This window comes from Pristiophorus japonicus, chromosome 7 (genome assembly GCF_044704955.1).
Source record: "Pristiophorus japonicus isolate sPriJap1 chromosome 7, sPriJap1.hap1, whole genome shotgun sequence".
Taxonomy (NCBI): Eukaryota; Metazoa; Chordata; class Chondrichthyes; family Pristiophoridae; genus Pristiophorus; species Pristiophorus japonicus.
The window spans coordinates 233,383,673-233,527,851 of NC_091983.1; the positions used below are offsets into that span (position 1 = coordinate 233,383,673).

Genomic DNA, 144,179 nt, shown 5'->3' on the forward strand with positions numbered 1-144,179 from the left:
CAATATCCTAGGGGGAGTGTTTGCTAGTGCTGTTGGGGAGGAGTTAAACTAATATGGCAGGGGGATGGGAACATATGCAGGAAGACAGAGGGAAATAAAAAGGAGTCAGAAGCAAAAGATAGAAAGGAGAACAGTAAAAGTGGAGCGCAGAGAAACCCAAGGCAAAAAACAAAAAGGGCCACATTACAGCAAAATTCTAAAGGGGCAAAGTGTGTTAAAAAAACAAGCTTGAAGGCTCTGTGCCACAATGCAAGGAGTATTCGGAATGAGGTGGATGAATTAACTGCGCAGATAGCAGTTAACGGAAACGATGTGATTGGCATCACGGAGACATGGCTCCAGGGTGACCAAGGCTGGAAACTCAACATCAAAGGGTAATAAGCATTTAGGAAGGATAGACAGAAAGGAAAAGGAGGCGGGGTGGCGTTGCTGGTTAAAGGTGAAATCAATACAATTGTAAGGAAGGACATTAGCCTGGATGTTGTGGAATCAGTATGGGTGGAGCTGCAGAATTCCAAATGGCAGAAAACGCTCATGGGTGTTGTGTATAGACCACCAAATAGTAGTAGTGAGGTTGTGGACAGCATCAAACAAGAAATAAGGGATGTGTGCAATAAAGGTGCAGCAGTAATCATGGGCGACTTTAATCTACACATTGATTGGGCTAACCTAACTGGTAGCAATGAGGTGGAGGAGGATTTCCTGGAGTGTATTAGGGATGGTTTTCTAGACCAATACGTAGAGGAACCAACCAGGGAGCTGGCCATCCTCGACTGGGTATTGTGTAATGAGAAGGAACTAATTAGCAATCTTGTTGTGCGAGGCCCTTTGGGGAAAAGTGACCATAATATGGTAGAATTCCTTATTAAGATGGAGAGTGACAAAGTTAATTCGGAAACTAGGGTCCTGAACTTAAGGAAAGGTAATTTCGACGGTATGATGCGTGAATAGGCCAGAATAGACTGGCAACCAATACTAAAAGGGTTGACGGTGGATAAGCAATGGCAAACATTTAAAGATCACATGGATGAACTTCAGCAAATGTACATCCCTGTCTGGAGTAAAAATAAAACGGGAAAAGTGGCTCAACCATGGCTAACAAAGGAAATTAAGGATAGTGTTAAAGCCAAGGAAGAGGCATATAAATTGGCTAGCAAAAACAACAAACCTGAGGACTGGGAGAAATTTAGAATTCAACAGAGGAGGACTAAGGGTTTAATTAAGAGGGGGAAAATAGAGTACATGAGGAAGCTTGCAGGGAATAAAAAACTTCGATAAATATGTGAAGAGAAAAAGATTAGTAAAGACAAATGTAGGTTCCTTGCAGTTGGATTCAGGTGAAATTATAATGGGGAACAAAGAAATGGCAGACGAATTGAACCAATACTTCGGTTCTTTCTTCATGAAGGAAGATTACAAATATCCTTTCAAAGCTACTGTGGGACGGTGGGTCAAGTGAGAAGGAGGAACTGAAGGATATCCTTATTAGGCGGGAAGTTGTGTTCGGGAAATTGATGGAATTGAAGGCCGATAAATCCCCGAAACCTGATAGTCTGCTTCCCAGAGTGTTCAAGGAAATGGCCCTAGAAATAATGGATGCTTTGGTGATCATTTTCCAAGTGTCTATCGATTCTGGATCAGTTCCCATGGACTGGAGGGTAGCTAATGTAACACCACTTTTTAAAAAAGGATGGAGAGAGAAAATGGGTAATTATAGACCGGTTAGCTTGACATCAGTAATGGGGTAAATGTTGGAATCGATCATGAAGGACGAAATAGCAGCGCATTTGGAAAGCGGTGACAGGAACGGATCAAGTCAGCGTGGATTTATGAAAGGGAAATCATGCTTGACGAATCTTCTGAAATTTTTTGAGGATGTAACTAGCAGAGTGGACAAGGGAGAACCAGTGGATGTGGTATATTTTGACTTTCAGAAGGCTTTTGACAAGGTCCCGCACAAGAGATTGTTGTACAAAATCAAAGCACATGGTATTGGGGGTAATATACTGACGTGGATAGGGAACTGGTTGGCAGACAGGAAGCAGAGAGTCGGGATAAACGGGTCCTTTTCAGAATGGCAGGCAGTGACTAGTGGAGTGCCACAGGGCTCAGTGCTGGGACCCCAGCTCTTTACAATATACATTAACGATTTGGATGAAGGAATAGAGTGTAGTATCTCCACGTTTGCAGATCACACTAAACTGGGTGGCGGTGTGAGCTGTGAGGAGGACACTAAGAGGCTGCAAGGTGACTTGAACAGGTTAGGTGAGTGGGCAAATGCAGTATAATGTGGATAAATGTGAGGTTATCCATTTTGGGGACAAAAACATGAAGGCAGAATATTATCTGAATGGCGGCAGACTAGGAAAAGGGGAGGTGCAACAAGACCTGGGTGTCATGGTCCATCAGTCACTGAAAGTGGGCACGCAGGTACAGCAGGCAGTAAAGAAGGCAAATGGTATGTTGGCCTTCAGAGCTAGGGGATTTGAATATAGAAGCAGGGAGGTCTTACTACAGTTGTACAGGGCCTTAGTGAGGCCTCACCTGGAATATTGTGTTCAGTTTTGGTCTCCTTGTCTGAGGAAGGATGTTCTTGCTATTGAGGGAGTGCAGCGAAGGTTCACCAGACTGATTCCAGCGATGACTGGGCTGTCATATGAGGAGAAACTGGATCAGCTGGGCCTTTATTCACTGGAGTTTAGAAGGATGAGAGGAGATCTCATCGAAACATATAAGATTCTGATGGGACTGGACAGGTTAAATGCGGGAAGAATGTTCCCGATGTTGGAGATGTCCAGAACCAGGGAACATAATCTTAGGATAAGGGGTAGGCCATTTAGGACTGAGATGAGGAGAAACTTCTTCACTCAGAGAGTTGGTAACCTGTGGAATTACCTACCGCAGAGAGTTGTTGATGCCAGTTCACTGGATATATTCAAGAGGGAGTTAGATATGGCTCTTACGGTTCAGGGGATCAAGGGGTGTGAAGAGAAAGCAGGAAAGGAGTACTGAGGGAATGATCTTTTTGAATGGCTGTGCAGGCTCGAAGGGCCGAATGGCCGACTCCTGCACCTATTTTTCTCTGTTTCTATGTTTCTATGCTTCCATGGGGCAGAGACAGGTTTTGCCCCAACTTCTGGTACCTCTTTATTGATCTCTTCGTCTAATGTCATGTCCACCAGAGCCTGATCATATGACCCTGTAATGCCTAGAGTGGGAGGGGCTTGGGCTGCTTTGGAACATGGGTCCTGGCTCCTTTGTGATGTCACCTGGAGACAGGTTTACGCCCCTGGTTACACCGCATCAGTGGGAGTCACTGCGGGAGGAGCTGGACTTGGCAGCTGACACTGCGAGTAAGTTTAGTCCATATAAATAGGGGAAAGGAAAGAACAATTTAATATTAAGGTAAACTGAACCAAATGTCAATAATTACCAATATATTCATGTTAAATATAATTATCGCCATAAAAATAGGCCCACTGTATTCCAATTACAGATTCTAGAATTAATATTAATGTTTATTAATGTTTTAGTGTTAATGTTTCTTCTGCATGAAAACTGGGCATCTTGCGAAGGTATGCCGACTGAAGAGTAAACCAACTTTCAAAGCTTTAAGTTGAAATCCCCAAAGAGTACATAGCATGGAAGAAAAGCAACAGGATGAAGAGATAAACATCATCAGGAGCACAAGGGTATCTAACAGTGATTCCAAAATTATCATCATCCAAGTAGATGTTGCAGGAACCAGGATATCCATGGAAATCGACACTGGTGCATCCATGAGCGTAGTACTGGAATTGCAATATCTCAACAAATTGCTTGATTTCCCATTGGAGAAATCCAAGATAGAGCTACTCTGGAGAGAACATTCCTGTGGTAGGTTGTATCACCGTACTGGTGAAATACAAGAATCAATTTCAGGGTTTGCCTCTCTTAGTACTGGCAGGAGACAAGCCTGCCTTAGTAGGAAGAAATTGGTTGGGATCACTGAAGCTGAATTGGAGTGAGATTTCTCGTGTTTAAGGGAGATTTGCGTCGAAGGATGGTGTCATCAAGAAGTATCCGAAGGTGTTCTGCGAAACAAGCAGCCTGATCCAAGGCTTCAAGGTGAGTGTCTTCAGGGTACAGAAGGACGCTAGACCTGTTTACTGCAAGCCACGTCTCGTACCATATGCACTCAAAGAGAAAGTTGAGCAAGAACTCAAAAGACTAGAGACTGAGAACATTATCTCTAAGATAGATCTATGTCATTGGGCTACACCCATTTTATGTTGTACCTAAGTCCGATGGTAAGGTAAGGTTGTGTGATGATTATAAAGTAACCGTAAACCAACTTCTAGAGGGTAATCTCCCAAATACATTGCCTAATGTAGAAGATTTTTCACAACACTGACAGCTGGTCATCAGATCTCAAAGTTAGACCTCACAAATGCCTACTTACAACTTGAACTAGATGAGGAGTCCAAGTCATGTTTGACTATAAATATTCATCTCGGCCTATATTAATTTACTATGCTACCATTTGGAGTGTTTTCATTCCCTGCCATTTTTTAAAGGGGTGATGAACCAGATTTTGCAAGGTATTGAAGGGATAGTATGTTATTTAGATAACATACTAATTTCAGCACCAAACAGGCAAATCCATAATAACAGATTGAATGAAGTGCTCAAATGGCGAGAGAAGCACAGGCTACGAGTGACTGCTCGCAAGTGTGAGTTATTTCAAAACTCAGTGGAGTACTTAGGGCACAGAGTAGACGAAGATGGTTTACATCCAACCAAGGAAAACCAATCAGAAATGCACCCACTCCCAAGAATACCGCTGAACTTCGATCATTTTTGTTCTTTGAATTATTAGGGGAAGTTCCTACCGAAATTGGCTGCAGTGTTACATCCACAGAATGAGCTGTTGAAAAAACAGGTCCATTGTCAGTGGTCAGAAGAATGCGTTGCAGCATTCAAGGAGTGTAAAAGCCAATTGGTAGAGAGCACCATGTTCGTTCACTGTGACATATCGAAGGAGATCAAGCTTGTATGTGATGCCTCTCTGTATGGATTTGGGGCAGTGATCTCTCATGTACTACATAGTGGGGAGGAGAGACCAACTGCTTTTGCTTCATGTCCTCTCAGAGCCAGTGAGCGTAATTTTGTGCAAATCGAAAGGGAAACTTTGGCATTAATTTTTGAGGTCAAGATGTTCCATAAATATTTGTATGGTCGTAAATTTACCATTGTTATGGATCATAAGCCCCTGACAGCAATCCTCCATCCAAAGTCCCCAGTTCCAACATTAGCAGCAGCCTGAATGCAGAGATTGGCTTCGATCTTGTCAGCATATACATATGATATTGAGTACAGACGATCAGCTGATCACAGTAATGCTGATGCTATGTCTAGATTGCCTTCCCAATCACAAGTTACACCTTATACATTGATGAACTGCCAGTCACAGCAGAAGAGATTGGTAGAACAACCAATCGTGACCCAGTTATGTCAAAGGTGTATGATTACATTACAAATGGCTGGCCAAACCAGGTATCAGATAAAGATATTAACCCATACTTCCTTTGGAGGAATGAATTGTCTGTGGATGAAGATTGTATCATGTGGGGTGCAAGAGTGGTTATACCAAATAAATTCAGGTCCAGATTATTAGGAGATCTTCATGACCAGCACCTGGGAATGTGCTTGACCAAGAGTTTTGCATGCAGTTACTTATGGTGGCCAGGACTAGATAATGATATAGAGTACATCGTTCGTCAGTGTACAATATGTCAATCGGTAAGCAAGCAATCACCATCAGTACCATTACAGCATTGGAAATGGCCTCCAGGGTGTGCCAAAGGTTACATATCAATTTTGCTGAGCTAGAAGGACAGCAATTGTTCATTGTGATTGATAGCCATTCGAAGTGGGTTAAGGTGTTTCCAATGTGGAAAATATCAACAAGTAAAACATTAGACATTTTCCGAAGATTGTTTTCTTCATATGGCCTCCCAGAAGAAATTGTGTCTGACAATTGTTAAGAAGAATTTAACAGTTCACAAGCAAAAATGGTGCAAAACATAGCAAATCGAGGGCTGCAAAGAGATTTAGAGAGGCTGCAAAGAGATTTAGATAGGTTAAGCGAATGGGCTAAGGTTTGGCAGATAGAATACAATGTCGGAAAATGTGAGGTCATCCACCTTGGAAAAAAAAACAGTAAAAGGGAATATTATTTGAATGGGGAGAAATTACACCATGCTGCAGTGCAGAGGGACCTGGGGGTCCTTGTGCATGAATCCCAAAAAGTTCGTTTGCAGATGCAGCAGGTAATCAGGAAGGCGAATGGAATGTTGGCCTTCATTGCGAGAAGGATGGAGTACAAAAGCAGGGAGGTCCTGCTGCAACTATACAGGGTATTGGTGAGGCCGCACCTGGAGTACTGCGTGAAGTTTTGGTCACCTTACTTAAGGAAGGATATACTAGCTTTGGAGGGGGTACAGAGACAATTCACAAGGCTGATTCCGGAGATGAGGGGGTTACCTTATGATGATAGATTGAGTAGACTGGGTCTTTACTCGTTGGAGTTCAGAAGGATGAGGGGTGATCTTATAGAAACATTTAAAATAATGAAAGGGATAGACAAGATAGAGGCAGAGAAGTTGTTTCCACTGTTCGGGGAGACTAGAACTAGGGGGCACAGCCTCAAAATACGGGGGAGCCAATTTAAAACCGAGTTGAGAAGGAATTTCTTCTCCCAGAGGGTTGTGAATCTGTGGAATTCTCTGCCCAAGGAAGTAGTTGAGGCGAGCTCATTAAATGTATTCAAATCACAGATAGATAGATTTTTAACCAATAAGGGAATTAAGGTTTATGGGGAGCGGGCGGGTAAATGGAGCTGAGTCCACGGCCAGATCAGCCATGATCTTGTTGAATGGCGGAGCAGGCTCGAGGGGCTAGATGGCCTACACCTGTTCCTAATTCTTATGTTCTTATGTTCTTATGTTCCACACGAAAAGTGAGTTCTTAGGTGACTGAACATTCCACTGCAGGAATTACAATCTCTGTCAAAGGTGGGACTGACAGTCGTTGAAGAAAAAGGTGGGTGGGGATTATGGTTTGCCGCAAACTCCTTCCGCTGCCTGCACTTGCTTTCTGCATGCTCTTGACGATAAGACTCGAGGTGCTCAGCGCCCTCTCAGATGCTCTTCCTCCACTTAGGGCGGTCTTTGGCAGGGACTCGCAGGTGTCGGTGAGGAAGTTGCATTTTATCAAGGAGGCTTTGAGGGTGTCCTTGAAATGTTTCCTCTGCCCACTCGGGGCTCGGTTGCCATGTAGGAATTCCGAGTAGAGCGCTTGCTTTGGGAGTCTTGTGTCAGGCATGTTCGAAGTATATAACAGAGATGTCAGAGTGTTCAAAGATCAGGCCCTCAAATCTGGAGCCAAGCTCATGGTCTACAGGGCTGTAGTGATACCCGCCCTCCTGTATGGCTCAGAGACGTGGACCATATATAGTAGACGTCATGTTTAGAATAACTCCACGAGGTTGGGTTGTAAACTTAAACCATTGTGACCTTGGTCTGGTTACTATAACTCCAAATTGAAGCAGCAACATGGTGACCTGCCTTTTATACCTGCTTGCACCAGGCTACACACAGGTGACCCATAGGTCTCCCACGGGTATACCCTCTGGTGGCAAATCTTACACCAGGTGAGGTTCACATACATAACATCACTTCCCCCCAAAGACTTGAATACAAGTTATTTATAGGTTGAGGTGATCTGGCGGCCTGCATTCCCTGGTCAATCGTCTGAGTTGACATCCTGGCATGGGTGAGTTGGTCGGGTCATCGCTGCACAGCAGCTGGGCTGGTCTGGTTGGACTGTCGGGCAAGGTGGGTTCATTCTTGTGGTTGACAGTGAGGTCACTTGCTGGTTGGGTGTGTGTTGGTGGATCAGAGATGGTGGGGTCTTCCTCAAACTGTTCTTGGTAGTCTGTGAATCGCAGTTTGGTCTGATCCAGGTGCTTTCTGCACGTTTGCCCATTCAACAATTTCACAACAAACACTCGATTCCCCTCCTTGGCTAAGACAGTGCCAGCAATCCACTTGGGACCATGACCGTAATTTAGAACAAACACCGGGTCATTGACACCAATGTCACGCGAGGTCGCCGCGCGATCATTGCACACGTTATGCCAGTGCTGCCGGGTTTCTACGTGATCATTGAGGTCCAGGTGGACTAAGAAGAGCCTGGTTTTGAATGCTCTCTTCATTAACAATTCTGCAGGGGGAACGCCGATGAGCGACTGGGGCGTGTCCGGTAGCTGAGTAGGACCCTGGATAACCGGGTCTGCAAGGAACCATCCGTTACGTGTCTCAAGCATTGATCACTCACCGGGGTTCCGCCTGTAGAATTGTTAATGAAGAGAGCACTCAAAACCAGGCTCTCCTTAGTCCACCCGGACCTCAATGATCATGTCGAAAACCAGCGGCACAGGGATAATGTGTACCATGATCGCGCGGCGGCCTCACGTGACATTGAAATCAATGACCCGGTGTTTGTTCTAAATTACGGTCACGGTCCCAAGTGGATTGCTGGCACTGTCTCAGCCAAGGAGGGGAATAGAGTGTTTGTTGTGAAATTATTGAATGGGCAAACGTGCAGAAAGCACCTGGATCCAACCAAACTGCGATTCACGGACTACCAAGAACAGTTTGAGGAAGACCCCACAATCTATGATCCACCAACACACACCCAACCAGCTTGATGGTTTGGACTGCCCATTCTGCTTGGCCGTTAGATGCGGGTTTACGTGGGGCAGACCTGACATGCTTGATGCCATTGCGGGTCATGAATTTGTTGAATTCCGAGTTGGTGAAATATGGTCCATTGTCACTGATAAGGACGTCGGGCAACCCATGGGTGGCGAACATAGCCCTGAGCCTTTCAATGGTGGCAGTGGACGTACATGATGACATTATTATACATTCAATCCTTTTTGAGTAAGCGTCCACTGCTGCTTGAAGCTTCTTCCCTAGAAAAGGGCCAGCGAAGTCTACGTGGACCCCGGACCATGGTTTGGAGGGCCATGACCACAGACTCAGTGGGGCCTCCCTGGGCGTGTTGCTCAGCTGTGAGTAAGTATCACATTGGTGTACAGATGACTCTAATTCGGAGTCGATGCCAGGCCACCAGACGTGCGTCCTGGCAATAGCCTTCATCATGACTATGCCTGGGTGGGTACTGTATAGATGGCCAATAAATGTTTCCTTGCACTTTTTGGGCAAAATCATGCAATTCCCCCATAGGAGGCAATCTGACTGGACTGACAGTTCATCTTTGCGTCGGTGAAAAAGCTTAATTTGCTCTTGCATTTTCCCGGGAACGCACAACCAGCTCCCATTGAGGATGCATCTTTTTACTAGCGATTTCAGGGGGTCTTGGCTGGTCCAGGACCTGATCTGGCGAGCCGTGATAGTCGACCCCTCACTCTCAAAGGCATCCATTACTAGAAGCAAGTCTGTGGGTTGCGCCATTTCCATCCCGGTGGTGGGCAATGGCAACCGACTGAGGGCATCAGCGCAGTTCTCTGTGCCTTGTCTGTGGCGGATTACATCGTCATATGCAGACAACGTTAGCACTCATCTTTGGATGTGGGATGAAGCATTGGTGTTGACACCTTTGCTTTCTGAGAGCAGTGATGTGAGCGGTTTGTGGTCGGTTTCTAGCTCGAACCGGAGACCAAATAGATATTGGTGCATTTTCTTAACCCCATACGTACAAGCCAGCCCTTCTTTCTCAACCATACTATAGGCTCTTTCAGCCTTGGACAAACTTCTGGACACGTATGCAACTGCTTGCAGTTTTCCTGACACATTTGCTTTCTGTAACACACACCCGACCCCGTACGACGACGCATCACATGCTCGTACCAAACCGTTACATGGGTCATACAGAGCAAGTAATTTGTTGGAGCATAGCAAGTTTCTGGTCTTGTTTAAGGCTGTTTCTTGAGATTTACCCTAAACCTAATCATCACCCTCAATAAATCTCACAAGAATACCAACGGCAGCCATTTCCATGTGAAAGTATGTGATTTGTAACTCGTCGCCAGTTGCTATGTTTAGAATAACTCCACAAGGATGTATTATAAACTTAAACCATTGTGACCTTGGTCTGTTTACTATAACTCCAAAGTGAGGCAGCAACATGGTGGCCTACCTTTTAAACCTGCTTGCACCAAGGTGCACACAGGTGACCCATAGGTCTCCTACGGGTTTGCCCTCTGGTGGGAAGTCTTACACACAGGTGAGGATCACATACATAACAGTAGACACCTCAAATCACTGGAGAATTACCACCATTGATGTCTCCACAAGATCCTGCAAATCCCCTGGGAGAACAGATGCAACAACGTTAGTGTCCTCAATCAGGCCCACATCCCCAGCATCGAAGCACTGACCACACTCGACCAGCTCCGTTGGGTGGGCCACTTTGTTCCTCATACAACTACTGGTAGAGCACCAGCAGAGTTGTTTCTCAAACGACAGCCATGAACCAGGTTCTCATTGTTAAAACCAAACTTAGCACAGTCAGTTGTGGGATACGTTCCTCCCCCCAACAACAGTAAAAATTGGACTACTATAAAAACTCAGAAATGCATTCCGGCCTGCAAAAAGAGCTGGGCAGGAAAGGGACACAAGCTGCTATTCAAACATTGCAGCCAAACCATCAGACATCATGAGAGACAATGATACAGGATATCTGCCATCAATCTTAACCCACACAGACAATGACATCAAAAGAGACATCCACACCTTCAATGGTTTTCTGTCTGAAAAGATACAGGGACAGTCGCACATTCCTCAACTGTGGAGACCAAGGAAGGTTACGCAGCAGGAGAGCTGACCATGCCCCTGTCTGGGCCAGGGAGAGACAATCAACACAGACAATGCCATTCAAACATTCGATGGTCCTGGCCATTGCAGTGAAACTATGATTCATCAAGAGATTGGACATCATCAAAGCACCAGAAGAGGGATATACAACCTTCAATGGTTTTCTGTCTGAAAAGATACTGGGACATTCAAACATTCCTCAACCATCAATACCAAGGAAGGCTTTGCATTGTGTTGCACAGCAGGAGAGCTAATATCACAGGAGGGAACAGGAAATCTGTTTGGAGATCACAAGCTTGTTTTTGGAATAAAGAAGACCCATTTTCGAAGGCAAGAGAGCATTACAGGAACAGCATCGAAACAGCAACAGAAGCCAGCGCTGTGTCTTTGGGACACAAGCTGCAATGAAGAAAATGCCCACAGTCAACCTCAGAAGATAGCCGAGGAATTGTTGATTGTATGTTTGTTCCAGCCAAATCATAGAAGGGTTTTGTGATTGGGTCTGGGTAACTTTATGTGCAACAGTCAAATCGCGGACGGGTTTAACTGTCATATTGTGCCGAGGCAAATGAGTCTTTCGTAGGGGTTTGTATTCTGGGGTTTGTTAATCCAATATAAATTGTATGATTTATACAGGGGAGGTAATTGCGTGTATGGTCAATAAAACAAACAAATCTTGGTTGAGCCAAAACCCTGTGCCATGTGTATTTTGTTCTTATAGATCCTGACCTCAAAGAACTGTGTGTAACGGGGGTTAGGTATTTAGAAACCTTTACCAATAGAAGAGAAACAATTAAGACAGAAGGAGAATCATGATAGAAGTAGAGTAAGCGAGAGAAGTGTGAAATTAAATCAGAAGGTGAGAGTGAAGAACCATCACCATAAATGGTTAAAGTGGTTACCAGGAAGAGTGGTGAAGATATGTGGTCCTTGGACAATTTTGGTCAAGATGTCTGATCATGGACAGTGTTAGATTTGTTCACATTGATCATATTTCACCTACAGATGTGGAAGGAGTTGAAATTTGGAATGATTCAGAATCAAGTACAAGAGAAAGTGAGAATTTAAGTGTGAGTCCGAGTCAGGCAGACAAATAGTCTGAAGTTGTAGAGAATTCAAATGTAAATCAAGGTCATCCCTTGGAGGAAAACTTTCCTCAGGCTCAGCCTAGAATGAGTCTAAGTTCCACACCATGTTTGGAAAGTTCTGTTCGAAAACGAAGGTATCCTCTTCGAAACAGAAAACCAGTCGTTACGTTTGATTTGTAAAAATGGCAAAATAAGTCCATGGGCTAGACTTTCCTCTTCATTTTCGACAGTTTTCTCGGTGGTACATCTCTTTTTCAGCGGAAAATCACACGGTGAAAGTTTCCTCTTCATTTTTGAACCCGTTCCGCCGACATTTTCTAAATACCGCTGGGGAGCAGACGGCCCACGTGTATCTGTGTGCACCGCCGAGAAAACTGCCACGGTCCAAGTTTTACCTCAACGGTGTCCCACATCAACTCGAAAAAATCACCCACAAAAAGCTGCCGGAAACAGGACGGTCAGTAACTACCCTGAAAAGAAAGGTAAGTTAAAGATTTTTTGATAATTATTTTAAAATTCTTTCACGATGATTACGTTAAAAAGGGTCTTGAGAATGTTTTCTAATTTTTTATTTTTTGTTTCATTGAGAAACTATTTTTTGAGCTTTCCCTCCCCTCCCTAGGGCCAACCGTAGTTTGAGTACTTACCGTCTATTCTGGTAAGAACTGCCCATTTTGCCAAGTTTCAATTTAACCGCCGAGAAACCCTCGAGAATCTACATGTAAGATCCATTTTCTCGCCGGCCGGTATTTTTTCCCTTTTTTATGGAATTTTTCGCCAGTGGTATTTGAAGAATCTTTTTGGACGGCAATCCGGCGATGGGGGGCTTTAGGGAAAGTCTAGCCCCATATCTTTTGTTATGTATAACCATGCAAGTGATGTATGATGATTGTTTGTTATAATTACTTCTTCATTGAGGAGTGAGAAGTGTAATCTAGTTCCATATAGTGGACTACTGCTCCACCCAGTGGACAAATGTGGTAATGCAGCTATTGCTGTTATTGCAATAAAGATGCAGGTCACCTGACAAGTTCCTGAGTTAACAGCCATCTTGTGACGTCTTGTGTGTTTGCGAGGTCCTAAAGAATATATCACATATGCTGCATTTAGCACGTGCTGGATGTGAGTTGGCTGTGCTTGGTGAACCAATTTAGAGAGAGCTTCACTCTGTACCTAACTCGTGCTTAACCATTTCGGCCCATCGTATCTGTGCCGGTTGACAAAGAGCTATCCAGCCTAATCCCACTTTCCAGCTCTTGGCCCGTAGTCCTGTAGGTTACGGCACTTCAAGTGCACATCCAAGCAGTTTTTAAATGTGGTGAGGGTTTCTGCCTCTATCACCCTTTCAGGCAGTGAGTTCCAGACCCTCACCATCCTTTGTGTGAAGAAATGTTCCCTCAAATCCCCTCTAAACCTGCTACCAATTACTTTAAATCTATGCCCCCTGGTTGTTGACCTCTCTGCTAAGGGAAATAGGTCCTTCCTATCCATTCTCTCTAGGCCCCTCATAATTTTATACACCTCAATTTAAATCTCCCCTCAGCCTCCTCTGTTCCAAAGAAAATAAACTCAGCTGATCCAATCTTTCCTCATAGATAAAATTCTCCAGTCCAGGCAATATCCTCGTAAATCTCCTCTGTACCCTCTCTGGTGCAATCACATCTTTCCTGTAATGTGGTGACCAGAACTGCACGCAGTACTCTAGCTGTGCCCTAACTATTGTTTTATACTGTTCAAGCATAACCTCCCTGCTCTTATATTCTATGCCTCGACTAATAAAGGCAAGTATTCCGTATGCCTTTTTAACCACCTTATCTACCTAGCCTTCTACCATCAGGGATCTGTGAACTGTACCCCAAGGACCCTCTGTTCCTCTACACTTCTTAGTGTCCTACCATTTAATGTGTACTCTCTTGGCTTGTTAGCCCTCACCAAATGCATTACCTCATACTTCTCCAGATTGAATTCCATTTGCCACTGTTCTACCCACCTGACCAGTTCGTTGATAACTTCCTGCAGTCTACAGCTTTCTACTTCATGATCAAACACAAAGCAAAATTTATCTCCATCTGCAAACTTCTTAATCATACCCACTACATTCAAGTACAGAGGGAGCTGTACACCATTATTGCCCACGATGCACCTTCCAATTCATCATCATCATAGGCAGTCCCTCGGAATCGAGGAAGACTTGCTTCCACTCATACCATGAGTTCTTTGGTGGCTGTACAGTCCAATACGAGAACCACAGTCTCTGTCACAGGTGGGACAAATAGTCATTGAGTGAAAGGGTGGATAGGGAGCCTGGTTTGCCGCACGCTCCTTCCGCTGCTTGCGCTTGATTTCTGCGACGATACTCGAGGAGCTCAATGCCCTCCCGAATGCACTTCCTCCACTTAGGACGGTCTATGGCCAGGGACTCCCAGGTGTCAGTGGGGATGTTGCACTTCATCAGGGAGGCTTTGAGGGTGTCCTTGTAAAGTTTCCTCAGCCCACCTTTGGCTTGTTTGCTTTGGACGAGTTCTGAGTAGCGCGGTTGCTTTGGGAGTCTCGTGTCTGGCATGCAAACTTCGTGGCCTGCCCAGCGGAGCTGATCAAGTGTGTTCAGTGCTTCAATGTTGGGGATGTTGGCCTGGACGAGGAGCTCGGATGATGTGGAATCGATATGGGTGGAGCTACAGAATACCAAGGGGCAGATTGGCCAGAAATAGCAGCGAACCCGGGGACTGGGAGAAATTTAGAACTCAGCAGAGGAGGACGATGGGTTTGATTAGGGCAGGGAAAATAGAGTACGAGAGGAAGCTTGCAGGGAACATTAAAATGGACTGCGAAAGCTTCTATAGATATGTAAAGAGAAAAAGGTTAGTAAAGACAAACGTAGGTCCCCTGCAGTCAGAATCAGGGGAAGTCATAACTGGGAACAAAGAAATGGCAGACCAATTGAACAAGTACTTTGGTTCGGTATTCACTAAAGAGGACACAAACAACCTTCTGGATATAAAAGGGGTCAGAGGGTCCAATGAGAAGGAGGAACTGAAGGAAATCCTTATTAGTCGGGAAATTGTGTTGGGAAATTGATGGGACTGAAGGCCGATGAATCCTCAGGGCCTGATGGTCTGCATCCCAGAGTATTAAGGAGGTGACCTTAGAAATAGCGGATGCATTGTCAGTCATTTTACAACATTCCATAGACTCTGGATCAGTTCCTATCAAGTGGAGGGTAGCCAATGTAACCCCACTTTTTAAAAAAGGAGGGAGAGAGAAACCAGAGAATTATAGACTGGTCAGCCTGACATCGGTAGTGGGTAAAATGATGGAATCAATTATTAAGGATGTCATAGCAGCGCATTTGGAAAGAGGTGACATGATAGGTCCAAGTCAGCATGGATTTGTGAAAGGGAAATCATACTTGACAAATCTTCTGGAATTTTTTGAGGATGTTTCCAGTAGAGTGGACAAGGGAGAACCTGTTGATGTGGTGTATTTGGACTTTCAGAAGGCTTTCGACAAGGTCCCACACAAGAGATTAATGTGCAAAGTTAAAGCACATGGGATGGGGGGTAGTATGCTTACATGGATTGAGAACTGGTTGGCAGACAGGAAGCAAAGAATAGGAGTAAATGTGTACTTTTCAGAATGGCAGGCAGTGACTAGTGGGGTACTGCAAGATTCTGTGCTGGGGCCCCAGCTGTTTACATTGTACATTAATGATTTAGATGAGGGGATTAAATGTAGTATCTCCAAATTTGCGGATGACACTAAGTTGGGTGGCAGTGTGAGCAGCGAGGAGGATGCTATGAGGCTGCAGAGTGACTTGGATCGGTTAGGTGAGTGGGAAAATGCATGGCAGATGAAGCATAATGTGGATAAATGTGAGGTTATCCACTTTGGTGGTAAAAACAAAGAGACAGTCTATTATCTGAATGGTGACAGATTAGGAAAAGGGGAGATGCAACGAGACCTGGGTGTCATGGTACATCAGTCATTGAAGGTTGGCATGCAGGTACAGCAGGCGGTTAAGAAAGCAAATGGCACGTTGGCCTTCATAGTGAGGAGATTTCAGTACAGGGGCAGGGAAGTGTTACTACAGTTGCACAGGGACTTGGTAAGGCCACAACTGGAGTATTGTGTACAGTTCTCGTCACCTAACTTGAGAGAGGACATTCTTGCTGTTGATGGAGTGCAGCAAAGGTTCACCAGACTGATTCCCGGGATGACGGGACTGACATATCAAGAAAGGCTAAATCAACTGGGCTTGTATTCACTGGAGTTCAGATGAATGGGAGGGGATCTCATAGAAACGTTTAAAATTCTGACGGGTTTAGACAGGGTAGATGCAGGAAGAATGTTCCCAATGTTGGGGAAGTCCAGAACCAGGGGTCACAGCCTAAGAATAAGGGGTAAGACATTTAGGACTGAGATGAGGAGAAACTTCTTCACCCAGAGAGTGGGGGTGAACCTGTGGAATTCTCTACCACAGAAAGTTGTTGAGGCCAATTCACTAAATATATTCAAGAAGGAATTAAATGTAGTCCTTACTACTAGGGGGATCAAGGGGTATGGCGAGAAAGCAGGAATGGGGTACTGAAGTTGCATGTTCAGCCATGAACTCATTGAATGGCGGTGCAGGCTCGAAGGGCCGAATGCCCTACTCCTGCACCCATTTTCTATGTTTCTAACGTTTGTGCATCTGTCCTCCCAGACCTTCCAATTAATGTTGTGATGTTCCAACTCTTTGATATCCCTGAAGATCCTTTCATTTATTGCCTCTGGCACCTTTCATTTTCAGAAAATAAAGTTGTTTCAGAGCACATAGGATGTTGTAATATCCTTGCCTTATCGCATATCCCATTCCCACGAACTGCCTCTCTGTCAGAGCAGGAGGAAGACACACTGGCTGATATAACGAGAGCAGAGACTTTCTGGTGTATAAAGCAAGAGGTAGACATGGGAACCATAGAAACATAGAAACATAGAAAATAGGTGCAGGAGCAGGCCATTGTGTGGGACCTTGTCGAAAGCCTTCTGAAAGTCCAAATATACCACATCAACTGGGTGTCATGGTACATCAGTCATTGAAGGTTGGCATGCAGGTACAGCAGGCGGTTAAGAAAGCAAATGGCATGTTGGCCTTCATAGCGAGGGGATTTGAATACAGGGGCAGGGAGGTGTTGCTACAGTTGTACAGGGCCTTGGTGAGGCCACACCTGGAGTATTGTGTACAGTTTTGGTCTCCTAACTTGAGGAAGGACATTCTTGCTATTGAGGGAGTGCAGCGAAGGTTCACCAGACTGATTCCCGGGATGGCGGGACTGACCTATCAAGAAAGATTGGATCAATTGGGCTTGTATTCACTGGAGTTCAGAAGAATGAGAGGGGACCTCATAGAAACGTTTAAAATTCTGACGGGTTTAGACAGGTTAGATGCAGAAAGAATGTTCCCAATGTTGGGGAAGTCCAGAACCAGGGGTCACAGTCTGAGGATAAGGGGTAAGCCATTTAGGACCGAGATGAGGAGAAACTTCTTCACCCAGAGAGTGGTGAACCTGTGGAATTCTCTACCACAGAAAGTAGTTGAGGCCAATTCACTAAATATATTCAAAAGGGAGTTAGATGAAGTCCTTACTACTCGGGGGATCAAGGGTTATGGCGAGAAAGCAGGAAGGGGGTACTGAAGTTTCATGTTCAGCCATGAACTCATTGAATGGCGGTGCAGGCTAGAAGGGCTGAATGGCCTGCTCCTGCACCTATTTTCTATGTTTCTATGTTTCTATGTTTCTATTCAGCCCTTCTAGCCTGCACCGCCATTCAATGAGTTCATGGCTGAACATGAAACTTCAGTACCCCCTTCCTGCTTTCTCGCCATAACCCTTGATCCCCCGAGTAGTAAGGACTTCATCTAACTCCCTTTTGAATATATTTAGTGAATTGGCCTCAACTACTTTCTGTGGTAGAGAATTCCACAGGTTCACCACTCTCTGGGTGAAGAAGTTTCTCCTCATCTCAGTCCTAAATGGCTTATCCCTTATCCTTAGACTGTGACCCCTGGTTCTGGACTTCCCCAACATTGGGAACATTCTTCCTGCATCTAACCTGTCTCAACCCGTCAGAATTTTAAACGTTTCCATGAGGTCCCCTCTCATTCTTCTGAACTCCAGTGAATACAAGCCCAGTTGATCCAGTCTTTCTTGATAGGTCAGTCCCGCCATCCCGGGATTCAGTCTAGTGAATCTTCGCTGCACTCCCTCAATAGCAAGAATGTCCTTCCTCAAGTTAGGAGACCAAAACTGTACACAATACTCCAGGTGTGGCCTCACCAAGGCCCTGTACAACTGTAGCAACACCTCCCTGCCCCTGTATTCAAATCCCCTCGCTATGAAGGCCAACATGCCATTTGCTTTCTTAACCGCCTGCTGTACCTGCATGCTAACCTTCAATGACTGGTGTACCATGACACCCAGGTCTCGTTGCACCTTCCCTTTTCCTAATCTGTCACCATTCAGATAATAGTCTGTCGCTCTGTTATTACCACCAAAGTGGATAACCTCACATTTATCCACATTATACTTCATCTGCCATGCATTTGCCCACTCACCTAACCTATCCAAGTCACTCTGCAGCCTAATAGCATCCTCCTCGCTGCTCACACTGCCACCCAACTTAGTGTCATCCGCAAATTTGGAGATACTGCATTTAATCCCCTCATCTAAATCATTAATGTACAATGTAAACAGCTGGGGCCCCAGCACAGAACCTTGCGGCACCCCACTAGTCACTGCCTGCCATTCTGAAAAGTACCCGTTTACTCCTACTCTTTGCTTCCTGTCTGACAACCAGTTCTCAATCCACAGCAGCACACTACCCCCAATCCCATGTGCTTTAACTTTGCACATTAATCTCTTGTGTGGGACCTTGTCAAAAGCCTTCTGAAAGTCCAAATATACCACATCAACTGGTTCTCCTTTGTCCACTTTACTGGAAACATCCTCAAAAAATTCCAGAAGATTTGTCAAGCATGATTTCCCTTTCACAAATCCATGCTGACTTGGACCTATCATGTCACCATTTTCCAGATGCACTGCTATGACATCCTTAATAATTGATTCCATCATTTTACCCACTACTGAGGTCAGGCTGACCGGTCTATAGTTCCCTGTTTTCTCTCTCCCTCCTTTTTTAAAAAGTGGGGTTACATTGGCTACCCTCCACTCCATAGGAACTGATCCAGAGTCAATGGAATGTTGGAAAATGACTGTCAATGCATCCGCTATTTCCAAGGCCACCTCCTTAAGTACTCTGGGATGCAGTCCATCAGGCCCTGGGGATTTATCGGCCTTCAATCCCATCAATTTCCCCAACACAATTTCCCAACTAATAAAGATTTCCCTCAGTTCCCCCTCCTTACTAGACTCTCTGACCCCTTTTATATCCGGAAGGTTGTTTGTATCCTCCTTAGTGAATAACGAACCAAAGTACTTGTTCAATTGGTCTGCCATTTCTTTGTTCCCCGTTATGACTTCCCCTGATTCTGACTGCAGGGGACCTACGTTTGTCTTTACTAACCTTTTTCCCTTTACATACCTATAGAAACTTTTGCATTCCGCCTTGATGTTCCCTGCAAGCTTCTTCTCGTACTCCATTTTCCCTGCCCTATTCAAACCCTTTGTCCTCCTCTGCTGAGTTCTAAATTTCTCCCAGTCCCCAGGTTTGCTGCTATTTCTGGCCAATTTGTATGCCACTTCCTTGGCTTTAATACTATCCCTGATTTCCCTAGATAGCCACGGTTGAGCCACCTTCCCTTTTTTATTTTTACGCCAGACAGGAATGTACAATTGTTGTAATTCATCCATGCGGTCTCTAAATGTCTGCCATTGCCCATCCACAGGCAACCCCCTTTGTATCATTCGCCAATCTATCCTAGCCAATTCACGCCTCATACCTTCAAAGTTACCCTTCTTTAAGTTCTGGACCATGGTCTCTGAATTTACTGTTTCATTCTCCATCCTAATGCAGAATTCCAACATATTATGGTCACTCTTCCCCAAGGGGCCTCGCACAATGAGATTGCTAATTAATCCTCTCTCATTACACAACACCCAGTCTAAGATGGCCTCCCCCCTAGTTGGTTCCTCAACATATTGGTCTAGAAAACCATCCCTTATGCACTCCAGGAAATCCTCCTCCACCGTATTGCTTCCAGTTTGGCTAGCCCAATCTATGTGCATATTAAAGTCACCCATTATAACTGCTACACCTTTATTGCATGCACCCCTAATTTCCTGTTTGATGCCCTCCCCAACATCCCTATTACTGTTTGGAGGTCAGTACACAACTCCCACTAACGTTTTTTGCTCTTTGGTGTTCTGCAGCTCTACCCATATAGATTCCACATCATCCAAGCTAATGTCTTTCCTAACTATTGCATTAATCTCCTCTTTAACCAGCAATGCTACCCCACCTCCTTTTCCTTTTATTCTATCCTTCCTGAATGTTGAATACCCCTGAATGTTGAGTTCCCAGCCCTGATCATCCTGGAGCCATGTCTCCGTAATCCCAATCACATCATATTTGTTAACATCTATTTGCACAATTAATTCATCCACCTTATTGCGGATACTCCTTGCATTAAGACACAAAGCCTTCAGGCTTGTTTTTTTTAACACCCTTTGTTCTTTTAGAATTTTGCTGTACAGTGGCCCTTTTTGTTCTTTGCCTTGGGTTTCTCTGCCCTCCACTTTTCCTCATCTCCTTTCTGTCTTTTGCTTTTGCCTCCTTTTTGTTTCCCTCTGTCTCCCTGCATTGGTTCCCATCCCCCTGCCATATTAGTTGAAATCCTCCCCAACAGCACTAGCAAACACTCCCCCTAGGACATTGGTTCCAGTCCTGCCCAGGTGCAGACCGTCCGGTTTGTACTGGTCCCACCTCCCCCAGAACCGGTCCCAATGCCCCAGGAATTTGAATCCCTCCCTGCTGCACCACTGCTCAAGCCACGTATTCATCTGCGCTATCCTGTGATTCCTACTCTGACTATCACGTGGCACTGGTAGCAATCCCGAGATTACTACTTTTGAGGTCCTACTTTTTAATTTAGCTCCTAGCTCCTTAAATTCATTTCGTAGGACCTCATCCCTTTTTTTACCTATGTTGTTAGTACCAATATGCACCACAACAACTGGATTTTCTCCCTCCCATTTCAGAATGTCCTGCACCATTGAATAGTGGGATGTCACATTTGTAGCATGGGAGTAATAATTTATAAGTGATAATTTTGGGAGTCAGTGCTCTCTGCCTGGAGTCTCACTATGTGGGAGCAGGGTTGGAGACGGGACTGAATGTCAAACCTGCATTCATGCCCAGTGAGACTACACACCAGGAGCAGAGCCTGGTCATGTGACCCTGTAGTACCTAGAGTGGGAGGGGCTTGGGTTCCTTTGTGATATCACCTGGAGACAGGTTTCCGCCCCTGGTTACATAGCATCAGTGGGAGTCACTGTGGGAGGAGCTTTACTTGGCAGCTGACACTGCGAGTGAGTTTCGTCCATGCAAATAGGGGAAAGGAAACAACAATTTAGTATTAAGGTAAGGTCAATTAAATGTTATTCATTACCAATATATTCACGTTAAATATAATCATAGTCACTAAAATAGTCTGACTGTATTCCAATTACAGATTCTATAATTAATATTAATTTTTATATTAAAATGTTCATGGAGTGAGCAGTTCTCAGGAAGGTGGAGAGAGAGGATTCAAATCATCATCACACTAACTGGGACTGGAGAAATGTCGCTGGATTCACAGAGCAGATCTGGTGGGACCATGACCCTCAATGTCAAAGATGGGATGAAACAAGAAGCCTCAACAATGATTGTAAAGGTGAGGAACTTTACTGAGGATCCCATCAGTCCAGGATATTGCTGAGGTGAAAGTCTAACCATCTATTGGGAGTTTCTTCGATAGATGCCATAAGGCTCGGCCTTTGATGTGACAACTTGACCCGAGCTTAACCTGTGTGTGAAGCCAGCCAATACCTCACCTGGGAATACTTGTCACTTGTATGTAGAAGGTGTTTTATTTTGTATTCTTACAATGCAGTACCTGAGCTGGTGGGCCCGAAATTCACCGTCCCCAAAGGGGAGTTTGGGCAGTCGATCGAGAAAATCGATGGGCCGCTGCAGTCGGGTAATTTTCCCTCCCCGAGCCATATTCAGCTCGGGGAGGATTTCAGTGGTGTTCACCTCCGCCGGGAAGGGCGCGGTGAAGCCGCTGTAAAGGGAAGTTTCCAGCGGAGAGGGAAGCAGCGTGCAGGCTGCTGAAAAGCCACCAGGACAGCGAACTTCACCGAGGAAACGGTCGGACTTTTCCCGGCAGTGCCCCCGCGAGGTTTTCGATGCGGTGCTCGAACGCGACATCGCTGGGGCCCTTTGGAAGGTAAATAGTTTTATTACTTACTATTGATTTTATTTCATTTTTCAGCATGCATCCGCAGTATTTATCTTTTGAAAACATTTTTATTATTATTATTGTTTTTACTTCATTTTCCATGGTCCGCAGTATTTGTCTCTTGATATAGTTTTATTAATTGTTTTGGTTCCAGTAAACCTGCTGAGTGCTGCTCAGAGGTTTTCACATAGCTCTGTACTTTTGTATAACTTTCAGGTCTGACTCTTTAGTGGGCTGCAGAGAGCTGCTTGGCAGGGTTCACCCTGAGGATGGGAGGAGTGTTGGGAGGGCGACACCTGGTACACCTGCTCAGAAGTAGGGTGGCACGCAGGAGAAGGCATCGCCGTCAGCACCATGCAGACAGGCAGCGGGCAAGGGAGGGAGCAGCCATGATTCGTTCATTCTGTGCCACACCAGTGTGCCCGCTGTCTTCACCGGCCCGAATCAGGATTGTGGTTGGCTGCTTGGGGACAAGGGATATCCCCTGTGGCTGCTCACTCCTCTGCGGAACCCCAGGACAGTGCCAGAGCCTGCTTACAATGACGCTCATTGTGCCACCAGGTGTATCGTCGAGCAGTGCAGAGACATCCTTAAGCAGAGATTTCGGATCCTCTGGTGGCACCGTGCAGTACTCTCAACGAGTCTCCATAATCGTCATGGTCTGCTGCATACTGCACAACATGACCATCATGAGGGGACAGTCGCTGGAGGTCGAGCCAGCAGTACCACCTGAGGAGGAGGAGGATCCCTGTCGCCCCAGAGCTAGGAGGCATCGGCCCATCGCCACCCTGGAAGGGCCGGGTGCAGACTGGCCAGCACCCTCCTAGGAGGGTGCGTCCTCACATATATGGAGGTGCCTGACACCTCCCCTGCAATCTCCCTCCATGCATTATGTACTGGCGGTCTGCCAGGTCTCCCCACATCAGGAAACAGTATTCTTCTTCTGTCCTCCACACCATCCATCAGTGTCTCTAGCTTCATATCAGTGAACCTGTTGGCTCTGTTACAACTCTTGCATCTCTTCCAACCTCCTTCCAACCTCCTTCCCCCCCTCAGGGCTTTGCTGCAAACCCTGGCCTTTAAAAAGACCAGGGAGCAGCTGGCATTAGAAACCCTTACCTGCATGCTGAATTTCTCAGTGGTGATAACACTCAGATTAAGACAGCCACACCGCTGAAAAATCCACTTTGGAAGGGTTCATTGGCATTGGAACCATTTGTTCACTTTTGGTGCTGAATATAGGGTGGCCCAGCCACGGAAAAATGTTGGTGCTCATGGCCACAAAAAGGTGGGGGGAGCACCAGCTTTCCAGTGGTACTGAATTTCAGGCCCGGTGTGCTTTAATACACAGTATCAGAGGAGCTGTATGCTGCATTTAATACAGGCTTGATCTGAGTTGGTATATTGTGTGAACCAATTTAGACAGAGATTCATTCAGCATCTAACCCGTGTTGTACATGCCCTGGGTGTGTTTGATGGGACACTGTAGAGGGAGCGTTACTCTATCGAACCCGTGCAGTACCTGCCCTGGGAGTGTTTGATGGGGCAGTGTACAGGGAGCGTTACTCTATCAAACCCGTGCTGTACTTGCCCTGGGCGTGTTTGATGGGACAGGGGAAATGGAGCTTTACAATGTATCTAACCCATGCTGTAAATGCGCTGGGACTATTTGATTGGACAGGGTAGATGTAACTTTATCCTGTGTCTAACCCATGCTGTATCTGGCCTAGGAGTGTTTGATGGGATAGTACAGAGGGAGCTTTACTCCATTATTGCCCAGGATGCACCTTCCAATTAATGCTCCGATGATTCCACTCCTTGACACCCCTGAAGATTCCTCCACATATTGCCTCTAATGCCTTTCCTGTTTCAGTGATAGACTTCTTTCAGAGCATAAATGATGTTGTAATAACCTTGCCTCATCCCAAACACAATTTCCACAAATTGTCTCTCTCTGCCATTGCAGGAGAGAGACACAATTTAAAGAGAGTGGAGACATTGGTGCATAAGCAAGAGGTAGACATGGCGGACATTGAATAATAGGACGTCACATTTGGAAGATGCAAGGCATAATTTAGAAGTGGTAATTTGGGGAATCTCAGTATATGGCAGCAGGTTTGGAGACGGGACTGAATGTACAACCTGCGTTCATGCTCAGTGAGACTGCACACCAGGAGCAGAGCCTGGTCATGTGACCCTGGAGTACCTTGAGTGGGAGGCGGTTGGGCTCCTTTGTGATGTCACCTGGAGACAGGTTTCCGCCCCTGGTTACACAGCATCAGTGGGAGTCACTGTGGGAGGAGCTGCACTTGGCAGCTGACACTGCGAGTGATTTTAGTCCATATAAATAGGGGAAAGGAAAGAACAATTTAATATTGAGGTAAGTTCAACCAAATGTCATTAATTACCAATATATTCACGTTAAAAATAATCATAGTCACTAAAATAGTCCGACTGTATTCCAATTACAGATTCTAGAATGAATATTAATTTTACATTAAAATGTTCTTGGAGTGAACAGTATCTCAGGAATGTGGAGAGAGAGGATTCGAATCATCATCACACGAACTGGGACTGGAGAAATGTCACTGGATTCACAGAGCAGATCTGCTGGGACCAAGACCCTCAATGTCAATGATGGGATAAAACATGAAGCCTCAACAATGATTGTAAAGGTGAGGAACTTTACTGAGGATCCCATCAGTCCAGGATATTGCCAAGGTGAGAGTCTAACCATCTACTGGGAGCTTCTTCGATCGATGCCATAAGGGTCCGCCTTTGATGCAGCAAATCCAACAGAGAACTCATATGTAAAGCTGGCCCATACCTGGGACTGCATGACATTTACATGTAGCTGGATTTTTATTCTCTATTGATCCCATGCTGTACCTGAGCTGGTGTGCTTCATTGGATAGTGTCAAGGGAGCTGTACGCTGAATTTAATAATTGCTGTGTATCTCAGTTGGCTGTGTTTGATGAACCAATTTAGGGAGAGCTTAACTCGTGCTGTACCTGGCCTGGGATTGTTAGATGGTCATGTGCAGTGGAAGGCTATACTCTGTATCTAACACACGCTATACCAGGTCTGGGAGTGTTTGATTGGACAGTGTAGAGGGAGCTTTACTCTGTTTCTAACCCATGCTCTACTTGGCCTGGGAGTGTTTGATAGGACAGTGTACAGGGAGCTTTACTCTGTACTTAACCTGTGCTCTATCTGTCCTGGGAGTGTTTGATAGGACAGTTAGAGGGAGCTTTACTCTGTATCTAACCTGTGCTGTACCTGTCCTGTGAGTGTTTGATGGGACAGTTTAGAGGGAGTTTTACTCTGCATTTAACTGAGACTGGCTGATACCTTCATTGACTATTTCTGTCATATACCCAGTACTGGCCTGAACTCAGATACATTCCGTATACACACAGAGATCAGCATGAGAGCAGAAAAGATCCCAGTCACAGGAGCTGACCCTGGGATGGTGCGACACTACCTCTGCAGGTAAATCAGCAACCTCTAGAGAGGAACCCCTGTCCGCGCCCAGCCTAATTTATAATTTTCTTGTGGGTACAGTTGGAATATTGCAGGTGTGTGACATCAAGCCGAAGGAAATTACCATCTTTGACCTCTTCAATTATTTTATTTCAGCTATTCTTTGAAGACCAGGACTGTCCTTCAGATGTCACGCATTACCTGACAGTACATTCCCAGTACTGGTCAAGTGACAGGAGAGTGACACCAAAGAGGTAGGACTTGTACAGTGACACTCAGCAACATCCACCTTACCCAGACCTGGTGCTGGGCTGTAGCAGATCGAGAAATGCTGGAGATCCCCTGTGGAGGGAGGCAATGGCAGTTCTGGTGCAAAAGACTTTCAGTCACTCGACGCAAGAGATGGTGACGGAAAGAATCAGGAAATGTAAAGCTTTGAGCAACTGGATTCTGAGCAAATGAGGTTCACCAGAACATGTTGGAATATTCATTCCAGATACATGTGTCAGAAATATTTGTTGTCCACAATTCATCCTGAATGCTGCAGCTCAAGAGGAGTAACAGTCAATTCCAGACTAACACATATGAGGCCTGTTACACAGAAACATGGAAACATAGAAACATAGAAAATAGGTGCAGGAGCAGGCCATTCTGCCCTTCGAGCCTGCACCACCACTCAATAAGATCATGGCTGATCATTCACCTCAGTATCCCTTTCCTGCTTTCTCTCCATACCCCTTGATCCCTTCAGCCATAAGGGCAATATCTAACTCCTTCCTGAATATATGTCAAGAACTGGCATCAAAAACTCTCTGTGGAAGAGAATTCCACAGGTTAATAACTCCCTGAGTGAAGATGTTTCTCCTCATCTCGGTCCTAAATGGATTACCCCTTATCCTTAGACTGTGTCCCCTGGTTCTGGACTCCCCCAACATCGGGAACATTCTTCCTGCATCTAACCTTTCCAGTACCGTCAGAATTTTATATGTTTCTATGAGATCCCCTCTCATTCTTCTAAACTTCAATGAATACAGGCCCAGTCGATCCAGTCTCTCCTCATATGTCAGTCCTGCCATTCCGGGAATCAGTCTGGTGAACCTTCGCTGCACTCCCTCAATAGCAAGAACAACCTTCCTCAGATTAGGAGACCAAAACTGAACACAATATTCCAGGTGTGGCCTCACCAAGACTGCAGCAAGACCTCCCTACTCTGATACTCAAATCCTCCAGCTATGAAGGCCAACATGCCATTTGCCTTCTTCACCGCCTGCTGCACCTGCATGCCAACCTTCAATGACTGATGTCCCATGACACCCAGGTCTTGTTGCACCTCCCCTTTTCCTAATCTGATGCCATTCAGATAATATTCTGCCTTCATGTTTTTGCCACCAAAGTGGATAATCTCACATTTATCCACATCTGCCATGCATTTGCCCACTCAACTAACCTGTCCAAGTCACCCTGCAGCCTCTTAGCATCCTCCTCACTGCTCACATCATCACCCAGCTTAGTGTCTTCTGCAAACTTGGAGATATTATATCCAATTCCTTCATCTAAATCATTGATGTATAATGTAAATAGCTGGTGTTCCAGCACTGAGCCCTGCGGCACCGCACTAGTCACTGCCTGCCATTCTGAAAAGGACCTGTTCATCCAGACTCTCTGCTTCCTGTCTGCCAGCTAGTTCTCTATCCATGTCAATACATTACCCCCAATACCATGTGCTTTAATTTTGCACACTAATCTTTTGTATGGGATCTTGTCAAATGCCTTTTGAAAGTCCAAATACACCACATCCACTGGTTCTCCCTTGTCCACTCTACCAGTTACATCCTCAAAAAATTCTAGAAGATTGGTCAAGCATGATTTCCCTTTCATAAATCCATGCTGACTAGGACCGATCCTGTCACTGTTTTCCAAATGCGCTGCTATTTCATCTTTAATAATTGATTCCAACATTTTCCCCACTACTGATGTCAGGCTAACCGATCTATAATTTCCTGTTTTCTCTCCCTCCTTTTTTGAAAAGTGGTGTCACATTTGCTACCCTCCAGTCCATAGGAACTGATCCAGAGTTGATAGACTGTTGGAAAATGATCAGCAATGCATCCACTATTTCTAGGGCCAATTCCTTAAGAACATTGGGATGCAATCTATTAGGCCCTGGGGATTTATCGGCCTTCAGTCCCATCAATTTCGCGTACACAATTTCCTGACTAATAAGGATTTCCTTTCGTTCTTCCTTCTCGCTAGACGCTCAGTTTTTCCGGAACATTATTTTTGTCTTCCTTCGTGAAGACAGAACCAAAGTATTTGTTCAATTGGTCTGCCATTTTTTTGTTCCCCATTGTAAATTCCCTTGATTCTGACTGCAAGGAACCTACGTTTGTCTTCACTAATCTTTTTCTCTTCATATATCTATAGAAGCTTTTGCAGTCAGTTTTTATGTTCCCGGCAAGCTTTCTCTCATATTCTATTTTCCCCCTCTGCTGAATTCTATATTTCTCCCAGTCCTCAGGTTTGCTGCTTGTTCTGGCCAATTTATATGCCTCTTCCTTGGATTTAGCACTATCCTTAATTTTCCTTGTTAGCCACGGTTGAGCCACCTTCCCCATTTTATTTTTACTCCAGACAGGGATGTACAATTGTTGAAGTTCATCAATGTGATCTTTAAATGTTTGCCTATCCACCGGCAACTCTTTAAGTATCATTCGCCAGTCTATTTGAGCCCGAGCCAATTCACGTCTCATACTGTCGAAGTACCCTTTCTTTATGTTCAGGACTCTAGTCTCTGATTTAACTGTTTCACTCTCCATCTTAATAAAGAATTCGACCATATTATGGTCACTCTTCTCCAAGGGGCCTCGTACAACAAGATTGCTAATTAGGGCTTTCTCGTTAGATATCACCCAGTCTAGGATGGCCAGCCCTCTAGTTGGTTCCTCGAAATATTCGTCTAGAAAACCATCCATAATACACTCCAGGAAATCCTCCGCCACCGTACTACTATCAGTTTGGTCATCCCAATCTATATGTAGATTAAAGTTGCCCATGATAACTGCTGTACCTTTATTGCATGCATCCTTAATTTGTGGTTGATATTGTCCCCCACCTCACTACTACTGTTTGGTGGTCTGTACACAACTCCCACTCATGTTTTCTGCCCTTTGGTATTCCGCAGCACTACCCATACAGATTCCACATCATCCAAGCTAATGTCCTTCCTTACTATTGCGTTAATTTCCTCTTTAACCAGCAACACTACCCCATCTCCTTTTCTTTTTTGTCTATCCTTCCTGAATGTTGAATACCGCTGGATATTGAGTTCCCAGCCTTGGTCACCCTGGAGCCATGTCTCCGTAATCCAATTATATCATATTCGTTACTAGCTGCCTGTGCAGTTAATTCATCCACCTTATTACGAATACTCCTCGCATTGAGGCACAGAGCCTTCAGGCTTGTCTTTTTCACACACTTTGTCCCTTTAGACTTTTGCTGTAACATGGCCCTTTTTGATTTTTGCCTTGGGTTTCACTGCCCTCCACTTTTACTTTTCTTCATTCTATCTTTTGCTTCTGCCCCATTTTACTTCCCTCTGTCTACCTGCATAGGTTCCCATTCCCCTGCCATATTAACTTAACCCCTCCCCAACAGCACTAGCAAGCACTCCCCCGAGGACATTGGTTCCGGTCCTGCCCAGGTGCAGACCGTCCGGTTTGTACTGGTCCCATCTCCTCCAGAACCGGTTCCAGTGTCCCAGGAATTTGAATCCCTCCCTCCTGCACCACTCCTCAAGCCACGAATTGATCTGAGCTATCCTGCAATTCCTACTCTGACTAGCACGTGGCACTGGTAGCAATCCTGAGATTACTACCTTTGAGGTCCTGCTTTTAAATTTAACTCCTAGCTTCCTAAATTCAGCTTTTCGGACCTCATCCTGCTTTTTACCTATATCATTGTTACCTATATGCACCACGACAACTGGCTGTTCACCTTCCCCTTCTAAAATGTCCTGCAGCCGCTCCGAGAAATCCTTGACCCTTGCACCAGGGAGGCAACATACCATCCTGGAGTCTCAATTGCGGCCACAGAAACATCTATCTATTCCCCTTACGATAGAATCCCCTACCACTTTAGCTGTCCCACTCATCTTCCTGCCCTCCTGTGTGCAGAGCCACCCATGGTGCCATGAACTTGGCTACTGCTGCCTTCCCCGGATGAGTCATTCCCCGCAACAGTACCCAAAACAGTGTATCTGTTTTGGAGGGAGATGAACGCAGGGGACCCCTGCACTACCTTCCTTCCATTGCTCTGCCTGATGGTCACCCATTCCCTATCTGCCTGAGTAACCTTTGCCTGTAGTGTGACCAACTCACTAAACGTGCTATTCACGACAACCTCAGCATTGCGGATGCCCCAGAGTGAATCCATGCACTGCTCCAGTGCCGCAATGTGGTCTGTCAGGACCTGCAGCAGGATACACTTCCTGCACATGTAGTCATCAGGGACACTGGAAGCGTCCCTGGCTTCCCACGTAGCACAGGAGGAGCATGACATGGGTCTGGGCTCTCCTGCCATGATTTAACCCTGAGATTAACTTAATTTGGCAACAATGTCAAAGGTTACCTACTGATAAGGAAATAAAGAGAAGAAAAAAAAGATTATATACTCACCAATCCACCAGCCAATCACTTACCAGCCTGGCTGTGACGTCACCCTTCGATTTCTTTCTACTTCTTTGTTTACCTTCTGCCCCTGCGTCTGCACCAGCTGGCCTCCTCAAACTCCCACTGCTCCCGAACTCCCAGGTATTGGAAACCAAACAGGACAAAGATAAATAGCACTGACGTATTGATCAATGGTAAGATCTGAATTATAGACAGATTAAATTTGACCCTGCAGGAAGGAAGGAAAAACAGAAGGAAGGAAAGTGCTAATTTGTGATAACGAGGACATTGCCTTCCAACAACCACAACAATCTTCCTTTGTGCTAGATATGACACCATCCAGTAGAGAGGTTTCCCCCTGAGCCCCATTGACTTCAGTTTTACTCGAGCCCCTTGATGCCGCACAAATGTGACTTGATATTGAGGGCAGCCTCTCTCATCGCACTTCTGGAATTCAGCTCGTTTGACCATGTTTGAACCACGGCTGTAATGAGGTCAGGAGCAGAGTTCCTGGCGGAAACCAAAGTGAGCATCAGTGAGCAGGTTAATTGTACGTAAGTGCTGCTTGATGATAGCATTGTCGATGACAGCCCCCATCACTTCACTGCGGATTGAGGAATGGCTGATGGGGCGGTAACTGACTGTTGGATTAGCTTGGCTAGAGGTGCGGCTAGTTCTGGAGCAAAGACCTTCAACTGTAAAGCCAAGATGTTGTCATAGCCCATAGCCTTTGCTGTATCCGCTGCGCTCTGCCGTTTCTTGATATCACGTTGAGTGAATCGAATTGGCTGAAGACTGGCATCTGTGATGATGGTGGGACCTCAGGAGGAAGCCAAGATTGGTCATGCACACGGCATTTCTGGCTGTAGATGATTGCGAAGGCTTCAGCCTTGTCTTTTGCACTCACATGCTGTGCCACAGTTGAGAATAGGGATGTTCATGGAGCCTCGTCCTCCCATTAGTTGTTTTATTGTCCTTCATCATTCATGACTGAATGTGGCAGGACTGCAGAGCTTTGATCTGATCCATTGAGTGTGGGATTGCTTAGCTCTGTCTGTAGCCTACTGCCTCCGCTGGTTAGCATGCCTAGAGTCCTGTGTTGTGGCTTCACCAAGTTGGTATCTGATTTTCAGGTACAGCTAGTGCAGCTCCTGGCATGCTCTTCAACACTCCTCATTGAACCAGGATTGGTTTGATGGTAATGGTAGCGTGAAGGATATGCCAGCCCATGAGGTTATAGATTGTGGTGAAATACAATTCTGTTGCTTCTGATGTCAGCAGCAGAATTGTATTCCACCACAATCCATAACCTCATTGGCTGGCATATCCTTCAGTCTCATAGATACCCAGTTCTGTGCTGCTGAAGTGTTCTTAATCTATCCCTTTTAGCACAGTGATAGTGCCAACAATACGATGAATGAGTGTTCTCTCTGTGAAGATGGGACTTCTTCTCCACACGGATTGTGCAGTGGTCACTGCTACCAATACTGTCATGCACAGATGCATCTGCGACGGAAGAAGTGAGGCCGAGATCAAGTAGGATTTTTCCTTGTGTTTGTTCTCTCACCACCCATCGTGAGCCCAGTCTGGCAGCGATGTCCTTCAGGACTCAGCCAGCTCTGTCAACGTTGGTACTACTGAGCCAGTCTTGGTGATGAATATTGAAGATGCCACCCAGAGTACATTCCGTGCCCTAGCAGCCACTGTGAGCTGTAGGATTTGGCCAGTGCCAACATCACTGTGTGTATGGGCCGGAAGGATTTTTGGACTTTTAAAATGGATCTGTACCCTTTTAAAATGGAGATGCACATGGGCTGTGTTTCAAAATTGAGTTTGAACATTTGGACTTTAAAAAGGACTGATAGCAGGAGCTTTCATTTTGAACTTTGTGTGATTTGTGGAAAGACACCTTTTGTCCGGGATGTCTGGATGGACAATGAGGTTTGCAGGCCAATTGTAACACCTCTGGACTCTTTCAGTGAAGGAGCAGTCAAGAACTCAACAAACAGTTTGCACTTCGAGAACTGCTCATCTACAGAAATGGCCTACCATTGTTTTCATCAAGTTGACCAATCCAGGACAGAGACGTCACCAGGAAGACCAACTAGCATCTCTGCGACCATGGTAACCAGGAACTGCCCAGTCAGTTTTGTGTATTATACGGTGTATAAAGATACTGAACTTTGGCGGATTCAGTGCTTACTTTTCTCCACCATCTGGAACGGTGTTCCCCACGTGGCTACGCATCCGTCAACTCTCCAGGAACGCCCAAAGTGAGTGCTTCGCTGTAACACCTGAATGTAACACTCTAGGCCTCATCGCACGCCTCTATTTGCACGGTTTTGTCTTTAGAGTCGAACGGACCCGGGACCGCATGAATCAACGACAAGGGCTGGTAATTATATCCAGCATACACCTCTGGAAATCCCCAAGACCACCAGTGTGTTTGGCTGCTGAGGAACTGCAGGTGTCCAAGATGCAGGCTCACATGTGTGTGTGTGAGGAGGCTTCCAAGTGTGGGTTCTGACCAAACCAGGAGAGGGGTTTAGTTAGAAGGCTTTCTATTATCTAGACTTAGATTCTAGGAAGGGGGTTGGTTTGGCGTAACTGACAGGCTGGGTATTTGGTCTGAGGTTTTAAGCTAGTGTCCACAGTCACCTACTCTTTAAGCCATAAGCGAGAGGAGTAGGGGTTGTCGTTTTGTGAGTGTAATAAAAGGAATCGATCTTTGACCAACCTGAACCATTGCGTTTTGCCAGAGTCAATTATAATCTATCCATAGTAACTCCTTGTGTCCGAACTTGGGGGTTGTGGGGCTTGTGGTTCGCGGTATAATTCGGAAGACCAACCGGGTGGCATCCGCTCACGGCCGGGTTACACAGTAATCCCGCTGGGGATGCTGCGTATCGGACATAGAAGAAGACCTATCTGACCTTGGTCTCTCTCTGTGTGGGATTACCCGCTAATCAACGGGCTAGGCAGGAACTATTGGCAAAAGCTCCTGCCGTCCAAAGGGAAACAACTCAAACCGGGGAGTTTTAAAGCATGGGTCGACTCACGGGAGAGTCATAGAGACACGGAGCACACAAAACACCCTGCAGCATTACAAGAAGGACGTGGTTGCACTGGAGAGGGTACAGAGGAGATTTATGAGGATGTTGCCGGGAGTGGAGAACCTTAGCTATGAGGACAGTTTGGATAGGCTGGGTTTGTTTTCCTTGGAACAGAGGAGGCTGAGGGGCGACCACATTGAGGTGTATAAAATTATGAGGGGCCTGGATATAGTAGATAGAAAGGGCCTGTTTCTTTTAGCGGGGGTGTCAACAGCCAGGGGACATTAAATTTAAAGTAATTGGTAGAAGGATTAGAGGGAACTGAGTGGAAATTTCTTCACACAGACGATTTTGGTCGTCTGGAGCTCACTGCTTGAAAGGGTGGTAGAGGCAGAAACCCTCACCACATTGAAAAATACTTGGATGTGCACTTGAAGTGCCGTAACCTGCAGGTGGGCCGAAATGTGCTGTAAACTTCTAGAATCTATGAATCTTTGAGAACCGCCCCCTTTATTATTGGCCTTGCTATGCACTGGCGAAAAAGGTTCTGCTCCCTCTATACCTTTTGCACCAATTCTATCCCAGGTAATATTAGGGTAGTTGAAATTCCCCACTATTACTGCCCCATTGTTTTTGCACTTCTTGTTTGGGGGTCTATAGTACACTTCCAGCAATGTCACTGCCCCTTTTTTGTTCTTCAATTCGATCCATATTGTCTCATTTGATGATCCTTCGTGCATATCATCCCCATCACAACTGTAATTGTTTCTTTAATCAATATTTTAACCCCCTAGTCTGAATACCCTGTAATCAGGAATGTTGAGCTGCCATTCCTGCCCTTCTTTGAGCCGTTTCTCAGTAATAGCTATAATATAATACTCCCAAGTGTCTATCTGTGTCCTCAGCTCATCTGCTTGTTCCCTCGACTCCTTGCATTGAAGTATATACCATTTAGCATGGCCAAACTCCTTTGTTGTCTATTTTCGAGCCTTCATTTTCTCTGACTTCCAAACTCGTTTACTAATTTTCTACCTTCCATTTCCAGCTTTTCTTCTTTTCCTTCTGAATCTACTCTCAGGTTCCCACCCCGCTCTGGGAACAATTCACTGCACAAATGTAGTCGAGGGGACTGCCCTCTCTGGTGGATGTAGTGTCCCTGCACCTTAATACAAACTCACACGAGGCATAGATATATCAGACACGGTCACTCTGTGACCTTCACCTTTATTGCCAGGACCAAGGAGTGCTGACCCTGGGTGGGATGTCCCCTTTTATACCTAGAAACCCAGGTGAGGAGTGTCTCCCACAAGTCTCCCTGTGGTCAGGGTGTGCATTTCTAGGGTACAGGTACCGTGTACATGAGTTACAGTTACATGACTATGTCATTGCAAGATGGTTAAATACATGCCATCACCTCCCCCCTTCAGTCTTTTTGTTACAGAGGTTAAGTCTGTCAGGTGGTCATCGCTCTCTCGTGGAGCGACACAGTTGTGGCTCTGGTGGCTGAGCCTCGGCACACGTCTCTGTCACGTGAGGTGATTCCGGCCTGTCCGGGCTGGTCGCAGGGACTGTGCATGCTGAGGGCTGTCTTTGTTGCTCATTGCTAGCAGTGGTGTGGGTGCCATCTCATGCTCTTCTTCAGGTTCCTCCGTGTCTATGCTGAACCTTTTCTTTACTTGGTCCAAGTGTTTGCGGCATATCTGCCCATTGTTTAGTCGGACCACCATGACTCTATTTCCTTCTTTGCCCAATTACGGTGCCCTCAAGTCACTTGGGTCCCAAAGCATGGTTAAGAACAAATACTGGGTCATCTATTTCTATACACCTCCCCCTTGAGTTTCGATTATGGCGCTAGGTTTGGGACTGGTGCTTGCCCTTAACAATGTCTGCCAGGGCTGGGTGAATGAGGGACAGCGCGTCTTTAGCATGCGTTTCATGAGGAGTTCCGCTGGCGGGACTCCCATGAGCGAGTGCGGGTGGGACCTGTAGACCAGCACGAGGCGCAATAGGCGGTACTGAAGGGAGGGTCCTTGAATGCGTAGCATGCCTGTTTTATGACTTGGACCGCTCATTCCGCTTGACCATTGGAAGCCGGCTTGAACGGCGCTGTCCGGACGTGTTTGATACCATTGCCCGACATAAACTCCTGGAATTCATGGCTGGTGAAACACGGGCCATTGTTACTGACCAGGATGTTCAGCAAGCCATGGGTCGCGAAAACCGTAAGCAGACTCTCCACAGTGATGGATGTCATGCACTAGTTCAATATGATGCCCTCGATCCACTTCGAGTATGCATCGACAACGATCAGGAACATTTTCCCCATGAACGGGCCCGCATAGTCTACGTGAATACGTGACCATGGTCTGGTGGGCCAGGCCACGGGCATGTCGTGCACCTGCGAACCCAATGTTCCAGGTCTGAGTCAATCCCTGGCCACCATACATGTGACCGGGCAATGGCCTTCATTAACACGATGCCAGGGTGCTCACTGTGGAGTTCCCTGATGAACGCTTCCCTTCCTTTCTGGGGCATGACTACCTGGCTGCCCCATTGCAGGCAGTCGGCTTGGATGGAGAGCTCATCCATCCGTCTCTGAAATGGTTTGACTTCCTCGGGGCACGCCCTGTGTGCGGGCGCCCAATCCCCAGTCAGAACACATTTCTTTATCATGGATAGGAGGGGGTCCCTGTTAGTCCAGAGTTTGATCTGGCAGGCTGTGATGGGGGTGCCCGCAGTGTCAAAAGCCTCAACGGCCATGAGCATCTCGGTGCTCTGCTCCAACGCCCCCTCGGTGGTGGCCAGTGGGAGCCTGCTGAGCGCGTCAGTGCAATTTTCGGTGCCTGGCCAGTGCTGTATGGTGTCGGCATATGCAGCCAGCGTGAGGGCCCAGCACTGTATGCGAGCTGACGCATTGGCGTTGACAGCCTTGCTGTCGGACAATAAGGATGTTAACGGCTTGTGGTCTGTCTCTAGCTCGAACTTTCTACCAAAAAGGTACTGGTGCATCTTTTTCACACCGTAAACACACGCGAGTGTTTCCTTCTCGACCATGCCGTATCTACGCTCTGCCTGGGAGAGCGACCTGGAGGCGTAAGCCACCGGTTGGAGTCGACTGTCATCGTTGCCCTGCTGCAACATACACCCAACCCTGTAGGTTGATGCATCGCATGTTAAGACCAGTTTTTTACAGAGGTCATACAAAGTCAACAGTTTGTTGGAACACAGCAGGTTCCTCGCCTTATTGAAAGCCCATTCTTGACAGTCCCCCGCAAAACCATTCACAACCTTTACGCAGGAGCATGTGTAATGGCTCCAACAATGTGCTTAAGTTCGGCAGAAAGTTCCCGAAATGGTTCAAAAGTCCCATGAATGTTTGCAACTCCTACGTGTTGCCGGGCCTGGGTGCCCAGTGGATCGCCTCCGTTTTTGATTCAGTGGGCCGGATCCTGTATGAGCCAACCCTCCTGCCCTAAAACTCGACCTCTGGGGCCAAAAACACACACTTGACCTTTTTTAGCCGCAAGCCTACCCGATCCAATCGGCGTGGCACCTCCTCCAGGCTGTGGAGATGTTCTTCGGTGTCTCTACCCATTGTGAGAATGTCGTCTCGGAATACGATTGTTCCAGGAATGGATTTGAGCAAACTTTCCATGTTTCTCTGAAAGATAGCTGCTGCCGAACGAATGCCAAATGGACACCTGTTGTAGACAAATAATCCCTTGTGTGTCGTGATGGTGGTCAGAAGCTTGGATTCTTTAGCCAGTTCCTGAGTCATGTAGGCCGAAGTGAGGTCCAACTTCGTGAACAGCTTGCCACCTGCCAGTGTAGCAAAAAGGTCCTTCACTCTCGGAAGCGGGTATTGGTCTTGCAGCAATACTCGGTTGATGGTGGCTTTGTAGTCGCCACAAATCCTGACCGAGCCATCTGCTTTGAGGACGGGAAGAATGGGACTTGCCTAGTTTCTGAATTCAACGGCTGAAATTAGCCCTCTCTGAGCAGCCTGTCCTGTTCACATTCAAATTTTTCATGCATCGCTCTGGCTTTGTGGTGCACTGGTCTGGCGTCCGGAGTGATGCGTGTCACTACTTTAGTGCCCTTGAACGTTCCGACACCGGGTTGAAACAGTGACCCGAATTTTTGCAGGATCTGTGAGCATGAACTTCGCTCCACGGATGAAATGGCGAGCACATCCCCCCATTTCCAATTCATCTCGGCTAGTCAACTCCTCCCCACAAGCGCGGGGCCATTTCCCGGAACGATCCAGAGTGGCAGCCGGTTCTGTAATCCATTACGTGTTACCACCAAATTTGCACTGCCCAGCGCTGGGATGATCTCTTTGGTGTACGTTCATAGCTGCATCTTAATGTGTTCCAGTTTGGGCCTGCTAGCTCTGCGTGGCCATAGACTCTCAATTTGTTGGGCGCTCATGAATGACTGGCTTGCTCCTGCATCCAGCTCCATGTGTACCAGGATGCCATTCAGTAAGACATTCATCGTCATGGGTGGCGTTTTGGTGTATGAGCTGTGGACATCAGCCACATGAACCCGCTGAACTTCAGCATCTATGGCTTTACCCTAGGCCTCATCCTGCATTGCAGACCCCTCGTCGGGTTCCTCTGTCTCAGAGATTAGCCTCACTACTGCCTTTTTGTACATCCTGGCCAAGTGTCCACTGACATTACAAATCCTACAGATATATTGCTGGAACCTGCAGCTTTTCACAGTGTGTCTACCCCTGCACCTCCAGCATGAGCTGAGATTGAGATTGCTGTTAACAAAAGGACTATTACCAGGCATTCCTCTCTGATTGCCCATTTGGCTGTTTCTAAGCACTCTGATGGTGGGTGTTAATGGTCCCATCGTGGGACGCATTGTTCCTCGAGATGGCGTGTATTGCCGATCCCCTTTCCATTGTCCTTGTTGCGAGCCCACCCTAGAGCCTGTTGCTGCCTGGGCGGTTTCAAAATGCCCTTGCCTGCCTGCGGGGTCCCGAGCCGCGTTCACCATGTTAACTCCCTGGTCCGTCGCCACTATTTGGACCAGGGCTGCGCGCGTAACTTAGCTTAGTCTCCTCTTCCCCTGCCATAAAGGTATGAGCTATCAGCACCGCCCCTTCTAAAGTCAAGTCCTTAGTCTTTATGAGCTTCCTGAAAATGCCGGCATGATTAATGCCCTTGATGAAAAAGTCCCTTATCATCTCCCACCTGCAGGTATCGGAGAACTTACAGAGACTGGCCAAGCGCCACAGTTCCGTCACGAAGTCCGAGACGTTTTGTCCCTCCCGACGCCGGTGAGAGTAGAACCGGTGCCGTGCCATGTGTATGCTACTCGCTGGCTTGAGATGCTCACTGATCAGCTGGCTGAGCTCTTCAAAGGACTTGTCCACCGGCTTTTGGGGTGCGAGCAGGTCTTCCATCAGCGCATAGGTCTGTGGTCCGTAGCTGGTCAGTAGATGCGCCCTCCGCTTGTCAGCCGCTCTCTCTTCCAGCCAGTCCTTTGTGACAAAGCTCTGCTGGTGTCTTTCCACGAAGTCGTCCCAGTCCTCATCCACACAGTAACATTCCTCTGTGCCACCGGTGGCCATCCTCGAGGTTTGGTGAATCCCGTTTTACATCACCAAATATAGTGTCCTTGCACCTTAATACAAACTCACATGAGGCATAGATATATCAGACACAGTCACTCTGTGACCTTCACCTTTATTGCCAGGACCAAGGAGTGCTGACCCTGGGTGGGACCTCCCCTTTTATTCCTGGAAACCCAGGTGAGGAGTGTCTCCTGCAAGTTCACCCCCTGTGGTCAGGGTGTGCATTTCTAGGGTACAGGTACCGTGTACCTGTACCGTGTACATGAGTTACAGTTACATGACTATATCATTGCAAGATGGTTAAATACATGACAGTGGACGTAAAAGATCCCGTGGAAGAGTGGAGTTCTCCCTGGTGTCCTGGGCCCAATATTTATTCCTCAATCAACATCATAAAAACACACAGATTATCTGGTCAGTGATCATATTACTGTTGTGGGAGCTTGCTGTGCACAATTTGGCTGCAGTTTTTCCCTACATTACAATTGTTGGATAATTCCTTCCTTATCCTTTAAACACATTTGCACAGGTAGAGACAGTAATATGATTGATAATTCACTTCACTTATTACCAACCAACACTGCTCTTAAACACTCAAACCAACCAAACATTAATCTTAAGCACACTAGCCATTATTTTGACTTGTTGTGAGTTGCTTGTCCTCTACAGGGAGCCGTACACTCTGCACATTGCGTACAGGTATTCTTCATAAAGAACACTGTTGCTTCTGTGGGCCCCACACTGCCATCCTTAAAAAGGAAATCCATTTCACAGATAACTGGTGTGACACTTCTTCCTGCAGTAGTGCCCTTTCTGGCATCCTTAAAAGGGAAATGTACTCCTGCAAAACACTCTGGTGTCATTGCAGGCACCACTTCCGGCACCCTTAAAAGGGAAATTCTTTAATGGGAACAGTACAAAACCTCTAACAATTGTGGAGACCTTGATCATGCAGCGTAAAAGGTATAATGAAGCTGGCAAGTAAGTAAGGAGGCGAAGGGAAGGAGAGAGGGGGAGGGAAGAATGAGAGGGGGGATGGTGGAGAAAAGATAGGTGGGGAAAAGGAGAGCAGAGGGAGAGAGGGAAAGAGAGAAGGAGAGGGGAAAGGGTAGAAGGATAGAAGGGGAGAAGGAGAGAGAGGAAAGAACAAGCAGAGCAGAAGGAGAGAGGGGGGGCAGAAGTAGAAGAGGGGAAGGGAGAAGGAGAGGGGAAATGGAGAAGTAGAGAGAGGAGGGAAGATGGAGGGGAGAAGAAACGAAGAGGGGGAAGGGGAGTAGGAGAGAGAGAGGGGAGATAAGAACATAAGAAATAAGAGCAGGAGTAGGCCATACGGCCCCTCGAGCATGCTCCACCATTCAATAAAATCATGGCTGATCTCATGGACTCAGGTCCACTTTCCTGCCCGCTCCCCATAATCTCTTATTCCCTTATCGGTTAAGAACTGTCTATCTTTGTCTTAAATTTATTCAATGACCCAGCTTCCGCAGCTCTCTGAGGCAGCGAATTCCACAGATTTACAACCCTCTGAGAGAAGAAATTCCTCCTCATCTCAGTTTTAAATGGGCGGCCCCTTATTCTAAGATTATGCCCCCTAGCTCTAGTCTCCCTTAACAGTGGAAACATCCTCTTTGCATCCACATTGTCAAGCCCCCTCATAATCTTATACATTTCGATAAGATCACCTCTCATTCTTCTGAATTCCAATGAGTAGAAGCCCAACCTACTCAACCTTTACTCATAAGTCAACCCCCTCATCCCCAGAATCAATCGAGTGAACCTTCTCTGAACTGCCTCCAAAGCAAGTATATCCTTTCTTAAATATAGAAACCAAAACTGCACGCAGTATTCCAGGTGTGGCCTCACCAATACCCTGTATAACTGTAGCAAGACTTTTATACTCCATCTCCTTTGCAATAAAAGCCAAGATTCCATTGGCTTTCCTGATCACTTGCTGTATTGGCATACCAACCTTATGTGTTTCATGCACGAGTACCCCCAGGTCCTGCTGTACTGCAGCACTTTGCAATTTTTCTCCATTCAAATAATAACTTGCTCTTCGTTTTTTTCTGCCAAAGTGCATAACCTCACACTTTCCAACATTATACTCCATCTGACAAATTTTTGCCCACTCACTTAGCCTGTCTATGTCCTTTTGCAGGTTTTTTGTATCCTCCTCACACATTGCTTTTCCTCTCATCTTTGTCTCATCAGCAAACTTGGCTACATTACACTCAGTCCCTTGGAAGGAGAGAGAGAGAGAGAGAGAGGGAAGGAACGGGAAAGAAAAAGAGGGAAGGGGAGAAAGAAAGAGGAGGGATGAAGGGGAGAGGGGAGGGGAGAAGGAGAGAGGGAATGAGAGCAGGAGAGAGGGAAGGGGAAAAGGGGAGAGGAGGGGAGAAGGAGAGAGGAGGGGAGAGGAGAAGGAGAGAGGGGAAGGGAGGAGGAGAGGGGAGGGGAGAAGGAGAGAGTGGAGAAGGAGAGAGGAGGGGAGAGGAGAAGAAGAGAGGGGAAGGGAGGAGGAGAGGGGAGGGGAGAAGGAGAGAGGAGGGGAGAAGGAGAGAGGGAAGGAGAGGAGGGGAGAACGAGAGAGGAGGGGAGAAAGAGAGAGGAGGGGAGAAGGAGAGGGGAGTGGAGAAGGAGAGGGGAGGGGAGAAGGAGAGGGGAGGAGAGGAGAGAGGAGGGGAGAAGGAGAGAGGAGGGGAGAAGGAGAGAGGGGAGGGGAGAAGGAGAGAGTGGAGGGGAGAAGGAGAGAGGAGGGGAGAAGGAGAGAGGAGGGTAGAAGGAGAGAGGGGAGGGGAGGAGGAGAGGGGAGGGGAGAAGGAGAGAGGAGGGGAGAAGGAGAGAGGAGGGGAGAAGGAGAGAGGAGGGGAGAAGGAGAGGGGAGGGGAGAAGGAGAGAGGCGGGGAGAAGGAGAGAGGGGAGGGGAGAAGGAGAGAGGGGAGGGGAGGAGGGGAGAAGAGGACTATTTGCATTGGATAATCCCACAGATTAAAACAAAATGTTTGCTTATAAAGAATTAACATTGTCCATAATCTGTCTCTGACCCGGTCTTCTGAAGAAAAGATCTCATTCTCCGGGATCCCGGGAAACAGCACTGTTTCCAATTGATCTTTTTTGTAAATGATTTGTTTGGGAATTGCTTGAAACCAAACTTCACCCCGGCTTACCCTCACCCCTCCCAACCTACACCCTCCCAACCCACACCTCAAAACCTCAACATCCCCCAACCCCACCCCCTATCCTACACCCCCAAACCACACTCCAACACCCCCACCCCCCATCCTAAACCCCCCAAACCACACTCCAACACCCCCATCCAACACCCCCCAAACCACACTCCAACACCCCCATCCTACACCCCCCAAACCACACTCCAACACCCCCACCCCCCATCCTACACCCCCCAAACCACACTCCAACACCCCCACCCCGCATCCTACACCCCCATAACCACACTCCAACACCCCCACCCCCCATCCTACACCCCACTAACCTACACCCCAACACCCCCCAACCTCAACTCCCCCATGCTACACCCTCAAAACCCAACCCCAACACCCCCCAACTCCCCCATCCTACACCCCCCAAAACCCACAACCCAACATCCCACACACCCCCACCCCCCACCCCCATCCTACACCTCCCCAAACCCACAACTCAACACCCCACACACCCCCACCCCCAACCTACACCACCTCAAACCCACACCTCAACACCCCACATCCCCCTAACACTGACCCCCCCCCAACCTGCACCCTTCCAAACCCACTCCAACTCCTCACACCCTCCCAACTTGACCCCCCCATTCCCCAACCTACACCCCCGCAAACTCACACCCCAACACCCCACATCCCCTCCAACACCAACCCCCATACCTACATGCTCCCAAACCAACACCCCAACACCCCATACACCCCCCAACCCTGGCCCCCGACGCCCCAATCTACAGCCCCCAAACCCACACCCCAATACCCCACACACCCAACCCCAACCCCCCCCATCTCCCAACTTACATGCTCACAAACCCACACCTGTACAGAGCACCCCTCCAACCATGAGCCCCCATACTACACCTGCCCACACCCACTCCAGAACACCCCCCACCCCACCCCCACTTGACACCATCCCCGACACCTCCCACCCCAAGCAGATGTCCAGCTCAGATATCGTTTCCCGACACAGGTTGATCGTCCGTCTCTCCCAAGCCTGGCACTTCGACTCGGTAGTGCTTCACTGTGCCTCTCTGCTGGGTTTCCCGTCGGCAGTGCAGGTAAACATTGATGGGATGGACATATGTCAAGGTTACCAGGACGATTAATCCGATGTTCAACTGCGTCAAGAGGGACAAAAAAAGGCAAACAGAGAGTTTGTGTTCAGGCAACAGCAATCTCAAACCCTTATCATAGAATCATAGAATAGTACAGCACAGAAGGTGGCCATTCGGCCCATCGAGTCTGTGCCAGCTCTTTCGAAGAGCAATCCAGTTAGTCCCACTCCCCGTTCTTACCCCATATCCCTGCAATTTTTTCTCATTTTAAGTATTTATCCAATTCCCTTTTGAAAGTTACTTTTGAATCTGTATCCACCACCCTACCAGGCAGTGCATTCCAAATCCTAACCACTTGTTGTGGAAAAAAATGTTTGCTCAGACGCCTCTGGTTCTTTTACCAATCTGTCCCTCCGGTCCCTTCAGCCACTGGAAACAGTTCCTCTTTATTTACTCTATGTAAACCCTTCAGGTTTTTCAACACTTCTTCAAATCTCCTCTTAGCCTTCTCTGCTCTAAGGAGAAAAGCCCCAGCTTTTCCAGATTCTCCGAAATCTCTTCTGCATTCCCCAAGGCCTTCAGGTCTTTCCTAACGTGTGGTGCCCAGAATTGGACGCAGTACTTCAGCTAGGGCCGAACCAATGTCTTATAAAGGTTCAGCATAACTTCCTGACTTTTGTACTCTATGCCTCTATTTATAAAGCCTACTGTCTCTCTCTATCTCACTGTACCCGTGACTGTCTGGCACAGATCACAGGGAGACCCGGACCTCCCGATACTCACATACAAGGGGTCACCGTGCAAGGGTCCCTTGACCAGAATGAAGCAAGGGTACTGGAGCAGATTTACAATTGCCGCAAGAGCCAGTAGCAGTCCATAGACCTTCCCAAAGTGGCGAGGAGGGAACCTGCAGGGAACAAGCAGAGAGAGAGGAGGAGGTTCAGAGAATTACATTGGGTCGACAGCACAGAAATAGACCATTTGACCGAACTGGTCCATGCCGGCGTTTATACTCCATTTGAGTCTCCTCCCACCCCTCTTCATCTCACCCCGTCAACATATCCCTCTATTCCTTTCTCCTTCATGTGTTTATCTAGCTTCCCCTTAAATGTATCTCTGCTATTTGGTAGCGAGTTCCACACAGCTTGCTTGTGTGTAAATTGGTTGCCGCGTTTCCTACATTGCACCAGTGACTGCACTCCATAGAAACATAGAAACATAGAAATTAGGTGCAGGAGCAGGCCATTCGGCCCTTCGAGCCTGCTCCGCCATTCAATAAGATCATGGCTGATCATTCAACCTCAGTTTCCTTTTCCTGCTTTCTCTCCAGATCCCTTGATCCCCTTGGCTGTAAGGGCCATATCTAATTCCCTTTTGAATATATCTAATGAACTGGCCTCAATAACTTTCTGTGGTAGATAATTGCACAGGTTAACCACTCTCTGAGTGAAGAAGTTTCCCCTCATCTCGGTCCTAAATGGTTACCTCTTATTCTTAGACTGTGACCCCTGGTTCTGGAACTCCCCAGCAACAGGAACATTCTTCCTGCCTCTAACCTGTCCAATCCCGTCAGAATTTTATATGTTTCTATGAGATCCCCTCTCATTCTTCTAAACTCCAGTGGATACAAGCCCAGTTGATCCAGTCTTTCCTCATATGTCAGTCCTGCCATCCCAGGAATCAATCTGGTGAAGCTTCGCTGTACTCCTTCAATAGCAAGAACGTCCTTCCTCAGATGAGGGGACCAAAACTGAACATAATATTCCAGGTGTGGCCTCACCAAGGCCCTGTACAACTGTATTAAGACCTCCCTGCTCCTATGCGCAAATCCTCTAGCTATGAAGGCCAACATGCCATTTGCCTTCTTCACCACCAGCTGTAACTGCATGACAAACTTCAATGACTGATGTACCATATCACCCAGGTCTCATTGGCTGAGAAGTGTTTTGAGACGTCTGGTGGTCGTGAAAGGCACTATATAAATTCAAGTCTTTCTTTTTCTTTTCTTTTTCTAACCACTCTCTGGGTAAAGAAGTTTCTCCTTTCCTACGGGATTTATTTGTGACAATTTTCGATTGATGATTTCCTAGTTTTGCGCCCTTCCCACAATTGGAACCATCTTCTCTAATCATAGTGTGTGTGTGGGGAGTCTGAATGGACTCCTGGTCTCAGGGTTCCAGATTTACCTGTGTGTGTGTGTGTGTCTGTGTGTGTGGGGAGTCTGAATGGACTCCTGGTCTCAGGGTTCCAGATTTACCTGTGTGTGTGTGTGTGTCTGTGTGTGTGGGGAGTCTGAATGGACTCCTGGTCTCAGGGTTCCAGATTTACCTGTGTGTGTGTGTGTGTCTGTGTGTGTGGGGAGTCTGAATGGACTCCTGGTCTCAGGGCTCCAGATTTACCTGTGTGTGTGTGTGTGTGTGTGGGGAGTCTGAATGGACTCCTGGTCTCAGAATCCCAGATCTAACAATGAGTATTGGAGTCTGAATGAACTCCTGGGCCCTGAAATTTGGCACCTTAGCGCCGGCAGTTAAGGCCGGTTTGGGTTAGGGGGAAAAAATGGCGTCTGCCTCGCTTCCACCCACTTCCGGCGCGGCCCACACTGGTCGCCATCTTGGTGCGAGCGATAACACGGGCGGGACGAGCGTGTGCAGGCCGTGTGCAGAGTCGGCAGATCGTGACGTCAGTCAGCGTGCAATGCTGATTTGATGCATGACCTGCCATTTTGGACATCGCCGTCCCAAACAACGGCTTCTCCGAAACACACACAGCTGGACATGTGATCAGCTACACGAGGGACTCCCACCAGTGCTATTTAAAGGGAAACATTCAACTTGCATTTGTATAGCGCCTTTCACGACCACCGGACTTCTCAAAGCGCTTTACAGCCAATGAAGTACTTTTGAAGTGTAGTCACTGTGGTCAGTTGATTATTTCTCTTGTACTGGCTCTTGCAGTGTTCATATCAATACTGGCTTGTTGGAAGACATTTATAACATTGTTAAAGTATGCAGGGAGTGCTGCTGGACATGGGAAGGCATTGGTTGGAACTGGAAGGCCTCTGAATACACCACTTGCTGCCAGTCAAGGGGGCTCTACCTGTAGTCCCCCTCACACTGCAGCATAACATGGAGATGGAGCAGTGGCAGCAAAGACAAGCTGCCCACAATGGGAGGTGGAGGAGGGGGAGAAGGGCTGTCAGCAGAGGCCTTACCCACCGAGTGTCTTCAGGGAGCACTTCTCATTCCTACACCTAAACCAGGAGCAGTGTGTTGGGAGGCTCCGTGTCACCAAGGATGTAGTCACAGATTTCTGCCACCTCCAACATCCAGACCTGCAGCCTGAGATCGGGGCGACGACATTGCTGCCAGTGGCCCTCAAGGTGACTTGGCCCTGAATTTTTCCCCAACTGATTCTTCTGGGCTGGAACAGATGTCAGCGCTAACATCTCACAGTTTGCTATCCATCGCTACATCTACTAGGTCACAGAGGCTCTGAACTCCAGTAGAAGGGACTTCACTGTCTTCTCACATAGAAACATAGAAACATAGAAAATAGGTGCAGGAGTAGGTCATTCGGCCCTTCGAGCCTGCACCACTATTCAATAAGATCATGGCTGATCATGCAACTTCAGTTCCCCATTCCTGCTTTCTCTCCATACCCCTTCATCCCTTTAGCCGTAACAGCCACATCTAACTCCCTTTTGAATGTATCGAACGAACTGGACACAACAACTTCCTGTGGTAAAGAATTCCACAGGTTCACAACTCTCTGAGTGAAGAAGTTTCTCCTTATCTCGGTCCTAAATGGCTCATCTCTTATCCTTAGACTGTGACCCCTGGTTCTGGACTTCCCCAACATCGGGAACATTCTTCCTGCATCTAACCTGTCCAATCCCATCAGAATTTTACATGTTTCGATGAGATCTCTCTCATTCTTCTACATTCCAGTGAATATAAGCCTAGTCGATCCAGTCTATCTTTATAGGTCAGTCCTGCCATCCCGGGAATCAGTCTGGTGAACCTTTGCTGCACTCCCTCAATAGCAAGAATGTCCTTCCTCAGATTAGGGGACCAAAACTGCACACATTACTCAAGGTGTGGTCTCACCAAGGCCCTGTACAATTGCAGTAAGATCTCCCTGCTCCTATACTAAAATCACCTCGTTATGAAGGTCAGCATGCCATTTGCCTTCTTTACTGCCTGCTGTACCTGTATTGCCTACTTTCAATGACTGATGTATCATGACACCCAGGTCTCGTTGCACCGCCCCTTTTATTAATCTGTCACCATTCCGATAATAATCTGCCTTCCTGTTTTTGCAACCAAAGTGGATAACCTCACACTTATCTACATTATACTGCATCTGCCATGCATTTGCCCATTCACCTAACCTGTCCAAGTCCCCCTGCAGGCTCCGAGCATCCTCCTCGCACCTCACACTGCCACCCAGCTCAGTGTCATCTGCAAACTTGGAGATATTACATTCAATTCCTTTGTCTAAATCATGAATGTATATTGTAAATAGCTGGAGTCCCAGCACTGAATCCTGTGACACCCCAGTAGACACTGCCTGCCATTCTGAAAAGGACCCGTTTATTCCCACTCTTTGCTTCCTGTCTGCCAGCTAGTTCTCTATCCACGTCAATACATTGACCCCAATATCAAGTGCCTTAATTTTGCACACTAATCTCTTGTGTGGCACCTTGTCAAAATCTTTTTGAAAGTCCAAATACACCACATCAACTGGTTCTCCCTTATCCACTCCACTAGTTACATCTTAAAAAAATTCTAGAAGCTTTGTCAAGCATGATTTCCCTTTTATGAATCCATGCTGACTTGGACCGATCCTGTCACTGCTTTCCAAATGCGCTGCTATTACATCTTTAATAATTGATTCCAACATTTTTCCCACTACCGATGTCAGGCTAACCAGTCTATAATTCCGTGTTTTCTCTCCCTCCTTTTTTAAAAAATGGGGTTACAATAGCTACCCTCCAGGCCATAGGAACTGAACCAGAGTCTATAGACTGATGGAAAATGACTACCAATGCATCCACTATTTCTAGGGCCACTTCCTTAAATATTCTGGGATGCAGACTATCAGGCCCTGGGGATTTATCAGCCTTCAGTCCCTTCAATTTCCCGAACACCATTTCCTGACTAATAAGGATTTCACTCAGTTCCCCATTCTGGCTAGACCCTCGGTTCCCCAGTATTTTTGGGAGGTTATTCATGTGTTCCTTAGTGAAGACAGAAGAAAAGTATTTGTTCAATTGGTCTGCCATTTCCTTGTTTCCCATTATGAATCACCCTGATTCTGACTGCAAGGGACCTAAATTAGTCTTCACTAATCTTTTTCTCTTCACATATATATAGAAGCTTTTGTAGTCAGTATTTATATTCCCTGCAAGCTTACTCTCATACTCTATTTTCCCTCTCCTAATTAAGCCCTTAATCCTCCTCTGCTGAATTCTAAATTTCTCCCTGTCCTCAGGTTTGCTGCTTATTCTGGCCAATTTATGTGCCTCTTCCTTGGATTTAACACTTTCCCTAATTTCCCTTGTTAACCACGATTGAGCCACCTTCCCTTTTTTTATTCTTATGCCACACAGGGATGTACAATTGTTGTAGTTCAGCCATGTGATATTTAAATGTCTGCCATTGCCTATCCACCGTCAACCCTCTAAGTATCATTCTCCAGTCTATCCTCATCAATTCACATCTCATACCGTCGAAGTTTCCTTTCTTTAAGTTCAGGACCCTAGTCTCTGAATTAACTATGTCACTCTCCATCTTAATGAAGAATTCTATCATGTTATGGTCACTCTTCCCATGGGACCCCACATGACCAGATTGCTAATTAATCCTCTCTCGTTACACAAGACCCAGTCTAGGATGGCCTGCTCTCTAGTTGGTTCCTCGACATATTGGTCTATAAAACCATCCCTTATACACTCCAGGAAATCCTCCTCCATAGTACTGCTACCAGTTTGGTTAGCCCAATCAATATGCAGAATAAAGTCAGCCATGATAACTGCTGCACCCTTATTGCACGCGTCCCTAATTTCCTTTTGATTCCATCCCCAAACTCCCTACTACTGTTTGGTGGTCTGTACACAACTCCCACTAATGTTTTCTGCCCTTTGGTGTTTCGCAGCTCTACCACGTGGATTTGTGCATGAGGCATGTCAATGCTGAGCTGTCACATAACTGCAAAGGCTACCACTCTCTTAATGTACAGTTGGTGTGCGACCACGCCAAACACATCGAGATGGTGAATGCCCGCTATCCTGGCAGCACTCATGATGTCTTCATCCAGTGCCAGTCCGCTGTACCAGGAATCTTCCAGCCACCATGTCAAACCCGAGGATGGCTGCTAGGCAACAAGCGCTATCCGCTCTACCCCCGGCTGATGAATCCCTTCCTCAATCCCACTACTCGTGGCCAGCAATCATATAATGACAGCAATGCTGCCACGAGGAACTTAATCGAGCAGACCTTTGGGGAGCTCAAGCAATGGTTCTGCTTTCTTGACTGCTCCAGTACTCATCGGAGCGGGTGTCCCAACTTGTGGTGGTCTGCTGCATCCTCCAAAACTTGGCCATCATGAGGGCACAGCCCTTTCCACCACGGGTTCTGTGACAACCTCAGGAGGAAGAGGAAGAGAAAAAGGGAAATGGGAGGAGTCAGCCTGCAAATCTCTCTTCTGGCTGGGCTGACCGTGAGCACATAATCAAATTCCAGTTCCCTGGATTGAAACCCCAGATCCCCGTTGATCAACACTTCCCCACCTTACCATCCCTCTGTCACGGAACATCACAGCGTCCTCTTGGGCAAAATGCCAAAATGAAAATCACCACAAAAAAATTCCTGACATATTTTATGATTAATTCTAATATTACATTAAATGTCAACTAATGACCCTTGTGCATTCCCTTATTTTCTGTATTTTGTCCTTTGCCTGTCCTAGTGCTCCTACACAGTGCTGCCCCAGTGGCTGCAGCATGGCTGCTGGAAGGATGCTGACTTTCCATGGGGGACACGGCAGATTGCCTTGGAGGATGGCACTAACAGTTAGTGCCTCGGCACTTTTCCCCATGCAGATCGTGACATCAATGAGTGTGCAACGCTCGCTGAGCGCCCGATCTGCAAACTTCAGTAGCACCCCCCGCCTTACCGCCTCGCACCGACAGCGACAGCGAGCGGAGGCGTAAACCAGTCAGCTGGTGGCTGGCGGGGCGCTACTTAAAGGGATGTGCTTCCGTTCTAAAGGTCAGTTATGCGGCAAGTGAGCGCGTGATGTATCTGCAGACAGATAAATGCTGCTTAGTCCCCAGAGTGTTGTGGGCCATCAAAGGACTTTGAACTTCATCCGACAGCATATCGCCATTCTGTTGGCATTGGACAGGTTAGATGCAGGAAGAATGTTCCCGATGTTGGCGAAGTCCAGAACCAGGGGTCACAGTCTAAGGATAAGGGGTAAGTCATTTAGAACCAAGATGAGGAGAAACTTCTTCATTCAGAGAATTGTGAACCTGTGGAAATCTCGACCACAGAAAGTTGTTGAGGCCAGTTCATAGATATATTCAAAAGGGAGTTAGATGTGGCACTTACGGCTGAAAGGATCAAGGGGTATGGAGAGAAAGCAGGAATGAAGTCGCATGATCAGCCATGATCATATTGAATGGTGGTGTAGGCTCGAAGGGCCGAATGGCCTATTCCTGCATCTATTTTCTATGTTTCTATGTTTCTATCTTTTTGCATTCCCTGATTCATTGAGGGCTGGTGTGCAGACTCCAGTCGCCCTCTCTTCTAATGGCTGGAAGGTGCCTTCACCAATGCCAATTACACCACACCTCATTTTCGTTATCGCTTGAAGCCTAACGCCACTCACCTATGCAATTAGCGCCTGATTTAGCGCTCCCCTGCATTCTTTCAGTGCAGAGACTCAATTTCGCGGGCGTGGAGGTTGATTAGCGCCTGGCGCTAAACTTACAACTTTTCTAAAGTTGACGCTCCAGCCGGGCGTTAATGAATTTCTAGCTCCCTGTCTCACAATCCCAGATGTACCGGTACGCACTTTGGCCCCCGAATGGGGTCTCCCTTCCTTGGATATCGTGGGCTGACTTACGTGATGGCGGTGAATGCAGTGTGACTTCCGTACAGGAATGAACTGTTGACCAACTGCAGGATGAAGGTCAGATACTGGACCTTCAGCACGGGGATAGCGGCACTGATAGAGAACAGGATGCTTTGCGTGACTGTGATAGTGAGCGAGAGCACCGCTGACTTCATGTCAGCCAGTCTCTGTGAGACGGTGGAATCTGAGGGGGGACGAGAAAGAGGAGAAAATAAAACACTTAATCTGGGCTCAGCACATCCCCGAATCCCCCTCATACCCCAACCATCCCAGAGAGAGGGAGGGGCTCCCCCATATCACCCACTGTACCCCAACTGTCCCAGAGAGAGGGGCTCCCCCATATCACCCGTTGTACCCCAACTCTCCCAGAGAGAGGGGCTGCCCCAAATCCCCTGTATCCAAATTATCCCAGAGAGAGAGGCTCCCCCCAAATACCCCGTACCCCAACTGTCCCAGATAGAGCGACTCCCCAATATCATCCACTGTACGTTAACTGTCCCAGAGAGAGGGGCTCCCCCAAATCCCCAGTACCCAAACTGTCCCAGAGAGAGAGAAGCCCCCACAAATCCCCTGTACCCTAACAGTCCCAGAGAGAGAGAGACTCCTCCAAATCCCCGTACCCAAATTGTCCCAGACAGAGGCTCCTCCCAAATTCCCCATACCCCAACTGTCCCAGAGAGAGAGGCTCCCCGCAAATCCCCCGTACCCCAACTGTCACAGAGAGAGAGAGGCTCCTCCAAATCCGCCATACCCCAACTGTCCCAGAGAGAGAGGCTCCCCGCAAATCCCCCGTACCCCAACTGTCACAGAGAGAGAGAGGCTCCTCCAAATCCCCCATACCCCAACTGTCCCAGAGAGAGGCTCCCCCCAAATCCCCCGTACCCCAACTGTCCCAGAGATAGAGACAGGCTCCCCAAAATCCCCCATATCCCAACTGTCCCAGCGAGAGAGGGGCTCCCCCAAATCCCCCATATCCCAACCATCCGAGAGATAGTTCGGCAGAAGGATGGGAACCTGAGAACAAATTCAATAGCGAAGGATGTAAAGCTGAAATTTGAAAGCAAGAATGCAGAAAGCGAATCTGTAAGACAGAGGAAACAAAGTAGCAATCAAGCAGGTCTTTCCATGTCAACTGGTCTAAACTTTAATGCAAGGCGTATAGCGAATAGGGCAGATAAGCTGAGAGCACAGGTAGACACTTGTGAGTATGACATTATAGCCATTACAGAGACATGGCTGAAGGAGGGGCAGGTTTGGCAGCTCAATATTCCTGGTTACAGGATTTTTAGAGAAGTCAGAAAGGGGGGTAAAATGGGGGTGGGGTCACAGTATTGATTAAAGAAACTATTCCAGCTGTGAGGAGGGATGATGTGTTTGAGGGATCATCAAATGAGGCCATATGGGTTGAACTGAAAAATATAAACGGGGCAATCACACTCGGCATGTATTTTAGACTACCAAACAGTGGGAGGGAGATAGAGGAGCAAATATGTCGGCAAATTTCTGTAAAGTCTAAAAACCATAGGGCAGAAATAATAGGATATTTCAACTATCCAAATATTGATTGGGACAAATATAGTGTGATGTGTATAGAGGGTGTGGAATTACTAAAATGCATTCAAAAGAACTTTTTTAGTCAGTATGTAACAAGCCCAACACGGGAGGGGGGCGGTTCTGGATTTAGTTTTGGGGAATGAAGCTGGGCAGGTGGAAGGAGTATTAATGGGAGAGCACTTAGGTGCCAGTAGCCATATTTCAGTCAGATTCAAGGTAGTTATGGATAATGACAAGGATAGACCAGGAATAAAAGTCCACAATTGAGGAAAAGCTAACTTTGCTAAGTTGATAGGTGAATTGGCCACAGTGGCCTGGAAACAGCTACTTGAAGGTAAATCTGTGTCGGAACAGTGGGAGGCATTCAAGGAGGAGATCCGGAAAGCTCAGGCCAAACATGTGCCATTAAAGAAAAAGGGTGCGTGTAACAATTCTAGAACCCTCAGGATGTCTAGGGACTTACAGGGGAGGATAAGGAAAAAAATGGAAGCTTAAATACTATAGAATCTCAGGAGGAATGTAGAAAGTTCAGAGGTAAATTGAAAAATGATATTAGGAATTCTAAGAGAGAGCATGAAAAATTCTTGGCAAGTAAAATCAAGGAAAAGCCAAAGATGCTCTATAAATATATTGAACAAGAGGATAACTAAAGAAAGGGTCAGGCCTATTCGAGACAATGGGCCCAAATTTCCCCAGCTGCCTAGAGCGGCGTAGTTAGCCATGGTACGCCGACTTTGTGGGACAAAAAACGCGGCGAAAATTTACCTTTTAATTTGGCCGCTCCTTCATCGTTCTGGTCCAGTGGCGTGGCGCTGCAGAGCCTGCGGCAGGGGCGGGGGGTGGGGGCGGAGCTTCTACCGTGCATGCTCAGCGCAGCCGGCATGGGGGCGGGGCTTGGGCCAGCATCTCTTCACGTGCCAACAGGGGGACGCATGTCCGTTTCAGCGTGCGCGCATGCGCAATGGAGCAGGAAGCTGGGCAATCGGCCAATTAAAGGGACAGCGTCCTCAGTGCCTCAGCATCATTGGCAATGGACCATATATAAAGGTAAGGTGTGAATAGTGATTTTTGGGTGGCTGAGGGAGTAGAAAAGACTGTTGCATAGGTGGAAGAAAGGTGAGAACTGTGATTTTTCAAGTGTAAGTCCAATACACCAATGACGTAAGAGTGTGCAACAAGAACAAAGAATTTCCTCCATGAGGAAGTGGAGAAACTAGTCACTGTCATTGTCACTGACAAATGGCTGGAGCTGGATATCAGTAAGAGTGGTCTCACAAAAGTTCCACCCAAAGAAATGAGAAGACGATGGAACCTAGTTGCAGAAGAATACTCCGCAGGAGTGAATACCGCAAGATCTGAAAGCCAGTGCAAAAAGAAATGGCAGGACGTTGGTCAAGTAGTGAGTGTAAGTAATATCTTCACCTTTAAATGTAATTGCAATTGTAAACGTGACCATCTGTATAAGTCCCACCATCAGAAGTGCACCATGTGTGAAATGTTGTATTTTCATCTTTGCAGAAGAAATTGGCCCACAACAAAAGGGAAAGACTTAAAACAGGAGGAGGACCGTCAAATCTGCACCAACTATCACCCCTAGAACAAAGGGTAGCTGCCCTGCTGAGTCGCACCTGCAGAAAAAGTATCAGCTGTGCATAAGCTGGACCCACACGCGAGGGTGAGGGTGAGTCATTAAAATCATTGTCACCCTTCAAATCAACCTGCTGACTGGCCTGATACGCATAAGACTATTCATGCCACCCATCCTGCCCCATCCTGTGTTGCTCAGCATTTGACTGTTCTGTTGTATTTTGCAGAAGAAGAAGACAATCCTGAACATCCTGAAGATCCACCTGAAGATCCAGATGTGTGCTCTCCAGACCAAGGCAAGTGAGGGGAGGAGCGGTCCATGGAAATATGTTCACGGGAGAATGCTGATCGTGATATGGATCAGTCCATAGTACAGGGCAGCACACTGCCAGAAACCTCCATGAGCTCCACGGCGACATTCCATGGTTTCACACCTTCCGAGGTTGCGGGTCCCAGTGGCGGTGGTGAAATGCATGTTGGAACACCCAGTGCTCCACCGTCCCAGCCTGTGCCTCACACTGGAGGGGTGTCACTAGGCAGACCCATGGCGAGGGGAAGGAGAAGCCGACCAGTCTCTCCTGAGATCTAGCCTTCATCAGAAGTTAATCAGGTTATGTCATTGGGTAAGTAGACCAATGTTCTTACAAGATCACTCGTGGCGACCGTCAGTGGGGTGTGTGATGAGGTAGCGACACTGTCAGGAGAAATATCAGCACTGAGACGGAAACTGAGGGCAGGCATTTTGGAGGGTGTGCAAACGATGGCAGATGTCATGAGGGAACTAGCTGCTACAATAAGGGCACAAAGGCCAGATACTCAAATGCCACTCCCATTTCAATTCACGCACCAGCCACCGGTGAGACACAAGTCGGGCCCCCAATCCCCCCACCACCATCACCGACCCTATGAGGAAGTGCACTTTCCCCGAGATGTGGGTGAGGGATGGGTGCAGCCTTTCTTTGCTGTTGTTGCTATTGTTGCTGTTGTTGTTGAAGTGCATTGTAAACTTTCCAATAAAATATATTTTGCATTAAGACTGAATCATGTTCCATTATCACCACACAACATTTAGGAACAACTGTAAAAGAAAAACAAACCCTCACCCCTACAGTCATGTGTGCCTGCCGCCCCTCGCCCCAGCTGAAGGGCTAGCCGAAGCGTTCTGCAGTCAGCAAGGCAGGACTGCTCTATTTTCAGTAACTGATTTGTCTTTCCTTTATTTTTGATGATGTTGTGAAGAGGTTGTGCTGAAGATATCGTGATGTTGTGCTGATGCTGTGAAGGTATTTAGTGCTTTAGAATCCTCTAACTCACCTGCCCCCACCCCCCGCACCCCCTCACCCCCATCTCGAGCTACCTGTGCTGATTTCTTATATGTACGTAAGGTTTTCTGTGCCTACAAAAGTGGCCACATACACTGGCCTAAGTTAGTTTGGAGTAACTCTTAGCTGGCCAAATTTGCTTCTATGGCCAAAAGAGGTGGAAGTGGCTGGTAATGCCTCCTTTTGGAGAAAAAAAACTAAACTAATAAAAAACCTAACTAACTGACTTACACTGGAGCAGGTTAAATGGGGAAATTTGCGATTTTTAAGTTACTCCAAAAAAAGCTACTTGCACCAAAAAAAGCGGGGCATCTCCTGGGGAAATTTGAGCCCCATGAAGGTAATCTGTGTGTGGAGGTGAAAGATGTTGGTATGGTTCTTAATAAATACTTTGTGTCTGTTTTCACAAAGGAAAGGGGCAATGCCGATACTGCTATCGAGGAGGAGTGTGAAATTCTGGCTGAATTAAACATCGTGAGAGAGAAGGTATGGAGGGGTTTAGCAGCTTTGAAAGTGGATAATTCCCCAGGCCCGGATGAAATGCATCCCAGGCTGTTGAGCGAAGCAAAAGAGGAAATAGCAGAGTCCTTGACCATCATTTTCCAGTCCTCTTTGGATTCAGGCATGGTGCCGGAGGACTGCTAATATGGTACCCTTGTTTAAGAAGGGAGAAAGGGATAGGCCGGATAATTACAGGCCTGTTAGCCTAACCTCAGTGGTGGGAAAATTATTGGAAAGAATCCTGAAGGACAGATTAAATCTACATTTAGAAAGGCAAGGATTACTCAGGGACAGTCAACATGGATTTGTTAAGGGAAGATCGTGTTTAACTAATCTGTTTGAATTTTTTGAGGAGGTAACCAGGAGGGTCGATGAGGGTAGTGCATACGACATAGTGTATAAGGATTTAGTAAAGCTTTTGATAAGGTTCCACACGGCAGACTGGTCACAAAGGTAAAATCACATGGGATCCAGGGCAAAGTGGCAAGTTGGATCCAAAATTGGCTTAAAGGTCGGAAGCAAATGGTTGATGGATCTTTTTGTGATTGGAAGGATGTTTCCAGTGGAGTTCCGCAGGGCTCAGTACTGGGTCCCTTGCTTTTTGTGGTACACATTAATGATCTAGATTTGAATATACGATTAAGAAGTTTGCAGATGACACTAAAATTGGCTGTGTGGTTGATACTAAAGAGGAAAGTCATGGCCTGCAGGAGGATATCAATCTATTGGTCGGATGAGCAGAATAGTGGAAAATGGAATTTAATTTAGAAAAGTGTGAGATAATGCACTTGGGGAGGGCTAATAATGAAAGGGCATACACATTAATCGGAAGGCCATTTAGAAATGTAAATTAACATAGGGACTTAGAGTGCTTGTCCACAGATCCCTGAAAGTAGCAGGCCAAAGGTAATCTGTGTGTGGAGGTGAAAGATGTTGGTATGGTTCTTAATAAATACTTTGTGTATGTTTTCACAAAGGAAAGGGGCAATGCCGATACTGCTAAAAAGGCACACAGAATGCTTGTCTTTCGCTGCCGAGGCATAGAATACAAGAGCAGGGAGGTTATGCTTAAATTGTATAATACCCTGGTTAGGCCACAGCTGGAGTACTGTGTGCAGTTCTGGTCGCCGTATTATAGAAAGGACCTGATTGTAACAGGAGATGGTGCAGAAGAGATTTACAAGGATGCTGCGTGAAATGGAGAAACTTAGCTATGAGGACAGATTGGATAGGTTGGGTTTTTTCTCATTGGAACAGAGGAGGCTGAGAGAAGACCTCATTGAGGTGTATGACACTTTGAGGGGCCTAGATATAGTGGATAGCAAGGGCCTCTTTCCCTTGGTGGAAGTGTCAATTACAAGGAGCATAGGTTTAAGGTGGTTGGTGAAAGGTTGAGAGGGGATTTGAGGGGAAGCTTCTTCACGGAGTGGATTGTGGAGGTCTGGAACTCACTGCCTGGAAAGATTGTAGAGGCAGAAACCCTCACCACATTAAAAAGATGCTTGGATGGGCACTTGAGGTGGAGGTTATGGATCTAGAGCTGGTAAGTGGGATTAGACTGGATAACCTCTGTTGGCTGGCGCAGATACGATGGTAAGTACTTCAGGGAATTGAATACAGCCAGAATGATCTCCTGAACTAGTTTCGATCACGTGGATGGGTCGGAGAGGAATTTTCCGAGATTTTCTTTCCCCAATTGGCCTGGGTTTTTATTCTGTTTTTTTACCTCTCCCAGGAGATCGCATGCCTCCAGGTGGGGTGGAGTTAAAAATGTTATGATGCATGGAATATTGCAGTTTTGTGGGGCGGGCTGGTTGGGCCGGATGCTATTTACCTTTCGCCATTGATTATTGTTCATAGGTTTATATGTAACCTTCAGGGCTGCTGACCGAGGGCCGTGTGGCTCTTTGTCGGCCGGCACGGACACGGTGAGCCGAAATGGCTTCCTACTGCGCTGCAAATTACTATGTTTCTATGTTTCTACATCATTGAATGATGAGATTAATAATGAATTAAGTACATTTAAAATTAAAAAAGAGGCTATATTTGTGATATATTCAGAGAACACAGCACACACAGCTCCTAACATGGAGGCAGCTCTCTCGGAAGCTGCCTAGTTCTGTTTAATGATTAACTATGCACTTGCAGTACACAATACATCCACATCCACAGTGTGGAGCTACAAACATTACAAGCTCACAGACATTACACTTCTCCCTCCTTAATGAAGAAGCCATCACAACAACCATCATACATAACTTTCATGTTTATACATAACACAGGATATAAACTTATTTTTTTTCCATATTTACAAATTTAACTTCACCACTTGTTTTCTGTTTCGAAAAGGATACCTTCACTTTCAAACAAAACATTCCAAACATGGTGTCGAATCTAAACTCATTCGAGGCTCATCCGGAGGAACATTTTCCCCCACGGAATGTCCTTGATTTTCATTTGAACTCACTCTAACTTCAGGCTCTTTGTTTTCCCGACTCGGACTCAGATTTTCATTCTGATTCTCTCCTGGATTTGTTTCCAGTACATTGACTTTAGGATTTGCTACTGGTGTATCAAAACTGTCTGATGAGTCATAAATAATTGAATCATTCCCACCTTCAACTCCTTCCCTGTCTGTAGGTAAATATGATCAATATGAACAAACCTAACCTGTCCATTATCAAACATCTTCATCAAATATGTGCGAGTACCACATATCTTCACCACTCTTCCTGGTAACCACTTTAACCATTTATGATGATGGTTCTTCACTCTCCTCTTCTGCCTTAATTTCAAAATTCTCTCTTTTACTCTACCTTTATCATGATTCTCTTTCTGTCTTAATTGTGTCTCTTCTACGGACTGTGCCAAATTTGGCTTTAACAACGAGAATCTGGTTCGTGGCTGTCATTTGAGAAACAACTCTGCTGGTGTCCTACCAGTAGTTGTATGAGGAGTGTTTCGATATGTAATCAAACCATTAGCCAATTTATGATCCAATGACAACTGTTGTTTCCTTGGATTAGGATCTAACATTTGTTTTATGAGGGCACGTGTTATAATTTGTACATTGCGCGCTGTTGCACCATTCAAAGCAGAATGGTATGGTGGAACCTTGGTATGTTTCACACCATTTTTGTTCGTGAATTGTGCAAATTCTTCTGAACGAAATTGTGGTCCATTATCCGAAACAATTTCTTCAGGGAGGCCAAATGCAGAAAATAATTTTCGCAAAATGTCCAAGGTTTTACTTGTTGTTATTTTCCACATTGGAAACACCTCAACCCACTTCGAATAGCTATAATTCACAATGAACAATTGTCCTTCTAACTCAGCAAAATCAATATGTAGCGTTTGCCACACCCTGGGAGGCTATTTCCATGGCTGTAATGGTACTGGTGGTGGTTGCTTGCTTACCGATTGACATGTTGTACACTGCCTCACGATGTACTCTATATCTTTTTCAAGACCTGGCCACCATAAATAACTGCGTGCAAAAATCTTGGTCAAGCACATTCCGAGGTGCTGGTCATGGAGGTCTCCTCATAATTTGGAACTGAATTTATTTGGTATAACCACTCTTGCACCCCACATGATACAATCTTTATCGACTGATAATTCATTCCTACGAATGAAGAATGGATGTGTATCTTTGGCTGTTATCTGGTTTGGCCATCCATTTGCAATATACTCATACACCTTTGACATCACTGGGTCACGTTTGGTTGCTCTACCAATCTCTTCAGCTGTGACTGGCAGTTCATCAATGTATGAAAAATAAAAAACTTCTTCCCTATCGGGTGTAACTTGTGATGGGGAAGACAATCTAGACATTGCATCATCATTACTGTGATCAGCTGATCGTCTGTATTCAATATCATATGTATATGCTGACAAAGTCAAAGCCCATCTCTGCATTCGGGCTGCAGCTAAGGTTGGAACTGGGGACTTTGGATGGAGGATTGCTGTTAGGGGATTATGGTCCTTAACGATGGTAAGCTTACGACCATTCAAGTATTTGTGAAACTTCTTGACCCCAAAAATTAATGCCAAAGCTTCACTTTCAATTTGCGCATAATTACTCTCATTGGCACTGAGAGTGCGTGAAGCAAAAGCAATTGGTCTCTCCTCCCCACTACTTAATACATGAGAGATTATTGCCCCAAATCCATACGGAGAGGCATCACATGCTAGCTTAATCTCCTCAGATATGTCATAGTGAACTAACATGGTGCTCTCTACCAATTTGCTTTTACACTTCTTGAATGCTGTATTGCATTCTTTTGGCCACTTCCAATGGGCCTGTTTTTTCAAAAGTTCATTCAGTGGATGTAATAATGTAGCCAAATTTGGTATGAACTTCCCATAATAGTTCCAAAGACACAAGAATGAACGAAGTTCAGTGACATTCCTGGGAGTGGGTTCATTTCTAATTGCATCCAATTTTTCCATGGTTGGATGTAAACCATCTTTGTCTACTCTGTACCCTAAGTACTCCACTGAGTTTTTAAATAACTCACACTTACGAGCAGACACTCGTACTTTGTGCTTCTCTAGCCGTTTGAGGACTTCATTCAATATGTTATTATGAATTTGCCTATTTGGTGCTGAAATTAGTATGTCATCCAAATAACATACTACCCCTTCAATACCTTGCAAAATCTGGTTCATCACACCTTGGAATATGGCAGGGGCGGAAGACACTCCAAACGGTAGCCTATTAAATTGATATAGGCCTAGATGAGTATTGATAGTCAAACATGACTTGGACTCCTCATCTAGTTCAAGCTGGAAGCAGGCATTCGTAAGATCCAGTTTTGAGAAGATCTGACCACCTGTCAGTGTTGTGAACAAATCTTTTATATTCGGCAATGTATTGGGGACATTACCCTCTAGAACCTGGTTTACGGTTTCTTTATAATCACCACACAATCTTACCTTGCCATCGGACTTAGGTACAACAACAATGGGTGTAGCCGAATTACATCGATCTATCTTACAAATAATGTTCTCAGTCTCTACTTTTTTGATTTCTTGCTCAACTTTCTCCTTGAGTGCTTATGGTATGGAACGTGGCTTGTAGTAAACCGATCTAGCGTCCTTCTGTACCCTGACACCCGCCTTGAAACTTTGGATCGGACTGCTCATTTTGCAGAACACCTTCAGATACTGCTTGATAACCTCTTCCGTTGATGAAAATCTCGCTTCCACACAGAAAATCTTACTCCAATCCAGCTTCAGTGAGCTCAACCAATTTCTTCCTCGTAAGGCAGACTTGTCTCCTTTCACTACTATTAGAGGCAAGTTCTGAAATTGATCTTTATATTTCACCGGTATGGTGATACGACCTACCACAGGAATTTTCTCTCCCGAGTAGCCTTACAGCTCTATCTTGGATTTCTTCAGTTGGAAATCATGCAATTTGTCGTAGTACAGTGACCCCGGTACAACACTCACGGATGCACCCGTGTCAATTTCCATTGGTATCTTGAATCCCGCAACAGCTATGTGGATTTTGATGCTTTCCGAATCGCTGTCCGTTAACCTCGTGCTTCTGATGACGTGTAACTCTAACATCTCCTCGTCCTATTGCTGTTCTTCCATGCTATGTAGTCTCTTTGGATTTCTACTCATAGCTTTGAACGCTGGACTCATAGCTTTAAAAGCTGGTTTACCCTTCAGTCGGCGTGCCTTCGCAAGATGCCCAGTCTTCCTGCAGAAGAAACACTCTGCCTTCATGTATGGGCAATTTTGAGCAATGTGTTATCCCAAGCACCTATCGCATGACTTCGACGCTCTGGTAGAATTTCCAGTTTCTGAGACATTCGGCCATGCCCGTCTTTTACTTTGAACCTGCAGGTGATTTACCTCGGTTGACTGACAACCGTAATCATTATTTAATTCTCAGGAATATTGTTCGGCCATGCTCTCAAAAGTCAAGTCATCTGTTGTCAATAACTTCCTTCTGATCGCATCATTTTTCACCCCACAAACAAAACGATCCCATAATGCTCGGTTTTGAAAGTGTCCAAAATTACAGTGCATCGATAGCTTTTTTAATGCTATGATGTAATCACCAATACTTTCATCAGCCTTTTGACTCCGAATCCCAAAACGATAGCTTTCAGCAATTTCTAACGGTTTGGGGTTATAGTGCTGCTCCAGCTTCGTTAAAATCTCTTTAAGCATTGTGTCTTTTGGCTCGTTAAGCACAAGCAGATTTACAAGGGTTTCGTATAATGCCAGACCTGCCTTGGATAAGAAGATCGCACTCTTACGTTCCAACACAGCCTGGTTCTGGACTGCATTGTCTGGAACTTCGATTATGTTATTTGCAGTGAAATACATTTCTAGCTGATCCACGTATGCTTTAAAATGTTTCCGGTCGTGTCTATACTCACACAAATGTCCCAATACACCTGCCATTTTAATCTTTAGCTGTTCACACCATGTGCTGTAGTTTACCTCGGATTTTGTAGCTTTTTTCCAAAGACAGAAACTTCCAAAGTCTCTCTGTCGGCTGGCTGAATCCTTCACCAACAAAAATTAAGCTTTAAATCATCCGAAAAATCCCATCTCAGTTGCCAAATGTGATATATTCACAGAGCACAACACACACAGCTCCTAACATGGAGGCAGCTCTCTCGGAAGACCCCGGAAACTGCCTCGTTCTGCTTAATGATTAACTATGCACTTGCAGTACACAATACGTCCACATCCACAGTGTGGAGCTACAAACATTACAAGCTCACAGACATTACAATATTAAAAAATAAAAAGTAAAAATATATACCCAAGATAGTTTTAAAGCTAATCGCCGTTTTACAATTAAAAAAAACGAAAGAATCTTTAACTCACCTTTCTTTGCAGAGTACTCACCGACCGGGCTGAAAAAGCAGCTTTCTGTGGTCAGTTCCCTCAGCGATCTGGATGGGCTTCCATTGAGGCCAAACTTAGGCCCGGGCACTTCGCTCGGCGGTGCACACAGGTTTTGATCCCAGCGGTCATGTCGCGATCTGGGCGGTCCCATTCAAAAGGTAAGTGGCAAACTTTCGCCGGGCGGTTTCTCTCATAAAAAACGCCCAAAAAATACGGCGAAAGTCTCCCCCTTAAAATTTCTATAGAGAGGATCCCCAAATCTCCCGTACCCCAACTGTCCCAGAGATAGAGACTCCCCCAAATCCCCGTACCCCAACCATCCTAGAGGTAGAGAGGCTCCCCCCAAATCCCCCATACCCCAACTTTCCCAGAGATAGAGACTCCCCCAAATCCCCCGTGCCCCAACCATCCTAGAGATAGAGAGGCTCCCCCCAAATCCCCCATACTCCAACCATCCCAGAGAGAGAGAGAGGCTCCCCCAAATCCCCCATACCCCAACTGTCCCAGAGAGAGAGGCTGCCCCCAAATCCCCCATACCCCAACTGTCCCAGAGAGAGGCTCCCCCCAAATCCCTCTACCCCAACTGTCCCAGAGAGAGAGGCTCCTCCAAATCCCCCATACCCCAACTGCCCCAGAGAGTGGCTCCCCCAAATCCCCCGTACCCCAAATTTCCCAGAGGTAGAGAGGCTCCCCCCAAATCGCCCGTACCCCAACTGTCCCAGAGATAGAGAGGCTCCCCCAAATCGCCCGTACCCCAACTGTCCCAGAGATAGAGAGGCACCCCCAAATCCCCCGTACCCCAACTGTTCCAGTAATAGAGAGGCTCCCCCAAATCGCCCGTACCCAAACTGTCCCAGAGAGTGAGAGACTCCCCCAAATCCCCCATACCCCAACTGTCCCAAAAACAGAGTCACAGGAGCCCTTCATCTCCAATTGTCTGGGGCTGAATTTGATCCCTGGCCCCAGAGATCAGAGGTTTGTGTACCTGGGACAGGTGTGTGTTCACAGCTGGATTACCTGAGACTGGGATCGACTGTGTGTTCACAGCTGGATTACCTGAGACTGGGATCGACTGTGTGTTCACAGCTGGATTTCCTGAGACTGGGATCGACTGTGTGTTCACAGCTGGATTACCTGAGACTGGGATCGACTGTGTGTTCACAGCTGGATTACCTGAGACTGGGATCGACTGTGTGTTCACAGCTGGATTACCTGAGACTGGGATCGACTGTGTGTTCACAGCTGGATTACCTGAGACTGTGATCGACTGTGTGTTCACAGCTGGATTACCTGAGACTGGGATCGACTGTGTATTCACAGCTGGATTACCTGAGACGGTGATCGACTGTGTGTTCACAGCTGGATTACCTGAGACTGGGATCGACTGTGTGTTCACAGCTGAGACATTATCAGAAGGTTGGGCTCTGCCTTTGTGCCGGTCCATGATTAGCCCATTCCAGGGGGCGCAGAGAATACCACACAATAGTGTGAAGGCAAACGCGTTTGTAAACCTGCTGACTGAAGAGAGAGAGAGAGAGAGGGACAGAGAGAGAGAGACATAGAGAAAAGATAGAGATAGAGAGAGAGAGGCACATGGAAAAAGAGAGAAAGAGAAAGAGACAGAGAGAGAGAGAAATACAGAGAACAGAATCAGAAAGAGAGAGATAGTGTGACAGAGACAAGGACAGAGAGTGAAACATAGAGACAGAGAAAGAGAGAGAGATAGGCAGAGAGTGGCAGAGACAGAAAAAGATATAGAGAGAGACAGAGTTACAGATACCAAGGCAGAGAGAGAAACATAGAGAGAACAGAGACAGAACGAGACAGAGAGAGTAACAGAGACAAGGACAGAGAGAGAGGCAGAGAGAGACAGAGAGAGATACAGAGGGAGACAGAGACAGACAGAGAGACACAGAGAGACAGAGACAAAGATGGAAACCAGAGACAGACAAAGACATAGAGAGAGACAGAGAGAGAGAGAGAGAGGCAGGGAGTCAGTGAGAGAGAGGCAGGGAGAGAGTGAGAGAGGTAAAGAGGGAGAAACAGACAGAGGCAGATAGTTAGAATCAAACAACATTTTGCTGCTTTTTTGCTCAATATTTTGTGATTTTTTTTCCTGAGGTGTCGTTTGGGATGAGTCCCACACATGAGGGAGTGGGATTTAGAATGGTGAAGCCAAATCCTGCTCTCCCACAGATAGACACACAACTTGGGATGTGAGTTTTAGTGTTGATTGGGATACAAGTCTCGGTGCAGATTGGGATACAAGGTGCGGATTGGGATTCGAGTCTCAATGCGGAGTGGACTACGAGGTGTGGATTGGGATACAAGTCACGGTATGCATTGGGATTCAAGTCTCAGTGTGCATTGGGATTCGAGTCTCGATGCGGATAGGGATACGAGGTGTGGATTGGGATACGAGGTGCGGATTGGAATACAAGGTGTGGATTGGGATATGACATGCGGATTGGGATACGAGAGGAAAATCGACAGACAAGGAGACACCCAATGACATCACAGAGGTTGGAGCCCACGTGATGACATCAAAGAGGTTGGCGCCCACGCGATGACATCACAGAGGTTGGCGCCCACACGATGACATCACAGGGGTTGGTGCCCATGCGATGACATCACAGGGGTTGGCGCCCATGTGATGACATCACAGGGGTTTTTGCCCACGCGATGACAGTTGGCGCCCACGTGATGACATCATGGGTTGGAGCCCACGCGATGACATCACAGAGGTTGGCGCCCATGCAATGACATCACAGGGGTTGTGTAGGCCTCTCCTGCTCTGTGTGTGTGGGGCTCAGTACCACACAGGGTGTGAGATTAGCTAACTGAGCACAGGTCGGGGATGGAGCCTGGGCCTTTACTGCTCTGTGCCTTAGAGAGGGAGAGAGAGAGGGAGAGAGAGAGACAGACAGGTGACCCTGCTCCTCACACCCCATCTGCTCCCTGGACACCTCACCTCACTGAGATGTGATCGGGCTGGGAGTGAACAAAGGCTCATTCACCAACTTCTCTCTCCTTTCCCTCTCTCTCTCCCGACTCGTTCTCCCCACCTCTCCCCCAATCTCCACTCCCCCATTCTCTCTTCCCCCATTTAACTCTCCCTCCGCTCTCCCTCTTCCCCTCCCTCGCCACTCACCCTCTGTCTCTCCCTCATCCCTTTCTCTCTCTCCCCTCTCCTTTCCCTCTCCCTTCCTCTCTCTCCCCCTCTCTTTGCTTTCTCATCCATCTCCTCTCTCCCTTCTTCTCTCTCCCTCCCTTCCATCTCCCTCTCGACCTCCAGATTTCTCTCCTCCTCCATCTCTCTCTCTCTCTCTCTGCCCTCCCTCCATCTCTCCTCTCTCTCCCCTACCTCTCTCTCCCCTCTCTCTCTCTCCCATTCCCTTACTCCCTCTCTCTGTCCCTCCCCCTCTCCCCTCTCTCCCTCCTCTCCCACTCTCCACCCTCCCTGTCTCCACCTCTCTCTCTCTCTCTCCCACTCTGTCCCTCCCTCACTCTTCCCCTTCTCTCTCTCTCTCTCTCTTCCTCTGTCTCCCCTCTCTTTCTATCCTCCACTCCCCTCTCTCCCTGTGTCTCCCCGCACTCTCCCCCATGACTATCCCCCTCACCCCTCCCCCTCTCTCCCTGTATCACTCTTCACCTTGTTCCCGTTCTTTACTCTCCCCCCCCCTCACTCCCCCTCACTCTCTCTCTCCCCCTCTCTCTCTCCTCCTTTCTCTCCCCCCTTTCCCCCTCACCATCTCTCTCCCTCTCCCCTTCTACCCCTCTCCCCTCCCTATAATCAGCGAGTGACCTCTGCCCCTTACCTTGTCTGGAGTCACCGCTGGCGAGCAGGCTGAGCATGGGGTTCAGGGTGCCGATGAACAGGTTGAGTCAGAGCTGCATGATGGAGAGCCAAAGCATGTGAGTGAGGAAGAGCTTGGAGAAGATGCAGCTCCTGAAGGAGGGAATCTCCTCCTCATTCCCTTCTGCCTCCGAGTTTGTAGTGGGAGGGGAGGAGAAACAAAGAGTTAAATGGAGCAAGAATTAGCCAAGGAAAAATGTATCGCAGTCTTCAGACATTTCACAGAACAATTTCGACCAGGGCGGCCGACTGGAAATCCTCGCCCTTTCCCACCCTAACTTATAGCACAGAAGGAGGCCAATCGGCCCATCCTACCTGTGCTGGCACTTTGAAAGATTCCATTCAATTAGTTCCACTTCCCCTCTGCTCTGTCCCCATAGCCCTGCAAATGGAGTTCCCCTTCAAGTATTTATCTCATTCCCCTTTTGAACGTTATTATTGAATCTGCTTCCACCGTCCTTTCACGCAACGCATTCCGGATCACAACGACTCACAGTGTAAAAATAAATTATCCTCATCTTCCCTCTGGTTCTTTTGCCGATTATCATAAACCTGTGCCCTCTGGTTACCCATCTCCTGCCTGTGGAAACAGTTTCTCTCTATTTACTCAATCAAAACCCTTCAGGACTTTGAATATCTCCATCAAATCTCCCCTTAACCTTCTCTGCTGTAAGGAGAACAACCCCAGCTTTTCCAGTCTCCACATAACTGAAGTCCCTCATCCCGGGAACCCTTCTGGTAAATCTCCCCTTAACCTTCTCTCAGGCCTTGACATCCTTCCTAAAGTGTGGGGCCCAGAATTGGCCACAATACTCCAGCTGAGCCCTAACCAAGGTTTAGCAATAACTTCCTTGCTTTTGAACTCTCTGGCCTAGAAATTCCTCTCGGGCTGAAATGGACCTGAATTCCAGGGTCTGCGTGTAACGGGGGGCCGGTCCGATACCGCCATTGTGCACCACCAGCAGAGATGGATTTCTCGGCCTATGCCTCCACAAATAAAACAAAGGAGCCTACATGGAAAAGAGGGGAAGAGAGAAGGGGAAATGGAGAGACAAGGGGAAAGGGAAAAATGGAAAGGGAAGGGTAGTAAAAGGGAAGGGGAAGGGGAAAGGGTGATCGGGGAAAAGGAAAGAGGGAAGGGGAGAATGGGAAGGGGTGAGGGGAAAAGGAAAGGGTGCAATCAAAAGGGGGAAGGGAGAAATGCGGAAGGGGAAAAGGGAGTGGGAAAGGGGGAAAGAAAGAGCGGAAGGGGAAAGGGAGAGGAAAGGAGAGGGTAAAGTGGGAAGGTGTAAGGGAGAAGGGTGAAGAGGGGAGAGGAATGGGGGAGAGAGGAGTGGGTGAGGGAGGAGCTGGAGTGGGGGAGAGGGGGACAGGAAAGTTGAAAGGGAGAGTGAGAAGAGAGGGGGAGAGAGGGGGATGGAGGGGATTGGGAGAGGGAAGAGAGAATGTGACAGGGAGGGGAGATGGAGAGAGAAGGGGAATGGGGAAGGTGAGGAGGAGGGGTAGAGGGATAGGGGAGGTGGGCGCGGAGGGGGAAGATGTTCTCACCTCTTGGTCCAAGCAACCGGGGATTCACACCATCAATTATCTCCATCTCTTCGTGACTCTCGCTCCTGTCTCCCTCTGTCACTTTCCTTCTCTCCCCCCTGTCTCCTTCTGTCTCTTCCCTTCTCTCTCCCCTGTCTCCCTCTGTCTCTTCCCTTCTCTCCCCGCTATCTCCCTCTGTCACTTTCCTTCTCTCCCCCGTGTCTCCTTCTGTCTCTTCCCTTCTCTCCCCCCTGTCTCCTTCTGTCTCTTCCCTTCTCTCTCCCCTGTCTCCCTCTGTCTCTTCCCTTCTCTCCCCGCTATCTCCCTCTGTCTCTTCCCTTCTCTCCCCCCTGTCTCCTTCTGTCTCTTCCCTTCTCTCTCCCCTGTCTCCCTCTGTCTCTTCCCTTCTCTCCCCGCTATCTCCCTCTGTCTCTTCCCTTCTCTCCCCCCTGTCTCCTTCTGTCTCTTCCCTTCTCTCCCCCCTGTCTCCTTCTGTCTCTTCCCTTCTCTCTCCCCTGTCTCCTTCTGTCTCTTCCCTTCTCTCTCCCCTGTCTCCTTCTGTCTCTTCCCTTCTCTCCCCCCTGTCTCCTTCTGTCTCTTCCCTTCTCTCTCCCCTGTCTCCTTCTGTCTCTTCCCTTCTCTCTCCCCTGTCTCCTTCTGTCTCTTCCCTTCTCTCCCCCCTGTCTCCTTCTGTCTCTTCCCTTCTCTCTCCCCTGACTCCTTCTGTCTCTTCCCTTGTCTCGCTCCTATCTCCATCCATCCCTCCGTAAGGCTTCCTCTGGCTCTCAGTCCCTTCCACGCAGGAGAAGGTTTTCAATTCAAACTTCGCACAAATCATCCTGTCCGAACAAAGCAAGAAATTCCTCGTTAAATACAGCGTCTAATTCTTTCAATTAACACCCACCCCGGGGTATCTGTTATTCTAAATATAAACCATCTGAATCCATTGATTAGATTCCAGCCTGTAACACTCTGGAGTATCTGTTGTGCGATATATAAACACCCGCAAACCCCGCAATTAGATTCCAGCCTTTAACTTACTCTTGGTTTTATTTATAAACTGTTCAAACCCCTCGATTAGATTCCAGCTTGTAATTCACTCCCAGAATTTCTGTTATTCTATATATAAATGATCATCGATTAGATTCTAGCCTGTTAAACTCCGGGGTATCTGTTATGCTCTATATAAACAACCCCAAATTCCTCAATTAGATTCCAGTTTGTAATTCACACCCTCACCACCACCATTGATGCTCTCGTCCCTGTTGAAACAATGGAGTAGCTATTTGTACTAAGTCTCCCTTCTGCACATGTGTCTCCCAACGCAAGAGTTAGGAAAATATCACCGACTCCGCCCCTCCCCCAGCGCAATTCCAACTCCACGATGGTATGTTGCCTCCCTGGTGCAAGGGTCAAGGATGTCTCGGAGCGGGTTGAGGACATTTTGAAGAGGGAGTGTGAACATACAGTTGTCATGGTGCATATAGGTACCAATGATATAGGTAAAAATGGGATGAGGTCCTACAAGACGAATTTAGGGAGCTAGGAGCTAAATTAAAAAGTAGGACCTCAAAAGTAGTAATTTCAGGATTGCTACCAGTGCCACATGCTAGTCAGAGTAGGAATTGCAGGATAGCTCAGGTGACTACGTAGCTTGAGGAGTGGTGCAGAAGGGAGGGATTCAAATTCCTGGTACATTGGAACTGGTTCTGGGGGAGGTGGGACCAGTACAAACTGGACGGTCTGCACCGAGGCAGGACTGGAACCAATGTCCTAGGGGGAGTGTTTGTTAGTGCTGTTGTGGAGGGGTTAAACTAATATTGCAGGTGGATAGGAACCTATATAGGGAGACAGAGGGAAGTAGAATGGGGGCAGAAGCAAAAGATAGATAGAAGAAAAGTAAAAGTGGAGCACAGAGAAACCCAAGGCAAAAAGCAAAAAGGACCACATTATAGCAAAATCCTAAAGGGGCAAAGGGTGTTAAAAAGACAAGCCTGAAGGGTCTGTGCCTCAATGCGAGGATTATTCGGAATAAGGTGGACGAATTAAATACGCAGATAGCAGTTAACCGATATGATATAATTGGCATCACGGAGACATGGCTCCAGGTGACCAAGGCTGGGAACTCAACATCCAGGGGTATTCAACATTTAGGAAGGATAGACAGAAAGGAAAAGGAGGTGGGGTGACGTTGCTGGTTAAAGAGGAAATTAATGCAATAGTAAGGAAGGACATTAGCTTGGATGATATGGAATCTGTATGGGTGGAGCTATGGAATACCAAAGGGCAGAAACCGCTAGTGGGAGTTGTGTACAGATCATCAAATAGTAGTAATGAGGATGCGGACAGCATCAAACAAGAAATTAGGGATGTGTGCAATAAAGATACAGCAGTTACCATGGGCGACTTTAATCTACATATTGACTGGACTAACCAAACTGGTAGCAATACGTTGGAGGAGGATTTCCTGGAGTGTATTAGGGATGGTTTTCTGGACCAATATATCAAGGAACCAACTAGAGGGCCAGCCATCCGAGGCTGGGTGATGTGTAATGAGAAAGGACTAATTAATTGTTGTGTGAGGCCCCTTGAGGAAGAGTGACCATAATATGGTAGAATTCTTTACATAGAAACATAGAAACATAGAAAATAGGTGCAGGAGTAGGCCATTCAGCCCTTCTAGCCTGCACCGCCATTCAATGAGTTCATGGCTGAACATGCAACTTCAGTACCCCATTCCTGCTTTCTCACCATACCCCTTGATTCCCCTAGTAGTAAGGACTTCATCCAACTCCTTTTTGAATATATTTAGTGAATTGGCCTCAACAACTTTCTGTGGTAGAGAATTCCACAGGTTCACCACTCTCTGGGTGAAGAAATTCCTCCTCATCTCGGTCCTAAATGGCTTCCCCCTTATCCTTAGACTGTGTCCCCTGGTTCTGGACTTCCCCAACATTGGGAACATTCTTCCTGCATCTAACCTGTCTAACCCCGTCAGAATTTTAAACGTTTCTATGAGGTCCCTTCTCATTCTTCTGAACTCCAGTGAATACAAGCCCAGTTGATCCAGTCTTTCTTGATAGGTCAGTCCCGCCATCCCGGGAATCAGTCTGGTGAACCTTCGCTGCACTCCCTCAATAGCAAGAATGTCCTTCCTCAGGTTAGGAGACCAAAACTGTACACAATACTCCAGGTGTGGCCTCACCAAGGCCCTGTACAATTGTAGCAACACCTCCCTGCCCTTGTACTCAAATCCCCTCGCTATGAAGGCCAACATGCCATTTGCTTTCTTAACCGTCTGCTGTACCTGCATGCCAACCTTCAATGACTGATGTACCATGACACCCAGGTCTCTTTGCACCTGCCCTTTTCCTAATCTGTCACCATTCAGATAATAGTCTGTCTCTCTGTTTTTACCACCAAAGTGGATAACCTCACATTTATCCACATTATACTTCATCTGCCATGCATTTGCCCACTCACCTAACCTATCCAAGTCGCTCTGCAGCCTCATAGAATCCTCCTTGCAGCTCACACTGCCACCCAACTTAGTGTCATCCGCAAATTTGGAGATACTACATTTAATCCCCTCGTCTAAATCGTTAATGTACAGTGTAAACAGCTGGGGCCCCAGCACAGAACCTTGCGGTACCCCACTAGTCACTGCCTGCCATTCTGAAAAGTCCCCATTTACTCCTACTCTTTGCTTCCTGTCTGACAACCAGTTCTCAATCCATGTCAGCACACTACCCCCAATCCCATGTGCTTTAACTTTACACATTAATCTCTTGTGTGGGACCTTGTCGAAAGCCTTCTGAAAGTCCAAATATACCACATCAACTGGTTCTCCCTTGTCCACTCTACTGGAAACATCCTCAAAAAATTCCAGAAGATTTGTCAAGCATGATTTCCCTTTCACAAATCCATGCTGACTTGGACCTATCATATTACCTCTTTCCAAATGCACTGCGATGACATCCTTAATAATTGATTCCATCATTTTACCCACTACCGATGTCAGGCTGACCGGTCTGTAATTCCCTGTTTTCTCTCTCCCTCCTTTTTTAAAAAGTGGGGTTACATTGGCTACCCTCCACTCCATAGGAACTGATCCAGAGTCAATGGAATGTTGGAAAATGACTGTCAATGCATCCACTATTTCCAAGGCCACTTCCTTAAGTACTCTGGGATGCAGTCCATCAGGCCCTGGGGATTTATCGGCCTTCAATCCCATCAATTTCCCCAACACAATTTCCCGACTAATAAGGATTTCCCTCAGTTCCTCCTCCTTACTAGACCCTCCGACCCCTTTTATATCCGGAAGGTTGTTTGTGTCTTCCTCAGTGAATACCGAACCAAAGTACTTGTTCAATTGGTCCACCATTTCTTTGTTCCCCGTTATGACTTCCCCTGATTCTGACTGCAGGGGACCTACGTTTGTCTTTACTAACCTTTTTCTCTTTACATATCTATAGAAACTTTTGCAATCCGTCTTAATGTTCCCTGCAAGCTTCTTCTCATACTCCATTTTCCCTGCCCTAATCAAACCCTTTGTCCTCCTCTGCTGAGTTCTAAATTTCTCCCAGTCCCCGGGTTCTCTGCTATTTCTGGCCAATTTGTATGCCACTTCCTTGGCTTTAATGCTATCCCTGATTTCCCTTGATAGCCACGGTTGAGCCACCTTCCCTTTTTTATTTTTACAACAGACAGGAATGTACAATTGTTGTAGTTCATCCATGCGTTCTCTAAATGTCTGCCATTGCCCATCCACAGTCAATCCCTTCAGTATCATTCGCCAATCTATCCTAGCCAATTCACGCCTCATACCTTCAAAGTTTCAAAGTTACCCTTCTTTAAGTTCTGGACCATGGTCTCTGAATTAACTGTTTCATTCTCCATCCTAATGCAGAATTCCACCATATTATGGTCACTCTTCCCCAAGGGGCCTCGCACAACGAGATTGCTAATTAATCCTCTCTCATTACACAACACCCAGTCTAAGATGGCCTCCCCCCTAGTTGGTTCCTCGACATATTGGTCTAAAAAACCATCCCTTATGCACTCCAGGAAATCCTCCTCTACCGTATTGCTTCCAGTTTGGTTAACCCAATCTATGTGCATATTAAAGTCACCCATTATAACTGCTGCACCTTTATTGCACGCACCCCTAATTTCCTGTTTGATGCCCTCCCCAACATCACTACTACTGTTTGGAGGTCTGTACACAACTCCCACTAACGTTTTTTGTCCTTTGGTATTCTGCAGCTCTACCCATATAGATTCCACATCATCCAAGCTAATGTCCTTCCGAACTATTGCCTTAATTTGCTCCTTAACCAGCAATGCTACCCCACCTCCTTTTCTTTTTATTCTATCTTTCCTGAATGTTGAATACCCCTGGATGTTGAGTTCCCAGCCCTGATCATCCTGGAGCCACGTCTCCGTAATCCCAATCACATCATATTTGTTAACATCTATTTGCACAGTTAATTCATCCACTTTATTGCGGATACTCCTTGCATTAAGACACAAAGCCTTCAGGCTTGTTCTTTTAACACCCTTATTAAGATGGAGAGTGACACAGTTAATTCAGAGACAAGGGTCCTGAACTTGGGGAAAGATAACTTCAATGGTATGAGATGTGAATTGGCTAGACTAGACTGGCTAGTGATTCTTAAAAGGTTGACGGTGGACAGGCAATGGCAAACATTTAAAGATCACATGGATGAACTTCAACAATTGGACATCCCTGGCTGGAGTAAAAATAAAACGGGGAAGGTAGCTCAACCATGGCTAACAAGGGAAATTCAGGATAATGTTAAATCCAAGGAAGAGGCATATAAATTGGCCAGAAAAAACAGCATACCTTTGGACTGGGAGAATTTTGGAATACAGCAGAGGAGAACAAAGGGTTTAATTATGAAGGGGAAAATAGAGTATGAGGGGAAGCTTGCTGGGAACATAAAAACTTACTGCAAAAGCTTCTATACATATGTGAAGAGAAAAAAATTAATGAAAACAAATGTAGGTCCCTTGTAACCAGGTTCAGGTGAATTTTTATTGGGGAACAAAGAAATGGCAGACCAGTTAAACAAATACTTTGGTTCTGTTTTCATGAAGGAAGACACAAATAACCTTCCGGAAATACTAGGGGACCGAGGGTCTCGTGAGGAGGAGGAACTGAAGGATATCCTTATAAAGCGGGAAATTGTGTAAGGGAAATTGATGGGATTCAAGGCTCATAAATCCCCGGGGCCAGATAGTCTGCATCCATGAGTATTTAAGGAAGTGGCCATAGAAATAGTGGATGCATTGGTGATCATTTTCCAACAGTCTATCGAATCTGGATCAGTACCTTTGGACTGGAGGGTAACTATTGTAACGTCATTGTTTAAAAATGGAAGGAGAGAGAAAACGGGTAATTATAGACCGGTTAGCCTGACATCAGTAGTGGGGAAAATGTTGGAACGAATTATTAAAGATAAAATAGCAGCACATTTGGAAAGCAGTGACAGGATCAGTCCAAGTCAGCATGGATTAATGAAAGGGAAAACATGCTTGACAAATCTTCTGGAATTTTTTGAGGATGCAACTCGCAGAGTGGACAAAGGGGAACCAGTGGATGTGGTGTATTTGGACTTTCAAAAGGCTTTTGACAAGGTCTCACATGAGAGATTGGTGTGCAAAATCAAAGCACATGGTATTGGGGGTAATGTACCGACATGGATAGAGAACTGGTTGGCAGACAGGAAGCAGAGAGTCGGAATGGCAGGCAGTGACTAGTGGAGTGCCACAGGGCTCAGTGCTGGGACACCAACTCTTTACAACATACATTAATGACTTAGATGAATGAATTGAGTGTAGTATCTCCAAGTTTGCAGATGACACTAAACTGGGTGGCGGTGTGAGCTGTGAGGAGAATGCTAAAAGGCTGCAGGGTGATTGGACAGGTTAGGTGAGTGGGCAAAGGCATGGTAGATGCAGTACAATGTGGATAAATGTGATCTTATCCAATTTGCAGGCAAAAACATGAAGGCAGAATATTATCTGAATGGCGGCAAATTAGGAAAGGCGGAGGTGCAATGAGACCTTGGTGTCATGGTTCATCAGTCATTGAAAGTTGGTATGCAGGTACAGCAGGCCGTGAAGAAGGTAAATGGTATGTTGGCCTTCATAGCTTGGGAATTTGAGTATAAGAGCAGGGAGGTCTTACTGCATTTGTACAGGGCCTTGGTGAGGTCTCACCTGGAATATTGTTTTCAGTTTTGGTCTCCTAATCTGTGGAAGGACGTTCTTGCTATTGAGGGAGTGCAGCAAATATTCACCAGACTGATTCCCAGGATGGCGGAACTGACACATGAGCAGAGATTGAATCAACTGGGTGTTTATACACTGGAGTTTAGAAGGAAGAGAGGGGATCTCATAGAAACTTATAAGATTCTGACGGGACTGGACAGGTTAGATGCGGGAAGAATGTTCCCGATGATGGGGAAGTCCAGAACCAGGGTACACAGTCTTAGGATAAGGGGTAGGCCATTTAGAACTGAGATGAGGAGAAACTTCTTCACTCAGACAGTTGTTAACCTGTGGAATTCCCTACCGCAGAGAGTTGTTGATACCAGTTCATTGGATATATTCAAAAGGGAGTTAAATATGACCCTTTCAGCTAAAGCGATCAAGAGGTATGGAGAGAAAGCAGGAAAGGGATACTAAGGGAATGATGAGCCATGATCTTATTAAATGGCGGTGCAGGCTCGAAGGGCCGACTGACCTACTCCTGCACCTATTTTCTCTGTTTCTAAGTCTCTTAGCCTTTTCTGCGCATGTGTCCAACACCACGTTACAGCCGAACGCATCCGCCGAGCCTCTGAACCCGTCGCTCGCTGAGCCCTGGTTCTTCCAAGTCCCTGGTGCCTGCAAGCTCGGTGCGAGTGTTACAAGGGATATCGTTCGGTGGTTGAAATCAATAAGTCACGACACTGTCACTATTGACTTCACACCCAATAAATCCCTTAACAATCTGCTCACAATGCCCCACCTATGGGGGCAGTGGCGGGGGGGGGGGGGCGTTGGGCAATGTGGGGGTATGGTCTTGCACTGGGGTAAGCAATTTCGGCTGGAACTTGGCAGTGGGAGGTAGCACATGTGCTGGGGCAAGAGTCTTCAGCTGGCGGAGGGATGCACTTGCACTGGGTCAGGGCTTCAGCTGTGGGAGGTATCACATGTGCTGGGGCAAGAGTCTTCAGCTGGTGGAGGCAGCACTTACGCTGAGGCAAGGGACTTCGGTTGGAACTTGGAGACTTTTGGGGAGATCTATCCTCAGTGGCTTCTGAACTCAAAATGGATCGAATTACAAATTGGAAAGTCACTCAGAACTTGGGCTGGATGGTTCCAATTACACATTCCAAAGGAACTTCAGGCTGTGGCTTATCCTCCAAGGGGACCAATCAGCAATAGGTGATATGAAAATGGAGAGTAATTAGAGAAACGGCTGATTTTCAGTTAGGACAAATAGACACAGCTATAAAACAATTATTCTCACCCTGGCCGTTCCCCGTGGTACAGACTTGATCTTCGCTCCCTTAAGTCCAAGGGACGTAGACTTGAACAGACGTGGCAGACAACTGGTTTAACCATTCACCGCCAGATCTGGCTGGACCAGATAAAGCATAATCGTGTCCTGCTCTCATCTGCCAAAATTGCTCACGACTCCAGAATCTTCTGAAATGTAAAGCTAAACCCCGGCTTCTATTCTCCACTGCTAACCGTCTTTTTAAACCCTTCTCCCCAGTCTCCACCTCCACCTCTGACAATAAGTGTGAGGAGCTCATGGACTTCTTTGCCTCTAAGTTTGAGACCGTCCGTTCAGCCACCTCTGCTTTCCTTCCCCTAGCCCAGTGGGCCAAACTTCCTCTAAGGATCCCTCCTGTCCTCACATCTTTCTCCAGTTTCTCTCCAATCTCTCCTCATGACCACTCTGAGCTCATCCTGTCCATGAGACCCACTTCCTGCTCCCTTGACCCTATTCCCACCAAACTGCTGACCACCCAACTTCCTTTTCTGTCTCCCATGTTAGCTGACATTGTTAACGGTTCTCTCTCCTCAGGTACTGTCCCCCTCTCCCTCAAATCTGCTGTCACCACCCCTCTCCTCAAAAAAAACAACCCTTGACCCCACTTTGTTTGCAAGCTACCACCCCATCGCCAACCTCCCTTTCCTCTCCAAAGTTCTTGAACGTGTTGTCGCCTCCCAACTCCATGCCCATCTTTCCCTCAATTCCATGTTTAAATCCCTCCAATCCAGTATCCATGACTACCACAGTACCGAAACGGCTCTCATCAAAGTCACAAATTACATCCCTGCTCCTCCTTCCTGAGTTGTCTTCAGCCTTTGACACATTTGACCAATCTATCCTTCTCTAACGCCTCTCCATCGTCGTCCAGCTGGGTGGGCCTGCACTTGCTTGGTTCCATTCTTATCTTTCTAATTGTAGCCAAAGAATCACCTGCAATGGCTTCTCTTCCTGCCCCCGCATCATTACCTCTGGTGTCCTCTAAGGATCTATCCTTGGCCCCCTCCTATTTCTCATCTACATGTTACCCTTTGGCGACATCATCTGAAAACACAGCCACAGTTTCACATGTACACTGATGAAACCCAGCTCTACCTCACTTCCCTTCCCTCGACCCCTCCACAGTCTCTAAATTGTCAGACTGCTTGTCCAACATCCAGTTCTGGATGAGCAGAAATTATCTCCAATTAAATATTGGGAAGACCAAAGCCATTGTTTTTAGTACCTGCCACAAACTCCGGTCCCTAGCCATTAACTCCATTCCTCTCCCCTTCCTCTGTCTGAGGCTGAATCTCACTGTTTACAAATTTGGTGTCATATTTGACCCTGAAATGAGCTTTCGACCACATATCCACTGCATAACTAAAATTAACAATTTCCACCTCCGTAACATTGCCTGTCTCCGGCCTTGCCGCAGCTCACCCATGCCTTTATTACCTCTAGACTTGATTATTCCAACGCACTCCTGGCTGGTCTCCTACATTCTATCCTACGTATACTAGAGGTGATCCAAAACTCGGCTGCCAGTGTCCTAACTCGCACCAAGTCCCGCTCACCCATCACCGCTGTGCTCGCTGACCAACATTGGCTCCCCATTAAGCAATGCCTTGATTTTAAAATTCTCATCGTTTTCAAATCCTTCCATGGCACTCGCCCCTCCCTATCTCTTTAATCTCCTTCAGCCCCACAACCCCCCGAGATATCTGCGCTCCACTAATTCTGTTCTCTTTGAGCATCCCTGATTATAATCGCTCAGCCATTGGTGGCCATGCCTTCTATTGTCTAGATCCTAAGCTCTGGAACTCCCTGCCTAAACCTCTCCACTTCTCTACCTCTCTTTACTCCTTCAAGTTTCTCCTTAAAACCTACCTTGTTGCCTGCCCTAATTTCAATAAGTTCATGGCTGATCTGATCATGGGCTCAGCTCCACTTCGCTGCCCGCTCCACATAACCGTTTACTCCCTTATTACTCAAAAATCTGTCTATCTCCGCCTGAAATAAATTCAATGACCCAGCCTCCACAGCTCTCTGGGGCAGAGAATTCCATAGATTTGCAATCCTCTGAGAGTAGAAATGCCTCCACATCTCAGTTTTAAATGGGCGGCCCCTTATTCTGAGACTATGTCCCCTAGTTTTAGTTTCTCCTATGAGTGGAAATATCCTCTCTGCATCCACCTTGTCGAGTCCCCTCATTATCTTATATGTTTCGATAAGATCACCTCTTATTCTTCTGAACTCCAACATGTATAGGCCCAACCCCTATCTTAATAAGTCAACCCCCTCATTTCCGGACTCATGCTAGTGAACCTTCTCTGAACAGCCTCCAATGCAAGTATATCCTTCCTTAAATAAGGAGACCAAAACTGTACGCAATACTTCAGGTGTGACCTCACCAATATCCTGTACAGTTATAGCAGGACTTCTCTGCTTTTATACTTCATCCCCCTTGCAATAAAGGCCAACATTCCATATGCCTTCCTGATTACCAGTGCGAGCTGCTCCAAGGATTTTGAGATGGACACCTAGGTGACGTCATCAAACCCTGGTTGCCGTTTTGGAGCATTGGCAGGAACATCGGCAGAGCCCAGGTACAGAGGAGTGGGAAGGTCGGGGCGGATGAGCGGCGAGTGTTTGTGGCGAGATGCGGTGAATGTTTATGGCGGAGGAGCAGTGAGAGATTATGGCGGAGGTGCAACAGATGAGGGTACGGAGCCCAGAAGAGCCGAGGCGATATGCGTGCGCTCGGTCCGTGCAGCAGAGCAGGTCTCCAGTCGTCTTGGTTACTCCTTGCAACTGGACCAAGACCTAGCTCTGTCAAACCCGTGTGGTGGCTGGTGTGCAACGGTCACCACATATTAAAAAAATTCACGCACAGGCATCTTCCACCCCCTCAATTGGAGTTCAGGACTGGAACATTGGGTCCTTCATCGAAACACCTGTGGACTCATGGAAGCAAGTCATTCTCGTTCGAGGGACTGCCTATGATGATGATGACTTGGTGTACCTGAATACTAACTTTTTGTGTTTCATGCACAAGGACCCCAGGTCCATCTGAACTGCAGCACTTTATAATTTTTCTCCATTTAAATTATAATTTGCTTTTCTATTTTTTCTGCCAAAATGGATAACCTCACATTTTCCCACGTTATATTACATCTGCCAAATTTTTGCCCACTCACTTAGCCTGTCTGTATCCCTTTGCAGATTTTTTGTGTACTCCTCACCATTTGCTTTCCCACCCATCTTTGTATAATCAACAAATTGGCTACATTACATTTGGTCCATTCATCCAAGTCATTAATATAGATTGTAAATAGTTGAGGACCCAGCACTGATCCGTGCAGCACCCCATTAGTCACTGTTTACCAACCAGAAAATTACCCATTTATCCTGACTCTCTGCTTTCTGTTAGTTGGCCAATCCTCCATCCATGCTAATATATTACCCCCATCCCCGTGAACTTTTGTCTTGTGCAGTAACCTTTTATGTGGCACCTTATCGAATGCCTTCTGGAAATCCAAATGCATCACATCCAGTGGTTCCTCCTTATGCACCCTGCTCGTTACATCCTCAAAGAATTCCAGCATGATTTATCTTTAATAAAACCATGCTGACTCTGCTTGATTGAATCATGCTTCTCCAAATGTCCTGCTACTGCTTCCTTAATAATGGATTCTAGCATTTTCCCAATGACAGATGTTAGACTAACTCTTCGATAGTTTCCTGCTTTTTGTCTGCCTCCTTTTTTAAATAGGGGCGTTACATTCGCATTTTTACAATCCGCTGGGACCGCCCCAGAAGGCAGGGAATTTTGGTAGATTACAACAAATGCATCCACTATCTCTGCAGCCACTTCTTTTAATACCCTAGGATGTAAGCCATCAGGTCCAGGGGACTTGTCAGCCTTTAGTCCCATTATTTTACCGAGTACTACTTCATTAGTGATTGTGATTGTATTAAGTTCCTCCATCCCTATAACCCCTTAATTATCCACAATTGGGATGTTTTTAATGTCTTCTACCATGAAGACTGATGCAAAATATTTGTTCAATGTCTCTGGCATTTTCCTGTTCTCCATTATTAATTCCCCAGTCTCACCTCTAGGGGACCAACATTTACTTTAGCCACTCTTCCTTTTTATGTACCTGTAGAAACTCTTACTATCTGTTTTTATATATTGTGCTAGTTAATTTTCAAAATCTATCATCCCTCGCTTTATCAATGTTTTAGTCGTTCTTTGCTGGCTTTTAAAAGTGCACTGACATATGAGGAGAGACTGGATCAACTGGGCCTTTATTCACTGGAGTTCAGAAAGATGAGAGGGGATCTTATAGAAATGTATAAGATTCTGACAGGACTGGAAAGGTTAGATGCGGGAAGAATGTTCCCGGTTTTGGCAAAATCCAGAACAAGGGGACATAGTCTTAGGATAAGGGGTAAGCCATTTAGGACTGAGATGAGAAGGAACTTCTTCACTCAGTGAGTTGTTAACCTGTGGAATTTCCTGCCGCAGAGAGTTGTTGATGCGGCTAAAGAGATCAAGGGGTATGGAGAGAAAGCAGGAAAGGGGTACTGAAGTTGCATGATCAGACATGATCTTATTGAATGGCAGTGCAGGCTCGAAGGGCCGAATGGCCAATTCCTGCACCTATTTTCTATGTTTCTATGTTTCTATGTTTCCAATCCTCTGGCCTCCCACTAGTCTTGGCCACATTGTATGCCCTTGTTTTCAATTTGATGCCACTGCTTATCAACCGTCCTACACTTTAATCTATGTTCCCAGTCCACTTGAGCCAACTCTGCCCTCATACCTTTGTAGTCTCCTTGATTTAAGATCAAAACCCTAGTTTGAGAACTAACTTTCTCACCCTCCAACTGAATTTGAAATTCAACCATGTTATGGTCACTCATTCCTAAAGGATCATTTATTAATCCTGTCTTGTTACACAGTACCAGATCGAAGATAGCCTGCTCCTTGGTTGGTTCTGCAATGTACTGTTGAGGGAAACTATCCTGGATACACTCTATGAACTCTTCCTCAAGGCTACCCTAGACAATTTGCCTTGTCCAATCAATATGAACGTTAAAATCGTCCATGATTATTGCCGTTCCTTTATTACAAGCCTCCATTATTTCTTGATTTATACTCCATCCAACAGTGTAGCTACTGTTAGGGAGCTTATCGACTACACCCACCTGCGACTTTTTCCCCTTATTATTCTTTATCTCCGCCCAAACTGATTTAGCATCTTGATCATCTGAACCAATATCGTTTCTCACTAACACACTGTTCTCATCTTTTATTAACAGTGCTACCCCACCTCCTTTTCCTTTCTGTCTGTCCTTCCGAATTGTCAAATATCCCTGAATATTCAGTTCCCAGTCCTGGTCACCTTACAACTGTAATATAGTTACAGCAATTTTCTGTATTATATTTCTGGATTTGGGACGTCGGATTGTCTCCAAAATCCAGAAATACCCGAAACTCGGCCCAGGGGTGTCTGGATTTGGAACGTCGGATTTTCTTCTCCGAAATCCGGAAAAACCCGAAAACCGGAATGGCCTCGGTGACGAGGTTTCCGGATTCGGGACGTTGTACCTGTATTCTATATATAAACCACACCGAGCACCTTGATTAGATCCCAGCCTATAACTCACTCCCAGGTATTTGTTATTCTATATAATCCCCCAAACCCCTGGATTAGATTCCATGCTGTAACTCACTCTGCCTGCCCTCCTTACCCGTAGCTGTACTCCTCAGGCAGGGGATAGGGAATGTGTGTGCGGGGGAGCAGGAGGCAGGTACGCAGGATGTGCAAGCAGCTCAGGCAGCTGATGAACAGGAACATGGGCCTCAGGGAGAAGCCAGCCTCGTACAACACCTACAGGGAGAAAGGGTGGGACGCAATAAAACAAGAGGTGACCATTAACAGCAGATCTCGCCTGACACCACTCCGCACTCTCCCCTTTATCTCTCCACCCACTCCCCCTTTATCTCTCCCCCCACACCCCCATTATCTCTCGCCCCTCATTCCCCCTTTATCTCTCCCCTATCCCACCCCACACCCTCCCTGATCTCACTCCGCACCTCCCCTCTCTCTCTCCCACACCCCTCACTCCGCACCCTCCCCTCTCTCTCTCCCACACCACTAACCCCGCACCCTCCCTGATCTCACACTGACCCCTCCCCTCTCTCCCACACCCCTCACTCCGTACCCTCCCCTCTCTCTCTCCCATACCCCTCACCCCGCACCCTCCCTGATCTCACACTGAACCCTTCCCTCTCTTTCTCCGTGTGCCCCCTCTCTCTCTCTCTCTCTCTCTCTCCACCTCTCTCTCCCTCTTCGCCCCCTCTCTTTCTCTTCTCTCTCTCTCTACAGCCAGAACTCTCTCCTCTCCCTCTCCCCTCTCCCCCAGACAGAGGGAGTGAAGGGCTCCTCTCTCTGATGGATAACACTGGGTGGGGTCAGTAGGTCAGGCCCTGACCTTTCACCCTCTGGTCCTCTGAGCTGGATGTTAAGCCAGGCAGTGAGTACAGTTTGAATCCATCTGTTTTTATAAGCTAGTTTGCTGCCTGCACCTCTCACCTTGACCAGCAGAAACACGCCAGATGAGGTACTGAAGGCTCCGTTGTACAGTGTGATAACTGTGGATCGTTTGTTCCCAAATAAGTTTCCAACCTGGGGATCAGACACAACAAAAACAGTCAATGGAGCTCTATGTGCCCTTGAAGCCGCTCCCAAACAGATCCATCGTTAGTTGGGCCACACACAGCAGCAAGGGCCCAGGCTCCATGCCCGGCCTGTGCTGAGTCAGCTGATCACAGTCGGTGTGGTACAGAGCCCCACACACACACACACACACAGCAGGAAAAGGCCCAGGCTGCATCCTGTGATCTTTATGTGTCATACCCTATTATGCCAGCAGATGGCACCACACAGCCTCCATTCAGATTGGAATGTGAATTTTATTTATACAAAAGATGCCGAGGTCTAGAAATTGGATATGGCCTGAAAACGGGCGGTGTCATGGGCCAGTGCAATTTGGCTGCAGCAATTCAAAGTGGTGCAGGCAGCAGGCAAAATTTGTGCTGCCTGCTCATTTACATGATTGGAGAGCTGATCTCAGCAGTAAACGCACTGCTGGTTGGCTTAGTGCTCAACAAGTGGGTCAATATCGGGCGCAGTCTCATGGCCAGTAATGTTTGGCCTGGTCTCTCTCCATTACTTAAAGGGGAGGTGCGATGATGCAGCAGCACCTCATTGTAAGTGAAGTTGGAGACATGGCTCAGCAACAACACGGAGAATGAGCCCGAGGGTCTCGCGGCATTGATATTGGCACAGGAGAGAAGGTGGGTTCCTGTTCCCGCAGGGTGGCAGGAAGCCATTAAAACCCACTGGCAAGAGGTAGCTGCGTACGTCACGGCCAACAGTGCCATGCCACGGAACTGGATCCAGTGCCGATAAAAGTTTAATGACCTCACACGGCCGGTCAAGGGGAATGAAGGCTTCAGCAAATGTCATATCCCACCATCTGCACCACAAGCCTCACAGTGCTCAATACACCACACCCCATCACTCACCTACCAACAATCTCGACCGTTCACCACTCATACCTCACATTCAGAGCTTCACTTCACACTCACAACCGTACCATGGCTGCAAAACTCACATCCACATATCACACCTTGCAGGCACTGACAGCTATTCAACTATGGCAGGCACATCAAACACACTGCACCACACTCACTCACTCACACTCCACCCAAACACACTGCACCACACTCGCTCACTCACACTCCACCCAAACACATTGCACCACACTCACTCACTCACACTCCACCTAAACACACTGCACCACACTCACTCACTCACACTCCACCTAAACACACTGCACCACACTCACTCACTCACACACTCCACCCAAACACACTGCACCACACTCACTCACTCACACTCCACCCAAACACACTGCACCACACTCACTCACTCACACTCCACCTAAACACACTGCACCACACTCACTCACTCACACACTCCACCTAAACACACTGCACCACACTCACTCACTCACACACTCCACCTAAACACACTGCACCACACTGACTCACTCACACACTCCATCCAAACACACTGCACCACACTCACTCACTCACACACTCCATCCAAACACACTGCACCACACTGACTCACTCACACACTCCATCCAAACACACTGCACCACACTCACTCACTCACACACTCCACCCAAACACACTGCACCACACTCACTCACTCACACACTCCACTGAAACACACTGCACCACACTCACTCACTCACACACTCCACCCAAACACACTGCACCACACTCACTCACTCACACTCCACCCAAACACATTGCACCACACTCACTCACTCACACTCCACCTAAACACACTGCACCACACTCACTCACTCACACACTCCACCTAAACACACTGCACCACACTGACTCACTCACACACTCCATCCAAACACACTGCACCACACTCACTCACTCACACACTCCATCCAAACACACTGCACCACACTGACTCACTCACACACTCCACCCAAACACATTGCACCACACTCACTCACTCACACACTCCACTGAAACACACTGCACCATACTCACTCACTCACACACTCCACCCAAACACACTGCACCACACTCACTCACTCACACACTCCATCCAAACACACTGCACCACACTGACTCACTCACTCACTCCACTCAAACACACTGCACCACACTCACTCACTCACTCACACACTCCACCCAAACACACTGCACCACAGGTAAGAATCGGAGGAAACATCGACAGCATCAGCGTAAACATTTTGGACTTAAGTTTTGGACATTGCTTTTCCATATTTTCTGTTACTGCAGAAGAGCAGATAGAGGATTGGGATAAGTCCAGACATGTTCCACAGGAATCCACATCAGGTGGGCGGGGATGGGTCAATGGCTGAAATCGTAGGAAGGTGACTGATGCAGGACCCTTTGTCATGTAATGGGAACCCATCAGTGAGAGATCAGGTAAACTGGTCATGCTCAAGCCATCGAAATGACTGAGAGCCCCGGAGCGCGGGAACCATACGTCAAAGTAAGCCATTTGGCCACCCAGACGATGGAGCCTTTATCCCCAGGAAGAGCCCAGTAACAAAGGCACAGGCCGAAGAGCTGATTCATTGCTGTTGGTTGGACTGCCTCAGGCAAAGGACTGGTTTTTGGTGCGAGAATTCAGAAGTATTTTTCGGGTATAAGAGACAGCAGTTTGCAGCCATCTCTCTCTCTCTCTCCTAAGAAACATAGAAAATAGAAACATAGAAAATAGGTGCAGGAGCAGGCCATTCAGCCCTTCTAGCCTACACCGCCATTCAATGAGTTCATGGCTGAACATGAAACTTCAGTACCCCCTTCCTGCTTTCTCGCCATACCCCTTGATCCCCCGAGTAGTAAGGACTTCATCTAACTCCCTTTTGAATATATTTAGTGAATTGGCCTCAACTACTTTCTGTGGTAGAGAATTCCACAGGTTCACCAATCTCTGGGTGAAGAAGTTTCTCCTCATCTCGGTTCTAAATGGCTTACCCCTTATCCTTAGACTGTGAGCCCTGGTTCTGGACTTCCCCAACTTTGGGAACATTCTTGCTGCATCCAACCTGTCCAAACCCGTCAGAATTTTAAATGTTTCTATGAGGTCCCCTCTCACTCTTCTGAGCTCCAGTGAATACAAGCCCAGTTGATCCAGTCTTTCTTGATAGGTCAGTCCCACCATCCCGGTAAACAGTCTGGTGAATCTTCGCTGCACTCCCTCAATAGCAAGAATGTCCTTCCTCAAGTTAGGAGACCAAAACTGCACACAATACTCCAGGTGTGGCCTCACCAAGGCCCTGTACAACTGGAGCAACACCTCCCTGCCCCTGTACTCAAATCCCCTCGCGATGAAGGCCAACATGCCATTTGCTTTCTTAACCGCCTGCTGTACCTGCATGCCAATGTACCATGACACCCAGGTCTCGTTGCTTTCCTTTTTCTAATCTGTCACCATTCAGATAATAGTCTGTCTCTCTGTTTTTACCACCAAAGTGGATAACCTCACATTTATCCACATTATACATCATCTGCCATGCATTTGCCGACTCACCTAACCTATCCAAGTCACTCTGCAGCCTCATAGCATCCTCCTCGCAGCTCACACTGCCACCCAACTTAGTGTCATTCGCAAATTTGGAGATACTACATTTAATCCCTTCGTCTAAATCATTAATGTACAATGTAAACAGCTGGGGTCCCAGCACAGAACCTTGCGGTACCCCACTAGTCACTGCCTGCCATTCTGAAAAGTACCCATTTACTCCGACTCTTTGCTTCCTGTCTGACAACCAGTTCTCAATTCACGTCAGCACACTACCCCCAATCCCATGTGCTTAAATGTTGCACATTAATCTCCTGTGTGGGACCTTGTCGAAAGCCTTCTGAAAGTCCAAATATACCACATCAACTGGTTCTCCTTTGTCCACTTTACTGGAAACATCCTCAAAAAATTCCAGAAGATTTGTCAAGCATGATCTCCCTTTCACAAATCCATGCTGACTTGGACCTATCATGTCACCATTTTCCAAATGCGCTGCTATGACATCCTTAATAATTGATTCCATCATTTTACTCACTACTGAGGTCAGGCTGACCGGTCTATAATTCCTTGCTTTCTCTCTCCCTCCTTTTTTATAAAGTGGGGTTACATTGGCTACCCTCCACTCGATAGAAACTGATCCAGAGTCAATGGAATGTTGGAAAATGACTGTCAATGCATCCGCTATTTCCAAGGCCACCTCCTTAAGTACTCTGGGATGCAGTCCATCAGGCCCTGGGGATTTATCGGCCTTCAATCTCATCAATTTCCCCAACACAATTTCCCGACTAATAAAGATTTCCCTCAGTTTCTCCTCCTTACTAGACCATCTGACCCTTTTTATATCCGGAAGGTTGTTTGTGTCCTCCTCAGTGAATACTGAACTAAAGTACTTGTTCAATTGGTCTGCCATTTCTTTGTTCCCCGATATGACTTCCCCTGATTCTGACTGCAGGGGACCTACGTTTGTTTTTACTAACCTTTTTCTCTTTACATACCTATAGAAACTTTTGCAATCCGCCTTAATGTTCCCTGCAAGCTTCTTCTCGTACTCCATTTTCCCTGCCCTAATCAAACCCTTTGTCCTCCTCTGCTGAGTTCTAAATTTCTCCCAGTCCCCAGGTTCGCTGCTATTTCTCGACAATTTGTATGCCACTTCCTTGGCTTTAATACTATCCCTAATTTCCCTAGATAGCCACGGTTGAGCCACCTTCCCTTTTTTATTTTTACGCCAGACAGGAATGTACAATTGTTGTAATTCATCCATGCAGTCTCTAAATGTCTGCCATTGCCCATCCACAGTCAACCCCTTAAGTATCATTCGCCAATCTATCTTAGCCAATTCACGCCTCATACCTTTAAAGTTACCCATCTTTAAGTTCTGGACCATGGTCTCTGAATTAACTGTTTCATTCTCCATCCTAATGCAGAATTCCACCATATTATGGTCACTCTTCCCCAAGGGGCCTCACACAATGAGATTGCTAATTAATCCTCTCTCATTACACAACACCCACTCTAAGATGGCCTCCCCGCTAGTTGGTTCCTCGACATATTGGTCTAGAAAACCATCCCTTATGCACTCCAGGAAATCCTCCTCCACCGTATTGCTTGCAGTTTGGCTAGCCCAATCTGTGTGCATATTAAAGTCACCCATTATAACTGCTGCACCTTTATTGCATGCACTCCTAATTTCCTGTTTGATGCCCTCCCCAACATCACTACTACTGTTTGGAGGTCTGTACACAACTCCCACTAACGTTTTTTGCCCTTTAGTGTTCTGCAGCTCTACCCATATAGATTCCACATCATCCAAGCTAATGTCTTTCCTAACTATTGCATTAATCTCCTCTTTAACCAGCAATGCTACCCCACCTCCTTTTCCTTTTATTCTATCCTTCCTGAATGTTGAATACCCCTGGATGTTGAGTTCCCAGCCCTGGTCATCCTGGAGCCACGTCTCCGTAATCCCAATCACATCATATTTGTTAACATCTATTTGCACAGTTAATTCATCCACTTTATTGCGGATACTCCTTGCATTAAGACACAAAGCCTTCAGGCTTGCTTTCTTAACACCCTTTGTCCCTCAGTACTGCCCCTCTGACAGTGCAGCACTCCCTCAGTACTGCCCCTCTGACAGTGCAGCACTCTCTCAGTACTGCCCCTCTGACAGTGCAGCACTCCCTCAGTACTGCCCCTCTGACAGTGCAGCACTCTCTCAGTACTGCCTCTTTGACAGTGCAGCACACCCTCAGTACTGCCCCTCTAACAGTGCAGCACTCTCTCAGTACTGCCCCACTGGCAGTGCAGCACTCCCTCAGTACTGCTCCTCTGACAGTGCAGCACTCTCTCAGTACTGCCCCTCTGACAGTGCAGCACTCCCTCAGTACTGCCCCTCTGACAGTGCAGCACTCTATCAGTACTGCCCCTCTGGCAGTGCAGCACTCCCTCAGTACTGCCCCTCTGACAGTGCAGCACTCTCTCAGTACTGCCCCTCTGACAATGCAGCAATCTCTCAGTACTGCCCCTCTGACAGTGCAGCACTCTCTCAGTACTGCCCCTCTGACAGTGCAGCACTCTCTCAGTACTGTCCCTCTGACAGTGCAGCACTCTCTCAGTACTGCCCCTCTGATAGTACAGCACTCTCTCCGTACTGCTCCTCTGACAGTACAGCACTCTCTCAGTACTGCCCCTCTGGCAGTGCAGCACTCCCTCAGTACTGCCCCTCTGACAGTGCAGCACTCCCTCAGTACTGCCCCTCTCACAGTGCAGCACTTTCTCAGTACACTTCATGCTCTATCACACACAATTCTACATTACCTGAATGTTTGTTATGAAAAAACACCTTCCTCCCACTGCCATCAGACAGAGCGCAGGGAACAACAGTGCTGCTGAAGCTGCAACAGAGGGGGAGAGGGAGTGTGAGAAAGAGAGAAAGAACTTTCATTTATACAGTGCCTTTCACCACCTTAGGACGTTCCAAAATCTTCACAGCCAATTAATTACTTTATCTTAACATTATTGTAATGTAGGAAATCCAGCAGTCAATTTGTGCCCAGCAAGCTCCCACAAACAGCAACCTGATAAATGACCAGATCTGCTGGTTGTTTTAGTGTGATGTTGGTTGATGGATAAATATTGGGCGCCCTTCTTCTACTCAATGGAAAAAGAGGGAGGGGTTCCGTTAGCAGCTCTTGGGGCCACTGGCCAGCGACAGATCCCTCGCCTCGTATCAGAAGGGCATCAGTGCCGAGGCCCGTATCTACTATGTTGCTCTGTTCTCTGCGGATCCGTCCTATCGAGGTTGCTCGCATTGTTTTGTGCGAGGACCTGCCGAAGGTCAGCCCGAAGGGTGGTGAGCAGCTCGATGCCCCACTAAGCCTGGGGGAGCTGGCCGGTGCCCTCAGCCCATTCTCGAGGGGCAAGTCCCCAGGGCTGGACGGTCAGACCGTGGAGTTCTGGGATGTTCTTGGGTGAGCGGTGGTGGGCAACTACCTGTGAGTCCTGGGGAAAGTCTGGAGGCCGGGGTGATATTCCTCTCTCAGTGCAGGGCAGTCATCATACCGCTGCCCAAGAGTGAAAATTTGCCCCGACTGAAGATCTGGTGCCTGGTCTCCCTCCTCAGCACGAACGACAAGTCTTTGCTTGCCTTGGCACCATGCTGTCCCAAATGATCCACCCCGACCAGTTCTACACAGATCAGGGCCGGACCATCCACAACAGCATCCATCTGGTTCGGGACCTGGTCCACCATTCCCAGAGGGCTGGTCTGTCGGTGGCATTCCTTTCCCTGGATCAGGAGAAGGTTTTCAACAGGATGGATCACGAGTGCCTCTTCAGGATACATTCAGCTCATGCGCACATTCAGATTCAGGACACATTTTTTTAAACTCGAACTGACTTGCGTGGAGTGTCTGATTAAATTCAGCGGGTCTTTGACAGCGTCCCTTGGCTTCGGGATATGGGACCGTCAGGAATGCCCCTTGTCTGGCCAGTTCCATGCTTTCTGTCTGGAGACTTTCCTGCATCTTTTGCGGAAGATGTTTATGGGACTGTCTCTCCAAGGGCCGGGCGTCGAGGTCGTGCTCTCGGCTTACGTCGCTGACGTGCTCCTCATGGTCACGGATGCCGTTGTCTTGCGGAGGTTGCGCGAGTGCCAGCGGGTCTAATCTGCCGCGTCCTCTGTGAGGATCAACTGGGAGAAATGTTCCGCACTCCTGGTCAGTCAGTGGTGGGAGGAGCTCAGAAATTATACCTGGAGTACAACTCATCTCCTCAACCTGGGAGTTTACCTTAGCCCTGCTGAGGAAGCCTGGCTGGCAAACTGGCAAGTGCTGGAGGCTAAAGTCACTGCTCACCGAGGGCGCTGGACAGGACTGCTCCAAGTGCTGTACTACAGGGGTAGGGCGCTGGTCATAAACCAACTGATGGCCGCTATGTTGTGGTACTGGTTGGTCACTTTGATACATCCCCCGCCCCTCCCCCGAATCTGTTGCTGTCATGTATTCAACCAGCATTGTAACCATTGTATAAACTGACCTAAGTTGTACACCGTGAGAACACTGACCACTAGATGGGAGACATTCCTAACCTGGACCTTCAGGTATAAAAGGGGAAGCTCCACCCACCTTCAGCACTTGAGTGCTAAGGAATAAAGGACAGGTCACAGACTGACCTTCTCTCAAGCATGGGCCTCGTGTGCATTTATACTGTGTAGTAAGGACGTATCAATGGCGACAAGAAACTGGGATTTAAACCACGCGAGCATGGCCACTAGCAGAACAGACGAGAGATACTGTGTTAAGGAATGGTTGGGACAGAGATTCAACATTGTTAAAGCAGCACACAGTTCTCCAGGCAGACAAGGGCAGTCAGGCATGCCCCAACATGTAGTCGAACCCAGAGGGGGAGTTCGACAGAGACAATGGCAAGCTGAACAGCGATTCACGCCAATGCGGCCAGTAATGGGGCCATCAACACCTGTTAATGGTGCACTCAAGGACAATAACAGGGGCAGTCAGGGACGATCGACTGGCAAGGGACCTTTTGTTTCAAACCGCAACTCATGCTGGAGGCGTGGAGGCATACATTCAGCCGGATTTTGCAGAGATGAGTAAAATACCTGCAGAAATTGCAGAAATGGACACTGGGGGAAATCGCTGGAAGCGGAAGTTCAGCGAGTTCATGTGGAGCATGTATACAGTTCTTACACCAGGACGCCACCGATAATGATGAAAGTGCTCCTCAATGGCATCCCAATATCAATGGAGTTAGACACGGGTGCCAACCAGTCCCTGATGGGTATCAAACAGTTCGAAAAGTTGTGGGCATCCAAGGCCAGGAGGCCAAAATTATCGCCGATTGACGCACAGCTACGGACTTACACAAAGCAGATCATTCCGGTGCTGGGCAGCGCCACGGTAGTCGTGACCCACAAAGACTCGGAGAACAGGTTGCCACTCTGGATTGTCCCAGGGGACGGTCCCGCACCACTGGGGAGGAGTTGGCTTGCTGTCATGAACTGGAAATGGGCGATGTCAATGCAATTTCCTCTGTGGAGCGAGTATCATGCTCACAGGTCATGGACAAATTTGACTCATTATTTCAACCCGGCATTGGCACTTTCATGGGGGCCAAGGTAGTGATTCACATAAACCCGGACGCCAGGCCAGTACACCACAAGGCCAGAGCGGTGCCGTACGTGATGCGGGAAAAGATAGAAGGCGAATTGGACCGCCTGCTGAGGGAAGGCATCATCTCACCAGTCGAATTCAGTGACTGGGCGAGCCCAATTGTGCCGGTGCTCAAGGCAGATGGGTCAGTCAGGATATGTGGCGATTACAAGGCCACCATCAATCGGGTGTCACTCCAAGACCAGTACCCGCTACCGAGAGCGGAGGACCTCTTTGCGATGCTATCCGGGGCAAACTTTTTTCAAAATTGGACCTGACCTCAGCTTACATGACCCAGGAGCTGGCGAGTGAGTCGAAGAAGCTGACCACCATCACGACACACAAGAGGTTGTTTGAGTACAACAAATGTCCGTTCAGGATTCGCTCGGCCGTCGCGATCTTCCAACGAAATATGGAAAGCCTCCTCAAGTCGATTCCAGGGACGGTGGTTTTTCAGGACAACATACTCATTACGGGTTACGATACGGAAGAACACCATTTCACAGGCGCAAGAATGAACTCTCGATTCAGGCCGATTGCCTACTGTGGGGAAACCGCGTAGTCATGCCCCAGATGGGTAGAGAGGTGTTCATCAGAGAACTCCACAATGGGCACCCGGGCATTGTCACAATGAAGGCAATTGCCAGGTCACACGTTTGGTGGCCAGAGATAGATGCAGATCTGGAACTTTGTGTTCGCAGGTGCAACACGTGTGCCCAGCTGGGCCATGCGCCCAGGGAAGCCCCCCTTAGCCCTTGGCCATGGCCCGCCAAGCCTTGGTCACGCATCCATGTGGACTACGCAGGTCCTTTCATGGGGAAAATGTTTTTGGTTGTAGCAGACGCCTACTCCAAATGGATTGAGTGTGACATTTTAAATTCAAGCACATCCTCTGCCACGGTAGAAAGTCTACGGGCAATGTTTGCCACCCACGGTCTACCGGACATCTTGGTCAGTGACAATGGCCCGTGCTTCACAAGCACTGAATTCCAGGACTTCATGGTAGGCAATGGAATTAACCATGTTAGAACGGCACCGTTCAAGCCGGCCTCAAATGGCCAGGCAGAACGACCATTGCAGATAATCAAACAGGGGATGCTCAGATTCCAAGGGGGTTCCCTACAAACCCACTTATCACGCCTCCTGTTGGCCTATAGAACCCGACCACACTCGCCCCCAGGGGTTCCACCCGCAGAGCTACTAATGAAAAGGATGCTCAAAAACCGATTATCCCTTATACACACCACCATGAAATAAATTGTCGAGAGCAGGCGTTGGTCACAATATCACTACCATGACAAGAATGTGAGGGCGCGATGTATTGATGTAAATGATCCTGATTTTGTCCTCAACTACGCTGCAGGGCCCAAATGGCTCGCAGGCACTGTGGTTGCCAAAGAGGGAAATAGGATTCTGGTAGTTAAACTTACCAATGGACAAATCTGCCGCAAACCTGTGATCCCAATCAGACTTTGGGGGGTGGGGGAGGTGATGTCATGTATTCAACCAGCATTGTAACCCATGTATAAACTGACCTAAGTTGTACACCGTGAGAACACTGACCACGAGGTGGGAGACACTCCTAACCTGGACTTTCAGGTATAAAAGGGGAAGCTCCACCCACCTTTATCACTTGAGTGCTAAGGAATAAAGGACAGGTCACAGACTGACCTTCTCTCAAGCATGGGCCTCGTGTGCATTTATACTGTGTAGTAAGGACGTATCAGTCGCCAAGATTCAGAAGATGCTTGTTGACTTCAGGATCAAAGGGAAGCATTGGGTCTGTGCCATGTTATCAGTCTCCTACTTAGAGAGGGCGGTCAGGCGCTGGTGTGGGTGTGTACCCAGGCTGCGACCTTCCGTCTTCAGACCCTGTAGAGATATCTGTACATCAGGGATCTTCCCAGATGGTGTGCGCTGGCGACGTATTTCTTCCGCTAGCTGCATGGCCTCAATTATAGCACTCAGCTATTGCCAATAAATCTGGGGTGTGGCTGGGCCTCCTTGCAGGAGCTGCCTGTCTTTTACCATGTAGTGATCAGGATCTGCAAAGCTGTCACCTCCAGCCGGAGTTCTCCCCCGTCAGGAGTGATGGCTATACTCCAAGAATCCGTGCCTCCACGTCCGCGTGTCACGTGGCTGGCAGAGGGAAAGACACTGGCTGGCAAGGTGACCAGAGTCAGGGGCCTATTGGATAAAGGAGGAGCGGGCTGGATGTTCCATGAAGAGTTGGCACAGCGCATGTCGTGGCATGGTATCTGGTCCATGGCCAAAGCCATCGAGACGCTAAAAGAGGCACTTAGCCCTGACTCCACGAGGTGTGTCGAGGAGGCTCAAGTGTGTGGACCGATCCCGTCCATGTTTTCTCATCGGCACCAGGGCTCGAATCCTCCCTTGGGATCCGGCGCCTCACAGCTTGAACCGTCTCTTGGAGATCTCTGCCGTGCTTTTCCACTCTGCACGGAGGGGTTTCCTGTACGGGCTGCTCTTGCACACTCTCCACTTTGTCTTCCTCGTCTGCTGTCCGGACACGCCTTGGCGGGCCATCTTGCCCTCGGGAAGAGGCGGGGTTCCCCAGTGGAGGTCACTCCATGTGGGACTCCTCCCCTTTTCTATTGGGGAGATGGAACCAGCCATCAAACACTGAAATCAACATGGAAAAAGTGTCAGTAACTAAGGACTGGTGCTCTATCCTTCACTCTATCCAACTTTTATAATGCTGATAGAGTTAGATGAGGAAGGATGGGAGGAGGCTGGAGTGGAGCACAAAAGCCGGCATGGACTGATTGGGCTGAATGGCCTGTTTCTCTGCTGTATATTCTACGTAAATCTATGTAGGTATTGAAGGACCATGTGTGGGACCTCACTGGGTTCTGACAGGGGGAGGGGCTAGACTTACCAGCAGTGGAGAAGGCGATGATCAGAGTCGCGGTGGTGTGGAGGAATCTGTGGAGATAAAAATCAGAGCTTAGTTTAAACTCCTTTGTCCCCACATTCACCTCCCCTTCCCCTGAAAGGAATGAGCTCCCAGTTATCCAACGTCTCTCACCACCTCAGGACGATCCAAAGCGCTTCACAGCCAATGAAGTACTTGATAAACAGACCCAGAGTACAAAAGCAAGAAGTTATTGCTAAATCCTTCATAAACCACTGGTTAGGCCTCAGCTGGAGCCTTGTGTTCAATTCTGGGCACCGCACTTTAGGAAGGATGTCAAGGCACTAGAGGGCGCAGGGGGGATTTACCAGAATGGTACCAGGGATGAGAGACTTCTGTTATTTGGAGAGACTGGAGAAGCTGGGGTTGTTCTCCTTAGAGCAGAGAAGGTTAAAAGGATAATTGATAGAGATGTTCAAAATGATGACCGGTTTTGATCGAATAAATAAGGAGGAACTGTTTCCAATGGAAGGAGGGTCAGGAACCAGAGGACACAGATTTAAGGTCATTGGTGATAGAACCAGAGGCAACATGAGGGAAAAAATTAAGCAACGAGTTGTTATGATCTGGAATGCACTGCCTGAGGACGGTGGAAGCAGATACAACAACTTTCAAAAGGGAATTGGATCAATACTTGAAGGACTATGGGGAAAGAGCAGGGAATGGGTCAAATCGGACAGCTCTTTCAAAGCACAGGCAGCATGGGCCAAATGACCTCCTTCTGTGCTGTATCAGTCTATGATTCTATAAGTGCTTTTTAAAGTGCAGCCACTATTGTAATGTAGGAAACACAGCAGCCGATTTGTGCACAGCAAGCTCCCACAAAGAGCAATGTGATAATTGTTATGTATTGAATAAAGAGTCTGACCAGATACTGTGAGCTCAAAGTAAGGTGTGACCGCAGTCCTTTATTACAGGTCTCCAGAGTGCCTCTACAGCCTGTGAGGCCTCCTTATGTACAGGTGCTCCCAAGGGATTGTGGGATCCCTTGGGACTCCAGGGGATGAGCCCTCCGGTGGTTAAACAAGGTATTAACGGGTTTACATATGTACAAATAATGATCAGCTTTTTTTAGTGATGTTGATCAATCTTGGCCCCAGGACACTGTCCCTCCCACTGAAAATGCTCTCCCTTATCCCATTGTCTCCTGTGCCCTCTCTAAACCTATCGTCATTGTCCCAGTGCCAGTACTGAGGGAGCACCGCACTGTGGGAGGGGCCATACTGAATGAGTGCTGCACTGTGGGAGGGGCTGTACTGAGGGAGCACTGCACTGTGGGAGGGGCCGTATGAGGGAGCACTGCACTGTGGGAGACAGACTATTATCTGAATAGTGACAGATTAGGCAAAGCGGAGGTGCAATGTGACCTGGGTGTCATGGTACATCAGTCATTGAAGGTTGGCATGCAGGTACAGCAGGTGGTTAAGAAAGCAAATGGCATGTTGGCCTTCATAGCGAGGGGATTTGAGTACAGGGGCAGGGAGGTGTTACTACAGTTGTACAGGGCCTTGGTGAGGCCACACCTGGAGTATTGTATATAGTTTTGGTCTCCTAACTTGAGGAAGGACATTCTTGCTATTGAGGGAGTGCAGCGAAGGTTCACCAGACTGATTCCCGGGATGGCGGGACTGACATATCAAGAACGACTGGATCAACTGGGCTTGTATTCACTGGAGTTCAGAAGAATGAGAGGGGACCTCATAGAAACGTTTAAAATTCTGATGGGTTTCGACAGGTTAGATGCAGGAAGAATGTTCCCAATGTTGGGGAAGACCGAAACCAGGGGTCACAGTCTCAGGATAAGGGGTAAGCCATTTAGGACCGAGATGAGGAGAAACTTCTTCACCCATAGAGTGGTGAACCTGTGGAATTCTCTACCACAGAAAGTTGTTGAGGCCAATTCACTAAATATATTCAAAAAGGAGTTCGATGTCGTCCTTACTATTCGGGGGATCAAGGGGTATGGCGAGAAAGCAGGAATGGGGTACTGAAGTTGCCTTTTCAGCCATGAACTCATTGAATGGCGGTGCAGGCTCGAAGGGCCGAAGGGCCTACTCCTGCACCTATTTTCTATGTTTCTATGTTTCTGAGAGGGGCAATACTGAGGGAGTGCTGCATTGTGGGAGAGGCAGTACTGAGGGAGTGCTGCACTGTGGGAGAGGCAGTACTGAGGGAGTGCTGCACTGTGGGAGGGGCAGTACTGAAAGAGTGCTGCACTGTGGGAGGGGCAGTACTGAGGGAGTGCTGCACTGTGGGAGGGGCAGTACTGAGGGAGTGCTGCACTGTCGGAGGGGCAGTACTGAGGGAGTGCTACACTGTGGAATGGGCAGTACTGAGGGCACTGTGGGAGAGGCAGTACTGCGGGAGTGCTGCACTGTGGGAGAGGCAGTACTGAAAGAGTGCTGCACTGTGGGAGAGGCAGTACTGAGGGAGTGCTGCACTGCGGGAGGGGCAGTACTGAGGGAGTGCTGCACTGTGGGAGAGGCAGTACTGAGGGAGTGCTGCAATGTGGGAGAGGCAGTACTGAAAGAGTGCTGCACTGTGGGAGAGGCAGTACTGAGTGAGTGCTGCACTGTGGGAGAGGCAGTACTGAAAGAGTGCTGCACTGTGGGAGAGGCAGTACTGAGGGAGTGCTGCAATGTGGGAGAGGCAGTACTGAGGGAGTGCTGCACTGTGGGAGGGGCAGTACTGAGGGAGTGCTGCACTGTGGGAGAGGCAGTACTGAAAGAGTGCTGCACTGTGGGAGAGGCAGTACTGAGTGAGTGCTGCACTGTGGGAGAGGCAGTACTGAGGGAGTGCTGCACTGTGGGAGGGGCGGTACTGAGGGAGTACTGCACTGTGGGAGGGGCAGTACTGAGGGAGTACTGCACTGTGGGAGGGGCAGTACTGAAGGAGTACTGCACTGTGGGAGGGGCAGTACTGAGGGAGTGCTGCACTGTGGGAGGGGCAATACTGAGGGAGTGCTGCAGTGTGGGAGAGGCAGTACTGAGGGAGTGCTGCACTGTGTAAGGGGCAGTACTGAGGGAGTGCTGCATGGTGGGAGGGACAGTACTGAGGATTCGCTGCACTGTGGGAGGGGCAGTACTGAGGGTTCGCTGCACTGTGGGAGGGGCAGTACTGAGGGTTCGCTGCACTGTGGGAGGGGCAGTACTGAGGGTTCGCTGCACTGTGGGAGGGGCAGTACTGAAGGAGTACTGCACTGTGGGAGGGACAGTACTGAGGGAGTGCTGCACTGTGGGAGGGGCAGTACTGAGGGTTCGCTGCACTGTGGGAGGGGCAGTACTGAGGGTTCGCTGCACTGTGGGAGGGGCAGTACTGAGGGAGTGCTGCACTGAGGGAGGGGCAGTACTGAGGGAGTGCTGCACTGAGGGAGTGCTGCACTGAGGGAGTGCTGCACAGTAGGAGGGGCAGTACTGAGGGAGTGCTGCACTGAGGGAGTGCTGCACAGTAGGAGGGGCAGTACTGAAGGAGTGCTGTACTGTGGGAGGGGCAGTACTGAGGGAGCGCTGCACTATGGGAGTGGCAGTACTGAGGAAGAGCTGCACTGTTAGAGATGCCCTCTTTCAAATAAAAAGCTAAACCAATGTCCCTTCCGCCCTCCGAAGTGGACATAGCTGGTACTGGAAGAACAGGGCAATTCTCCCCGGAATCCTGTGGCCAATATTTATCCCTCACGCACATCACTAAAAATACAGTTGGTGTCTGGTCATATTGCATTTCTCTCTGTGGGAGCTTGCTGTGCATAAATTGACTGCCACGTTTCCTACATTAGAACAGTGACTACACTTCAAAAGAACTTCATTAGTTTTAAAGTGTTTTGGGACATCCTGAGGTGGTGAAAGTATATAGTTCAGTCATAAATTGCTCCAATAAATGCACACAGTGTTTTTTGGATTTATTCGGGGAACTATTCTCAGAGTTTACACTGACAACAAATCAAAACAGCAATCAAACTGTATCTCGATTTGGTCTCTCTTCAATCTTCTCTGCTCGAAAGAGAACAACCCCAGTTTCTTCAATCTCTCCACATGACTGAAGTTCCTCATTCCCGGTAAACCTCCTCTGAACCTCTGATATCTTCTTTGTGACATCACAAACACACGGACTACAAGAACATGATGCTTTTATAATATACATCAGCAGTTGTATTTACACAGTAGTCCACTAGGGGGAGCTACATTATACTTCTCCCCCCTTAATGAGTAATTAATCATAACAAAATAATCATCATACATAACTTGCATGGTTATACACATCAAAGATATTCGGGCCAAAATTTACCCACGCCCGAAACATGGCGTACACAGCACGTTTCTATGTTTTTTACCGCCATGGTGAGTGAGGTCGCCTCTTGAACAAAATTCTGCTCTTTGTTTTTTTCACTCGGATCTGGAAGTTGCACTTAATGGGGGCGGATATGCGGCGGTGACAAGACTAGAGGGGGGAAGTTGCGGGGGCGGGGGGCTGTGGAGTGGTCCCGGCGATGAGGTCAGCACAATGCCGCATCACCACGGCTCTCCCCTTCACTTAAAGGTGAGAGCCTGCGCGATCTTTAAACTTCGGTCCACCGGGCCTCTAGGTTGGGTTTCTGCAGGACCAGCGGCCTGGCACTGAAGAGGGGGTGCCAGGCTGTCTGTTGGTGGCCCGGCCGAACCTGGAGGCATAATTGTCGGGCCGACATGGCAGTCGTCCGACAAAATAAAAAACATGGCGGCAGCAGCAGTCGGTCCTCCCCTTTAAGGGGAGCTGTGCCACCATTACAGAAGGCCTCAGCCTCACTGGACCACCACAAAAAAGCTTGCTTTGGAACCACCGGGCGGGCCGTAAGTTTTCACGGCAGAATTTCGCCGTTGATGGGGGCGGGGCGGGGAGTAGATCGACGGTACACACTGTGATGATGTACTTAGCACGGATCGGCAACAGCGGAGCAGTGGGGGGAGCGGGTCACCACCGGGATAGCACAGAAGCGGAATTTTGATCATGGCGGCCATCACACGAAAAGTCAGCGGCCATTGCACTCCCCAGTGTGGCCGCCACTTTCCGGTGTTAAAAGGCCAAAAGGAAAGGAGCAATTTCAGCCCCATGGACTTAGTTTACCATATTTACAAATCAAACTTAACCAGGGGTTTCTGTTTCGATGAGGATACCTTCGCTCTCCAAACTTGGTGTTGCAGTTAGACTCATTCTAGGCTGAGCCTGAGGAGAGTTTTTCTTCAAGAGATGCCCTTGATCTACATTTGAACTCTGTACAACTTCAGACTGTCTGCCTGCCTGACTCAGACTTAAATTCTGACTTTCTCTTGGACTTGTTTCCAGTACATCAGATGTAGGATTTGCTATTGGTACTCTACTTATAACAAGACTATCTGACTCATCAGAAATAATCGAATCATTTCAACTTTCAGCTCCTTCAATATGAACAAACCTAACATTTCCATCATCAAATATGTGCGAGGACCATATATCTTTAATATTCCTGGTAACCACTTTAACCATTTATGGTGATGGTTCTTCACTCTAACCTTCTGATTCAATATTACACATCACTCTCTTACTCTACCTCTATCATGATTCTCTTTCTGTCTTAATTGTTTCTCTTCTACTGACTGTGTCAAGTCATATCAACCTCTAACAACCCAAAAGCCCAGAAGAGGGCAAGTAATTACATGGCCAGGACATGGGTTACCATGGTACCAAAGTGGTCAAACAGTAAACCACTGGGGAAGGCCACAAAGTTGATGGTGCAGGAGGCGAGGGTGAAGATGAGGGTGAAGCGCTCATCCTGCCAATCACAGTCCACTGAGAGAGAGAAAGAAAGGACGAGAAAGTGAGTGAGACAGACAGAGAAAGAGCATCGATTTCTACAGCGCCTTTCACCAACTCAAGCCGTCCCAACTGAAGTCCTTTTGAAGTGTAGTTACTGTTGCAATGTAGAAAACATGGCAGCCAATTTTCACACAGCAAGTCCACACAAACAGCAACGTGATTAATGACCAGATCATCTGTTTTTTTGTGATATTGGTTGTGGGATAAATATTGTCCCTATCCCTTGGGCAGAACTGCCCCTGCTCTTCTTCCAATAGTGGCTGTGGGAACTTTTCTTCAAATAAGAGGGCAGACTGGGGCCTTGGTTTAATGTCTCATATGAAAGACGGACCCTCCAACAGTCTGGTGTTCCCTCAGTAATGACTTTCCGACAGTGTGGCCTTCCCTCAGAACTGCCCCTCCAACAGTGTGGCTGTCCTGCAGTATTGTCCCTCTGACAGTGTCGCACTCCCTCAGTACTGCCCCTCTGACAGTGTGGCACTCCCTCAGTAATGCCCCTCCGACAATGTGGCACTCCCACAGTACTGGCCCTCCAACAGTGCGGTGCTCCCTCAATACTGCCCCTCCTATTGACCCTATGCCAATTTGCTTGTGGCTCAGGAAATAATGCAGTGATTACTACCTTTGTGGTTTTGCTTTTCAATTTAGTCCCTAGATGTTCAAACTCTCTCAGCAGAACCTCTTTCTTAATCCTACCTATGTCATTGGTACCTACATGTACCACGGCAACTGGATGCTCCCCCTCCCACTCCAAGTTCTCCTCCGGCCTGGCGGAGGAGATGTCCTTTACCCTGGCACCAGGTAGGCAACATCGCCTTCGGGATGCACACTCTCGGCTGCAGAGAACCCGATCTATCTCCCTAACTATACTGTCCCCTTCTCCAACCACCTGCCTCTTTACTCCCTGCACTTGAATGGCTTTCTGCACCACGGTACCTTGGTCAATCTGCTTGTCCACCCCGCAGTCTGCACACTTATCCACAAGTGTTGCAAGAACCTAAAATCTATTGGACAAGTGCAGGGACTGAGGCTCCTGCAATACTACCTCCTGGATCCCCTTACCTGCTTCACTCGCAGTCACATGCTCCAGTCCCTGACCATGTGTCAATTCTAAAGTATTTAATCTAGAGGGTGTGGCTGCCTCCTGGAGCAACAGGTCCAAGTAACTTTCTCCCTCTCTCATGTCTCGCAATGTCTGCAGCTCGGACTCCAGCTCCTCAACCCGGAGCCGCAGACACTTACCGCAGATGTAGTCGCCCTCGACCAAAACTTCTAGAACCTCACACATATTGCAGCAACAACACATCTTCTGTTTTCCCATTAATTTATTTAATTAATTAGTTTAGCGTTAATCAAGTATTTACCCTATATAGTTTATCAAATTAGTTAAACAAGTAAAGGTCAGTTTTTAGTATTTAGTTATATGCTATATATTAATTTAAAAGAAAAACTTAGCCCACAATCACAACCAATCACTTACCTGCATTACCTGTGATGTCACACACAGGGTTCTCCTCACCCGGAGCCATGCGATCTCCTGGGAGAGGCATTAACCAGAAAAAAACCCAGGCCAATTGCGGAAAAATCTGGGAAAATTCCTCTCCGATCCAACCAGGTGATCAAAACTAGTCCAGGAGATCACACTGGCTGTATGCTGATGGTATGTTGCCTCCCGAGTGCAAGGGTCAAGGATGTCTCAGAACGGCTGCAGGGCATTTTCGAGAGGGAGGGTGAACAGCCAGTTGTCGTACTGCATATAGGTACCAAAGATATGGGTAAAAAACTGGATGAGGGCCTACAAGCTGATTTTAAGGAGCTAGTTTAAAAAGTGGGACCTCAAAGGTAGTAATCTCAGGATTGCTACCAGTGCCACATGCTAGTCAGAGTAGGAATTGCAGGATAGCTGAGATAAATTGCAGGATAGCTCAGGAATGGTGCAGAAGGGAAGGATTTAAATTCCTGGGACATTGGAACCGGTTCTGCGGGTGGTGAGACCTGTACAAACCGGACGGTCTGCACCTGGGCAGAACCGGCACCAATGTCCTAGGGGGAGTGTTTTCTAGTGCTGTTGGGGAGGGGTTAAACTAATATGGCAGGGGGATGGGAAACTAGGCAGGGAGACAGAGGGAAATAGAATGGGGGCAGAAGCAAAAGATAGAAAGAAGAAAAGTAAAAGAAAAAGTGGAGGGCAGAGAAACCTAAGGCAAAAATCAAAAAGGGCCACATTGCAGCAAAATTTTAAAGGGGCAAAGTGTGTTAAAAGGACAAGCCTGAAGGCTCTGTGCCTCAATGCGAGACGTATTTGTAATAAGGTGGAGGAATTAACTGCGCAGGCAGTAAAGTGTGTTAAAAACGAATATGATATAATTGGTATCATGGAGACATGGCTCCAGGGTGACCAAGGCTGGGAGCTCAACATCCAGGGGTATTCAACATTCAGGAACGATAGACAGAAAGGAAAAGGAGGTGGGGTAGCATTGCTGGTTAAAGAGGAAATTAACGCAATAGTAAGGAAGAGCATTAGCTTGGATGATGTGGAATCTGTATGGGTGGAGCTGACCAAACTGGTAGCAATACGGTGAGGAGGATTTCCTAGAGTGTATTAGGGATGGTTTTCTAGACCAATATATCGACGAACCAACTGGAGGGCTGGCCATCCTAGATGGGTCATGTGTAATGAGAAAGGACTAATTAGTAATCTTCTTGTGCGAGGCCCCTTGGGGAAGAGTGACCATAATATGGCAGAATTCTTTATTAAGATGGAGAGTGACACAGTTAATTCAGAGACTAGGGTTCTGAACTTAAGGAAAGGTAACTTCGATGGTATGAGACGTGAATTGGCTAGAATAGACTGGCGAATTATATTTAAAGGATTGACGGTGGATAGGCAATGTCAAACATTTAAAGATCACATGGATGAACTTCAATAATTGAACATCGTTGTCTGGAGTAAAATTAAAATGGGGAAGCTGGCTCAACCATGGCTAACAAGGGAAATGAAGGATCGTGTTAAATCCAAGAAAGAGGCATATAAATTGGCTATATAAAGCAGCAAACCTGAGGACCACAAGGAATTTAAAATTCAGCAGAGGAGGACAAAGGCTTTAATCAGGAGGGGGAAAAGAGAGTATGAGAGGAACCTTGCTGGGAACATAAAAACTAATTGCAAAAGCTTCTATAGATATATGAAGAGATCAAGATTAGTGAAGACAACCGTAGGTCCCTTGCAGTCAGAATCAGCTGAATTTATAATGGGGAACAAAGAAATGGCAGACCAGTTGAACAAATACTTTGCTTCTGTCTTCACGAAGGAAGACACAAATAACCTTTCGGAAATACTAGGGGACCGAGGGTCTAGTCAGAAGGAGGAAGTGAAGAAAATCCTTATTAGGCTGGAAATTGTGTTTGCAAAATTGATGGGATTGAAGGCTGAAAAATCCCCAGGGCCTGGTAATCTGCATCCCAGAGTACTTAAGGAAGTAGCCCTAGAAATAGTGGATGCAATTGTAATCATTTTCCAACAGTCTATCGACTCTGGATCAGTTCCCGTGGACTGGAGGGTAGCTAATGTAACACCACTTTTTAAAAAAGGAGGGAGAGAGAAAACGGGGAATTATACACCAGTTAGACTGAAAATGATGGAATCAATTATTAAAGAAGAAATAGCAGCGCATTTGGAAAGCAGTGACAGGATCGGTCCAAGTCAGCATGGATTTGTAAAAGGGAAATCATGCTAGACAAATCTTCTGGAATTTTTTGAGGATGTAACTCGTAGAGTGGACAAGGGAGAACCAATGGATGTGGTGTATTTGGACTTTCAAAGGCTTTTGACAAGGTCCCACACAAGAGATTGATGTGCAAAATTAAAGCAGATGGTATTGGGAGTAATGTACAGATGTGGATAGAGAACTGGTTGGCAGACAGGAAGCAGAGAGTCTGGATAAATGGGTCCTTTTCAGAATGGCAGGCAGTGACTAATAGGGTGCTGCAGGGCTCAGTGCTGTGACCCCAGCTATTTACAATATACATTAATTATTTCGATGAAGGAATTGAGTATCATATCTCCACGTTTGCAGATGACTCTAAACTGGGTGGTGGTGAGAGCTGTGAGGAGGATGCTCAGAGGCTGCAGGGTGACTTGGACAGGTTAGGTGATTAGGCAAATGCATGGCAGATGCAGTATAATGTGGATAAATGTGAGGTTATGCACTTTGGTGGCAAAAACACGAAGGCAGAATATTATCTGAATGGCGGTAGATTAGGAAAAGGGGAGGTGCAACGAGACCTGGGTGTCATGGTATATCAGTCATAGAAAGTTGGCATGCAGGTACAGCAGGCGGTGAAGAAGGCAAATGGTATGTTGGCCTTCATAGCTAGGGGATTTGAGTATAGGAGAAGAAAGGTCTTACTGTAGTTATACATGGCCTTGGTTAGACCTCACCTAGAATATTGTGTTCAGTTTTGGTCTCCTAACCCCGAGGAAGGACATTCTTGCTATTGAAGGAGTGCAGCAAAGGTTCACCAGACTAATTCCCAGGATGGCAGGACTGACATATGAAGGGAGACTGGATCGTCGGGGCCTGTATTCACTGGAGTTTAGAAGAATGAGAGGGGATCTCATAGAAACATTTAAAATTGACGGGACTGGACAGATTAGATGCACTAAGAATGTTCCCAATGTTGGGGAAGTCCAGAACCAGGGGACACAGTCTAAGGATAAGGGGTAGGCCATTTAGGACTGAGATGAGGAGAAGCTTCTTCACTCGGAGAGTTGTTAACCTGTGGAATTCCCAACGCAGAGAGTTGTTGATGTCAGTTCATTGGATATATTCAAGAGGGAGTTAGATTTGGCTCTTACAGCTAAGGGGACCAAGGGATAGGGAGAGAAAGCAGGAAAGGGGTACTGAGGTGAATGATCAGCCATGATCTCATTGAATGGTGGTGCAGGCTCGAAGGGCCGAATGGCCTCCTCCTGCACCTATTTTTCTATGTTTCTATGTCTGCTGTGGCTTTTATTCCCACCCTCGGGCCTCGGTCTGCTCCGGCTCAGGTACGTCGCCGCTCTGCGGAAAAAGTTAGGAAAAACAAGGCAAAGCAAAACCTCCCGCCCCCACTTCACCAGACTCTCCCACTTACTAAACCCTGTTTTCCCACTCTGAGCTGCTGCACTCCGAGCTAACAGCACGTGCCCTCGATTTTTAAATTGCTTGTGGCTCAGATGAGTCACCACTGGTCAGCTGCTCAAAAACCGGTTTTAACTAGTTTTAACTAACTGGCTATTTAGCAAACTACTGGAGAGCTAGCTTGCTAGTTTGTCTCTACCTCAGCCTGAAAGAATGCTAAATATTTAACTGTTAATCTTACTGAGAGGCGACTAGCAATTGCCACCAGCCTCCAAACCCTTGAGACTCTCCCACTCACCAAACTCGGTTTTCCCACTCTGAGCTGCTGCACAGATGCAAAGTATTCATTATATATCTTACCGACATCTTCTGCCTCTACACACAGATTTCATTGACGGTCTCTAAGAGGCCCCACTCTTTCTCTAGTTATCCTCTTGCTCTTAATATATCTATAAAACATCTTTGGCTTTTCCCTGATTTTACTGCCAACATTCTTTCATTCTCTCTCTCTGACTTCCTGATATCTTTTTTAATTCTTATACTCCGCTAGAGTTTCTGCAGTGTTGAGTTCTCCGTATCTGTCATAAGCTTCCCTTTTTTTTTATCTTACTCGATATGTCCCCCGACATCAGAGGGCTCTAGATTTGTTAGCCCCACCCTTTTATTAGTGGAACATACTTGCTCTGTACCCTCAGGATCTCCTCCTTGAATGACTCCCACTGCTCTGACACTGATTTCCCATCAAGTAGCCAGTTTCAGTCCATTTTGGCCCAATCCCATCTCAGCTCAGCAAAATTGGCTTTTCCCCAGTTGAGAACTTTTTTCACTGGTCCCCCTTTTTCCTTTTCCATAACTACCCTAAATCTTACTGAATTATGGTCACGAGCACCAAAATGCTCTCCCACTGATACCCCTTCCACCTGCCCCTCTTCATACCCCAAAACTAAGTACAGAACTGACCCTTCCTTGTTGGGTTTGTTATGTACTGGCAAAATAATTTTTCCTGAATGCATTTTAGGAATTCCGCACCTTCTGTACCATTCACACTACCTTTTTCCAAGTTAATATGGGCATAGTTGAAATCCCCCACTATTACAGCTCGATAGATTTTGCACTTTGCAGCAATTTGCCCACATATTTGTTCTTCTATCTCACTCTGACTGCTTGGGGGTCTATAGTACACTCCCAATATTGTGATCGCCCCTTTTTTATTCTTTAATTCAACCCATATGGCCTCGTTTGATGACTCCTCTAACATATCATCCCTTCCCACAGATGTGATTGTTTCTTTAATCAATACTGCGACACCCCCTCCTGTTTTACCCCCCTCTCTATCCTGTCTGAAAATCCTGTAACCAGGAAAGTTCAGCTGCCATACCTATCCTTCTGTCAGCCACGTCTCAGTAATAGCTATAATATCATACTGCCAAGTGTCAATCTGTGCTCTCAGCTCATCTGCCTTATTTCCTATACTCCTTGCATTGAAGTATATCACATTTAGTATTGCCAAACTACCCTTTTGTCTATTTTCCAGCCCATGTTTCATCTATCTTCCAAATTCACTTTCTACTTCTACTACTCTGCTGCCCAATTCCAGCTTTACTTCTCTTCCCCACTGAATCTATTCTCCAGTTCCCATCCCCCTGCCAAGCTAATTTAAACCCTCCCCAATAAGAATAGCAAAACCTCCCGCGAGGATATTGGTCGTGGGTATAATGAGGAGCAACCTGTCCGGCTTGTACAGGTCCCACCTCCCCCAGAAACAGTCCCAATGCCTCAGGAATCTAAAGCCCTCCCGCATGTACCATCTCTCCAGCCACGTATTCATCTTCTCTATCCCCCTATTTCTGTACTCACTAGCACGTGGCTCCGGGAGTAACCCGGAGATTGCTACCTTTGAGATCTTGCTTTTTAATCTTTCTCCTAGCTCCCTAAACTCTGCCTGCAGGACCTCACCCCTCTTTCTACCTATGTCATTCCCTTCACTTATCTCTTCCTATTTACATACCTATAGAAATGGTTACGATCTGTTTTTATGTCTCTTCCTAATTTACTCCCATATTCTTTTTCTCTTTCCAGATCAATTTCTTGGTCCTTCTTTGCTGAATTCTAAAATCCTCCTAATCCTCAGGCTTATTAGTCTTTCTGGCACCATTATAAGCCTCTTCATTCGATCTAATACTAGTTTTAACATCTCTTGTTAGCCATGTTTAACCAGTTTTCCTGTGAGGTTTTTGTGTCTTAAAGGAATGTATATTTGTTGTAAATGATGTATTAGATCTTTAAATGCTAGCCGTTGCTTGTCTACCATCATATCTTTTACTGTAGTTTCCCAATCTACCTTAGCCAAGTCACCCCTCATACCGACATAGTTTGCTCTGTCCCTCTCTCCCTGTCACTCTTTTTCACTGTCCCTCTCTCGATCTGTCATCCCTTTCTCTCTCTCAGTTTCTCTCTCTCTCTGTCTCTCTCTTTGTCCCTCTCCCTCGCTCTCTCTGTTCCTCTCTCTCTCTGTCCCTCTCTGTCACCCCTGTCTCTCTCTTTCCCTCTCTCTCTTTCTCTGTCTCTCTCTTTGTCCCTCTCCCTCACTCTCTCTCCCCCTCTCTCTCTGTTTCTCTCTCTCTCTGTCCCTCTCCCTCCATCACTCCTTACTCTCTCTCTCTCTCTGTCCCTCTCTCATTCTCTGTCCCTCTCTCTCTCTTTCTCTGTCTTTCTGTCTCTCTCTCTGTCCTGCTCGCTCTTTCTCTCTGTTCCTCTCGTTCTCTGTCCCTCTCACTCTGTCACCACTTTCTCTCTCTCTCTGTCCCTCTCTCTCTCTCTCTCTTTCTCTCTCTCTGTGTCTCTCTCTCTCCCTCACTCTCTCTCTGTCCCTCTCTCTGTCACCCATTTCTCTCTCTCTCTCTCTCTCTCTGTTTCCCTCTCTCTCTCTCTCTGTGTCTCTCTCTCTCTCTCTGTCTCTCTGTTTGTCTCTCTCTGGCCCTCTCCCTCCCTCACTCTCTCTGTCCCTCTCTCAATCTCTGTCCCTCTCTCTCTCTCTTTCTCTGTATTTCTGTCTCTCTCTGTCCCTCTCGCTCACTCTCTCTCCTCCTCTCTCTCTGTCCCTCTCTCTCTGTCACCCCTTTCTCTCTCTCTGTCTCTCTCTCTCGTTCTCTGTCACTCTCTCTCTCTGTTGCCCTCTCTCTCTGTCCCTCTCTCTCTGTCCCTCTCTCTTTCTGTCCCTCTATCTCCCTCCCTTCGGACACTTACTGGTGCCATTCCAAACTCAGTCACTCTCTCTCCCTCTTTCCCCTACCCCCTCCCTTCCCTCATCCCGCAGATACTCACTGGTGCCATTCCTCGCGCCGGGGTCGCTGGAGTTGTGCAATGGGACACAGAGGTCGGAGAAATATTCCTCCTTCTTCAGTACGAAGATGAGGGAAGCCCAGCCGAAGATCACGCCCGTGAAGCTGATGCACTCGAAGAGCCCGGTGGCAAAGGTCAAATACCGCTTGGCCTTCTTGTTCAACGGTGCCATTGACCCCGAGTCTTGTAAAATGCCCTTTGATAACCTGGGAGGTTCCTGATCCAGTGCCTGAAAGAAAGAGCTCCCATTTCTACAGTGCCTTTCACCACCTCAGGACATCCCAATCGCTGTACAGTCAATGACCTACTTTTTGAAGTGTAGTCATTGTTGTAATGAAGGAAATGCCGCAGCCAATTTGCACACAGCAAGAACCCACAAACAGCAATGTGATCAATGACCAGATAATCTGTTCATATTGATGTTGGTTAAGGGATAAATATTGGTTCCCAGGACACGGGAGAAACCTCATTCCCTGATCTTCTTCCAATAATGGCCATAGGTTCTATTATGTTCTCCCAAGGGGATAGATGGAGCTTTGGTTTAAAATCGCGAAAGACAGCGTATCCTACAGTGCAGTGCTCCCTCAGTACTGACCCTCTGACAGTGCAGTGCTCCCTCAGTACTGACCCTACAACAGTGCAGTGCTCCCTCAGTACTGACCCTCTGACAGTGCAGTGCTCCCTCAGTACTGACCCTACAACAGTGCAGTGCTCCCTCAGTACTGACCCTACAACAGTGCAGCGTCCCTCAGTACTGACCCTACAACAGTGCAGTGCTCCCTCAGTACTGACCCTACAACAGTGCAGTGCTCCCTCAGTACTGACCCTACAACAGTGCAGCATCCCTCAGTACTGACCCTACAACAGTGCAGTGTTCCCTCAGTACTCACCCTCCGACAGTGCAGTGCTCCCTCAGAACTGACCCTCCGACAGTGCAGCGTCCCTCAGTACTCACCCTCCGACAGTGCAGTGCTCCCTCAGTACTGACCCTACAACAGTGCAGCGTCCCTCAGTACTGACCCTCTGACAGTGCAGCATCCCTCAGTACTGACCCTACAACAGTGCAGTGCACCCTCAGTACTGACCCTACAACAGTGCAGCGTCCCTCAGTACTGACACTCTGACAGTGCAGCGTCCCTCAGTACTCATCCTCCGACAGTGCAGTGCTCCCTCAATACTGATCCTACAACAGTGCAGCGTCCCTCAGTACTGACCCTCTGACAGTGCAGTGCTCCCTCAGTACTGACCCTACAACAGTGCAGTGCACCCTCAGTACTGACCCTACAACAGTGCAGTGCTCCCTCAGCACTGACCCTACAACAGTGCAGTGCTCCCTCAGTACTGACCCTACAACAGTGCAGTGCTCCCTCAGTACTGACCCTACAACAGTGCAGTGCTCCCTCAGTACTGACCCTACAACAATGCAGTGCTCCCTCAGTACTGACCCTACAACAGTGCAGTGCTCCCTCAGTACTGACCCTACAACAATGCAGTGCTCCCTCAGTACTGAACCTAAAACAGTGCAGTGCTCCCTCAGTACTGACCCTACAACAGTGCAGTGCTCCCTCAGTAATGACCCTCCGATAGTGCAGCGTTCCCTCAGTACTGACCCTACAACAGTGCAGCGTCCCTCAGTACTGACCCTACAACAGTGCAGTGCTCCCTCAGTACTGACCCTACAACAATGCAGTGCTCCCTCAGTACTGACCCTACAACAATGCAGTGCTCCCTCAGTACTGACCCTACAACAGTGCAGTGCTCCCTCAGTACTGACCCTACAACAATGCAGTGTTCCCTCAGTACTGAACCTACAACAGTGCAGTGCTCCCTCAGTACTGACCCTACAACAGTGCAGTGCTCCCTCAGTAATGACCCTCCGATAGTGCAGCGTTCCCTCAGTACTGACCCTACAACAGTGCAGTGCTCCCTCAGTACCTACCCTCCGAAAGTGCAGCACTCCCTCAGTAATGACCCTCCGACAGGGAAGAGCTCCCTCAGTACTGACCCTCCGACACGGCAGCGCTCGATCAGTACTGACCTTCCGACAGGGCAATGCTCCTTCAGTACTGACCCTCCGAAGTGCAGTGTTCCCTCACTACTGAGCCTCCGACAGGACAGCGTTCACTCAGTACTGACTCTCCCAGTATTGTCCCACCCTCATGAGACGTCAGACGTTGGTTACACTCCGAAAAGAATGCGGAGAATCCTGTTCAGTGATTTTCAATTTTACCCAGGGAGGGGTGAGAATGAGGAACTCATGATTGAGGTGAGATACAAAAAGGGGAAGCTGGATAATCACAAGTGTGAGAAAGCAATTGAAGGATAAGTTGATGGGGTGAGATGAAGTGTGGTGGGAGAAGGCCCGTGTGGAGCATAAACACTGGCATGGACCTTTTGGGCCCAATGGCTATTTTCTGTGCTGTAAATATTTTGTTACACTTGCGGAAAACTCTTCCTCATTAATCTATAATTTGCTGACTACTTCCGTAAAATCTAAAATGCAAATTATACAGCCCTCAAAATCAAAACAAAAATAAATGTGGTGAGATAAGAAGAAATTATGGTAGATAATAATTGTTGTGTATTCAATAACTGTTAGACTGAGTACTGTTTAACTCCAAGAGGTATGTCCTTGGCTCTGCTTTAGTAAGGCCCAAAATGAATAATATATAAAATGACTGGCCTTTTATACTTGGGCTGCACACATATGCGTGCAGCCCAATGGCCTCCAACAGTGACGCCATCTAGTGGCTAATGATCCTGAAAGTACATACATGACAATACCCACCTCTGAGATATTAACACAGTCTTTTATAAATTGAGATGGTCCGGTGTTTTACCCTCTCGGGTTGACCATCTCAGTTCAACTCCAGCCTTGGGTGAGTGTTCAGAGTCTGTTGTGACTGGTGGCTGGGTGGCTGACCTGATGGGAGTGGCAATGGCCATGTCAGGGATTGAAAGTCTATTTTCATTGAACATGTCAGTGATTGAAAGTCCTGATTCACTGATGACCACTGAGTGCTCTGATGACTGGGGGTAGGTTGGTTGGTCATTGATTGTCTCTTCCTCCGACTGTTCCAGTTCGTCTGTGTGCCGCAGCTTTGTCTGATCCATATGATTCCCGCATGTTTGGCAATTTTTGAGCTTGACAATAAATACTCTGTTGCCCTCCTTGGCCAGGACAGTACCAGCGATCCACTTGGGACCCTGACCATAATTCAGAACATATACAGGATCATTTACAGAAATATCGCGTGACACAGCAGTGCGATCGTGATACCTGTGCTGACTTTATCTTCTATATTCAACATAATCATTCAAGTCAGGGTGTACAAGAGATAGCTTGGTCTTAAGACCTCTCTTCACCATTAGTTCAGCCGGTGAGACCCCGGTAAGCGTGTGTGGTCTTGTCCTGTAACTAAGCAGTATGCATGATAGGTGGGTCTGCAGTGACCCTTGGGTTACTTGCTTCATACTCTGCTTTATGATTTGGACAGCACGTTCTGCTTGTCCATTGGATGCAGGTTTGAACGGTGCTGACTTTACATGTTTGATACCATTGAGTTTCATAAACTCTTGAAAATCCTGACTGGTGAAGCACGATCCGTTGTCGCTAACAACCATGTCAGGCAGACCATGTGTCACAAGCATGACACTGACATTCTCAATGGCAGCTGTGGATGTACTGGATGGCATGATTATACACTCTATCCACTTCGAATATGCATCCACCACAATTAAAAACATCTTCTCCAGGAATGGACCTGCAAAGTCGATGTGGATCCTGGACCATGGTTTGGACGGTCACGACCACAGACTCAGCGGTGGTTCTGCTGGTGCTTTGCTGAGCTGCATGCAAGTGTTGCACTGATGCACACATGATTCCAGCTCAGAGTCAATTCCTAGCCACCATTCATGAGACCTGGCGATGGCTTTCATCATTACAATGCCGGGATGTGTGCTATGTAGCTCACGCACAAATTTCTCTCTCCCTTTCTTGGGCATAACAACACGACTGAATAGACAGTTCATCTTTACGACCAATGTAAGGTTTGGTCTCCTCGCACATTTGCTTGGGTATGGCAGACCAATCAACTTTGAGGATGCAACTCTTCACCACCGATAAAATCAGGTCATGGATGGTCCAGATCTTAGCTTGTTGAGCCGTGACAGGGAATCCTTCACTCTCAAAAGCATCCATAACTAACAATAGGTCCGCCAGTTGTGGTGTTTCCACCTCCGGTGTGGGCAACGGCAGATGGCTCAAAATATCGGCACAATTCTCGGTGCCAGGTCTATGGCGAATGACATAATCGTAAGCGGATAATGTCAGCGTCCACCTCTGGATGCACGATGGAGCATTGGTATTGATACCTTTGTTTTCAGAGAACAGTGAAATGAGCAGCTTGTGATCTGTCTCCAGTACAAGCCAAAGACCAAACAGGTACTGATGTATCTTTTTAACCCCATACACACAGGCTAGTGCTTCTTTCTCTACTATACTGTAGGCTCTTTCCACTTTAGACAAACTTTTTGAAGCATACACGACTGGTTGAAGTTTACCCAACTCATTAGCTTGTTGGAGTACGCAACCAATTCCATATGACGAAACATCGCAGGCCAATACTAAATGTTTACATGGGTCATAATGTACCAACAGCTTGTTAGAGCAAAGCAGATTAGTGGCTTTCTCAAAAGCTCTGTCTTGAGACACATCCCACAACCAGTTGTCGCCTTTTTTTAGCAGCATGTGCAGTGGTTCTAATACGGTGCTCAATTTAGGTAGGAAGTTATCGAAGTAGTTGAGTCGATCCAGGGAAGAACGCAGCTCCGTCACATTCTGCGGCCTGGGTGCATTCTTGATGGCTTTGGTTTTTGCGTCCGTGGGCCTGATGCCGTCAGCAGCAATTTTCCTCCCCAGGAATTCAACCTCTGGTGCCATGAAGACGCACTTCGAGCGTTTCAGTCTGAGTCCCACTTTGTCCAGACGATGTAGAACCTCTTCCAGGTTGTTCAGAAGCTCCTCGGAGTCACGACCTGTGATCAGGATGTCATCTTGGAACACAACGGTTCTGGGAACAGACTTCAGTAGACTCTCCATGTTCCTCTGAAATATGGCTGCAGCCGAGCGAATTCCACCTGTGATAAATAAACTGTCCTTTATGCGTGTTAATGCATGGAAGTCTCTTTGACTTCTCGACCAGCTCCTGTGTCAAGTAGGCCAACATCAAGTCCAGTTTGGTAAACGACTTCCCCCCCGGCTAGCATTGCAAACAAGTCATCAGCCTTCGGTAATGGGTACTGATCCTGTTTCGAAACCCTGTTGATCGTAGCCTTGTAGTCTCCACAGATTCTGACTGTGCCATCACTTTTCAGCACAGGAACAATGGAGCTGGCCTATTCATTAAATTCAACCAGTGATATGATCCCTTCATGCTGGAGTCTGTCCAGTTCGATTTCGACCTGCTCCCTCATCATATATGGAATTGCCGAGCTTTATGATGGATGGGTCTTGCATCCAAGTCCACGTGGATCTGTACCTTGGCTCCCGTGAAGTTGCCGATGCCTGGTTCGAACAGTGAGGGGAACTTTTTCAATATTTGGGCACATGTATCTTCCTCCGAAGACAATGCCTTGACGTCATTCCAGTCACATCATATTTTTTCAAGCCAGTTCCTGCCGAACAGCATTGGGCCGTTGCTTGGGACAATCCACAGCAGTAACTCATGAACCGCACTGTCATACGACACTTTAAATGTGGCACTGCCAATCATCGTTATGAGTTCTTTGGTGTACGTGCGCAACTTGGTAGTGACTGGAATCAGCCTGGGCCTCACAGCCTTAATGTCCCACAGCTTGTTGAATGCCCTCTGGCTCATTATCGATCGACTCGCACTCATGTCCAGTTCCATCGATACCAGTACCCCATTAAATTTCATGTTGATCATTATTGGTTTGCTCTTCGTTAGAAATGAGTACAGTCCATACATTTCCTCCTCTGGTATCATGGATTGCGTATCTGGATCCGCACTTCTGACCATCATCCTCCACATGGTGTGTTGCAGCACGCTTGCTCATCTGCAGACACTTGCCCCACTCTCAGACAACCTTTGCAACTATATTGCTTAAATCAGCACTGCTGGTGCCGGTGATTTCCCCCACAATGCCAACACGGAGAAATCAGATTCATTCCCGCTGGCGGACTTTGGGCAGCCACAGGTTTCACATACGCAGTCAGGTAGGCCCTGCCATGTGTCGTTCTGCCGAACGCCGAATCAATCATATTTACAGTACTTCCTGAGTTTCGATTTTTCACTGATATCTGCTTTAGACTTCTATCCGTCGTCATGCATGACTGAGCGAACATGATGGCCCTATTCAAGTCCAACGTCTCCACCGCCAGTAGCTAACGCAGGATCACCTCGTGGTTCATGCCGACTACAAAGAAGTCCCGCAGCATGTCTGCCAACACAGCCCCGAACTTACACGGTCTCGCTAGATGTCACAGGTCAGCAACAAATTCTGCCGCATTCTGGCCCTCTGAGCGAACGTGTGTTTAAATCTGTATCTCGAGATGATGATGCCTTTGTCTGGCTTAAGGTGGTCCTGTACCAGTGTACACAATTCTTCATATGTCTTCTCTGTTGGACTCACAAACAGGAGTAGATTCTTTATCAGACCATAAATTGTTGAACCGCAAATCACGAGGAACACCACCTGGCGCCAATCTGCGTCGCCGACCTCCTCCATTTTGTTGGCCATGAAGAACTGGCTCAAACAGCTCACAAAGTCTGCTCAATCTTCTCCTTCCACAAATCACTCCAACAATCCAATTGTGCTCATTTTTGCATACAAAGGTTCTTGTTGCCTCATCGCCAAATGTTGTGTATGCAGTAACTGTTAGACTGAGTACTGTTTAACTCCAAGAGGTATAACCTTGGCTCTGCTTTATTAAGGCCCAAAGTGACTAATATACAAAAGGGTTGGCCTTTTATACTTGGGCTGCACACACTTGGTGCAGCCCAATGGCCTCCAACAGTGCCACCATCTAGTGCTACTGATCCCAAAGTACAGCCATGACAATAATCTATGCAGAAGAATGTAATATCAGTGATGTGCCAAGAAAGTCCATCTGAAAACGTTGCCAAGTCTCCTGCAACATTGTTGGAAAGAATTCCATGGGCTCGATTGTACTTTCTGAAAATGATTATTCGCCCATGGGAGGAAAATCATAAGAACATAAGAATTAGGAGCAGGAGTAGGCCATTCGGCCCCTCGAGCCTGCTCCGCCATTCAATAAGATCATGGCTGATCTTCTAGATCAACTCCACTTTCTTACACTATCCATATATCCCTTGATTCCTTAATATTCAAATATCTATCAATCTCCGTCTTGAATACACTCAACTACTGAGCCTCCATCGCCCTCAGGGGTAGAGAATTCCAAAGATTTACCACCGTCGGAGTGAAGAGATTTCTCCTCATCTCAGTCCGAAATGGCCAACCCCTTACTCTGAGACAGTGACCCCTGTTTCTAGACTCCCCAGCCAGGGGAAACATCCTCCCTGCATCTACCCTGTCAAGTCCTGCAATCATTTTTTATGTTTCAATGAGATCCCCTCTCATTCTTCTAATCTCTAGAGAATATACACCTAGTCTATTCAATCTCTCCCCACAGGACAATCCCCCCATCCCTGGAATCAGTCTGGTAAACCACTGTTACACTCCCTCTCTGGCAAGTATATACTTCCTTAGGTAAGGAGATCAAGGGGCAAAATTGTTCTCCGACTGAAAGGGTTCGCACTCACCAATCTTAAAGTAGAGCGAAATTCAGTTCTTTGATTTTTTTTCTGGTCGGGGCGATGTTTGGGGCAGCTGCGGGGCGGAAGTACACTTGGAGCAGAGCGGACATCACTCAAAGTCATCAGTGTTGTGTTGATGCGTCATAACATCCCTCCCCTCAGTTAAAGGGGAAGACCGCTGTGAGCTCTGTACTTAGTTTAATTTGGTCCACTGGGACACCAGGGAGGGTTTGGCCGGGCCAGCCGCCCGGTACCCAAGAGGGTTGCCGGGCTGTCTGCTGGAGGCGCGGCCAAACCCGTGGCCGCCATTGTCGGGCCGAACTTGTAATCGGCCGACAATTGAAATAAAATGGCGGCAGCGGCAGAGCGACCTCCCCTTTAAGGACGGACGCACTGCCCAGCCACACTCAGCTTCCTGCAGGAGAACGCTGTCGGGGGCATCGAGCAACGGCCGATCCGCTCCTGCGGGCAATTTCCCGCCGGGCAATTTCCCACGCGGGGTGGAAAAGGGTTGCCGCCGGTGGGTGGGGTTTGGAGCGGACCAACACCGCTGGTAAACAAATGGAGGGCAATTTCATAAATGTTGGTGAGTCCTCGCTCACGAGGCAATGAGTCCTGACTGTCCCCCTGCTGCCTCTTTAATGTGGTCACGTCTCTTAAAGAAAAAGGGGCAATTTCAGCCCCAAAACTGTACACAATGCTCCAGGTACCGTCTACCAGGGCCCTATATAATTGTAGTAAGATGTCTAGCCAACATACCATTTGCTTTCTTAATTGCTTCCTGTATCTGCAAGTGAACTTTCAGTGATCCGTGTCCAAGGACACCCAGCTCCCTCTGAACACCAATCTCTCACCAGTTAAAAAATACTCTACTTTTCTATTTTTCCTACCGAAGTGGATAATTTTGTGTTTTACCACAATCGTGACAAATGTACTGCCCTTCAATACTTGATTTCTTTCTCTCCTCTCTTTCTCTCTCCCTCGCTCCCTCCCTTTGTCTCTCCCTCACTTTCTTTTTCTCTCTCTCTCACTACCCATATCACTTTTGTTGAAATACAGAACATTTGATGGAGCTATAGAAAACATGAACGAGACGGTAAAAATAAAAGACAGCTCATTGATGCTGAAAGATACAGGGACCCGCAGATAAAAATATTTGTCATATTACCTTTGCAAAACTTCCTTAAAGTTCAAATAAATTCCCTTCCCAAAATAGTGATATTCCAAACTCCAACCACCCATATCAGTGCGTGATTCAGCACCGCCCGTTCATTGCTGCACTGACGCAGAGACAGTACTGAGGGAGTGCTGCACTGTCAGAGGGGCAGTACTGAGGGAGTGCTGCACTGTCAGAGGGGCAGTACTGAGGGAGTGCTGCACTGTCAGAGGGGCAGTACTGAGGGAGTGCTGCACTGTCAGAGCGACAGTACTGAGGGAGTGCTGCACTGTCAGAGGGGCAGTACTGAGGGAGTGCTGCACTGTCGGAGGGGCAGTACTGAGGGAGTGCTGCACTGTCGGAGGGGCAGTACTGAGGGAGTGCTGCACTGTCGGAGGGGCAATACTGAGGGAGCACTGCACTGTCGGAAGGGAAGTACTGAGGGAGCGCTGCACTGTTGGAGTGACAGTACTGAGGGAGCACTGCATTGTTGGAGGAGGCAGGACTGAGGGTGTGCTGCACTGTCAGAGGGGCAGTACTGAGGGAGTGCTGCACTGTCGGAGGGGCAGTACTGAGGGAGTGCTGCACTGTCGGAGGGGCAGTACTGAGGGAGTGCTGCACTGTCGGAGGGGCAGTACTGAGGGAGTGCTGCACTGTCGGAGGGGCCGTACTGAGGGAGTGCTGCACTGTCAGAGGGGCAGTACTGAGGGAGTGCTGCACTGTCGGAAGGGAAGTACTGAGGGAGCGCTGCACTGTTGAAGTGACAGTACTGAGGGAGCACTGCATTGTTGGAGGAGGCAGGACTGAGGGTGTGCTGCACTGTCTCCCTCTCCCTCTCGCTTCTTCCTTCTCTCTCTCCCTTCCTCTCCCTTAAGACAAGATAGAGGCAGAGAGGTTGTTTCCACTGGTCGGGGAGACTAGAACTAGGGGGCACAGCCTCAAAATACGGGGGAGCCAATTTAAAACTGAGTTGAGAAGGTATTTCTTCTCCCAGAGGGTTTTGAATCTGTGGAAAACTCTGCCCAAGGAAGCAGTTGAGGCTAGCTCAGTGAATGTAATCAAATCACAGATAGAAAGATTTTTAACCAATAAGGGAATTAAGGGTTATGGGGAACGGGCGGGTAAGTGGAGCTGAGTCCACGGCCAGATCAGTCATGATCTTGTTGAATGGCGGAGCAGGCTCGAGGGGCTAGATGGCCTACTCCTGTTCCTAATTCTTACGTTCTTATGTTCTATATGTCCTCATGCGTGATTTCTCTCTCCCTCCCTCCCTCCTTTGATCGCTCCCACTCTCACTCTTGCACTTTTTCCTTGCGTTCGTTCTCGCTCTCCCTCACCGCCTCCCGACACCGCCGCCCCCCGCCCCACCCCGGACACTCTCTGGTGCCATTATTCACTTTGAGGTTGCTGGAGTTGTGCAGTGGGATACAGAGGTTGGAGAAATATTCATCCTTCTTCAGTATGAAGACAAGCCCAGCCAAAGATCACGCCCGTGAAGCTGATACACTCGAAGAGCACAGTGGTGGCAAAGATCAAATGCCGCTTAACCCTTTCATTCAGCGGTCTCATTCACCCTGAGTCCACAGTGATTCACGCCTGTGTGCTTTCCTTCTCCTTCCAATATTAGGCTTAAGCTAATCCATTCTCCTGTCGGAAACCAGCCACTCTATTAACACTGTCATCTCCACACCTTTAACTGGTGCTCACCCAGGGACACCAATGTTAGCGGGTCGAGGAGGAGGCGCGGTGAGTCTAGAGGCCTATAAAAGGCCCAACACTCGGAGAGCGGCAGCGTGGATGAGGATCCAGTTGGAGCAGGGAGAGAACTGCAAAAAATATTAGAAAGAAATCGAAGGGTGACGTAATAGCCAAGGGGGTAAGTGACTGGCTGGTGAGCAGTTTTTCTTCTTTTTCTTTTCTTTTATCAATAGGTAACCTTTATCATTGTTGCCAAATTATGTTAATTTAAGGGTTAAGTTATGGCAGGAGAGCCCAGACACATGTCATGCTCCTCCTGTGCTATATGGGAACTCAGGGACGCTTCCAGCGTCCATGACAACAACATGTGCAGGAAGTGTATCCAGCTGCAGCTCCTGACAGACAGTATTGCGGCACTGGAGCTGCGCATGGATTCACTCTGAAGCAGCCGCGATGCTGAGGATATCGTGAATAGCATGTTTAGTGAGTTGGTTACACCGTAGACAAAGGTTACAAAGACAGAGAGAGAATGGGTGACCACAGGAAGGGCAGTGGAAGGAAGGTAGTGAAGGGGTCCCCTGTGCTCATCAACCTGCAAAACAGATACACCATTTTGTGTACTGTTGTGGAGCATAACTCATCAGGGGAGGGCAGCATCAGCCAAGTTCATGGCACCATGGGTGACTCTGCTGCACAGGAGGGCAGCAAATAGAGTGGGAGAGCTATAGTGGTAGGGGATTCTATTGTAAGGCGTATAGATAGGCGTTTCTGTGGCCACAATCGAGACTCCAGGATGGTATGTTGCCTCCCTGGTGCAAGGGTCAAGGATGTCGCAGAGCGGTTGCAGGACATTTTGGAGGGGGAGGGTGAACAGCCAGTTGTCATGGTGCATATAGGTACCAACGATATAGGTAAAAAAATGGGATGAGGTCCTGCAAGCTGAATTTAGGCAGCTAGGAATTAAATTAAAAAGCAGGACCTCAAAGGTAGTAATCTCTGGATTGCTACCAGTGCCACGTGCTAGTCAGATTAGGAATTGCAGGATAGCTAAGATGAATATGTGGCTTGAGCAGTGGTGCAGGAGGGTGGGATTCAAATTCCTGGGACATTGGAACCGGTTCTAGGGGAGATGGGACCAGTACAAACTGGACGGTCTGCACCTGGGCAGGACCGGAACATATGTCCTTGGGGGAGTGTTTACTAGTGCTGTTGGGGAGGGGTTAAACTAATATGGCAGGGGGATGGGAACCTAGGCAGGGAGACAGAGGGAAATAAAATGGAGTCAGAAGCAAAAGATAGAAAGAAGAAAAGTAAAAGTGAAGGGCAGAATTACAGCAAAATTCTAAAGGGACAAAGTGTGTTAAAAAAAACAAGCCTGAAGGCTCTGTGCCTCAATGCGAGGAGTATTCTTAACAAGGTGGATGAATTACCTGCACAGGCAGCTATTAACGAATATCATATAATTGGCATCACGGAGACATGGCTCCAGGGTGACCAAGGCTGGGAACTCAACATCCAGGGGTATTCAACATTCAGGAAGGATAGACAGAAAGGAAAAGGAGATGGGGTAGCATTGCTGGTTAAAGAGGAAATTAGCGCAATAGTAAGAAAGGATATTAGCTTGGATGATATGGAATCTGTATGGGTAGAGCTGCAGAATACCAAAGGGCAGAAAACGTTAGTGGGAGTTGCGTACAGACTACCAAACAGTAGTAGGGAGGTTGGGGGCAACATCAAACAAGAAAGTAGTGATGCGTGCAATAAAGGTACAGTAGTTATCATGGGCGATTTTAATCTACATGTAGATTGGACTAACCAAACTGATAACAATACGGTGGAGGAGGATTTACTGGAGTGTATTAGGAATGATTTTCTCGACCAATATGTCGAGGAACTAACTAGCAAGGACTAATTAGCAATCTTGTTGTGCGAGATCCCTTGGGGAAGAGTGACTATAATATGGTAGAATTCTTTATTAAGATGGAGAGTGACACAGTTAATTCAGAGACTAGCGTCCAGAACTTCAGGAAAGGTAATGTTCATGGTATGAGACGGGAATTGGCGAGATTAGACTTAGGAATGATACTTAAAGGGTTGATGGTGGATAGGCAATGGCAGGCATTTAAATATCATATGGATGCATTTCAATAATTGTACATCTCTCTCTGGAGTAAAAATAAAACTGGGAAGGTGGCTCAACTGTGGATAACAAGGGAAATTAGGGATAGTGTGAAATGCAAGGAAGAGGCATATAAATTGGCAAGAAAAAGCAGCAAACCTGAGGACTGGGAGAAATTTAGAATCCAGCAGAGGAGGACAATGTGTTTAATTAGGAGGGGAAAAATAGAGTATGAGAGGAAGCTTGCAGGGAACATAAAAACTGACTGCAAAACCTTCTATAGATATGTGAAGAGAAAGAGATTAGTGAAGATAAACATAGATCCCTTACAGTCAGAATCAGGTGAATTTATAATGGGGAACAGAAAAATGGCAGACCAATTGAACAAATACTTTGGCTCTGTCTTCACGAAGGAAGACACAATTAACCTTCTGGAAATACTAGGGGACAGAGGATCTAGCGAGAAGAACTGAAGGAAATCCTTATTAGTCAGGATATTGTCTTCGGGAAATTGATGGGATTGAACGCCGATAATTCGCCAGGGCCTGATAGTCTGCATCCCAGAGTACTTAAAGAAGGGGCCCTAGAAATAGTGGATGCATTGATGGTCATTTTCCGACAGGCTATCGAATCTGGATCAGTACCTATGGACTGTTGGGTAGCTAATGTAACACCTCTTTTTAAAAAAGGAGGGAGAGAGAAAACGGGGAATTATACACTGGTTAGCGTTACATCGGTACTGAGGAAAATGTTGGAATCAATTATTAAAGATGAAATAGCAGTGCATTTGGAAAGCAGTGATATGATCAGTCCAAGTCAGCATGGATTTATGAAAGGTAAATCATGCGTGACAAATCTTTTAGAATTTTTTGAGGATGTAACTAGTAGATTGGACAAGGGAGAACCAGTGGATGTGGTGTACTTGGAATTTCAAAAGGCTTTTAACAAGGTCCCACACAAGAGATTGTTGTGCAAAACTAAATCACATGGCATTGGGGGTAATGTACAGACGCGGATAGAGAACTGGTTGGCAGACAGGAAGCAGAGAGTCGGGATAAATGGTTACATTTCAGAATGGCAGGCAGTGACTAGTGGAGTGTTGCAGGGCTCAGTGCTGGGACCCCAGCTATTTACAATATGCATCAATGATTTGGATGAAGGAATTGAGTGTATTATCTTCAAGTTTGCAGATGACACTAAGCTGGATGGTGGTGTGAGCTGTGAGGGGGATGCTAAGGGGCTGCAAGGTGACTTGGTCAGGTTACGTGAGTGGGCAAATGTATGGCAGATGCAGTATAATGTGGATAAATGTGAGGTTATCCACTTTGTTGGCAAAAACGTGAAGGCAGAATATTATCTAAATGGCGGCAGATTAGGAAAAGGAGAGGTGCAACGAGACACGGGTGTCATGGTAAATCAGTCATTGAAAGTTGGCAAGCAGGTACAGCAGGCGGTGAAGAAGGCAAATGGCATGTTGGCCTTCATAGCTAGGGGATTTGTGTATAGGGGCAGGGAGGTGTTGCTACAGTTGTACAGGGCCTTGGTGAGGCCACACCTGGAGTACTGTGTACAGTGTTGGTCTCCTAACCTGAGGAAGGACATTCTTGCTATTGAGGGTGTGCAGCGAAGGTTCTTCAGACTGATTCCCGGGATGGCGGGACTGACCTATCAAAAAAGACTGGATCAACTGGGCTTGTATTCACTGGAGTTCAGAAGAATGAGAGGGGACCTCATAGAAACGTTTAAAATTCTGACGGGGTTAGACAGGTTAGATGCAGGAAGAATGTTCCCAATGTTGGGGAAGTCCAGAACCAGGGGACACAGTCTAAGAATAAGGGGAAAGCCATTTAGGACCGAGATGAGGAGGAATTTCTTCACCCAGAGAGTGGTGAACCTGTGGAATTCTCTACCACAGAAAGTTGTTGAGGCCAATTCACTAAATATATTCAAAAAGGAGTTCGATGAAGTCCTTACTACTAGGGGAATCAAGAGGTATGGTGAGAAAGCAGGAATGGGGTACTAAAGTTGCATGTTCAGCCAAGAACTCATTGAATGGCGGTGCAGGCTAGAAGGGCCGAATGGCCTACTCCTGCACCTATTTTCTATGTTTCTATGTTTCTATAATTAGAGAAAGAGTGGGGCCTATTAGAGACCATAAAGGAAATCTATGTGTAGAGGCAGAAGATGTGGGGATGGTTCTTAATGAATACTTTGCATCTGTTTTCACAAAGAAGAGGGGTGATGCAGACTTTCCAATGAGGGAGGAGGAGTGTGAAATATTAGATAAGATAAACATAGTGAGAGAGGAAGTATTGCAGGGCTTAGCAGCTTTGAAAGTGTATAAATCCCTAGGCCCAGATGAAATGTAGCCCAGGCTGTTGAGAAGCAAAAGAGGAAATAGCAGACGTTCTGACCATCATTTTCCAGTCCTCTTTGGCTACACGTGTGGAGCCAGAGGACTGGAGGACTTCTAATGTTGTACCTTTGTTTAAAAAGGGAGAAAGGGATAGACCGAGTAATTACAGGCCAGTCAGTGGTGGGAAATGTATTGGAAAATATCCTGAGGGACAGGATAAATCTTCATTTGGAAAGATATGGATTAATCAAGGATATTCAGCATAGATTTGTTAAGAGAAGGTCCTGTCTGATGAACTTGATTGAATTTTTCGAGGAGATAACAAGGAGGGTTGATGAGCGCAGTGCATATGATGTAGTGTATATGGATTGTAGCAAAGCTTTTGATAAGGTCCCACATGGCAGACTCGTCATGAAAGTAAAAGCCCATGGGATCCAGGGCAAAGTGGCAAGTTCAATCCAAAATTGGCTTAGAGGCAGGAAGCAAAGGGTAATGGTTGATGGGTGCTTTTTTGACTGGAAGGCTGTATCCAGTAGCATTCCACAGGGCTCAATGCTGGGTTCCTTGCTTTTTGTGATATATATCAACGACTTGGAATAGAATGTTGGGGGTATGATTAAGAAGTTGACAGATGACACTAAAATAAGCTGTGTGGTTGATAATGAAGAAGAAAGCTGCAGACTGCAGGAAGATAAGAATATACTGGTCAGGTGGGCAGAACAGTGGCTTTGGGTACTGTTGAGGGGTTGACTCATCAGGGGAGGGCAGCAGCAGCCAAGTTCATGGCACCGTGGCTGGCTCTGCTGCACAGGAGGGCAGGAAAAAGAGTGGGAGAGCGATAGTGATAGGGGATTCAATTGTAAGGGGAATAGATAGGTGATTCTGCGGCCGCAACCGAGACTCCAGGATGGTATGTTGCCTCCCTGGTGCAAGGGTCATGGATGTCTCGTAGCGGGTGCAGGACATTCTGAAAAGGAAGGGTGGACAGCCAGTTGTCGTGGTGCACATTGGTACCAACGATATAGGTAAGAAATGGGATGAGGTCCTACAAGATGAATTTAAGGAACTAGGAGCTAAATTAAAAAGTAGGACATCAAAAGTAGTAATCTCGGGATTGCTACCAGTGCCACGTGCTAGTCAGAGTAGGAATCGCAGGATAGCTTGAGCAGTAGTGCAGCAGGGAGGGATTCAAATTCTTGGGGCATTGGAACCGGTTCTGGGGGAGGTGGGACCAGTACAAACCGGATGGTCTGCACCTCGGCAGGACCGGCACCAATGTCCAAGCAGGAATGTTTGCTAGTGCTGTTGGGGAGGATTTAAACTGATATGGCAGGGGGATGGGAACCAATGCAGGGAGACAGAGGGAAACAAATTGGAGACAGAAGCAAAAGACAGAAAGGAGATGAGTAAAAGTGGAGGGCAGAGAAACCCAAGGCAAAAAACAAGAAGGGTCACTTTGCAGCAAAATTCTAAAGAGTCTAAGTGTGTTAAAAAGGCAAGCCTGAAGGCTCTGTGCCTCAATGCGAGGAGTATTCGGAATAAGTTGGACGAATTAACTGTGCAGATAGCAGTTAACGGATACGATGTGGTTGGCATCACGGAGACATGGCTCCAGGGTGACCAAGGCTGGGAACTAAACATCCAAGGGTACTCAACATTTAGGAAGGATAGACAGAAAGGAAAAGGAGGCGGGGTGGCATTGCTGGTTAAAGAGGAAATTAAGGCAATTGTAAGGAAAGACATTAGCTTGGATGATGTGGAATCGGTATGGGTGGAGCAACGGAATACCAAGGGGCAGAAAACGCTAGTGGGAGTTGTGTACAGACCTCCAAACAGTAGTAGTGATGTTGGGGAGGGCATCAAACAGGAAATTAGGGGTGCATGCAAAAAAGTGCAGCAGTTATCATGGTTGACTTTAACTCAGCAGAGGAGGACGAAGGGTTTGATTAGGGCAGGGAAAATAGAGTACGAGAGGAAGCTTGCAGGGAACATTAAAATGGACTGCAAAAGCTTCTATAGATATGTAAAGAGAAAAAGGTTAGTAAAGACAAATGTAGGTCCCCTGCAGTCAGAATCAGGGGATGTCATAACTGGGAACAAAGAAATGGCAGACCAATTGAACAAGTACTTTGGTTCGTTATTCACTAAAGAGGACATAAAAGGGGTCAAAGGGTCTAGTCAGAAGGAGGAACTGAGGGTTATCCTTATTAGTTGGGAAATTATGTTGGGGAAATTGATGGGACTGAAGACCCATAAATTCCCAGGGCCTGATGGTCTGCATCCCAGAGTACTTAAAGAGATGGCGTTGGAAATAGCGCTTTCATTGACAATCATTTTCCAACAATCCATAGACTCTGGATCAGTTCCTATCAAGTGGAGGGTAGCCAATGTAAGCCCACTTTTTGAAAAAGGAGGGAGAGAGAAACCAGGGAATTATAGACCGGTCAGCCTGACATCGGTAGTGGGTAAAACGATGGAATCAATTATTAAGGATGTCATAGCAGCTCATTTGGAAAGAGGTGACATGATAGGTGCAAGTCAGCATGGATTTGTGAAAGGGAAATCATGCTTGACAAATCTTCTGGAATTTTTTGAGGATGTTTCCAGTAGAGTGGACAAGGGAGAACCAGTTGATGTGGTGTATTTGGACTTTCAGAAGGCTTTCGACAAGGTCCCACACAAGAGATTAATGTGCAAAGTTAAAGCACATGGGATTGGGGTTAGTGTACTGACGTGGATTGAGAACTGGTTGGCAGACAGGAAGCAAAGAGTAGGAGTAAATGGGTACTTTTCAGAATGGCAGTCAGTGACTAGTGGGGTAACGCAAGGTTCTGTGCTGGGGCCCCAACTGTTTACATTGTACATTAATAATTTAGACGAGGGGATTAAATGTAGTATCTCCAATTTGTGGATGACTCTAAGTTGTGTGGCAGTGTGAGCTGCGAGGACGATGCTATGAGGCTGCAGAGTGACTTGGATAGGTTAGGTGAGTGCGAAAATGCATGGCAGATGAAGTATAATGTAGATAATGTGAGGTTATCAACTTTGGTGGTAAAAACAAAGAGCCAGACTATTATCTGAATTGTGACAGATTAGGAAAAGGGGAGGTGCAACGAGACCTGGGTGTCATGGTACATCTGTCATTGAAGGTTGGCATGCAGGTACAGCAGGCGCTTAAGAAAGCAAATGGCATGTTGGCCTTCATAGCAAGGGGATTTGTGTACAGGGGCAGGGAGGTGTTACTACAGTTGTACAGGGCCTTGGTGAGGCCACACCTGGAGTATTAGTCTCTTATCTTGAGGAAGGATGTTGTTGCTTTTGAGGGAGTGCATCGAAGGTTCACCAGACTGATTCCCGGGATGGCGGAACTAACATATCAAGAAAGACTGGATCAAGGTACCTGTGGTGTGTTATGATGACAGCATGAATATGGTTGTTAAGCTCATATTAATGTCAGAATGGTGTCCCCGGCTCATCACGGGATCTGGTCCGGTGAAAAAATTAAAAAACCGGGAAGGGAGCGGGCTGGTGAGAAAAAGCCAGGAAGGGAAGGGAAGGGGCTGGTGAGAAAAGGCCAGGACTGGATGCTAGAAATTTAAATAAAGACAGAATGCTGGAAATACTCAGCAGGTCAGGCAACATCTCGACCTGAAACACTAACTCTGTTTCTCTCTCCATCGATGCTGCCTGACCTGTTGAATATTTGGAGCATTTATTTTCTTATCCGAGGTATTCATTTACCATCCAAAGCCTTGCGAGCATCTAGTCGCACTCCCTTCACATTTTAACAACATTTGAAATGTATTGCACCAAACAGCAACTTCAATAAAATACAAAGAAACACTGCAATAACTGAAATCGCACTTACCTGAAAGCCATGTGTGTCCCTTTAAGAAGTGCTCACAGCAGCAGTGCAGTTCTTCAATACGTGGTTAATACAGGGTGTTGTGGCATGCCTCGAGTTCAAAATTACAGTCTTGCATCAATCAGGTGTTGCACTCCGATCTGCCCATTTGAATTTGAGAGATGAATGCCCGCCCCTGCAGATGGAGAATTAGTTAAACTATGTTTATGATCCTTGGTCGTATGACTTGTGAACTCATAAGCATTACAGGGAATTCATTCTTTAAGGTGGATAAGAGCAAAAAAGGATTGAATGATTGAATGTGATTCAGGTACCTGTGGTGTGTTATGATGACAGCGTGAATATGGCTGTTAAGCTCATAATAATGTCAGAATGGTGTCCCCAGTAATAAGAGATTTAAGGAAAACTTTTGTGCTTTAATGAAAAGAGTTTGGACATTTTAAATTAAAGAGACTGGTATGGATTTATCTTGATGGACATTTACATTCTACCACTGTTGAAATACACAATTTTTAAAAAAGTGGATAAAAAGCAGCTTTGGAGAATTGCAAAGTTACAATTTGAACAGTTAATACACGTTTTTAATTTGACTTGTTCTTGTTCACTCCTGCCCAGCTTCAGGGATATTCACAGCCATGGCAGCAAGAGGCTCACGAAACAATCACCGAGATATTACCAGCAACCAAATTGGTAATATTGAGCTACCACGACCAACGATTTCAAAACCAAAGTTAACTCGATGAAAACCCGAAGACTCGCAAGCTGTTTCCACTCGACAAGCTATCCCTGAGCTACCAACGGATAAAACATTATCGAAAAGAACTTTAAAACCTACTGCTGAAGGAAGAAAGTGGGTAATTAACTCCTTACTTCTATTTGCCACATTGGATTGCTGAATGTAAAGACAGGCTGTATTTGGTTTTTAAGTATCAGCTCGAAGCGACACCGTGATGCTCACTACTGCAAAAGTTCTTGTTGAACAAGTTCTTTCGAGGTGGGGAGTTCAAGGTGATCGATAGTGATAATGGAACGTGACTTGTGGGCTTGGTCATGAACGGAATAAATAGGCAGACAGGAGACATTATGTCAGAACAACAAAGACTACAAAGAACAATTGATCTCAAAGGCAATTACATGTTGTATGATTGGAGATTTTTAATTAATCAGATCATAAAGGGGTTCAATGATTGGTTCCCAAATTTTATATTCAGCCAACAAATGAAAATCTGGAAATCAACTGGGAATATGGTTTGTTGTAAGGGGCGAAGATTCCAATTGGTGTATGATGCCACTGCAAGATTCCAAAATTTGTGGAACCGCCCCCCAGTGTTTGGACTCATTGAAAAGGAAATTCGATTTGGGTCTATTAAGCAGAAAGTTTGGGATCCTAAAATGCTTATGGAAGAAATCTACGAGTTTTAACCAAGTTTGGGATTTTTAAGGTGAATGTTGGGTCTGTGAGAAAAGGGCTGCAAGAAAAGGGGTGGGTTCAACCTCTAAAAGGCCAGTTTGGATATTGGAGCTAATCAAGCTGTCTGGGGACATTTGAGTGAATTAAATTGTCTGGGGAACTGTTTTACCCTCAAAACCTGCCCCTAGAAGACATTTACATTTCAACAATCGACCCAAGGAAGTACATTTTCAAATCCAAGCACAAAACCCATCCAACACATCATAATGCTTATCACTTGTCCGGTCTGCATAGAAAGCTGGGACCCAGGCAGGAAGCTCAACACCAGAAACTAACTTTAACAATTGTGACTCGAAACCCACAGATAATTCCAGCAATTGACACATTTTCAATCCAGTTACCAGTAACGAGCCCACCAAAACTTAAACAAAGAACCAAGGTTGATTTGGCGCGCAGATAAGGAAGCCTCTATGGGTATAATTGAGGCCTGTTTTACAGTCAGGACTATACTTTGCTTCTACACCAGCTTTGTATGCTTCAGACCTGGCAGACTTCAAGATCAGCACATCAGCTTCATTAACCTGGTTCCTCAGAACATCAAGCAAGACAGTATCGCCAGTGACCAGGACACCAAGCACGCCATGGCAGCAAGAGGCTCACGAAGCAATCACAGAGATATTACCAGCAACCAAATTGGTAATATTGAGCCACCGTGACCAACGATTTCAAAACCAAAGTTAACTCGATGAAAACCCGAAGACTCGCAAGCTGTTTCCACTCTACAAGCTATCCCTGAGCTACCAACGGGTAAAACATTACCTAAAAGAACTTTAAAACCTACTGCTGAAGGAAGAAAGTGGGTACTTACCCCATAGAGGTAATACGCGCCATACCACCCAACTGAGGAACATGCAGCAAGAAGTCCCCTCCTACGTTCGGGGTACGGCTAGCAGAATCGACCAAATCCAACGAACCCTGAAACCGCGTCCCTTTACCAGCTGTCAAGAAAGGATTGGTGAGCATTGTCCCTGAAGCCCCAGAGCCTAACTTAGTTAGATAGGGGAATTGGGAGGTGGGAGGTGTTGTACTGCTGTGTATTCTCTTGTGTTTTAGTAAAGGATTCCCCATTACAGTGATAAGTTTTCTCTCATTTAACGTGATAAGTTTTCTCAGTTTTAATAAAAGGTGTATTCATTCTTCTTGAATAAAAACCATACATTTCTTTGTACAAAATGATTGTCTGCTGCACTTTATCACATCCTGATTAATAAATCCAAGCTCGAGAACCAGGGAGTGGGAGCGACTCGCAATCGCTGTGGGTCAGGAAGGCAAGCTGACAGACCCACCACCCCCCACAATGGCGAGCCAGGTAGGAGCATGGTCAAAAGGGTGCGATGCAGTAGACACTGTTTTTGAGGAAAGAAGCAAAATGGAAGAGACAATTTCCTCTTACATATTCAAGTAAGTCAGTATAACAAGGAAATGGGTTCTGAACCTATTGTGCGCTGAGCGTCCTCTGGACGCTGCAGCCAAATGGACTGAGAGTAAGGACCGTAAGCGCTCTGTGGAGAAAGCAATATGGTTAGTCTGCTTACACCGATAGATCCAGCAATTGGACAAGAAAGTCCGAGTTGAGAAGGAATTTCTTCTCCCAGAGGGTTGTGAATCTGTGGAATTCTCTGCCCAAGGAAGCAGTTGAGGCTAGCTCATTGAATGTATTCAAATCACAGATAGATAGATTTTTAACCAATAAGGGAATTAAGGGTTACGGGGAGAGGGCGGGTAAGTGGAGCTGAGTCCACGGCCAGATCAGCCATGATCTTATTGAATGGCGGAGCAGGCTCGACGGGCTAGATGGCCTACTCCTGTTCCTAATTCTTATGTTCTTATGTTCTTATGTAAGTCGAGTCACTGGAGGCAGACCTCAGGGAGTCCGAGGAACACTCGAGTGCCAGAGCTATCATGGGGATGAGTCTGGGTCACAGAGGTGACATCGATCCCAGAGGGTACACTATGCAGTAGCTTCGTGTCATCTTAAACCTTACAGAAGTACACTTACCTACATGGTACCCGAAGGAAATGGAGCAGCTATACCAGGCCCCACTCAGAGAAATGTTGAAGAAATTTTACGAGTTAGATTTCGGCAACGTAGACAAAGCAGATCTATACACCCTATACGCTGGGAACACTATGGGCATGGGGAGACAAAGGAGGGGAACCTGGAACAACATTTTTACTGCATATAATACAGGATCATCTGTGATAAATAGCATGAACAATATAGAACTGCAAACGCAAATAAATGGTCTAAAAAAAACAACGACAGAAGGTCCTAAGGGAAGAGATAGTGGTAGGCTCAGAACTACATGAGCATCAGTATATGACGGTCCATTTAAAGGAGATTATTGCTGAGCTGGAAAGACAGTAAATGCACTTATACGGGAGGATAGGAATGCCTCAGATCAGGCTACGAGGAATGAGGTGTGTGTGCTGTACGGGGCATGGTTATTGGGCAAGGGCCGTAACAAGCTGGAGGATTTAAAGCAAGATTTGGTCCCCTCCTGCAACAAGCAACTCGCAGCTCTCCACCCCCTTAATTCTCTAAACCCGTGTCAGCTCCATCTAGCTTCTGAAACCTACCCTGTCCCAGTGGATTGTAGGCGTTCCAATCACACTATCATGGGAATAGTAGTGAGGATGCCAGTCATGGGTGGGACAGCCCGACCCGCACCATTATACAGGGTGGAGAACATTGGGGTCATTCAAGGGAGTGCACATGTTTATTTCACAGCGGTCCCACTCTATGTCATAAAGTGGGAGCACGCTATGACAGGTACTGACATCTCCGGGTGCCGGAGCCGGGGTGCACACATAATACTGTGCACCCAGCACTTGATTGCCTATTCCAAGCCACAGTGCGGGTTTAAAGCTGCTGGTGCACAGCCTATCAACTGTACCATGGAGGTAATGACACAAGACCATGTTCCTCCACAGGTAGCATACATAGGGGGTGGGACATATTGTGTCACCACAAGTGCGCCTCACTACCAACATGGACAACACTTCTGGTGTCCGGTAAGTGACAGCAGTTTCTGCTTTAAACCTGAGGCAGAAGTTCAAGTGGCCCAGGAACGGATTGTCCCCATTCCTGAACCCTCCACTGTTCACCTCACTGTGAGTGAAAACATCACAAACCTGCAGGATTGTGTTACACATTTTGATTACGAAATCCCCCCTCTACCCAAACATCTTCCCGCCCTACTGAAAGCTGTAGAAGTATCACGGAAACATTTCTATACTCAAGAACAAAAAACAGTTGAGATAGGGGGCAAGATTTTGGAGATCACAGTTCCACCCTGGTGGGATATTTTCAGAATGTAGAGGGCCCTGCCGGAATTAGAATAGCTTCCCACATTTTAGTTATCTGCCAGCTCGCGATTACTCTTTATCTATGGTGTACTACCTGCAGGGTGAGAGGCAGAGGTCGCCGGTCCCGGCACCAGAGGGTGCTGGACGAGCCCAAGCTGAACTTGAGGATTGTATCATGGAGGGAAACACAAAATATGATAGGACACTGCAGAAAAATCACAGTCACCCAGTGAGGTCCGGTTTAGATTCCACCTGCTGTAAAACACAGAGGTCAAGTGTTAAAAAGTTTGAACTTGGTGTGTTTTACTGTGTATTTTTATAAATTGGAGTCATGGAGGGGCGTTGGACCCCCTCTATGCTGTAATGTAACTTATGACTGAATTTACCTATAAACAGCAATACATTTCAGAGGGGAATATACGTTTGGGTTTAGCTAGGTATGTTACAGGGGAATGTTGGCTCTCAGGAATCAGGAATTTTGCTCACTCAGCATGACACTCGAGCATGTAGAGTGTCACAGGGGGGACTGTAAGTTTTCTCAAAATTCAAAGATTCCCCCATGCTTGAAGAAACCCTCAGGAAGGATCATTTTTGGACTCTTTTAAAATAAACTTTGGGATTTTAAAAGGTGCATGTTGGGTCTGTGAGGAAACGGCTGCAAGACCAGGGGTGTGTTCAAACTCTGTAATGCCAGTTTGGATATTGGAGCTAATCAAGCTGTCTGGGGATATTGGAGCTAATCAAATTGGCTGGGGAACTGTTTACCCTCAAACCTGCCCCCTAGAAGACATTAACATTTCAACAATCGACCCAAGGAAGTACAGTTTCAGTACAAGCACAGAACCCATCCAACTCATGCATAATGCTAATCACCTTTCCGGCCTGCATAGAAAGCTCGGACCCAGGCAGACAACTCGACACCAAAAACTAACTTTAACAATTGTGACTCGAAACCAAAAGATAATTTCAACAATTAACACATTTTTAATTGAGTTACCATTAACGGGCCCACCAAAATTAACGAGCCCGCCAAAACTTAAACAGAGAACCGGGCTTGATTTGGCGCACAGATTAGGAGGCCTCTCAAAGTATAATTGAGGTCCGGTTTTACGGTCAGTAGGTTACCACAGATCTTCACAGCCAAGGCAGAAGAAGTCAGTCTTCAGTGACCCCAGACATCATCGGACACATCACAGCAACAAGAGCCTCACGAAACTATCAACAAACCATTACCAACAACCAACTTGGTAATATTGAGCCACCGCAACCGATAGATTTCGACCAGAACCAACTCGGAAGAAAACCGGAGATTCAAAAGTTTTCCAATCTACAATCTGTTCCTGACCTACAAACAGGCAAAACTTTACCTAAAGTAACCCGAAACCCTACCTCTGCAAGAGAAAAGTGGGTACTTACCCCATAGATCCAAAATGTGCCCTACCGCATCGGCGGACACACCCCAACTGATGAAAACACAGCCAGAAGTCCTCTACTAAGTTCGGGGTACAGCAAGCAGAACCAACAAAACCCAGTGAACCCCGAAACCGTGAAACAGCCCTAATTATCAAAGGAAGGATTAGTGAGCATTATCCCTGTTGCCCTAGAGTCTAATTTAGCTAGATATAAGGAGTGGGAGGTGGGAGGTGTTCTTCTGCTCTATCTCTTCTTGTGTGTGTATTAAAGTGTTCCCTATTTTGAGATTGTAAGATTTTGACAATACATTAAATATTGCATGCGCAGAAGATGCAGCTTTGTTTTTTGGCACAGACGGCAGGCTCCACACCCCAAGGTAACTGGACACGCTGCATGGTGCCAAATTCCAATTATACATCGTGGAAACTTTGGCAAAATATTTCTGCCGCATTTCCGGCCGAGAAAAACAGGAGTAACTCTGGAAATATGCCAGAAAACGGTGCCTCAATGCGAGGGGTATTCGTAATAAGGTGGACGAATTAACTGTGCAGATATCAGTTAACGGATATGATGTAATTGGCATCACGGAGACATGGCTCCAGGGTGTCCAAGGCTGGGAACTCAACATCCAGGGGTATTCAACATTCAGGAAGGATAGACAGAAAGGAAAAGGAGATGGGATGGCGTTGCTGGTTAAAGAGGAAATTAATGCAATAGTAAGGAAGGACATTAGCTTGGCTGATGTGGAATCGGTATGGGTGGAGCTGCAGAATACCAAAGGGCAGAAAACGCTAGTGGGAGTTGTGTACAGACCACCAAAGTAGTAGTGAGGTTGGGGACAGCATCAAACAAGAAATTAGGGATGCGTGCAATAAAGGTACAGCAGTTATCATGGGCAACTTTAATATACATATTGATTGGGCTAAACAAACGGGTAGCAATACGATGGGGGAGGATTTCCTGCAGTGTATTAGGGATAGGTTCCGAGACCAATATGTCGAGAAACCAACTAGAGGGCTGGCCATCCTAGACTGGGTGATGTGTAATGAGAAAGGACTAATTAACAATCTTGTTGTGCGAGGCCCCTTGGGGAAGAGCAACCATAATATGGTAGAATTCTTTATTGAGATGAAGAGTGACACAGTTAATTCAGAGACTAGGGTCCTGAACTTAAGGAAAGATAACTTTGATGGTATGAGGCATGAATTGGCTAGACCAGTTAAACAAATACTTTGGTTCTGTCTTCAAGAAGGAAGACACAAATAATCTTCCGGAAATACTAGGGGACCGAGGGTCTAGTGAGAAGGAGGAACTGAAAGAAATCCTTATTAGGCAGGAAATTGTGTTCGGGAAATTGATGGGATTGAAGGCCGATAAATCCCTGGGGCCTGATAGTCTGCATCCCAGAGTACTTAAGGAAGTAGCCCTAGAAATAGTGGATGCATTGGTGATCATTTTCCAACAGTCTATCGACTCTGGATTGGTTCCATTGGACTGGAGGGTAGCTAATGTAACACCACTTTTTAAGAAAGGAGGGAGAGAGAAAACGAGTAATTATAGACCGGTTAGCCTGACATCAGTAGTGGGGAATAGGTTGGAATCAATTATTAAGATGAAATAGCAGCACATTTGGAAAGCAGTGATGGGATTGGTCCAAGTCAGCATGGATTTATGAAAGGGAAATCATGCTTGACAAATCTTCTAGAATTTTTTGAGGATGTAACTGGTAGAGGGGACAAGGCAGTACCAGTGGATGTGGTGTATTTGGACTTTCAAAAGGCCTTTGACAAGGTCCCACACAAGAGATTGGTGTGCAAAATCAAATCGCATGATATTGGGGGTAATGTACTGACATGGAGAGAGAACTGGTTGGCAGACAGGAAGCAGAGATTCGGGATAAATGGGTCCTTTTCAGAACGGCAGGCAGTGACTAGTGGGGTGCTGCAGGGCTCAGTGCTGGGACCCCAACTATTTATAATATACATTAATGATTTGGATGAAGGAATTGAGTGTAATATCTCCAAGTTTGCAGATGACATTAAGCTGGGAGGTGGTGTGAGCTGTGAGTAGGACGCAAAAAGGCTGCAGGGTGATTTGGACAGGTGAGATGAGTGGGCAACGCATGGCAGATGCAGTATAATGTGGATAAATGTGAGGTTATCCACTATTGGTGGGAAAATCACGAAGGCAGAATATTATCTGAATGTTGGCAGATTAGGAAAAGGGGAGGTGCAACGAGACCTGGGTGTCATGGTACATCAATCATTGAAAGTTGGCATGCAGGTACAGCAGGCAGTAAAGAAGGCAAATGGTATGTTGGCCTTCATAGCTAACGTTTTGAAAATAGGAGCAGGGAAGTCTTACTGCAGTTGTACAGGGCCTTGGTGAGGCCACACCTGGAATATTGTGTTCAGTTTTGGTCTCCTAATCTGAGGAAGGACATTCTTGCTATTGAGGGAGTGCAGCAAAGATTCACCAGACTGATTGCCAGGATGGCAGGACTGACATATGAGGAGAGACTGGATCGACTGGGCCTGTATTCACTGGAGTTTAGCAGGATGAGAGGGGATCTCATAGAAACATATAAAATTCTGACGGGACTGGACAGGATAGATGCAGGAAGAATGTTCCTGATGTTGGGGAAGTCCAGGACTAGGGGACACAGTCTAAGGATAAGGGGTAAGCCATTTAGGACTGAGATGAGGAGAAACTTCTTCACTCAGAGAGTTGTTAACCTGTGGAATTCCCTACCGCAGAGAGTTGTTGATGCCAGTTGACTGGATATATTCAAGAGGGAGTTAGATATGGCCTTTATGATTAAAGTGATCAAGAGGTATGGAGAGAAAGCAGGAAAGGGGTACTGAGGTGAATGATCAGCCATAGTAAAAGGGAGGGAGAGAGAAAGAAAGGGGGGAAGAGCAAAAGTGGGTAATTATATACCGGTGAGCCTGACAATAGTGGTGGGGAAAATGTTGGAATCAATTATTAAGGATGAAATAGCAGTGCATTTGGAAAGCAGTGACAGGATCTGTCCAAGTCAGCATGGATTTATGAAAGGGAAATCATGCTTGACAAATCTTCTCAAATTTTTTGAGGATGTAACTAGTAGAGTGGTCAAGGGAAAACCAGTGGATGTGGTGTATTTGGACTTTCAAAAGGCTTTTGACAAGGTCCCACACAAGAAAATGGTGTGCAAAATCAAAGCACATGGTAATGGGGGTAATATACTGATGTGGATAGAGAACTGGTTGGCAGACAGGAAGCAGAGAGTTAGGATAAACGGGTCCTTTTCAGAATAGCAGGCAGTGACTAGTGGAGAGCTGCAGGCTCAGTGCTGGGACCCCAGCTATTTACAATGTACATTATGACTTAGATGAAGGAATTGAGTATAATATCTCCAAGTTTGCAGATGACACTAAACTGGGTGGTGGTGTGAGCTGTGAGGAGGACGCTAAGAGGCTGTGGAGTGACTTATTCAAGAGGGAGTTAGATATGGCCCATACGGCTAAGGGGATCAAAGGGTATGGAGAGAAAGCAGGAAAGGGTACTGAGGGAATGATCAGCCATGATCATATTGAATGATGGTGCAGTCTCGAAGGGCCGAATGGCCTACTCCTGCACCTATTTTCTATGTTTCTATGTTTCTATAATCTTAGTGAATGGTGGTGCAGGCTCTAAGGGCCAAATGGCCTACTCCTGCAACTATTTTCTATGTTTCTATGTTTCTAAAACGTGTCTTGTAAAGATGACTCAAGCTGCTCAAGTTAATGAAATAGTTTCCTGAACTTTACCCAGGGTGGTTATAACACAGAAGGAGTCCATGTGTCCTGTGAAATCAGTGACAAAATCAAGAAAGATTTTCTGGTGTTGTATTCAAAAAATAATGTATAGGATTTGGTTAAATGTAAAAAACAAATAATTTATTAAACGTTTGTACAGTACAGTTGTACTTAACTTAACTTTTAACTTTAATAACTTTAATACCTTTTCAATGAAGAAACAACAAACCAACAAACAAGCCATCTCTCCTCCCCCTTAGCGCTGTGCACCACTCCTGCCCTTGTTGTTGCCTCTACCCTGTCCCATGCCCGTTTTTTCAGGCTTCCTCTCCCCCCCCCGACACCCCACTCGCACCCCTCACCCCCACCATTCCCGACCCCGAGGTTTTTTCTGTTTACTTTCCGACAGCGTGATTGTTGTTGGTGGGCTCTGACAGGGACAGAGCTGGCTGACGTCATTGTGGAAGGGCCGGGTTCCTCTTCTTCAGCCTGTGGACCAACCCCTAACTTTGGTCTGGGAGTTAGAATGTTAGTGGTCGCAATGACAGTCTGGGTGTGCCCCCTTATTGCTGCTACTACCTCTGACATCCCCTCCCTCATCTGTCCCAACAGTGTTGCTACCTCTAATGACAGTCCCACAATTTCTCCCCTCACCCGACCCATTCCTCCAGCCAGTGTTGCTACTTCAAATGCTAGTCCCGCTAATTCTCCCCTCACCCGACCCATTCCTCCAGCCAGTGTTGCTACTTCAAGTGCTAGTCCCGCTAATTCTCCCCTCACCCGACCCATTCCTCCAGCCAGTGTTGCTACTTCAAGTGCTAGTCCCGCTAATTCTCCCCTCACCCGACCCATTCCTCCAGCCAGTGTTGCTACTTCAAGTGCTAGTCCCGCTAATTCTACCCTCACCCCATCCATGATGTACAGAAGCAATCTCGTTCGCTCTCCCCACTCATCCCCACAAGCTGTCCTATGTTCCCTGCATCCTCTATTTCAGGTTCAGCTCTCCCTCCCGCCCTCCTCTGCCGTCTCTCAGGTGTGGTTTGCTTCGACACACTGTGACCCGCAGCCTCAAACAGTATACTTTGAAATGTCGTGTCGGTTGATTCGCTCAGGAAAGAACTTGGAATCCTCGAGGGGTTCACCAGCTCCAGTTCCAGTGTAACCATCTCAGTATCGGGGTCTTCCTGCCGCCCTTCATTCTCCTGATGTATATAAGAACATAAGAAATAGGAGCAGGAGAAGGTCATATGGCCCATCGAGCCTGCTCCACCATTTAATACGATCATGGCTGATCCGATCATGGAATCAGGTCCATTTCCCTGCCTGCTCTCCATAACCCCTTATTCCCTTATTGTTTAAGAAACTGTCTATTTCTGTCTTAAATTTATTCAATGTCCCAGCTTCCACCGCTCTCTGAGGCAGTGAATTCCACAGATCCACAAACCTCTGAGAGAAGAAATTTTTCCTCATCTCAGTTTTAAATGGGCAACCCCTTATTCTAAGATTATGCCCTCTAGTTCTTGTCTCCCCTGTCAGTGGAAACATCCTCTCTGCATCCACCTTGTCAAGCTCCCTCATAATCTTATACTTTTCGATAAGATCACCTCTCATTCTCCTGAATTCCAATGAATAGAGGCCCAATCTACTCAACCTTTCCTCATAAGTCAACCTCCTCATCCCCGGGATGAACCTAGTGAACCTTCTCTGAAATGCCTCCACAGCAAGTATACCCTTTCTTAAATATGGAGACCAAAACTGCACGCAGTATTCCAGGTGTGGCCTCACCAATACCCTGTACAACTGCAGCAAGACTTCCCTGATTTTATACTCCATCCCCTTTGCAATAAAGGCCAAGATTCCATTGGCCTTCCTGATCACTTGCTGTACCGGCATACTATCGTTTTATGTTTCATGCACAAGTACCCTCAGGTCCCACTGTACTGCAGCACTTTGCAATCTTTCTCCATTTAAATAATAACTTGCTCTTTGATTTTTTTTTCTGCCAAAGTGCATGACCTCACACTTTCCAACATTATACTCAATCTGCCAACGTTTTGCCCACTCACTAGGATGAACAATATCTGGACTGACAGCTTCCTGATCATGCTCTTCTACTTCAGGTGCATCTTCTGTCTCTTCCTGATGCTCAACATCTGCAAAACATAACAGAGCAGATGTTTGGTTAGCAGCAGGGGAGGAAGCGGAAGTGTAGCCAGCCCAGTCAGTACTTAACATTTAGCCAACCCAGACTGTGCAATTTGCAGGGCTTACCCTCTCTTGGTAACCTGGACCCAGCTTCCACGTTGGTTGCTGATCGTCTCCTGTGGGGTTTAATCAGATCAGCGATCCTCTGTCGCACGGCTTTAGTTGCAGCATACTTGCCGGACCTCCTCCAGTTTTTGACCGTTCTCGGATGATCTGTGACACCATCTTCTGCAAAGATGAAAATAGATTATTTTAAGAGAGGGTCTTGCTGCACATACATACACACATTAGTCACATTTACAAATGTTATTGCAGTGCATAAATATAAATTTAAATCAATTTAAATAAAAATATTAATTATTGCCACTCCAAGGTTCAAGGACATGCCACTTCCTTTTGAGCTGTGCGCGGCTTCTCGGGGTAATGGGCAATGCATTAACTCGACTGCAACTTGGTTCAATCTGCAAATCCACCTCTGCCAGCAGTGGGTTTCCACTGGTGATCCAGACCAGGTAGACCCGTCTCATGCAGAAAGTGATTTTTTTCCCCAGCGCATGCGCAGTGATTTTTCAGCGCACACCACAAGCTCCGCCCCCAGAATTGTCATAGGGTAGCATGGTGCTAAAAATAACGTCTGCTTTGTGGAAAGTGCGAGTTTTTACACAAACGGGGGGAAAAAAATGTACGGTGTCGTATGTGGGCGCCAGAAATTGTGAATGTGGAAAATCGAGGCCAAAGTGCCTTTACAGCACTGCTTGTGGGCCAGGAGGAGCAGGAATGCTTCACCCCATCTCCACAAGCCCCCCCTCATCAGACCCAGCTCCAATACAAAGACCCTCGAGTTGGAGATCTGACCGCCCTGGATCGACCCACCAGGATTGGATCACCCGCTCCCCGGGGTCAGGGATCAGACCCTCCCGGATCACCACACCCCGCTCCCCCCCCTCCCCCGCTCAGGGTCAGTGATCGGACCACCCCGGATCGACCTCCCAGGATCGGAAATACCCTCCCCCCTCGGGGTCAGGGATCAGACCGCCCTGGATCAGATACTTCCCACTCCCCGGGGTCAGGGGTCAGACTGCCCCGGATCAGATACTTCCCACTCCCCGGGGATAGGGAGCGGACCGCCCCGGATCAGATACTTCCCACTCCCCGGGGTCAGGGAGCGGACCGCCCTGGATCGACCTCCGAGGATCGGATCACTTTAACATACCACATTCATTTACTTTCCAGTATACCTTCCTAGAACAGATTCATATACTTCCCTGAAACAGTGAAGTATTTCCCAGAGCATTTTCTGTACTCAGAACCCATTCAACATAATTCAAATGTGGCACTCGCTACCACAAGGACTGGTTTTGGGGAATAGCATTGATGCATTTCAGGGGAAGCTATACAAACACATGAGGGAGAAAGGAGTTGATGGTTATGCTGACAGGGGTAGGTGAATCATCATCATCATCATAGGCAGTCCCTCGGAGTAGATGACTCTAAAAGCGAGGTCTCAGGTGACTGAGGAGTCCAATGCAGGACCTACAGTCTCTGTCACAGGTGGGGCAGATAGTGGTTGAAGGAAAGAATGGGTGGGGAGCCTGGATTGATGCATGCTCCTTCCGCTGTTTACGCTTGTTTTCTGCTTGTTCTCAGCAGTGGGACTCGAGGTGCACAGTACCCTCCCGGATGCTCTTCCTCCACTTTGGGCGGTCTTGGGTCAGGGATTCCTGGGAGTCAGTGGGGATGTTGCACTTTGTCAAGAAGGCTTTGAGGATGTCCTTGAAATGTTTTCTCCGCCCACCTCTGGGCTTGCCTGCCGTGTCAAAGATCCACGTAGAGCACTTGCTTTGGGAGTCTCCTGTCAGGCTTGTGGACGATGTGGCCCACCCAACAGAGCTGATTGCGCGTGGTCAGTGCTTCATGCTGGGGATGTTGGCCTGAACGAGAAATCTGACGTTGGTGCATTTGTTGAGTAGGGCTGAGAGGAGGATAAACACTGGCATAGACCTATTGGACTGAATGGTATGATCCTGTGCTGTCCATGTTATGTAATTCTATGTCATGAATACAAACCTGTACTACTGGGGAATTTATCAGCCTTACAGTGTGAGAGCTGGAATCATTAAACAATAGCTGCCCCGGGTGTTCAGACTTCCCTGGAGCCGACACTCAGAGAGTTCATGATTTCTAAATCCATCACAATGCTGGAACGAAGAAACAATTCCAGGATCAATTAGTTGCTGTTTTTTTTTAAGTTTTGTGTTCCTGTCTAATGTATTAAAAACATTTTCAGAAAACATTATAAAATGATCTGAACTCGCTGCTTCGACTACAGATCCACCTGAAGATGCTGAGAGTCATTCAGTCCGTTCAACAGTGATCGGAGTGGGCACCTAGATTACAGGTCATTGCTTAACTCTGTCTGTCCTAATCCAGCTTCTAAATGGGGAACAGGAGCAGATCATGAAATGGCTGATTTCAGTCATGAAGTTTAGTGCCTTGAGCCCTCAGGCACCATTGAATTCAAAGTAAATATAGCCACTGTTTGCTGCCTTGTTTGTG

At 47.0% G+C, this 144,179-nt stretch overlaps 1 pseudogene; it reads right to left on the bottom strand.

Moving 5' to 3' along the window:
* Positions 1 to 43,365: 43,365 nt before the first annotated feature.
* Positions 43,366 to 110,622, bottom strand: LOC139266697 (equilibrative nucleobase transporter 1-like; annotated as a pseudogene).
* Positions 110,623 to 144,179: the final 33,557 nt, after the last annotated feature.